At 31.3% G+C, this 139206-nt stretch overlaps 6 protein-coding genes across 9 annotated transcripts; 2 read left to right on the plus strand and 4 right to left on the minus strand.

Moving 5' to 3' along the window:
- Positions 1 to 8096: 8096 nt before the first annotated feature.
- LOC126738182 (uncharacterized) lies at positions 8097 to 24675 on the plus strand. 2 transcript variants are annotated; one of them, XM_050443389.1, is made up of 5 exons: positions 8097 to 8361; positions 8416 to 8567; positions 18153 to 18444; positions 22689 to 22798; positions 22856 to 24675. In XM_050443389.1, the coding sequence occupies exons 3-5, from the start codon at positions 18173 to 18175 to the stop codon at positions 23170 to 23172; spliced, it is 699 nt and encodes a 232-aa protein (XP_050299346.1). In that variant the 5' UTR covers positions 8097 to 8361; positions 8416 to 8567; positions 18153 to 18172; the 3' UTR covers positions 23173 to 24675. The 2 variants fall into 2 exon arrangements, with proteins under 2 accessions (XP_050299346.1, XP_050299345.1); XM_050443388.1 differs by having other exon boundaries at positions 8106 to 8361; positions 22689 to 24675.
- On the minus strand, positions 13877 to 36643 carry LOC126738175 (uncharacterized). Its single transcript, XM_050443376.1, has 7 exons — positions 36283 to 36643; positions 32133 to 32331; positions 24665 to 24773; positions 17941 to 17982; positions 14590 to 14774; positions 14369 to 14491; positions 13877 to 14313 (listed from the first exon to the last, which is right to left on the minus strand). Exons 1-7 carry the CDS (start codon positions 36456 to 36458, stop codon positions 14050 to 14052), a joined length of 1098 nt encoding a protein of 365 aa, XP_050299333.1. The 5' UTR covers positions 36459 to 36643; the 3' UTR covers positions 13877 to 14049.
- Positions 36644 to 39106: 2463 nt separating this feature from the next.
- Positions 39107 to 41110, minus strand: LOC126738166 (T-complex protein 1 subunit theta). Its single transcript, XM_050443360.1, has one exon. The coding sequence runs from the start codon at positions 40975 to 40977 to the stop codon at positions 39343 to 39345; it is 1635 nt and encodes a 544-aa protein (XP_050299317.1). The 5' UTR covers positions 40978 to 41110; the 3' UTR covers positions 39107 to 39342.
- A 9921-nt stretch (positions 41111 to 51031) lies between these two features.
- Positions 51032 to 75717, plus strand: LOC126738160 (uncharacterized). 3 transcript variants are annotated; one of them, XM_050443353.1, is made up of 10 exons: positions 51032 to 51407; positions 70970 to 71157; positions 71214 to 71458; positions 71518 to 71759; positions 72289 to 72463; positions 73243 to 73422; positions 74279 to 74542; positions 74603 to 74817; positions 74866 to 75079; positions 75154 to 75717. In XM_050443353.1, the coding sequence occupies exons 1-10, from the start codon at positions 51368 to 51370 to the stop codon at positions 75491 to 75493; spliced, it is 2103 nt and encodes a 700-aa protein (XP_050299310.1). In that variant the 5' UTR covers positions 51032 to 51367; the 3' UTR covers positions 75494 to 75717. The 3 variants fall into 3 exon arrangements, with proteins under 3 accessions (XP_050299310.1, XP_050299308.1, XP_050299309.1); XM_050443351.1 differs by lacking the exon at positions 51032 to 51407 and adding an exon at positions 61948 to 62360; XM_050443352.1 differs by lacking the exon at positions 51032 to 51407 and adding an exon at positions 61948 to 62360 and having other exon boundaries at positions 73246 to 73422.
- A 28884-nt stretch (positions 75718 to 104601) lies between these two features.
- Positions 104602 to 106529, minus strand: LOC126738168 (uncharacterized). Its single transcript, XM_050443365.1, has 4 exons — positions 106408 to 106529; positions 106050 to 106318; positions 105662 to 105987; positions 104602 to 105608 (listed from the first exon to the last, which is right to left on the minus strand). The coding sequence occupies exons 1-4, from the start codon at positions 106420 to 106422 to the stop codon at positions 104698 to 104700; spliced, it is 1521 nt and encodes a 506-aa protein (XP_050299322.1). The 5' UTR covers positions 106423 to 106529; the 3' UTR covers positions 104602 to 104697.
- A 13363-nt stretch (positions 106530 to 119892) lies between these two features.
- LOC126738739 (piggyBac transposable element-derived protein 4-like) lies at positions 119893 to 120648 on the minus strand. The gene has a single exon (XM_050444175.1). The coding sequence runs from the start codon at positions 120646 to 120648 to the stop codon at positions 119893 to 119895; it is 756 nt and encodes a 251-aa protein (XP_050300132.1).
- Between the last annotated feature and the right edge of the window lie 18558 nt (positions 120649 to 139206).

Below are 139206 nucleotides of genomic sequence, written 5' to 3' on the forward strand. Positions count from 1 at the left end.
GATCAGACTATAATCTTTTTTTGTCTCACTAGAGAAAATAGTAATTATATATCTATAAGCGTAAAGCTTTTATATCTGTATGTGAGAATTTTAACTTAAATTTTAGCAATGTTAATAACAAAGAAATATATAATCTAGTGAATGTCTTTAGTTCATATGGCCTAGTACAATCTTTTTTTGATGCATCTAGATCTCAATCAAATACTTTAATTGACAACATCTTAACAAATATTACAGTCTCAAATTCTGATAGTTTGGATTTAATTTTTTCTGACCATAGGACACAAATTTTATATTGCGACTTCGGTAAAACTTTAAATATACAGGGTGTTTGGAAGGTGAGTAGCCAAACGGAAATGGTGAATAGATGAGGTTACAGGCAATTTAAAACGTATAGTATTTTTTTGTTTTTCCTCAAATTTAAGGAGTAATATATTTTTCCTTTTTTTTATTAAATTTTCCCCGTTTTTTTACTTTAACCTTAATTTTGTTTTAATTTTTGGCCAAAATGGCGCACAATTAATTTTATTTTAAAGACTAATGTTGCCTCATTCAGATTTAGGCAATAACTATGAAAAATATTTAAAGAGAAACTAATAGTGGAGTAACAAACTTCCTCAAATCAATAGAAAAAAAATGTTACGTCAACTTTACAATGGAAATAATAATAATAAAAAAAGTTGTGGGGTATTAAAATGTGTTAAAAAACTTCTCTAGTTAATAGTTTTTCTGTAGTTGCCACATGTAACAAAAATAATTAAGTAACTTAAAAGCTTACAACAACTCTATCCTTACCACTTCCAGAAAGTTCAAGGAATGACTGCAGCCGATTATCATCCTAGAGTTCAATTTTGTCGATGGCTTCTGGATCACATCATTGCACAACCAAATTTTTTACGATATGTTTTGTGGACCGATGAAGCCTCTTTCACAAGAGACGGTATTTTTAATAGTAGGAATTGCCATGTTTGGGACGAAGAAAATCCTTATGCAATTTTTCCAAGAAAACATCAGAATCGTTGGTCTGTCAACGTATGACATTGTTGACGATTATTTAATTGGGCCATACCTTTTACCGGAATGGTTAACAGGACCTATTTATCTGCGTTTCTTGGAGGAAGTTCTTCCAGAACTCCTTGAAAATGTTCCACTAAACATTGACAGCAAATATGGTTTCAGCATGATGGAGCGCCGGCTCACTTTGCTGTACAAGTACGCGAGTATTTGGCTCAGCGGTTTGGGCCCGTTGGATTGCCAGAGGTGGAGCAGTTTCTTGGCCTCCTAAGTCACCCGATTTAACGTCGCTCGATTTTTTCTTGTGGGGACATGTAAAGTCTTTAGTCTGCGATCAAAATCATTCAAAACGAGGATCACATTTTTAGTGTAGCCCGCCGAAATCATGTGCGGCGTTTAAATCGGTGTATTGAGGTTGGAGGAAGACATTTTGAACAATTGTTGTGATGGTATCATATACAAAAGGTAAAAATAAATGCATCAGATCCTATTTAGGTAATTAATATTTTGTTCTAAATTTAAACGCGTCTTAGGGCCGTAGTGGCGTAGTGACACATTTCCGGACGTGGGTTTCTATACTCAAATGGATTCTACTGTTGCACTGAACAACCCCTAGAAGTTTGATCCCATAGTTCTGAAACACCCTGTATTATATATTGCTTACCGCGTAGATTTTGCCACTTGGAAAATTACCAAGGAATTGAAAGCCTTATTAGAAAATAGGAAAAAAACATTATTGAAGAGTTTTGAAAAAAGATTGGTCTTATGGTATTTCCAAAAGAAGGATTTTGTTCTTCGGATAATGGAAACACAGCCCATAGATTTTTCTAAGCTAACATAACGCATGTTGGTAAAAATCTTATATAGATACCTAATGTTTTATTTCCGGATTCTAAATTCTAATTTTCAAATTTATATAGAAGGGTTTGAAACTTCTTCCCTTGAAATGGCTATTATTAAAAATTTATTGCCTATGGAACAGTTATCGGAAGATGCTCAAGAGCATAATTAGAGCAAATAGAGCAAAAAAACTGAGGATTCTTCCTTCCAAAATTAGTGATGTATTCAGTAAAGATGTTTGAAACGTAAGATAAGTCATTAGGCCTTGGTAGAAATAAAAAATTGAAAATAATTTTTATTTTAATTTTATATAAACAGCATTACTAATTTACATTAAATTATTTACTTTTCCCATGTGTAGGTGTTACCTTTACTCAAACCAAAAAATTAAATTCTTAACGCCTTAGGGCCAAGACTAGCTAAAATGCACATCAAAAAGCTTCTTATAATATCTCTATACTAGCTCTGTCAGTTAAAGACAAAAGATATGAATAAAATAAAGTACATTTAAATTTCTTTATGTTTTGACTATTTCCACAACATATATTAGGTTTTCAGATAACGAAAAATGTACCTAGGTTTTTCTTTCAATGAAATAAACAGCAAAACCAATACGCGGTATTTACAAGAAATAACAAAAAATTAGTTAAATATTTTAGACCAGATTGATTCAATAAATTATCGATCAGTGTTCGTCTTTTTGAATTCGATAAAACATAAAATGTAAAGACAAACCCCGCCACAAATATATTTATAATTGCTATAATACATAGTTTTAGTAATTTACTACATTTCAGCAGCTATTTAAGTGCCAAAAAAAGCTCCTGAGATTCTGTTCGATTAAAATTGAGCAGCTCTAGTACTGTGCCATGGTAGCCAGGCCGGATGATGCCAGATGCATCGTGGGAGAGGTGACATCGTGTATTGAAAAATCTACTATTGTTTATTTATTTAGGCATTTGTTTTCAACAGGCAACTTGCATAAAAATAGGCAATTGTTTACATGTAACCTGAAACAATAATTAAACTAAACATAACAGAAACAATCGTAGAACATTGAAAGTCTAGAATTAGCATTACCGTGGAACTATGGGCAGTTTGTTTGCTTGCAAAATCTTTGATGTAATGATGCCAACTGCTTATAGAAAAAGAGCAAAAAAAACACACTCTATAATCATAAAATAATTTGTTCACTTATTCTGACAGGCTCAAAACAATACTATTTCTCTTCAATAAAATATGAAGCATTTTTTTCATAAAATATGATAAGATACTCTATAAAGATGTCAACATTCAAAGTTAATTGAGTACAGATAAGTAAGTAATAGAGAGTTAGATAAGTATATTAGAGAAAAAGACAACAACATCGCAAAGCCGCTCGATCGCATTGTTGATTCCACCGACACGTTCTTTACCAGTGACGTCGTCAAAAAATATTTACATTATGAATATGTATTATTAATAGATTATGCTTTAAATTCTAAACAATATTACTGTTTATGAACTCTTTATGCGTTTTTTAAGGTACTTCATTAGAGTAAATGTAATAAAAAGCATTTTTATGGAAATTAAATATTTTATATTTATTAAACATTTCTTAATAAGATTTTATTATTTTATGTCTATGACGACGGTTGTCCCTTGATATAATTGATATAATATTACGACAATATCGGTATTTACTTGTGAAAAGATCAGCTTAAGTCGTTTTTTTCCTATGGCACGGCACAAACAGCACAAGTTTTTACTATCGTAATAAAAACACTGAAATGACTCAACCTTCTTCCTTTTTCAACCAGAAATTAAACAAAAAACATAGAACTTCACAAATGCCGAATGTAAACACAAAGCCGTTTGTCAAGATGACATTTCGCAAGATGACATCAGCATTTGCCAGCGGTATTGCCATTTCACATTTTTTAGAAGCGGTTTAAGAAATAAGAATGCTAATAATTTTTTTTGCTATGAAGATGTTATAGATCTCTACTTTTTATTTTTATTCCAAAATCTAACATCAATAAGTTAAATCAACATCATTATATGTGTTGATATATAGCTAAAAATGTCCTCTTTTGAAAATGCCTGTAAACTTGACAACAGAGAATCGATGTAACAATATAATATGTAAATAAAACACCGCTCTTGTCCCTGTGCATATGTTGAACTCAAACAAAGTTGTTGTTTACTAGTTCTAGTTTTTGAATGTTCTAAGAAAACAATAAAAAAAATTAAAATAAAAGAAAAAACTTTAATAACAATATATAAATATAATAATCTAAACAATTAAAAAATAATATATAATTTTAATAATAGTTTTAAGGACAACCGACCGCAAAAGACGCAAACCAAAGTCGCAATAATATATATCGATGATAGCACCAACAATCACATTTATTGGAGGAACATGTATGTCGCATATACATACAGTGTGGTGACTTCAACTGGAATAAATTCAGTTAAAACTAATCAAAATTTATCTTGCAAATTTCCTGACCCGTCGATTTCTGTTTATTTTTTTTCACATCTCAAGATAATTTTTGTATTTTTTCACCTACAGGGGGGGTCCAAATTAACCCCAACTTTTTTTTTTCAAATGAAAGCCACTTTTTTTAAACTCTCATTGAAAGGAGCTTTTTTTCTTGATTAAATTGCCATATTTACTTTTGTGATTATCTAAAGGAGAAATACGAAAAAAAAACCATTAAATCATTAAAAGTTGCATTTAATGTATAAGATGCTCAAAATGAGCACCATTTACTTGTCGGCAAAGCTCAAGACGATAATAAAATTCGTTTCTGACATTTTCTAACACTTCTGGAGATATTTGTCGGATTTCTTGCCTAATACGTTCTTTGAGTTCGTCTAGGTTTCCTGGTTTGCTCATATAAATTTGACTTTTCAAAAGTCCCCACAGAAAAAAATCAAGTGGGGTGAGATCGGGAGAACGTGCCGGCCAGTCGATTGCACCCCTTCTACCAATCCATCTGTTTGGAAAATTGTCATCTAAATACTGGCGTACATTACGGGCATAATGTGGGGGAGCACCATCTTGTTGCAACCAGATTCTTTCATCATACAAATCTGGATCGAACTGACTCGGATATAAAGTACGTAAGACTGGAACTAGTTCATATTCAAGAAATTCTAGATATCTTTCCCCAGTTAAAGTATCATTGAAGAATATGGGCCCTATAACTTGCCTGCCAATTATGCCAGCCCAAACATTAGTTTTCTGCGGATATTGTGTATTAGTTTCCCTTACCCAGTGTGGGTTCTCGTCAGACCGGTAGCGACAGTTCTGCTTATTAACATGGCCATTTAGGGTGAATGTAGCCTCATCAGAAAAAAGGATCCACTCGGAAGATATGCGATTTTCGTCAATGGCGTTCATCATTAATTCACCCAACTGAACTCTGTGATCTGGATCGTCTTCCAATAACTCTTGAACGGGTTGCATTTTATAAGGTCGTTTGTTTGCACTTTTTAAAATTTTTAGCACAGATTTATGATGAATAGAGTTTTCGCGATCTACTTTTCTGGCTGCAGTTACCGGATTTTATTACATCGCTAACAATACATTGAATTGGGTGTTTTCATCCATTTAAGAAGACCTTTGTCTTGAAACATCCTTCACGTGCCCAACTTCTCGAAATCTGCTTTCAATTTTACTAACCGTGCCTTGGTTAATAGGTGGCAAATCTGGATATTTCTGCCTGAATAAGTGGACAACCTCTAGCTGAGTACGACTTCTGTCAAAAAAAAAATTTAATGTTTTTTTTTTGTATTTCTCCTTTAAATAATCACAAAAGTAAATAGGGCAATTTAATCAGGAAAAAGGGTTCTTTTCAATGAGAGTTTAAAAAAAGTGTTAAAAAAAAAGTTTGGCTTAAATTGGACCCCCCCTGTAGGTGAAAAAATACAAAAACTATCTTGAAATGCGAAAAAAAATAAACAAAAATCGACGGGTCTCAGGAATTTTGCGAGATAAAATTTGACTAGTTTTAACTGAATTTATTCCAGCTAAAGTCACCACACTGTATAAGAAACTATAAGAAATATAATGCATATTATATATAAAGTTTATTTTAGCAACATATTGGAGTAAAGCCTTGGTAAAAAGAAGGTTTGTGGGTATCTAGAATTAAGCCTAGGTACCCAGAAAGAAGAGAGTACGTTGTATATAGTAATGGTATCTCCTTTGAGAGAGGTTGGATATGTTTCAGCCATTGAGTTTTTTGTTGAACGATACATAAAATAAGAAACGATCCTTTTGAAAACTGTTTTTAGCTAAAATTTATACCAAATATGTATATGGAGCTATAAAGAAAAATAAATATACATAAATTTTAAAAATGATTTTAGACTGCCGTGTCTCTATAGATTCAAATACAAATCGCCTCTTACTTTTGTTTGCCTATTATATGAAAATTGACATTTAAAAATACACAGGTTCAAAATGTTACTCAAAAAAACAAAAATGTTACTCTTTTTTGCTTTAAAACCTGCCTTGACTTCCCCGTCTTTTTTTATTTTTTATTTTATTTTATTTATATAAAATTGTAAATAAACACCTTATGTATTAAAATCAGATACACAATTTTCTACTAAAATGTTTTATCAGTACTATATCAATTAAACAAACTATATGCACTATTAGATATGGTATATCGCTTAAAATTCAAACAATTTCAGATTAAACAAATTGGAAACTTATATTATTTAGTACCTAAAATGCTTCAAAACAACATTTAAAATACGTACCTTTATATAAGATAACCTCAACTTTCACCAGCTGATACTGCACTAACGAGGATTATCGCGGCTAGTCAACACAAAAAGTCCAAAAATCCAGAAATATATACACTGATGAAATAAAATATGATGGAAACAAACTCAACTGAACCAGCAGAACAGCAATCGAAACCCACTAAGCATAAAATATGGCTGCCGATCCACAAGTTTTTACTCAAATATGAAGATTTTTTTCTTTTCTATTAACTTTATCTTTATTTCGAGTTTCCGATATTTTATTTTACAAGCCTCGCAACAATATGGCATACCTAATACCATTTTGGTCGCGTGATGATCCTTTTTATAATACCCCTAAATATTGGAGAATACTATACATACAATATTATTTTTATTCATTTGTAACAAATCTTATGATCTGTGGCTCTCTGCCATATAACGAAACATGTTTTAACAATAAAGAAATACAGGTGGATCATTATCTAAAGGGACGTGCTTCAAGCGAATTATGTGTTCTTTTTCTGCGCATTTTCTGCGCTCTGTTACTCGCCTGCTACGTTATTGTTTTTCAGCACAGAAGAAAGAAGGTTTTGTAGCAACTCACTGCAGTTTTGAGAGTTTATGGCTCAAAATACCAGTTTAAATTTTTGAATATATTTTTTACGAAATTGAAAACTTCCGTGCTAATTTTCCTAAAGCCAATAACAGAAAACAGAAGGATGTTTCCTATGTAATGGAGAAAAAGATTCATCTGAATATAGAATATTTTATGGTCCATAACCAGTTTATCTCCAATCCTTCTATTTGATCGTGTAAACCCCACATCTAGGGCAATACAAACCATTAATGTAGCGTTTGGGATGCAAACAAAACATGCTTTATTCCCGAAGAAATATTTTTTTGCATATGACATGTGTGTGCCAATATTACCCAAGCACATTTTTTGAAGTAGAAAAACTTTAAAACTGTTTCATGAGACCAAGGTTTTTGAATTCTTTGGATTCCAAACGTTAAATCTACAAATTATATTCTACACATATTGGCTCAACTTAGGAAACTACATCAAATTGCACAGTCAGCCAGTGTTTTGGCTTGGTTAAAATACGTTTGTATAAAGAAAATTTGTTTTGTTTTATGCAAATTCTTTTTATATTTTTTGTAACTTAAAACTATAAAAAGGAAATGTGTTGGCTTGAAGTATTAATGACAATCTGTTTTAATCAGGCGGAGTACCCGTTGGTTGTAACATTTAGTAGTCTTCTCAAGTTGGGCTCGAATTTCCTGCGCTTAATTGAATTCAAATGTGGCGGTGGATTTGACCACGCTTTCTTTCAAACCTGATTGGTTGAACGGGTTGTCTGCCAATTGAATTATGGATTACAAATGTCAAAAATTATTGCACATTCACAGTATAGCGCCGACATTTCTTCCCGTTTGTTAACGGGCAACCCGCATTTCTTTAGATTTGTGTTCCAACTACCATCTATCAGGACTCACCCGAACTACAAATGACGCGATCAGCACCCTTTTGTTAAAAAAACTCCTCTCTAACCCTAAATTTTTTGACATATTTATTTTCTGTTATTTGTGTATATAAGTCCTTTTAAACATTTCAGGACAAATAATTCCAATTAATTACGGTAATTAGCAGTTGTTTCTTTCTTATACATCTTACTGAAGAACAAAGGACAACCATATCTTACCGAAATGCGAGAGGTTTTGCGTTAGCATCAACTTTAAAATCTTCTGTTTTGTGTTGTAAGTGAATTTATTCAGTTTACTTTCTCTTCATAGATTACATGTTCTTTTTAGGATCTCCTAGCATTAGAGATTCTTAAAAAAACAGAGACAGATAACGAATCTGAATTGCTGTTTTTAGTAGAAATAGAGTTGCCAAGGGGAAAAGAATGATTGTAAACAATAGCATCTAACCTAAAGCATATCAGAACATTTTTATTTGATTGGTAAGTCAATTATGTTACAAAAGATTTCAATATTCATATTGTATGTATGAAATGGATACATATTTCTCTACATAAATACTATTTTATCATAATAAACAGAATTAAGAACTGGAAGAAAGGAATATATAAGTTTCTGTCCAAATTAAATCTTGACAAGTGATTCTTTTCCAAACAAGCTTAACTATCTGAATAAAACAAATTTCTCTGGTGAAAATATTTTAACAGAATATTCACAAGAACAGATTAAGATAACATTTCATAAATTGTCAACTTTTAACAACATCCCACATTATTAATTTTCTTTAGTAGTTTTATTCAATTAATTAATTTATTTATTTTAATATTATTTTTTTATACAATAATAATAAAGCTAGGAAGAGTATTGAAAAGAAGTAACAACCTCAGTAGATAAAACATTCATCATCCATCATCCTAGTATATAAAAAATATATTATACCTTAAGTAGGTAAATTATTATATTTAAGAATTATTTGACTTAGCTTAAATTAAATATAATTAAAAGTATTCTTAAAGGCTTAAGTTATTTACATATTTTTTCTAAATATGTAAATAAGTCTATTTTCTTTTTTTTTAAATTGCATGTATGAAATAAATATTAATTTATTTATATATTTCATACAGTAAAGTAATAACCAACCCAAATTATAGTTTTTCTAGGTCTTCCTGATATTCACATTTTTTTCTATAAGTTTCCCTTTTTTATTGTATGGAATAAGTATTTTAGAGAGACTGTATTTTAGTATAAAAAAATCAGTGATACACTTTCCATCCAAAAAAGCACCTAGAACCATTTTTTTAATCTCTACCTAGGTTTACCTATGTCTTATGTCCCCAATGACATCTAATACTAAGTTTCTTAAACTTAGCTTTTAAGCTTCTTCTTTAGATTAGAGACTTTTTTAATAATCATATATTCAAATTTAAAACATTTTATTCATCATATATAATTACAACCTTGTAGTACTAAATAATAAGGATTTGATAAAAGATGAATGTGAACAGTACATAGATTATCTAAAATTGAAAGGCTGGTAAGCAAAATCCTCACAACTAACAGAATCAAATGGGCAATCGAAAGCTTTAAGCCCTACAAATCTCCAGGCAAAGATGGAATTTTCTCAGCTCTCCTACAAAGAGGCTGAGATACTAAAAGTACACCTACAAAAAATCTTTAAAGCCAGCCTCATTTTAGGACACGTACCACTAGCTTGGAGAGAGGCTAATGTAATATTCATACCAAAAACGGGGCGTCGTCCTGAAAACAAAGCAAAATCATATCGCCCGTTTAGTCTAACCTCCTTTCTTCTAAAAACAATGGAGAAAGCAATCGACCAATACATAAGAAGTGTAACTCTTTCTAAAACATCGCTCCACCCTAGACAATTTGCCTACCAAGCAGGCAAATCTACAATAAGTGCACTGCACTGCCTCGTAAGAGACATAGAAAAGTTAAACGACTGCAAAAAAATTGCTCTTACTGCATTCATTGACATAGAGGGAGCATTCGACAATACCTCACACCTGTCCATAACAAAAGCCTTGCAAGACTGGAGGGTGGAGGCCCCCATCGTAAAGTGGACAGGATCAATGCTCAAGCACCGCTCCATCACAGCAGAAATAAATGGAGCAACAGCAACAGTAACCACAGTAAAAGGATGTCCCCAAGGAGGGGTTCTATCACCTCTACTGTGGACATTAGTAGTAAACAAAATTCTTAACATATTAAGTAGATCCGGATTCACAGTTCTAGGCTACGCAGATGACCTGGTAGTAATAGTTAGGGGCAAGCACGAGGGCATAATATCGAATCGAATGCAAAGTGCCCTAAATACTATACAAAACTGGGGCGAAACTGAAGGATTATCTTTAAATCCTAGAAAAACAATTTTAGTGCCGTTTACCAGAAGAAGGAAGCTAGAACTCAGAGCACCATATTAAACGGAACTCAGCTAACATTTTCTAACGAGGTGAAATACCTGGGGGTTACCTTGGACCACAAACTAACTTGGAACAATCATCTAGACAAGACCATTTCCAAAGCCATAGTGGCAATCTAAACATGCCGCAAACTCATTGGCATGACATGGGGGCTAAAACCGAAAATGGTATACTGGATCTACCAAACAGTCATTAAGCCCATCATCACATACGCTTTGCTGGTATGGTGGCCGAAGACCAAACAAACAACCACACAGACCAAATTAAACAAAGTCCAAAGGCTGATATGTCTAGGAATAACCGGGGCAATGTCTACTTGTCCTACCATAGCCTTAGAGACACTGCTAAACATGCCTCCACTTCAAATAAGCGTGAAAAAAGAGGCAATTAACAGTGCTCACAGGCTTTTTCAAACCGGCAAATTCAAGCCTGGGGATTTAAGTGGTCACCTGCGCATCCTCGAAGAAATTAAACTGGAAAAGGCCAGCAAACCACGTGACCACATAACGGCCATGCTGGATCTAGAAATTCCATTCGAAGTGATCATAGATGATCGCCAATCATGGGAGAAAAAAGAAGTACCAAAAGCCGACAATGCATCGCTATGGTACACAGACGGTTCCAAACTAACAGAAGGAGCAGGACTGGGCGTGTCAGGCCCTAACATTAAGATCTCAAAGTCACTGGGCGAATACCCTAACATCTTTCAAGCTGAATTGCTTGCCATAGACATATGTGCAGATGCATCAACCAAGGCCTCCAAAGAAAACACATATTTATACTATCAGACAGCCAAGCTGCTCTAAAGGCCCTGAAAGCTTTTAAATGTGATTCAAAGCTAGTCTGGGAGTGCAAACAAACCCTAAAGCGCCTTACAACAAAGAATCAAGTAACACTAATGTGGCTACTTGGCCACCAGGGTATAGAGGGGAACGAAGAAGCCGATCGCCTTGCAAAAAAAGGGGCTCAAACACCATACTATGGTCCAGAGCCATACTGTGGTTTAATGAAGACCCACATCACCGAAGACCTAAACAGGTGGGAAAAAGAACAATTGCTGTCGCACTGGAAAAGAGCACCAGGACTAAGACAAGCAAAAAAGTTTATAACCACTTCTAGAAGAAGAGCTGAACAGCTCCTAGACATGAACAGATCAGACATCAGAACAGCAGTCGGACTCCTAACCGGTCATTGCCCAGTGAAATATCACCTAAAGGTAATAGGTATAACAGAGGACGACCAATGTAGATTCTGCAGCAATGCCACAGAAACAGCAGAACACCTGCTCTGTGAATGCCCGACCCAACTCTGCAAGAGGCTCAAGTACCTGGAAGGGGTACAACCAACACCTCAAGAAGTGGGACAACTACCTCCCAAAAATATAGCTTTGTACAGCAGAAGTCTAAGACTTTTTGAGACAAACTAAGACAAGTAGAGTTATGCACAAAATGTCTCACAGGTAGCAGTGCTGAGCGGCGGATCAGCCGAAACGACTCCCTTCTCAATCTACAATCTAAAATCGAGAGAGTTCTGTAATTTCTGTATTTTATTAGAGAAATTTAGCATAACTGAGTTTCCATACACAATATCAGTGTAGTCAATCAAGGACAATACAAGGCTTTCACACAGATTGTATTTAATTTTAGATCGCAAAGTCATTCTGAATTTGAATTGAAACATTTGCTTTAATTTGGTTATATGTTAATTCCTTTAAACTGATATGCATATCCACAACATATAAAGAAAATAAAAGTGGTCCCAGTATGGATCCTTGAGGAACCCCAGTGCATACATTTATATATAAGTACTTTTCAATGTTACCATTTTTTAAGATAGAGACACTATGCATTCGATTTTTTAAGTAGTTTGAAATTTTAAAACCAAAATATTTTCATTTAGCAAAAAGCAAATCGTGACTAGAATTTGTCTTATGTCATTTATAATCTTTACTAATGTTCTTACAATGCTCGTGAAAACCAGACTGACAATTAGGAATAATTTAAAACTTTTTTTTACATAACAGTAGATTTGTTAAGAAGAAAATATTTGCATTTTTCTTACTTCCACCCTTACTAAGTAATGTCTGACCTAAATTAATTGTAGAGAAAGCCAGAGAATAGAAACTGAGTTTTATTAAAAGGTATTTAAGAGCTGAGAGTTCCCAAGTCAACAAGTGCCATCCAGTCAGGAAATTTTATATTTTTTACACATAAATTTAGGTCCTAACATTATCACCAGATTATATAAAACCGTAGACACTATTGAATTCTAAATAAATTAATTATGAACACTTTTAGTTTAGCACTCCATGCATGGAATATGCACATGTTGTTTATGTATATCCCATAGTCACCACAACATTGTGTAAACTACATTACCAGCTGTAATAGAAAATCTCTAGATTGACGATACTTTTCTCCTAATACTGTTTTGTAATTCTTCTGTATCTACATTTTCTTTGTATACCTCATCTTTAACTTGGCCCCTGGCAGCTAATGATCTTGTTTATAGCTTAATTATTCTGAACATGATATAAACATTAGTTATCTTTTTATCATTTTACTCTCCATGCATTTTTTCTTTCTCAATTCTTTTTCTCTCTCTTTTTTTTCAACTTATTTCTTTAGAGATTTTTGGAACTGGTAGATATGGTAGGGTCACAGTATGCTTAAATGCAAGACTAAATTGAAAAGTGTGAATTCTCCGGTTACATTGATCCTATAAATAATAATAATTAAATGGAAATTTCTTATATACAGTATGCAAATTTTGCAACATAGATATTAGTTGAGTTATAATATTAACACAACAAAAATAAAATTTCTTAGAGTCTTTCAGTCACATAGCCATCAGTGTTGAACATTTTAAGAATTGGAATGAACTTAGCACCTTTGACATTGTCTAGCCAGTTTTATGGTATAATGTTACATAATTTTGAAAGAACTAAACCATATAATGAGAAGAATTAAGAGGCTGATGATACAGTAACTGTATTGAGCTGTTGAGCCTATTCCAAAGCTGTATTATTTATATCTGTCTATTATATATCTTTATACTCAAAGCGAATTGGAGATCGTGATATTATAGTATAGATTCTGACTTTAAATATTATTTAACAGAATAATATATCAGACGTTTTTAATCAAAATTATCATAACGATTAAACTGGATATGACTTAATAGTTAAAAATACAGAATCAATAATAAATTTATTAACCAGTATTATTATATAAATTAAAAGAGTTGCTTGAAAAAAGAATGATTGCAAATAAAAATATCCCACTATCTAACTTAAGGTATATCAAAGCTTCAAATTTTGATTCATAAGTCATTGAAATTACACAATATCATAATATTCATTACTATATTATAACACAGATATACATATACATATACATATACAAATTTCTAAATAAAATGTACTACACTGTAAATAGTTTACAATATTTTTTCTACATCTAAGTGTCACATACAATTTTATAAGTAAAATTAAATTTCTACACTGATTTTAGACGTTCGAAATCTAATCTTCAGGTTTCTGAGGTTGCTCCTTTTGAATTTCTGCTAAAATGTAACGTCTTTTAAATTGAATTTGGACACACCTACATTCGTTATAGTCGAAATTGTAACCAGTTGAACACAGAGTTACTTCTCTACATTGACAGGCACATTCATCAGGATTCCATAGTTTCTTATTGCTATTTCTATAACATTTCTGTTCTTCATCAGTGTTTTTGCAGATACAGCGACATTCGGATTCTCGATAATCTTGATAAGCATTGCAGTCCTAAAATGTAGTATTGTGATACCATGTTAGAGTGGCTTTTATCAAATATACTTACTTTAGCTTTAATTTTGCACATGCATTTGCATTTAGTATGTTTTTGTATTGAAATAGGTTCCTTTCCCACATATTTTAGTTTCTTATGAGGATTTTCAGAACTACTGTATTCTGTTTTTAAGACCTGTAAAATCGAAATATAAAACATTATAACTATTTAAATTATTGATAGTTATTGAACAGTGATAATCACCTATTTCTACAGGTGATTAAATTACATACCGAAAATTGTACATTCTCAAACTCTGTTGCTTGACAGGACAATAAAGCATGAGAGCAGCAGCCTCCACATCTTTCAATTCGGGTACATTCTGGTACATATAAAACATTTGGATCATTTGATTCAGCTATTTTAACAGTGGTTAATTCAGGCTGACATTTTGCTGGGGTAGCTATTCGAGCTGCACCTAGATTATATAAATAAAAATAAAATTAACTTTTAACAGTTTTTTAAGTAAGTTGCATAAATGAAACATTCAGTTTTTTTACATAAGATTCCAAATGCACAAATTAAATTTAATATAAATGAAAAAGTATTGCGCAATGATTTTTTTTTTAAATTTTACAATAACAATTGCAAAAATAAGATATGATTTAAAATAATAAATTTTAAATAAATATCGATTTATATTAGTAGAAAATAGTACAGCAACATTTTTAAAAGAATTTACTTATTGATCATATTTTCGAACTATAATTATTTTGATTAATCTACATTCATCTACATTTATCAATTTGGAAATAATTGGCCGATGCTTCTTTGAAAGTTTCAAATAGTTCTTGGTCATTGCGATTGAATTTTCCTCTGATTTTTTACTCCAAGATTCCACAAATTATATTTAAATCCGACAGTGTGGTTTGTTTTTTTTTACCACAGATGTTTTTTTTGCTGATCTTGTGGCAAGTAATTTAGCTACTAGTAGCCTATTTTTTACAGCTTTAGATGTTTTATTTACTTTAAAGTCTTTGGATATATGATTCAAGAAAAGGCAATTTTAGCAATTTTTATAACCTGTAACATGACGAAATAATGTTACATATTAATATATTTATAAGTATTTACGTGACATTTCTGAATTATTCAAGATACAATTTATTTGTTTAATAATTTTTTGACATGATTTTGTTCAAATGTAGGAATTTTCATCATCTTTTCGTGTATTTCATCGTACGTATATAGAGCCTAAAACATCAGTAAACAAAATGCTAACCAATATATTGCAGAAAGTTGAAAATTGTTATTTCTGGGAGTAAAGTGCGACTTTCTGAAGATTATGCTAGTTTGCACAAAAGTATTACTATTTGCAAAACCTAATATATCGTTTAAATATCAATACAGTAAAAGCTCTTTATTCGCGCTTCCTTCATTCGTTTTTCCAATTGTTCGCGGATTAAAAAAATGCGACCCAATTCCTATATTCGCGGCTAAAAATTTCTTTATTCGCGGATCGAATCAGTACGTCGGTACATATATATTGATAAAAAGGATTCAAATAGGTATTCAACGGAATATTTACGCCCATTTTAAAGAACCCGGTAGTAGTAGTGGTGGTGAATGTATAGATGGAGGATTTCAAGCATCGGAAGGTTGGTTCAATAAATTTAAGGTGAGACAATCATTGCATAGCATTAAAATCGTTGGAGGAGCTGCATCTGCAGACACTGCTGCAGCAGAAGGATATCCAGAAGAATTTGAAAACCTAGTAGCTGATGGAGGATACAAAGGGGAACAAGTATTTAATGCAGACCAAACTGCACTGTTTTGGAAGAGAATGCCAAACAAAACATTTATTTCTAAAAGCGAAAAGTCTGCCCCTGGATTTAAGGCAGCAAAGAATAGAGTTACACTGCTGCTATGTTCTAATGCATCTGGTGATTGTCTCATTAAACCACTCATGCTTTACAAGTCGTTAAATCCTCGTGCTTTAAAAAATCAAAACAAGAACGACCTGTCAGTATTTTGGCGTGCTAATAAGACAGCATGGGTTACAAGCGCTATTTTTTGTGACTGGTTTCTGAATTGTTTTGTTTCTGAAGTTGAAACTTATTAAAAAAAAAAGAATTTAGACTTTAAAGCAGTTCTAGTTTTGGACAATGCACCAGGTCATCCTCGTGAACTTGAAACTATGCATCCATATATAAAAGTGACATTTTTATCTCCCAATACGACGGCTTTGCTTCAAGTTTGATCAAGAAATAATCCAGGCCTTTAAGCTTCATTACATTAGACCAACCTTCAAAATCATATTGGAGAATATGGAATATGATCCTGATGAATATTATTTTGAAGAAATTTGATATAGCGAAAGGCATTGTAAACATAAAAGAATCATTGGAAGAACTGAAGCCATACAAATTGAAATCATGCTGGCAAAAATTGTGGCCTGCTATGACTGTAGAAAATGACGAAGAATCTGTGCAAATTCAAACTTTGACTGCAAACATAGCCGAAATTGCAAATGAAATAGGACGACGTAGGTTCGAACAGATAGAATCAAGTGAAATTCAGACGTTGCTTAAATCGCAAGATGAAGATTTGACTGAAACGGACTTGGAAGAAATGTTAAATTGAAGAAGAGGCTTCAACAAGCACTGGAAACGTGACATTAAATTCAAAAAATCTTGGCGAAGGTTTAAGAATGGCAACTTTGTGATTTTTTTATGAAAATGAATCCATCTATGGAACGAAGTCTTATTTTTAAGAGGCAAATTGCTATTGCCACTGCTGAATATCAGTATGAATTGAAGGAGCTTTTAAAAAATGCCAAGCAAGAAAAAATTAGAAAATTCTTTAAGCCATTGCTTAAGCCTGAAGGTAATAATTAATATGGTCAAAAACTTCAATTAAATTCATTTTTTATATATGAATGTACTAGTTTGTTATTTTATCACCTAGGAACGTATACCCTATAATTCTATATAAATTACCATTCCATATTCACGGTTTCTTTATTCGCGACATATTTACGGAACGTATACCCCGCGAATAAAGAGCTTTTACTGTATATCGAAAGATCACATTTAGTCTTAAATCATACTTGGTTTTACCAAGAATAAAAAATCGATATTTTTATTAACAATCGTATGTTACGTATGCAGCAAATCCTACTAGAAGTGGAACTTGTAGTAAAATCAAGTTTGCATCAATAAAATGTGCAAGTTCATTCAAGAAAATCCATGGATTACCTTTTTGATAATCGCAGGGTATCGATTTATTTTAAAGATAAAAATTTATATTTTTTGCGAACTTGCCTTGATGATTTAAATCTCATTTTTTATTTTCTTTTAGAATATAATTAATAGCGGAACCTATTATTCTTATTTTCAGCGCTATCTAGCTTTTGCAAATGAGGTACGATTTTTGGTGCAAACTTGAAGTTTCTAAAAAAATGACAAACACCTACTTTTTCGTAACAACAAAAAAATTTGAAATTCCAGCTTGCACTATTAACGTAAAGAATAGGTAGAATGAATTCCAGCACATATTGGAAGATGTTTTAAAAATATTTAATTATATTGCATTTAATATCATGTCTTTTTAAATATTCATAATATATTAACAAAACTACTTACTTCTCTCTGTGTCCAGAGCATCACCATCAGAACCAAATCGATCTGTAACATCAAAACAGATAATTATCAACCTGTATAGAATATGTAAATTCAGTAATAACTGTAAATGTTAATTAAATGATGATAAATATACTCCGTCCCTTATTACCGTAAATGTTTAATGTTGTTGTTGATCATCAAAGTTTAATTATTATTCCCTATTTTTGTTACAGCGCATCTTTAAGTCTTCATCATGGATGCAATAAAGTCGACAGAGAATAATGCAACAGAAGTTCAAACTGTTTTGGATTTTTATTTAGATCTGATTGAACATTCTAAAAACCTGATAAGGTATTATTTGTCTGAAGACGTTGTGTTGGACTGGTTTGGTCATACTGTTAAGGGACAAAAGAATGTTGCAGCATTTATGAAAGATAAGGTTAACCCTGTAAAGCATATTTTTAAAGAGGCTAGGGCCATTGATAGTATTGGATTTAGAGATACACATGTCGTAAAAACCTCAAGGTAAGTGACGGTTATTCAAGCAGATTTTTTTTTTCATTTGTTTTTTACTATTTAAATATTTTAGTGCGCCCTTATATCGTAAATCAGCAAATATGTCAATTAATCATCATCATAGAACAATAAATAGATTTTTGACCAACATACAGGGTGTTCATTTGAAAACTTCCCACCACGGATTTATCGAAATCCACTGTTTAAAAAAAAAACTAAATAACAACCTGAATTTTTTTCCGCATTCTTTTCACCAACGCAGATATTCTGGGCGAACTGTATTTATTGTTATAGCTGCTTTGTTATTTATAGTTGCTAAGGAAAATAAATAATTTATTTTGCCGTCAGTTACATTTGTGACAGTCTTGGAATAGTGAAAATGTATTTGATGAATTGAATATTTACTTCCAAAATGGTTTACACACTAGCCGAAAGAGTGGAAATTATTCTAATTTATGGTGCCCAAATCAATGTGCTTGGGAAACTGCCGTCACGTTTAACGCTAGACATCCGGAGAAGATAACTTCGCATAGGTATGTTTTGGACCTTGTTACTAAATTTACTGAAACAGGATCTGTTGCAAATAAAAAACGTGATCATCCGCGAATTTTGGATGAAGCCGCCCAAGTTGAAGTTTTGGGTCATTTTGGAATAAATCCTAATACTTCATTACGCAAAATTGTTGCTGCCATTGATGTTTCATTAGGCTCTGTTCACACAGTTACCAAACTTTATAAATTATATCCATTCAAAATGAAAATATTGCAAGAGTTAACCGAAGACGATTTCGATAGACGAGTTGAGTTTTGTGAAAAAATGACTGAAGCGATTAATGATAATACTATTCATGTAAAGCATATCTGCTTCAGCGATGAATGCACATTTTATCTAAATGGATTTGGACATTCTAAATGGAAGGGGGCTTATAGAATGGCCTGCTAGATCTCCTGATATAACGCCGTTAGATTATTTTCTATGGGGTAATTTGAAATCTATTGTGTTTACTCCCCAACCTGAAAGTTTGGATGAACTTCGTCAACGCATCATCGACAGCTGCCATGATATCCCACAACATGTTTTTGAACATCGCCTATATCATTGTTTGGCCAAAAACGGGCAACATTTTGAACACTTATTGAAATAAAAACTGATATTTTCATGTTTTTCATCATCTGAACAAATTAAGATAAACAAAGATTTCTAATTTTCTAATTTTCTAATTTTCTAGATTTCTAATTTTCTCGAAAACGAATCGAGCGATTTAAAAATTCAAACGTAAAAATAAAAGACTTCGAAAGACCTTTTAAACAAGCTATTACTCGATACACCTTGCCATTTAAAATTTTTAAGGGGATGACCCTGGGGGGCAGAGGGTGAAAGGGGGTGAAGTAATTTTAGGTTAGAAAGTTGTCTCCCTTGACAAACCTTTTGACGTATTTCGGCGTTTTTTTTTTAAACAGTGGTTTTCGATAAATCCGTGGTGAAAAGTTTTCAAATGAACACGTATATAAAAGGTGACGTGAATGATTGTGTTATTTGTCGTGGTTTATTTTGGATTTTACGCAGTTAGACTTGTGTGGAAAATTTTAAAATTTCTTAAGAATATTCCACTAACCAACTAGCTAAATATATATCATATATTGTTTTAGTGAAAAAGTGTATTGAAAATGCATAATTTTAATTAAAAGAGTAAACATAAACTATAACAATGAACAAGGATGAAATTCTTATCTATTGTGTTGCCTGTAAACATTGATATAATAAATAATATTAAACATGCTAATAAATCAAATTAAATATGCCCAACTCAGTAAACGAAGCTAAAAGTAAAATCTGTCTACATGTGGATATTACAGGCTTGGTAAAGGAGTATGAGGCCCAAAATAAAACTATTCAAAAATTATTAGTAAAATTACCAAACTAGAGGACAAGATTAACAAACTTCTGAAATTTTTAAAACCAATTTAATAAATAGAAAAAATTGAGACTTTAGAGAATGAACTTCGGCGGTAAAGAGAAGACAATCTCAATACGGTGTCGGGAAGCAAGACTACTTTTAACTTGACGTCACTTGACCTCGCAGGTGAGGAGTGATTTAAGAATTTAGAAAGTATTGAAAGAAGTAGCTCAAAAGCCTTTCTGAAATATTAGCTGAGAAAATGAATAATGTCGACCAACGAGATGCACTATCTTAGTTACTCTGGAGGTGTAATTAGAGGCACAAGGGAAAGGAGATTACAGATATCTACATCAAGTGAGCAAAATGTTGGAAGTTTATGCGAGTGCAGTGACAAACAAATTAAAAATCACCTTATTGAAAATAACATTTTAGTAATTAGTTGTGAAAAATTTGACCGTGACGATCACAGAGCCTTTTCTAAGATATCCGTAACTCCTCAGTAAGAAACCGCATTTTAAAATATTCAAATAATATGGCCAGACAAAAATAGCCAACAGGTTATTGTGAAGCCGCTTATTTTTCATTGAAGTGGCCGAAGAACCAATGGAGATTATCGATATATCGAATTTTCGCCAAAATCGGAAAATCTAGGTTTGCACCCTAGTGAGGAGACTACTCGCAGTGTAATATATCAAAATGTGCGTGGATTGAACACTAAATTAAATGAAAATGGTTGCGTGAGAGTGTATGTGATGTTTTAAATATTTTTAGAGCAGATCGTAAGTATGATACCAACATACATGTAAAGATTTTGCTTGAAGAAAATTGTTTATTTGGAACCGTGACTACAGTTATGCGTCAAATGTCCTGAAATTTTTTAGTGCTCTTTTCATTTTGAGTACGAAAAATACTGTAAATCCAATTTTAAGGGAGGATTCAGGGGACTTAATGTTAAGCTAATGCAGAAGTGATGCAGAGAGTTAATTTTAGTTTTCTTAGGCATGTAAATCTTTGTATTTGTTAAAATGGCTTAACATTTTGAACAATTTTTATAAAATTTGTATTGTTTAATAAATAAATTTTGCGCTTAAATAAAACAATTATTTTTTTTTAATTAAAATATTTCAATATACTTTTGCGACATTGATCATCTAAAAACCGAATTCTCGCGAAAATGGCTAACTAACGGGTTTTAACGAAAGGATCTTATTTATTTAAAATTGATGAGAGAATTTTTTTTAACAAAAAAGTAAGAAGCTATACTGAGAAAAAAGTTATAGATATTTTAAACCATTAGAAGTCTAGTGTGAAGCGCTCCCTGATGGCCACAGGAAAAGGGTATTCGGGTATATTCGGGTTTCGCACCTCAAAAAACATATAAAACATGCATACACATCTTTAAAATAATACGTTAAAAAAGGTAAAATTTAAAAAAAAAAATTTTTTTAACTTTACTGTCTATATGCTGTAGGTCGGAATCGGAGCAATTTCGGACTAAAGTAAGTCTCTTGAAATCGGCCTATTTTGATCAGGAATATATGGTCAGATTTTGTAAAGACCTATTGGGGATTCCTTGTATGTCTAAACGCGAGTCGAATTTCTCCAAAGCGGCAAGCATAGCAATCAGTTAGATGTAATTAGATCGACACACCTCTTTCGCATGACTTTACCAGTTTAACCGATATGGATAAGGTCTTTGGAAAAATGTTAACTTTTAAATAATTATATTCAGTAGTAAGAATATAATTGCATATGAAAGTAATTTTAAGAATTATGTTAATCCTCAACAACATTGAATAAAAATAGTGCCAACCTCAATTCCTCTTTTTCATATGGAAAAGTTCGTAGGGGAAATCTTTCCTCCTCAAATAAAATGCTAATCCTCTAATTTCAGGAGTGACGCATTTCGGCAAGTGTTCTTGCCATCATCCTCTTTTTTAATTCAGATTTTTGCAACGCCGAAAATTGTTGACTCGATAGCCATACAACATAAAATGTCTGTTTAATCTCGACATTCTGGTGCTTGAGTTTATAAAATTCTTAGATCATACATAACAAACAAATAAAAAATGAAACTGGGTTTGGCCCAGTCGAGTGACCGAGAAAATCTGGGTCTTTGGCTTTTTGCAGCGGAAAATAAGAGAAATTTGCAAAATTCATAATATTTAGCATCATACTCCAATCCCCCTGTAGTATAATCTAAAAAAAAGTCGAGTATGATCTATTGGTAATATTTTAATATTTTTAAAGCGGGTGATTCCGGGTATACCAATTTAGTTCCATTGGGACATTTAGGAACATCTTTGGGGCTGGATATACTATAAGTTGTTTATATACATTCTTTCTTTTCCAGACCAGCAAGACGAATCTTGCGTTCATCTCTATTAAGCCCACCGCGGCCCACTTTACTTAACACTCCTAAAAAGCAACCCCAAGCGTCAACTAGCGCGAGACGGCAAATAGGTAAGCCGAACTTTGACCACTCCGAATCACCACCCGCGCCGCTGAAAAACCTTTCAGAATCACCTAGAAAACGTCAAAAGTTGACACCCACCCATTTCGACACAAGTGACATTGATATATTGGAGAGCGAAAATTGTATTGCTGACCAAATGGTGAAATATTTGACAGCCGAGGGGAACGTGGAGTTTCACAGGCCGAGTTTAAAGAAATTACAACGAGAGACGAAGTGGCGAAGGCCAAGCAAACTTCACATTGCGTACAACGGTGGTAAGGACGTTAAAGACACTAGTTTTTACTTGATTATATATGAAGGTAATGTGAAGTGCAGGAAAAATCTAATATCTGCCTTTGAGGCGGAGGAAGCTGAAGATTAAATTGTTTATTTTTTGTTTTTTTTTTTAGCTAAAGCTGTGGTTTATTATTGTTGTGTTAAAAGTCCGTGCACTTTATTACTTTTTTTAAATATTTTTTGTAATACAATTTGCATAGAATATAGTTTCTTTATCGAATTTAAAAAAAATTGGATTTTCTTTTTTTTTAATTGTCTGAAACAGTGAAATCAAAATTTGTTTCCGTACTATTGTGCAACCAAAATATTTTATAGTTTTTTAGAATAGCATTTTTTTAAAATAATCTTTGATATAATTTAGTTAAAGCGTATTAAAAACTCTAAATTCAAGTGCCAACGTCTTTATATCTCACAGATGTGATTATGTTATTTTCTAATGAGGATTAATTTTCAATGTAGTAGTATATGAAATTGTGTGGCAAGGCATAGTCTCATTTGAGAAAAATGTGTCGTCTGTTTAGTATAAAATAAAAGGGTATAACGATTTTTATTCCTTTAGTAAAGAGCATACCAAAGTATTTTGCTCAACTGTAACAGTTTACGGGGTGAACTAAAGTTAAACTGCCAAATCTCGAAAATATACCGTGAAACGAACGATGAAAGGATCGTTAAATATACCTTATCGAAAGGTTGGTTATAACAGAGTTAACAAACTTGACAATTTATTTTCTTTACCGAATGTTTCATTCATACATCGTCTTCGCCTATATGAAATTTGGCAAATAAGGTTTTTTTGTCATCTCTTTGTTTTGGCGTGTTTTAAGTGCAAGTTTTTTTACATTTTATCTCGCTTACAGTATAAACATACGAGTCTTAATCTCTATGTGATAATTTAACTCTAGTTCACTTTGTATAGGTGAATTTTATTGTTTTTTTGTTCTTGTGGGCTATTTCTAGCAATTATATTGACTAGCTTTTTATATAATAAACTCACAAACATTTAATGTAACATTAAGAATCATCCATAAACTACGTGACGCTGATTTTTGCTAAAATATACCCTCCTCCCCCATGTTTATGTAACACTGTATTTTATTTTAACACTGTACACTGTACATGTTACTTGTACATTAAAAGACTTCCCTCAGTGTCACCTGACGGCTTATTTTCAAGCCTGTTCCTCTTTTGGTAATTGATCAGCAGCTAAACCATATGATTTCTGAATATCTTAACATTGTTACGAGAAAAACTGAATTAACCCTAGGAACAAGATGGTCTGAAATTGAATTGCGATTTGTTAAATAAAGATTTTTCATAATTTGTGCCTCACGTGAGATTTTCTGATTCTCTCCACATTGTGACACATGGCGACACCACGCCAGACTCGTTTTTGTTTGTCTGATGCGTCACGTAGTTTATATATGATCCCGAATGTCCCATTTTACAGGAAGTATTTAACTTATCTCTATCTAAGTTGTTATTTCGTTTTTAGCTATAGTTTTAGTTGTAAAAGAAATAGATTCATATTATATTTTTGTACTGAATTTTTCTAAAAAATAAATTTAGTCTGAACTTACTGGCAAAACTAGCGACTTGAACTTTTTGCTCCGCCCCTTCGACCTCATTATATAATAGTTCTGATATTGAGCTATATTCGTTCAAGGACATGGCCAAATCCAATGGAATCTGTAAAAAATATGCACAATTAAAATTATTATATTACTCTCAACAATTGCGTATATAATTGTTAATATATCCTAATTTTTATTAACTATTAGAAGAAATTGCATTGCCTCTCCGCTGGTTTGTTAAATAAGATCAAGGTAACTAACTGGACGCCAGAGTATAATACCCGCCGTACCGTTCAAATGATTTTATCTTCAATAGTTGATACAATCTTCAATAAGCACTGATTTACAAGTCCTGTTCTTATTAGAAAAGAATCTGAAACCTAGTAATCTGATATATGGTTCGTGCGGAAGAAGACTGTTTCAACTTAAAAAGTTTTTTTTTTTCAGAGTAGCTAATTTTATCTATGTAAAGTATAGCTAAGTAATCTATGTAAGCTATATTATATTTTCTACTTTATTTTTATCTTATGGGTAACTATTATAAATCAAAGTGTAACACTTTGGTCGGCGAAAAACGCTTAAAAATTAGCACTAAATCGAAATGTATCCTTTTTGATCAGCACGGACGATCGATTTCCCACTCAGAGCTCATGGTAAACTAGGATGCAGCGATCTTCTTTAGTGGGCCGTGCTCTTTATAAAAAAATCCTATATTACATCTCGCCATTTTTTGAGAAGTATTTTTAATAAATGTATAACAGTTTTTTTAGATTAAAGAAAATAAGTTTATTAAACCATTTGGTATAGAAATCTGAAAAAATGCAAATTTTGAGTTGTAACAATTTTCTTCTCCGGACGCACGATATTTGAACGGGCGTCGGAAATATTGCTTTACTTACTCATTACTCATTACCTCAAATACAACATCGCGCTGCATAGTTTCATGTTAGCGACAAAAACTATTATCTGGTAATATTTGCTAGATTTTGTTAGAGTATTTGTGCTTTATTAAAGCGTTTTTTTTTGTACTAAATTATATTGACAGTAGGCAACAAAGTCCTTTAACTTTAGAAAAGATGGTCTAGTTGCCCCAAATATTTTTTACGACAGGTACACGAGGTGCAGCTGTTTCTTACCATATTCAAAGATGAACTCTAAAGCATTATGTATTTGGCATAAAGGGCAAAGGAAATACTTCTGCAAATCTCAAAGAAAGAAACGGTGTTTTATTTTTGTCAGCATGTCGAAAAACTATGGAAAAGAATGGATCTTAGAATCTAGAAAATATCAATTTTTCTTGTAGGCTTAATTATTGAAAAGAAGAAAAAATAGATTTATTCACGTATTTAAAAGAAATACGAACTTAAATCTTTAACGATACTTTTCCTTAATTTTAGTTCAATCTATTCAATTCAATAAAATACTTTTTTTTGGCTCTATCCAATTAGGTTTGCTTATTCAATAAGTAGGTTTTTTGTTCATTTTAATTTCAATGAAAAGTAAAAGTTAGGTAGGATATGGGTATATAAAAAATCTATTATAGATCAAGTAAATTATTGTATTTAAGAATTATTGGACTTGGGCTGAGTTAAATATAACGAAGGATATCGTTAAAGGTTCAAGTTTATATTTCTTCTAATTACGTGCATTTCCAAAGCATGTTCGATGTGATTAGGTTGGTTTTGTCGGTTTCTTTAATAGTTTTAGAAAATAACTAAATTTTATAATTTGTATTTTGCTACTACTGGAATCTAAGATCCTGATCTGCAACCTTCCAATAGAAATGCAATCAAACATTTTTAAAGCTGAGGATTTTCACCGTTTTAATAGAAATAATTTTCATACAATAAAAGGTTGGCTAAGCAACATACGGTATATTTTCTACGATTTGCATGCCATCGACTTTCAATTTGTGGAAAAAAAGACACAGTTTTTATTCTATGTAGCTAAAATTTCACAGATAATAAATGATGGATACGTAGGAAAGTATTTAAACGTCATGGGCAAACCATAAAAGTTATGTAAACTGATGACGAACCTTTCATAAGAATTTCTGATGTTATTTGCAATTTATCAAAGACAATTAAACGTACTTCGTTATCAAATCATTATTTTCTAATTTATATGTTATAGTTCAAAGGTAATTTTCATAAAGTAAATGTAATTAAAAATTAAAAAAAAAACATATTTAAAAACGTTCAGATATCCCAGTTTGTATAAGCTGAGGCACCTGGACCCGCAAGTAAATTGTAAAAAAACGTAGTATTTTGGAAGTAACTTTTTTTAAAACTAACGTCTGCATTTTCGTTAGAGTGAATGAATGAATGAGTGAATATACCTTTTATACTTTTCGTTAATAATAAGTTGTTGTGCACTTAAGAGTTTGTAAAACCATAATCCAAGTACCCCGACAGACGTTAAACTTTTAGTTTTGTTTTATTTCTCAAATTCACTTTGGCTATTGTTAAATTTAAAAATCAAAGCCTGGTTGATCTAGCCTCGATAAGACTGGGCAAATTGTAAATAGGTAAAGTTAATTTTTGTTACCACGGACATACAATCAGAGAAAAACAAACCACAAACAAAACAAACCGGTGGTTTGTTTTTCTCTAATACAATTTACCTTAAATCGGTATAATTAGAGAAAACCTAAATTATTCTTTAAACAAAATCACTATCTACTCCATAACAACACGAAATTAAAATTTTACAAAAACACGACGAAAATAATATACCCATGATAATTTCATAATAAGTATAGGCCGTACAAAATATACCAAAAAAATTATATTAGGATTAAAGGCGCACTGAATAACGCACATAAGATCGATTGCTTTTTTCGATATTTCCGGAAAGTATTATTACTTTAAACACCGTTATATCCTGAATTATGGTTATCCGGTAGTTTTTTGTTTATGCTGCCATAGCCTGACGCCTTTTTATTCATTTTGTTTTTAATGAGTTTTTTTACTTTATTGATTTTTATCTTTATTTCTATGTAAAGGCTAGTAGGTAGTGTTTTTAATATCTCTTATTAGTTTCTCTGCAGGTCTGGAAAGTTATTTAGGTTAAATTGATCCTCTAGCGAAGTTAAATAACTCGGGTTTTTTCAAGTACACAATGCCGTCTTTGTTTTGCATGATCAGGAATTCTGTTTTGGTTCTACTTCTCAATATTTTTGCCTGAAAGCTATTTCAGTTTCATAGAGTATAAATATTAGTCCTATAAATATTCTAAATGAACTAAAAATTGTAAATTCTGTAAATAGGTTAAAAAATAACGAGGATGTTCTTTTTAAAATACGGCAGTCAGTTGCATGCTCCCTTTACAACAGCAAGGATTACTAAACCATGGAAGCCCTGGCTCTCACCAAATATTAAGGTTTTTATGCGACAGAGACGCAGCGCTTCGAGAATTCAAGAGAACCCGGAATGTACACGAGTGGGAACACTATAAAAGGTTGCGAAATCCTAAGTTGTCTATGGTACAGAGGAAAAGAAATCTATATTTATGTAATATATGCGCTGAAAAAATTTTTTAAAAAAAACCTGGAGGAGTCTTAAATCTTTTAATGTTTGTTCAAATAATGATTTGAATATTCCGGATAATTTACTTAATCCTAACAATATAAACTCATTTTTCAGTGAATTTTTGCAGAATACGTCAGACTATTCTTTTTAATTAATTTTTACAATCAAAATACTTACGACAATATTCAGTATTTTAATTTAGCTAGTGTTGCTCAAATTAATAAAATACTAAATGGTATAAAAATAAATACTTCGGGGGTAGATGGAATTAGTGCCAAATTATTTAAATATTGCAGTTCCTTTTTGGATATTTACATTGCACACATAGTCAATTGTTGTATAGAACAAAATTATTTTCCTGATTAGTGGAAATTATCAATAGGTAAGCCACTTCCGAAAGTATAAAATCCAACCAACTATGGTAATCTAAGAATAATTAGTATATTACCGGCTTTGTCAAAGGTTTTTGAAACGGTTCTGTATAATCTCTATAATAAAGTTGTGAATAAAATTATCCCATAGACTCAGTGTGGCTTTAGAAAGGATTTGAGTACTGATGTTGCCCTAATTGAAGTTACTGATGACATAATAACGTCAATCGATAAAAAGTTGTCTACTGCTTTGATTCTGTTAGACTTTTCGAAAGGGTTTGATACGATCAACCACGAACTTTTATTGGCGAAACTGAAATTTTATGGACTTCTAGATGGTTCGGTAATGTTGATTAAATCATATCTTCATAACAGATTTCAAAAAATATTTTCAAATAATTCTTTTTCCGAAGAAGCTATAGAATTTTATCGGGCGTACCTCAAGGGTCAATCCTGGGACCATTATTATTCACAATCTACACCTCAAATATACTTAAATCATTAAAGTACTGTAAACTGAGAGCTTTTGCCGATGATACCCAGGTTTATCTTCACTTCAATCATCAGGATTATTTGCATGCATCTTCTTTAATAAACCATGACCTGAATTTACTTAACCAGCTTTCTTCTTGCCATAATCTAAAACTTAACCCTCTTAAATCAAATGTTATGATTTTTGGACCTAATAAAAATTTTCTTAAAAATAATTTAAATATCTTATTAAATGATGTTTCTCTTCCCAAGATGGATCGTGCAAAAAATTTAGGCATTGTCTTGGATACTGAGTTGAGGTTTGTATATGTTAAAATGTTAATTCAGAAGTCATTGTTATCGTTGAAAATTCTATATAATAGTCGTCAAGTTCTTAGTTTTTATTTGAGTTGTTCTTTTACGTACAATGCCATTAAACTCTACAATAACTTATCAACTTTAGATCAGAAGTCATTTAAATCAAAGTTTAAGAAATATCTTTTACATTTAACCTTCAACCCGTTATTTAGGCCTTTAATTATTTATTTTATTTTTGGCAATTTTTTTAATTTTATATATATATATATATATATATATATATATATACATATATATATATATATATGTCTATATATATATATATATATTTTTATTTGGATATTTAATGAATTTAATAGAGTTAATTATAGTTAATTATATATAACGTATTTCAAAATGCATTGAAGTTAATGGGAATTTTGAACAGTTGTTATAGTAGCGTTATTTGTATGTTTCTTTGTTTATTATTGTTGTTGGTATATTTGTTTGAAAATAAAATTAATAAATTTTTCATTTACTTTGGTTATGATGTAAGAATTAACAAAAAAGTCAGTAATATTTAGTAACTATTCTAATTTTACTTAAATATCAATAATCTTAGTTATTAATTTAGGATTGCATTGCTAAAAATTTAGTAATTTTTAGTCAGTTTTTAATCTAGTAAATTTAAGTCATTATTACGAAAACCTAAAAGTGCGATTATTTCGAAAATAGTTGCTCCCAGATACTTTAATAAGGTATACATTTTTTATGTAATATTAAAAAAGGAAATTATTTTTTTACTTTTCAAACCAATATACGGAGCTGCAAAAAAGTTAGGGGATTTAAAAAAGTAAAAATTAACGCGATGAGTGCCCTATACCGAAATCACGAAAACTGTATACGAAATTTTATGTTTCTTTTTAAAAGACTTGTACGTTCTAAATTTCATGTCAGTATGTCATTTGATTCAGGACCTATGAGAAAAAAACGATAGATCAAATAATACTTTGACAGGCCTGTATTTCAGTTACTATTAAAGTTAGGATAAGGCAAGTTGACCTAAATCACATTATTTTGACGTAAGGAATCTACTGTTGTTCCATGTCCCATTACTTTCGGAACACCCTGTATATAACTTTTTAATGTTTTTAATAATAGGGGCATGTTTAGCATGTTTATTGTACTTAAAATATTGGAGTTCAATAATTCTAGTTTCATATTAACATCTCTCATGTGATAAATTTCATTCTATGGTAAATAATATGCATCTAAGTCAAGGGTGTTATAATTGATTACGCTATTATAATTTTATGGCACAAGATTAAGATATAAAGGTATGTCAGCATCAAATACTCAAATCTTTAATAGCTTTATTCGTAAAGTTTGAGTTGCAATGTAAAGATAAGACCAAGTGCATCAAGTTATAGGTAGTATTTAAGAAAAAAAGGCGAGGGAGATACCCTGGGATCTTCTTTTTGTCAAGTTTGCTTTGCCATAATTGAAAATTTATTTAAAATTATTAAATACAAATTTCAAACAGACCAAATAAATATTAATGTGTTATTTTAAAATTAAATAGTTTTTGTTAATAAGTAATATCCATATACATAAGCCAATATTTACTGTTTGGCAATTATTTATTACCTTCCGAAATTAAAGAAAAAACAATAAATTACTGATGGATAACTCACGATCTTAAAAAAAAAAACATTTACTGAAAATAAGATTTAAAGCCTATTGTTAACCGAATGACTATAACTATATACATCTTGCATATAGCAGGTATTGTACAACCGAAACCGCTTTGTTTAAAAACAATGCATTTTTAGCTGAAGTTTTGAGTATGAAATAGCGTTTCGAAAGAAAATGATTTCAACGAAATATGTACAAATCATATCATGGAGACTGTGAAATAGTCCAAAGTTTAAAATAAATTTGATTTCGATATTCGAGAATTCCATAGATCTAATTTCTTCTAAAGCCTTATGAAAACTGCATAGATCGACAGGGTGTCAGTTTGAAAACCCGCCTTCTACATTTTGATCCCTATAGAAAATCTTAAAAAATACACCTCAAATTTATTTTTAAGGAAACAACTAATTCGAAGACATATTTATGATTTAAAATTCTATTGGAATATCTTTTGTTAAAGATGTTTTATAGAGGCGGAAATAGATATTTGAGGGTTTTCAAATCGACACCTTGTTGACTCACAGGAACGGAAAATAAACCAAAACATTTGTTCAAAGAAACAAACTGTTTTTATAAATGAAAGCATTTAAAAATAAATTTGATTTTCGATTATGAATAAAAAAATTGTGATTATGAAAAATTATAATATTATTGAGATTTTTGAATAACAAGAATATTTCTCCCTTTCGTCTGAATAGGATAAGTAATTGGTTTTTTAGCAAAGTCTTGCAGGAAATAAGGAATTATTGATACGAAATTAATTAATTCAACTAGGAGATAATTATAATACTTTTAATGAATAACTGACTTTGCATTCAAACCAAACATATCCTTACTCTTTACTATGTATGTATTAGTATTAGAATATAATATATCACATTAAAATTATTTTATTTGTTTATTAGAATATTTTGTTTTAGTTCATGCACGTTTATAGGATTTTTTTTATTAATCTTATTACTTCTTCAATTATTATTACAATCCATAAAATACAGTAAAACAAAGAGTTAAATAGGAAAACTTGGTAAGTACCTGAAAAAATTTAGTACGTAAAAGTAAAGTACAAGTACAAAATACAACAAAAATATAATATCGAAAATATATACTTACACCAGTTGAGTTCATATTACTAAAGTTGACTGGTTCGTCAGTTTTTCCCCAAGTTTTTACATCATCGCCATGGTGGTTATGATGGAAATCTGGGTGACCTCCATGAAAATGGTGATCATGGTTGTGAGGAGAGTTATGATAGTCTCCTGGTCTTGGTGGACCTTTCGATATTAATAAGTCGTTTGGATGGTTGTTGTCTCTGCAAAAAAAACATGTAAAATATGGTGGCGTTTTGAATAAATTAAAACATGCAGACCAGCAAGGAATTAAAGTCTTTGATGGTCAGCCTGTAAGCCAAACAAGGATCAAGGATCGTTTCTCGGAGAAACTCCACGTGTTACTGCTAAATAAGAACTCAGTGTTATTAATAATGACCAATTGTTTTTTATTTCTTTAATTAAATTGTGTGGAGTTTCTTGAATGTCTTGATTTTGATTGATCAATAGCACTATACAAGTAAGGTTAGCTTTTGAATTGCATTTTCAGTATGATCTTTTTCCTTGAAAGCCAAACAGTTGTCGGAGAGAGCTAAATTTGTTAAAAAGGGTTAGAAATCTCTGCTTATTTATCTTTTCCATAATATTTGCTACATCTGAAATAGAAGTGATATATTATATAGTGATATAATTTAGATATTTCTAGTGATAAGCATTTCAAGGTTTCCAATCTGATTTCATATATTGCTGGTGTCTTTTTTTTTCTTTAAAAAAACTTTTTGGATACTATATACGATAATTTTTTCGGATACTGCTACTTTAATTATTAGAAATGCTGTTCATAAAATTCGAAAGTAAAAAATTTAAATTACTGTTTTTTATAAATGATATTTATTCAATTCTGTTTCCCTGTCTTTATTTTGCTCTGTTTACAATACAAGTAAATTCATGTATATGTATATCTTTTTAATATTTTTATCAATAAATTGATGATGTATTTGGATCTTTAAAGGAAAAAATAATTCGCTATGGTTTTTTAACATGCTTTCTTTTAATTTTTAAAAATCAATAAAATTTATCAAACTTGGTTTCTCGGTTCTCTATTATTTTTTTTTGAATTTTGTAACTTACGAAGAAAATGATCTAAGCAAAAGTTCTAGCATTATTTCGCTCATCTTCAGGTTTACTCGAAACAGATTCATATTGGCATAATGGGTTTCATGTTGGTTTTTAGCTGTACATGTTAAAATTATTATATTATTAAATATCCATTAATTTGAAGTTTTTTTTTAATTTGGTGGTTTTCTATTTTTCAATAATATCAAAACTGAATTTTAATTGATTTAGCAAGCAGAGAAAAGTATCGATAACTCTGATATTAATAAAATTGCTTATTTCCCCTTTTCTTAATCTTCCTTTTCAGGTTTATAGCGTTGTTGTAGTTCGCACCAAAATACGATAGACTCAAAATAATTAGTAAATAATATGCAGGCATCAGTTAGCCATGAGATTGTTGGAATGTAGTTCTGAAAATAAATTATTGCTGTTATACTTAAACAGCAATGAATCATTTTGAACAATTTAACTTTTTTTTGAGCATTTATTAGAATTCAAATACTCTTAATGTTTGTTATAAAACCTTAAAGATTTATAGACAAATTTAACGACGGCGGCTGCAAAAAAGTAAAGTTGTTTGATTTAAAAAAGACCAATTACGGTTAAAACTCTTAAACGACACTTCTAATTTCTTGTACAAAACAATGGCTTCTATCGACAAATATTTGTCCTAAACTGTTTTCATTATCAGAGGAAAAAATGAATAAGCCTAATATTCTGGTTGCAGCATTATTAGTTCACGCGAACTGCAAAGTTCTATCTTCAAAAATGTCCGATTTACCCAAGATAAAATAAGAACCAAAATGGGACACGAAGGGAAATTCTTACATAAAAATAAAACGAAAATGCGAGTGCTTCCTAGGAAAGCTATCTATGCCCCTTTGAATGAAATACGCCAAATTTGTTTTTTTTTGCAATAATATTATGATTATGTCCATACATGAATTATTCAAGATTGCTTGATTTTATAATCATTAAATCATTTAATGCTGGAATCTGGGAGGTCTAGAATCTGCAATCGGATTCTGACCTTAAAAGGCCTAAATTTAAGTCAGCCGGAGGGACTATGGTTTTTATTTTTTATCATTTCATTATGTTTAAGTCGATATAAGAAGTACCGTCTGCAAGAAAAATTGGCTTCGTCAGTATAATTGTATTCTACCTATGCAGTAATGCATATTAATCATTTATTTAAAGGCATTTATTTTCAGGACAATACACGCAAGTGAATTATATTTATATACAGGGTGGTCCTTGGTTCTATTTACTATTTTAGTAAAATATCCCTCAATGATTCTGCCATTTTGCCAAATTCAATATTATTATATTTACAGTTTTTTTATACATATGTATACTTGAATATAATAATTTATTTATAACATCAGGGAATCTAAGAAAATTAACAAAAATGAATATATACACATATCCGACTTATTAAAACAAAACCTCAACATACAATTTGAAGAAAGGTAAATAGTTACCTATACCGGGTGTCACAGGAAAAAGAAAATGAAATTTGGTATATCGATAGAATAATAGTCATAAGAGCAAAGTATATAGATTTCAACTGAAGTTAGACTGTGATAAGAGTATCTTTTGGCATATTCTATTACTTTTTGTTACTTCCTGTTTAACAGGAAGTGACACTAACTTTTTTATTTTAAATGGGACAATTGGTATATTATTACGTATTTTGATAGAAAATAATATTCTGAGAGTAATGATACCGCATTTGCCACTTTTTGTTTTATGTTCTTAGAAAAAAACATTTTTTTTAAATTTTAAAATAAGGTGTCATAAATGCATTGGAAATTTTATTTTTTAATCAAGTAATTACGGAAAAATAATAATTTACATTGTGTTTTATTACTTTCAATCGGTTTTTCAGAAATACAGTCAGCAAACGTTTCAAATATTAGTAAACATTGAAAGTCTTTCAAAAACTACGGCAAATTTATTTGAATAACAAATAATAATTGAACTCGACAAGATGTCACGTACTATGTCAATTGAAAAATAACTCAAGAACGCGTCAAAACGCAGCCTCATAGTCAAGAAACCAAAGTCTTATGACTTAATTTTTTTCTACTTATGGGCTTATTTATTGACCGATTTCAAAAATAATCATATCAAATTATTGGGAAAAAGAAACCGCATTGCAAAAGTGGTTGTTCAATAAGGTGCTATTTAAAAAAAATTAAGTAAATGCCAAAATTAATGGTTTGGATATTTTAAATAGACGTGTAAAAAATTTAACTCAAAAAATGTTACGAAAACTATTTTTCCGAGATTACTTGATTAAAAATTGAAACTTTCAACGCATTCATGCACTTTATTTTAAAATTTAAGAAAATGATTTTTTTCTATTTAAAACAAGAAAGTGTCACTTCTGGTTAAACTGGAAATAACGGAAAACAACTGAATATGTCAAAAGATGCGCTTATAATAATTCTATCGATATACCAAATTGCATTTGTTTATCTTGAATAGTAAAATTGTTATTAAGTGTTCCCTTTTTCCTGGGTCACCCGGTATACAATGGTAAAAGAGACATTTTTTACAATAGTCATAATAGCCTTGAACGCTATAACAAAAATTATATAATTAATGTGAATTAAAAACAATTTTGTAATATCATTAAAATTAAGGCATTTTTCTATTGATCAAATTCAATAAATGGAAAGTTGTCTCCTTGATCCAAATTAGAAACCAAGAACAGGAACAACATGTAGAGGTATTCATTTAAGCTTAAATATCATTTAAGAATAATTTACCTGTGTTTATATGTACCTACTTTATACTAACTTATTTTAAAGTAGCAAGGATAAGTTACAGATTAATTTATTATAAGAACAATATAAAAATCATTATATTAACCAGAGTTTATATATAGTGTAAGTAGCATAATTTTACACGTAGGTATAAAAACCATTCTTGTCTCCATGCCCCTCTGAATCTATTATAATATATATCTTCTTTATAAGGCTTTATAGTGTTGTATATATTGTAATTATAAATTGTTTTTTTGGTTAGGTTTTTGTGAAATAAATTTAAAAACAGTTTCTTAAAAAAGAGAAATTAAAGTCTATTATACCTACCTAGGGGGTTGCGGAGGTAGTCTATCATCAGGCCTTCCAAATCCATAGATTCCCCTAGTTTGAATTTTCTTTACCTCAATATTTTCATCGCACAAACCAACGGTCACGATAATAATTACAATTAACATATTTGTCAACATTTTCATTTTTATTATGAATTTAACACTCGGCAACATTACAGCACAAATCACTATTTGCACCTATTTTCAAATCACATGATGTTTAAATATATTGTTGTTAAATTAGATAATTCATAAAATATACGTATACGTAGGTTCAACTGGTTTGACTGGTGAAGAAGCAGTATCATTAGCAAGTACGTCTGCTGCAATGTCCGCGGTAGTACTGCCAGCGCATTTTCAGTATACCAAGTAGGTATATGGGAATATTAAAAAATAATTAAACATGCATGCGGTCGATTGTTCGGTGAATGATACTCGGTTTCGCCAGTTTAAAGCTTTTCATTTTAAGAAAAATTTAAAGATTATTGTTTAAATTAAAGTAAGCTAGTCGATATTTGCTTTAACTAATGGCCCAGTAATAATTAGGTTATTTTTTGTACCTGAAATAATTTTAATTGGTACGTACTTAAAATATTTGTACTGTATTAATATTTATCCGAATTAGAACTTAAATATCTTGGGTAAGGAGGGTTCAATATAATTTAACCTATTTGAAATAAACAGTATTCTAAAGGTAGTTTACTTTATGATCTTAAATCGAAAAATATCAAACGTATGTCTCATCGCATTTCTCACCCTGGACAAAATGTGCGCCTTATAACCTCCTACCAAAAATTAAAAATATCGCTTAACAAACGACCAAGGTATTGGCTTGTATCCGCATCTTAAGTAGGACATCCTGTATTTGTGGAATGTTACCGGCTTTAGTAATAAAAAAAGGCCTTATGAATAAACGGATATTCATGCCACATTAGCGTACTCACATGTAGACATGAAGAAGTAGCATTACGATTTTTTTAAATTTATTTACGGATTTTTAATAAGGATAACCTTTAACGTACCCGTACCGATTGTTATTTTTCTAAAATCATCATCTCAGAAAATTCATCTTAAAAAATAGCATTTTCTTCGACTTCAAATTGAGACTAATCATAGATATTTTAAAAATTTTAATCTAGAATTATTTCTTTTGTGTCGGCGAACTTGCATTCTTGAATGGTGACATTTAACGGTAAAAATAATGACTGAATTTCTTTAAAAAAATGAGAACGCTCTATTTAGAAATAATTAACCTAATTATATTTATATTAAGCACTTCTATAATAAAACTATTCAATTTTATGTAAACAAATTGTAGTATCACTTTTTTAAATCTGAAAGTTAGGTTCCATTTTCAGCTAGAAAAAAGATAACGTTTTTATATGGTCAGACTTTAAAGCTGATACGCTCTAATTATAAAAGACATTACTTGTAAAAGTGTAATTTTAAATAACCATCGTTTCTGGTGTTTTTGGAGGAGGAAGACACAAATTCTGCAATGCAAACTACTATTTTATTTTAATATCTATTTCCTTTTATAAAACTTATATCACTTGTAGTCTGAGACCAGAACATAAATTATGAATGCTAACATAAGATAAGTAAATGGAAAAAAAGTTGTCTATTATCTCAGTAAATATATAGAAATATTTCAAAAATAAAAATTTGTAACCAACACAATACATACTACTAACATTTAGGCCAAACGTAGTATTTTTCTTAAATAGATTACATATTGTAATAATGAAAAGTGCTCCCCACCTGTATATTTCTTGCCTAAGCTCACTAATAACTTTATCAAAAAAGGACATTTTTGATCCTACCCTTACGTACTTCGTAAATCTATAGTAATCTTCGTAAATTTCTATAGTATCCTGGAATTTAAAAAAATAAATATATGGTGCTTAAGCAAATATACTTCTTGCCCTGCCCTGAATACTGTCTAAATGATTTCGATTTTTTTTTAATTTGCTAATTTCAGTAGAATGTTTATAATCTCCTACACCCTACACGTAATCTTTATAATAGATTGCGAGCTATTTTAGATTTTATAAAAAAAATATTGGACTGTCTAATAAGGAAGTTTGTATAAAGGCTTATTCCATAAATTAAATATTTTCAATTTTATGTTTATTTATTGAAAAAATACAGTCCATATTAAATTAACTTACAGTATTAGTTGGATATGATAGCTTTTTATACAATGTTATGCTTATTTGTCCTTCCTAATATTAGATAATAAAAAAGGCGTTTCACATTAAAAAAACTGACTTTTCAGGTTTTTTTTGTTTAAGTAACTTGGCCACCTCAACATTGTTAAAATTTATTAATTGGCAAAATATTTATTGTCGACTAAAGTTTTCTTTTATCCAAAAACTCAACTTCAATTTTATTAAAAGTTATGTTCAGCAACTAATAACAATGAATGTATGGCTAATAAATTTCCTGCAAAAAAATTTTTTTATATAAAATGTAAAATATTTCAAAAAGTCAGCATTAGGCATATGACATTATACATAAAATGTGTGTTAAATTTTATGTACATTTAAAAAAATTTATAATACACAGGGTGTTTCTTTTAAAATAACAATGATTTTATATAAGTAACAACACTGTATAACTGAAAATCTTTTAAAAATATTTTACCCCTTACTGACTTCACTGAATTTTAAAAATATTCTATGTATTTATAGTTTATTATTGGACATATTGTGTGAAAAATGTAATATAGTAATTTTGTTAATGTTAAATATAATTATCTGTTCATTGCTATTCTACAAGTAAAAATTTAAAAATATAACAGAGGATTAACTAAAACAATATTTATTTTATGTATATAATTTATTAGACACAAAAGTTTTTAACATGACGGACTAAATGCAATTAATGAGGTAAAGCATGTGTGATTATAATGGTAGTAAAAAAACATTTTTTTAATAATGTTATTAAAGCAGACTCATGTTTAATGTATATATTGCTTACAAAAAAGTTAATGTGAGAAAATGTATTTAATAGTAAACAAACTAAAATGAAAGACACTAGAAATAAATCAAAATACTTAAGATTCATCATCACTGCCTTGAGGCTGCCTTGCCTTTGGGCCACCAGCCCGTTTTGCCATAATTATTTGATCCACCCTCAAAATTGTTGCTGCAGCATTAACAGCATATTTCAAGCCCCAGTATTTGCCCTGATACAGATCAAGGATATTCTTTTCTACAGCATCACAGATCTTATCCTCTGACTCAATGTCAATCCCAGCATTTTTTTGTCCAGTTTGGTGAGCTTCCAAGATCTTGTCCAAGAGCACCTGTGATTTCAATCCACTGTTTTCAGCCAAAACTTTGGGAAAAGTCTCCAAAGCAGTAGCAAATTTTCTCACTGCATACTGTTCCAACCCAGGCAAGGTGTCAGCAAACTTGAGGAGTTGCACTGCTAGTTCAGCTTCTGTGGCGCCTGCGCCTGGTACAAATCTGGGATCTCTTGAAAGTCCTTTGAAGGTATTGACACCATCATCAATGGCCCTTTCGATGTCATCCATGAAGTTGTCTGTAGCCCCTCGAATAACAACAGTTGCTATCCTGGATTCTGTGCTTTTTTGCCTAAATGCCACAATAGGAGTGTCACCAAGTTCTTCTACACAAACCAAATCACAATAGCCAAGTTCCTCTTGACTTGGAGCAGTGAGACGAGGCAATACTGTTGCATCAACAGCCTTACTTAGCCGTCTGAGGTCAAACTTTGAATTAAGTCTGACAGCCATCATATTGTATTTATTGATAAAGTGAAGAGCCATATCTCCAAATTTAGCACCAGCAACTATTACTTTGGCTCCAGTGTCTGCTATGGCTTTTATTTGGATTTCCAAAAGGTTTTCTTCACCTCTGCTGAAATTCATTAGCTCATCAGCTGACTTTATAAGTACTGTACCCTTTGTTTCTGTTTGTACAATGTCAATTGGGCAGCTGAACACGGCTATTTTTGCATTTTCGGCACTTGTCATTTCTCCCTCAACATGTCTCTTAAAGACCATGCCTTGAACAACTTGTGACTTATAAAGACCACCTCCTAATACCTTACATACTCTAACATTGTCAACATTAAATGTGGTCTTTTCTGGCAGTATTGAAATGCAAGCTTTGGTAACTAAGTCTGCTAAAAAGTCTTCATTTCCATACTGCTTGGCCATAATTGAAGATTTAATGACTCTTTTTACCTCTTCTGTATTCCTCTTGTCTTTTACAGTGTAGGCCACTAGGGTAGGTAGGATTTCAAGACATTTATCCAGACCCCTTTCCAAGCCCTCCGCTACTTCAGTTGGTGTAACTCCAAGGCGGATAAGTTCTTCGGAAGATTCCAGCAAAGCTCCTGATAAGATTATAACAAAATTCGTTCCATCTCCAACCTCATGGTCTTGCATTTCACTGCCCAAAATCATTAGTTTCGCAGCAGGGTGTTCAACATCCAGTTCTCGAATGATAGTAGCAGCATCACTGGTAACAAATTGTTTTTCAATGTGGTTTATTACCATTTTATTCATGCCATTTGGTCCATAAGCTGATCGGACGGAGTGAGCAAATTCTTTGCAAGCATTAATATTCCTGATTACGGCCTCTTCTATACCTGAATAGTACCGTGCTCCTTCTTTCATCATCTGGGCGAAGCCTGGCGCTTTTGGAACGTGTAGTGCCATTTTTTAGTTAAAGAGAAGTTTATTTAGTACAGCGAAACTTTTTTAAAGGCTTAAGAACTGCAAAATTCTAGAACTAAAAAAACATTTGTTCTATCACAATCACGCTTCTTTGACAGAGACTGAGGCTCGCCGCTAACATAACCTCACATTACCTATAAAAAAAAGTAGCGATTTTCATTTGTAACATTAATGCAAAATCAAATGTCATGACACTTGAGTGAAATTTTATGTGTGTATCTAAATCAGTTACGGTTGAAAAACCTCTACAAAACAAAGTTTCTTGATAAATAATTATTATATTGTTTGATGTTAAAAAATATAAACGGCTATAACTTCCAAAACTCTCAAAGGATTTGAATAAAACTTTTTTCTATAATAAATAACAATAAATTTTATAAATCGATTTCAGATAGGATGCCTAGATTGCGGAACAATTACTTTGTTTATTTGGTTTATTTTATTTAATTAAAGTTTACACGTGACGTTAATGCGAATTGGAGCAAAAACGCTTTGGCATGTGTTTACACAACGGTTTTAAGAAGCGGTTTAAACGTTAACGTTAACCAGCTGCCGACCTAATTAATTTATTGATAAATGACTTGATAAACAGGTTGAGGAGAATGGTGGAAACTCTTATTTTATCAAAAAATATATCTTTAACACTTTTAATACAGCTCAAATAAAAAAACAAAACAAAAAAAAACACTTGTAATTGAGAAAGTTATATTATTTCAAAGTTTAATTTTTATGTCACCTCCCTCGGGAGAGGTTGCTTGGTATGTTCAGCCACTGTGCCATATAAAAGTCTGCTCAGGAACACAGTTTTCTGTTGCACTATACCTAAAATAAGAAATACTCTTTTTGAAACTTGTTTTAAGCTAAAAATTGTGTTCACTTGCTTTATAATTGTTAATATAGTCAAAATCGCTCTTATCGTGCGGGTGTATCGGATTATCAACGACAAACTTTTGTAGTTACGTTTCATTTCAATTTGCGCAACAACGCTTTTTAACTACAACGCGTCAGATAAACGAAACAGATATATGCAGCGTTAATGTATCAAAAGAAGATAAAATGATTAATGTCAGTGGTTCTAAAACAATTACTTTCATAACAAACATGCCTGTCTCGTTTCGATTGACGGATGACATTATTTGTCACAAGATAATTTACATTTCAAATTATGGAAAAGAAAAAGCCTTTTTGTGGATTTCTAAATCCTCAAGCCAAAAAAATGGTACTTAATGTAATTAATTACTTCGAGAACGAAAAAGAAAATAAGGGGTTACTTAAGAATGTACAAGAAGAAGTAGCTAAAGTGCTTGGAATTAGTTTAAGAATGGTGCAAAAGGTTGTATACGAAAACAAGAACAATCTTATTCTCAAGAAGGAAAAAAAGTGTAAAAGGAAGAAGCCGAAGACTGTAGTCTTCGGCTAAGTAAGGGATAGGATTTATGAACTATATAGGCTAAAAACAAATATAACGGTGCCATTTCTGAGGGATGTTTTAAAGCAACGCGACACTTTAGAAATTGGACTTTCTGCTTTATCAAAATTAATTAAAAGCATAGGTTTTCACTATAAAAAAGACTGCAATAGAAGATATTTGTGTGAACTACCAAATATTGTGAGCCAACGAATAGGATTTTTAAGACAATATACACAAAATGAAAAATCAAAGTTAAGGAAAGTGGTATTCTTAGATGAAACTTGGATATTTTCAAACGGGAGTGGAATAAAATCTTGGCAAGATGAATCTGTGAAAAGCGTGAAAAGAAAAAAAGGATGTGGTCAGGGAAACGATTTATTATTTTACATGCCGGGTCTTCAACGGGATTCGTTCCAGGTGCAAGTTTAATTTTTTCTTCTAAGTCTAAAAGTATGGATTATCATGACAATATGAATTGCGAAATGTTTGAAAAATGGTTAAAGGAACAGTTAATACCGAACTTGCAAGAACCTTCCTTAATAGTATTAGACAATGCGTCGTATCATTCAAGAATTTTGAATAAACAACCAAATGGAAGTTGGAGAAAAAGCGAAATTTATGAATGGTTAGTAAAAGAAAATCAGAATCCCTTGCCATATATGCTAAAATCCGAACTTCTTTCAATTGCAAAATCGCTGAAAAAACCAAAAATATATGTACGTGAAATAGTACGTGAATATGGCCATAAGTTTTAAGATTGCCACCATACCATTGTCAGTTTAATGCCATTGAGCTTATATGGGCAGGGTCAAAATCTTATTATGAGAAGCATGTGGGTGCTGAGGCATTAAATCACATCAGAAAGGAGTATTGGCGGAAATCAGTGGATCACACAGAAAACATTATTAGAACCTAGTGGAAGAGAGAAAAAGTACTCGATATCCAAGTTGAACCATTGATCATTGCTCCATTTGAAGAAGATTCGGAAAATTAGGAAGAGTTTTCCGACTCTGTTAGTCATAATGATAGTTATAATTAGTTTTTTTAAAGCAAATTTGTTACTTCATTTTTACACATTCACTTAAATCTTCAGTCTTCGGCTTCTTCCTTTTACACTTTGTTTCCTGCTTGGAAATAAGATTGTTCTTGTTTTCATATACAACCTTTTGCACCATTCTTAAACTAATTCCAAGCGCTTTAGCTACTTCTTCTTGTACATTCTAAGCAATCCCTTATTTTCTTTTTCGTTATTAAAATAATTAGTTTTATTTTTGCATTTCGTTTATTATTTAGGTAAGATTAAAAAGTACAAAAATTTTCTTTTAAACAAAGCTAAGTAAATAAATTGGTGAATGCGCTGGGAGATAGATGTGCCCGGCGCATTCTCCATTCTTTTAATAGTTACTTTCAATCTTTTTTTGCCTTGTAATGTGTAAATAAATAAATATTCATAAGAAAACGACATTTGAACTGTCGTAGCTTCCCTCGTATTTATCTTTTGAAAAAAAGCTAAGTAAATAAATTGGTGAATGCCCTGGGAGATAGAAATGCCCGCCGCATTCACCAGTTTTTTTTTGTTATTTTTTATCTTTTTTTGACTTTTAACTGATATAAAAGAAAAGATAACATAACTTTTTTAATTTTCTGTGCATCAACGTATAGATTGGGTCGAACGACGAATAATAAATCATAAAATTAAAATGTAATTTTAAGAGTGAGATTGTAACATGAACTTGCCTTTAAACAAAGAAAGTAGTTTTCTGGTCTCTGACTGCACTGCATCACACACAATACAAATTAATTGTTTGTCATTATACCAAAATGTATAGTTTCCCAATAATTATTACAAAAAACACAATCACACATAAACAAAGAAGAAGACAAGATCAAATAATCGTTAAAAATTAGACGCTGTGCCCTGAAATCGACAAATTAGTATGTTATGCACATACATAGGGTCATGCTAAATCGTATACTATAATTAATGTAATTGTTTTTTTAATAAATGTAATTTCTCAAAAATTTAGGTAACAACCATTTTTAAATGAAATATGTACAATTTTAATGAAAGGATAGGGAGGCATTTATGCTCTCATAAAAAATATAAAATGCTTAGATTTAGATATTATTGCGTAAAGGAAAATTATTGTTATTGAGAATTCCGTCTATTTCGGACAATTTTTCAAAAAAGGAAAGTAAATATTATGTCTAGCAACTTAGCAGAATATCGGGGATTCTAGGCATATAACGATGAGGCGTATACCCAACGGGCTTTATACTTATGGGCTTTTTCACATCATGAAAGGAAATAACCAACGTATGTTTTACATGTCGAATCTCGGATACGTAGTATTCCGCAGACATTTTTACGGCGTTAAAGGCATCACGTCAGTTAATAATTATGATCTAAGGTGTATACGCGGCTTTAATATGTCACATGACGGCGTTCAATGTATTGTCAAACTCTCAAGGAAATAGCATTTTGGCAGCCACTGATTTTTCAATTTGATTCATATTACGTGGTGACCATTGAACCCGCACGATAAGAGCGAAGACGACTATACCATGTTAATTATAAAGCAAATGATCACAATATTTGTTGTTTTCTTTAATTTAAATAAATGTTTAATGAAAATGAGAGTTTAATAAATTTAAACAAAATTTTAAACTGTCGTCTCTCTAAAGATTCAAATCCAAATCGTCTCTTATTTTTTTTGACTATTATATGAAAATTAACATTTAAAAATACACGAGTTAAGAATGTTCAAGAATGTTTCTCTCAAAACTCACAAAGGTTCTGAGATTTGAGAGAATTTTCAAAATTCTACAAATGATCAGATATATTTAAACTAACTACCAAGGACCAAGCATAAGCACCCGGGATATCCAAAAAATCGTCGGGGCACAAAGACGCAAAATCAAATGCCAAGCGGCTGTGAGAAAGGAGCGAATGGTGTCATAAAAGCCAGAAGCTTCCCCGAGGCTCGGAGGAGTAATCCAATGCTCTAAACGATTGGCTCCTCAGTAGAATACTTGCCCTGCAAAAGGCTGAATTTACAAAACAACATCACAGGCCGGTGCTGTCGAAAGTACTCGCCATGAGGGAGGACTAGAATTGCAAGAGCTACCTGGCTACATTCCTTATAGAAGAGTTTGGCAGCAGACGGAGGGATTCACGACGGGAACCTCCACCCAATTGTAGACAACAGGTCCGCACGGAAGTAAGGCTATTACAAATAAACTTACATCACTACAAGACCGCAACCCCGGCCTTGAGTAAGTACATGACCGACAATGGCATTTAGATGTTTGCATAATCCAGGAACCGTATATTTAAAGGGGCCAGAGAAGAGGACTAGGGAACCTCAAAGAAAGACTTGTGTCAAGCCAAAAACAGGGACCCTACCCAAGAAGCTGCATCTTCATAAGAAACGATTTAAAGGCTACACTGCTATGGGAGTTTTGCGACAGGGACACGGCGGCGGTTAAATTGAAAATTAAGATAGCGAAGATTAATGATAAGATCAAGAACACAGCAATAGTGTCAGCCGCACGATCAACAAGAGGAACCATCTTTCACCGCAGTTCGGAGGCTGGAATACCATCAAAGATCGGACAACCCTCTAATTAGTCACTATTAAATTACCCTTGTATTTATTGTATTAGCCTCGGCTTTACATATACTTAATGTGGGGTACGAGCCGACATTAGAGATTAGAATTTGTTTTATTTTATTCTTAAAACGTTCCAAATCTAAATCCACATAGTTGGTAGGAAGTTTATTATATAACTTAATAGCTTGAAATCCGAATTGATCTAACACTAGGCAAAGGACGCATTTGTGACCTTGTGACGTATCTGACGAACTTTGTTTATCAGATCACAGGTATATAAGGTTCCCAGGAGAATGAACTGGAATCTCTATAAAGAAACACTAGGGCACAACCTGAATAATTATCCAATGGAGGTTAAAAAGAACCTGGACCTCAAAATGCTGACGGAGTCAGTTACAGACACTATCAGAGATGCATTTAAAAAATCACGTCTCCCACGCAAACCATGTCAGATAGGGAAAACATTCTGGTAGAACCAAGAACTGAGGGAGCTTAGGCGGACAGTAAGAAAACTCTTTCACGGAGCAAAAAGAACTGAGGGGTGGAATCACTACAGACAAAGCTTAACCAGATACAACGATGCCATAAAAAAAGGCAAAACAAGAAGGATGGAGGAAACTAGGCAGGGACCTAATTGATATAACAGCATATGCAAGACACCGCAAAGCAATAGGGGCCGCCACAGATACTGGTTCGTGCATAAATTTCAATGAAGAATATACGAAAACCGAGGAGGCAATGCTATGCTTAATGCTGAACACGTACTTGGGATGTGGGTTAAGGTTTCCAACCTTAACCGGGATTGGAAATTCTCCAATCAACATAGGACAATACAAAAAGGGGAACTGGGAACTGGCAAGTTAAATGGGCGATAGACATGTTCAAACCATTTAAGTCTCCCGGAATAGATCGTATTATATCTATCATGCTACAGCAGGGCAAAGAACAGCTGCTACCCGCATTATGCAAAATAATGCAGGCCAGAAGCGAAAGTAGTATTTTTACAAAAAGTGGGATGCGACTCATACTCAAAACCCAAATCCTTCCGAGCAATCTACCTCCTTAAATCATGCCTCCTGAAAACGGAGGAAAAAGTTATAGAAAGGTATGTGTAATGGGTAAATCTTGTGAATCAGCGATCCACTTGATAACACAGAGGGTCAAACAATTTTTAAACAACCAATAAATCATCTTAGGACCCTTCTTAGACATTGAGGGAGTATTTGACAACACGCCATATGACTCAATTAATCATGTCACATCGCCACGAGATATATATCCTACGATTGTTGGATATATACCTCATTTGTATAGGCGGTTGGGTCAACTGAATGCTAAGTCATAGAAAGGAGTCTGAACAGCACCATACTATCACCGCTGCTATGGAATCTTGTATCGGACAGCCTACTAAGACGACTGAAGGGACACCATATTTTCGCACCATATGGGATACGCAGACGATATCATTCTACTAGCACAGGGAAAGGGGCAGCCAAGCTCACATATTCAAAAAAATGCAAAGAGCTTTGTGGTATGCAATCTTTGCGTACGGTTACCTTAAAGATGAAATTGCTGGTAATAATTGGTATCTAAGATTGTCGCGGCGGAAACCACACACAACAACTTTGCCAACATTATCTCTGGACCATTATCTCTGGCGTCTAATCATATTGTTTGCAAAGTAATTCAACTTAAATATCAGATTTGCCTTAATTTTTTTCTTCGGGTAATGAAGCACACAACTGAATAATTGAATATATCATTGAGCGTATTACCTCAAAAATCTCAAGAATGTTGCGAAACTGCATATAACAAGTTTATGATTTGGAGGGACCAGGGATGAGAGGCAGCAGGGAATGACTTAGTCACTTTGAAAGGCCATGGGGGCTGACATTCCAGTGCCCTTGCCGAAGGATACACCTTACCGAAGGTCATGGATAAATTCGTAAGCACAATCTGTGAGAGGATGCAAGTCGCAAGACAGGGCTGTCGGCCAATCCTGAAAAGACCGAGCTCATTCTCTTTACCAAGAGGCGGAATTTGACAGGCTTTAAACCTCCCATTATGTATCAGCTAACTTTAAGGCAGCAGGTCAAATACTTGGGAGTTACTTACACAGCATGCTCACGTTTAAAACTCACATAGTGCAGGCAGTAAATAAGGCAACAGCCCTAATGTGGCAATTACGGCGAACAATATGGGGTACAGTATAATACAGGTACAAGATGGGGTCAAAAACTCCACGTTCTTCAGTGGCTTTATGCTGCAGTCGTACGACCGAGGATCTCGTACGGATCCGTGGTATGATGGGAAGCCGTATTAAAGATCATCAACGCCCTAAAGCCGACCAGACAGCAAAGACTGGTCTGCTTGGGAATTACTGGAACTATGAGAACACCTGCGGCACCACTAAATTTTCAAGTGCGACACCACTAGGTTTTAAGTCGAAATCCTGACAAGGGAAGAATGGTCGGCGAACCAAATTAAAGAGCCAAGTGGTTTCCAGGCCTGGTACACAGATAGAACACGGATAAAAAGCACCAATTCAGCCGGAGCCGGAGTGTACAGGCTGGAAACGAACACAGGGGAATCCTTCCTGCTAGTGAAACACACCACAGTTTTCCAAGCGGACGTGTTTGCTATACTCGAAGTAGCAAACAAACGAGAGGCATTGGAAGGTAGCGAGCGGATTTGCATCTATTCCGATAGTCAAGCTGCCCTCAAGGCTATTTAGAAACCCAGGGCCAGCTCAGCGCTAGTCCAATGCAGAGACGCATTGGAAAAGCTTGCACTATACAGGGAAGTGAGATTGAGGTTGTTCCCAGGACACCAAGGTGTCGAGGGCCATGAGCTGGCCGACGAACTGGCAAAACAAGGTTCCGTTAACCCCTTCGTAGGCCCCGAACCTTGTCTCGGTCTTAGCAAAAAACAAATGTCCCAGGGACTTAATAATTGGAGGACAGAAGGATGTAGACAGGCCAAGGAATTGATACCAGACCATGACGGCTCTAAAGCAAGGCGACTGCTTACAAAGACTCAACAGAGTATCAAAGACGTGGTGGGAATTCTGACTGGGCACAAAAGTCTAAAAAGGCATTTACATCTTCTTGGTATAAGAAAGCCCACTCTGTCCGAATTGCCGTACAGGGGGGGAAACTTCATACCACATACTAGGTATGTGTGATAGGTGGAGTCGCCTGAGAAGGAAAACTTTCGGAGCAACGACGCTCGAACTGAAACAACGTAGGCTTCCACGTTGTTCCAGGAAAAATTATTAAAAGGACGGGCCGACCGCGCATTGGGTATGAAGGCGTAGGCTGGATGATTTCGGAATTGGCGAAAAGGGACTGTTCAGGCCTACTTGCCGAGCCCTAGCTCCTCCACCCTTACTACTAGGTTTCGTAGGTTTCGTATTCTACGTTTATGATGACGGTTCTACTTGATATGATGGTATGACAGTATCCGTAGTTACTTGTGAAGATTGGCTTAAATCGCCTTTTCCCATGTTGAGGCACAAATGGCACAAGTTTATCATCGTAAAAGTTCACAAAAACCCTCAAATGAGACCTTTTTCCTTTTGCAACCAAAAACTTAGAAAAATAAAAAAAAACACAAAACTTCATAGATGCCGAGTATAACTACAATGCCGTTGACAAGATGACATTTCGCGCATCACAGGTATGCGGTGTTGTCACTTGAAATTTGTTAGACCGGTTTTAGGAATAAAAATATTAATTTTTTTTGGTTTAAAGCTGATATTTTCGCTTCAAAGTCCAACACAAACAAGTTAAATTCAAATTATTATAAGTTAATATATACCTGAAAATTTCCTCTTTTGAAAATGAGTGTAAACTTGTCAACAGAGAATCGGTAAATATTTCTGTAAATAAAATATCCCCTTGCCCCTGAGCACTTCTCTAATAAAGATGTTGCTTACTGATTTTAGTCTTCAAATGTTCTAAGGCAGATACAACTACAATAATTCTTCTTTTAATGCTTTCTGGTTTTAAGTGATGGAATAAAAAGTTTTTTTATTCAATCACAAATTTTCTTTGAACATTTCAATATTGCTGATTCATTACCTTTTTTGTTCACCATTGAACTGTAAACTGCATTAAAAAAATTGGAAGAACGTAGTGGCTTTATTGTGTGTTTTAAAACATTTTTAAGTTTTTGCGCAGCTATACGAATAGCTAAAGGAGTATATATTTTTTTTGTTTTCTTAAAGTTCCTCCTTTTTAACTCTGTGTAAGACCTCAGAGATTGTTAAATCTAATAATGCTTCTATTATTGAAGTGACCATAGATAAAAACTCATTTCTTGTTCATCTTTTCCTTTTAAGTCTTTTTTATAAAAAACTTGAAAGGATCTGAACATTTCAAAATGCGAAAGCACGTGAATTTTTTTTCAATGCGATGAATATGGTTGATAATCAGGTTCCTGGTTTTCATCACTTTTTCTCTTTCATTCCCATTTTATTTAAAAATCAAAATATATTTTCACTTATAACTTGTAAAAACAAAACCATGTCCGGGCTTGCCACTTCTAAATCACACTGGCAAATAACATAACAAAACAAGACTTAAGAGAATAATATTTTTTAGGAATTTTGCCGTATATGCTCCAAGCCGTCCAGATACAGAAATTTTGCTATATAAACGTGGGTTACGGCAAATTATTTTACAGAAAGTAGCATAAATCTATGTAAGCGGATTTCTTAAAAAACACCTCCAGATCGCCAGAGAACTGATCCAGCAGAATTTCCGAGCACGGCAAGAGGCGGGAAATGCGACGGGGTACTTTTCAGTCCCCGGCCTGACGCGCTCGCGAGAATAAAATAAGTTGAATTGTCAAGTTGGCAAATTAAAAGTTGGTTTTGTGAATTTAATGACTTATTTAAGGGTATTAACCCCAAAATATTACTACTGTTTACATCAGAAGTGGGATAAAAGAACGGATTAATTACTGTGTACAGTTTAGTGTTAAATCGAACATTATAAAAGATAATAAAAACTAAGGTGTGGTGCGAAGTATAAAATGGCGGAAGGCAGTGAATCTGCGTCGTTTCGGCAAAATGAATGTGATAGTTCTGAGGAGGAGTCATCTGCAGGCCCCTCTGCACCCCAAGAAAACGTATGAAGGTACAATGGGCAGAGACCTTAATTAGTTTAATGGCTGCCCAACAGCAACAACTTGCTGAGTTGGCGCGTCAATCCAAGTTAGCAACGTCGACACAGCCAACGCCCAGTGTTTCGGACAGACGCACCAACACGCACGCTCCTGCCGTCGATACGTCATTTCGAATTTCAAACTTTAACCCAGATAAAAGTGCCTACCCGATTAAAGAATGGTTGGACGAGTGTACGAAGTTAAAAGACGAACTGCAAGTAAGTGATTTATTAATGATCACGAAAGCCGGGGATTCCTTGCGTCATCGTGGGTATCGCTATTATTGCGATTAGCGACCATTTTGTAAAACATGGCAAAAATTTTGCGAGGACCTGACAGAAAAAAAAATCATAAAATTATTGGTTGCCGTTTTCAAAGAGCACGGTAGAGCTATTTTGTATTAAAATTATTTATTATATATTATTTTAAAGTAAAATGGTAATTATTAACCTCATTGTAACGAAACTTGTATTAGTTTTTATAACTAAATAAATTTTACTAACTAACTGAATTTTAATCAGCATAAAAATATACAACTTATTTTTATAATTTAATGAGTCGCTGCACCAATTTTTCTTCAAAATGTTTCCTAAAAAAATTTCGTATTTTGAAAATAATTGTAAACTTTAGAAAATTGATTGTAATTTTCCATAGAGTTATTAAAATATACCCTATCAGTAAAAGAAAACAATGGTGTGTTTTAAGCAAATTGATCTATATTTAATAAAAAATTTGTAAAACTAAACATAAACCTATATAACATAGAGATCTCACTTTAAATATCAAAACATTTAAATTTAACTTTCTTAGTTTATAATTATTGAATATAACATTGTGGAGTAGTCCAGGATATAGGATATATTCTACAAATATAACCTATTTACTTTTTAAGTTTTCTAGAAAAGAGAATTTTATTACATAAGTCTCAACTAAATGCATACCATATATTATATATATGGTATATTATATATAAAATTTTTATGCTAACCTTCTTTTGAGATTTATTTTACGTTGACTCTATTATTTTCTTTCTGTGTTTCCTATTAGGATTTCATTTCATCATTTATTTGAAAAATTTGATTAAACATACCTACATACTTCTATAATATTATTTGTTTATTTGTATGAAATGCTCAAATCCTTTTTCCTGGTGTTTGTTACTGACTCTTCTATTTTATCTTCATAAGTTTTAACATCATTTTGTGATATTACGTTGCCAAATTATCGAAATTCATTTTAAAAGAAACAGCGTTTTTCAGGACTTGAGATTGGCTTATTGAAGCTTAATGAATACTTTCTAAACGTTCTTTAAATATTCTTTAAACGTTTTTTTTTTCAGTATATTAATGGATTCCAAAGAAACTAACCAGGATTCTAATGTTATTGCACTTAAAACAGGTTCTATAAGCCTGTCAAACGCAGCTGAAGCATCACAAAGTACAGGACATGACTGTAAACTGCCAAAATTCCTTTTGATTTTTTTTCTGCTTTTGATTCCTTCAATTTGAGAATGCAGAGCCAGCAAGATAAGGAAAAATATTGTCAATACATTTTTACCTACATACTTAGATAACTTGATAATTTAACGACTCTCGCATTTCTATTACTTTCATGCATATAGTGTATGAAAGTAATAGTATACCTCTTCAGTTCTCGTCATCAATATTAGGTTATATGCATCAATTTTTAACTGTTGGATATTCATAACATCTAATTCTAATATGATATCATCCATAACTTCAAAACATCGACTAGTTTTCCAGTTAATTTATTAACAAAATAGACATTAAATATTACCAGTTATTTAAACATCTCTACTAACAGTCAAGTAACATTTAAAGTTTCCATTAATAGATCAACATTTCTTTTCGAAGAACGATATGAGAACTGGCAGTGAATCGTTTAAAAATAGTGACGGCTCATTATTTCTCAGATTTTATTAAAAGTTATCCAAAAACGTTTGAAAAAATCTATATCTCAAGAATGGTTATTTCCAATGGTATGCATTTTGATTAAAGGCAAAAAAATACATTTAAGGATATTTTGAATATACATGTAGAGCACTTGTTAATGTTATTGCATTGCCCTAGTATCATTATTTTCAGAATATCATGTATCTATCGAAATACAAAAATTAAAAAAAAATTGAAAAATATAATATGTCTCATTTAGTTAGAAAATTAGGGTAAATATCCATTAAATCGGTAAATCTTGGTGTAGTAGAAAAAAACTAAATACGTCAAAATATGCGCTTTTGCTTAATCGTATCCACATAAATTTCATTTGCTTGACTTAGAGTGCAAAGAAGTTATAGCGTGTTTTCATTCTGGACCACTCAGTAATGTCAAAAATTAAGACTTGTGGACTGGGTCAATATTCGATTTTAATATGAAATGTGAAGCCACGTCAACAGCCATTGAAAGAATGAAAATACGAAACGTGTCAAAAATTAATGGCAATCATTATTCGTAAATAATATTCATCATGTATTAATAGGAAATATGTAGAACGCTGCAGGAAAAAGGCTACCTTTTATACTTTCAATTGATTTTTTAAGTTGGTTTCCACATAAAACATTTATTAATTAAATTCGAGTTGGTTTATTTTAAAAACATTTTGTTTCCGAAATGAATATGATTCAATAATATTGTTATTTTCTAGGAAGTGATTTCACAATTAGACGATTTATGACAAACTAAGTATTATGACATTTTTTGAAGGTGGGTAATACTATAATAAAACATGTAGGTTTGTTGAAAAAGCACAATAGCAACATTTAGTGACAGTATTTAACGAGTAAACCTCTGAATTACATTAGTCGTTGACAGCTATAAATTCACAATTAAAAAAAACATTAATTCGTATCTGCTCAAACCAAAATTGAAAAATTTACCCATTACAAAGTTCTCACATAAATTAACCTAGTAGAGCTATTAACTTACACAATATTTACGGGAAAACACATGATACATTGGTTGGTTTACCAATTTACTTCACGTTTCTAGATTTGTCGCCGCGTAAAGTACCTAAAACGGTACTAGCGATTACATACGAGGATGAATCATCCTTGATTCGCGTTGTTCGCTTTAATTTGACATAAAATATGCAATAAGGCATTGCATTATAATTATACATTTAGGAAATAAAATAAGGTAATATGGGTAATGGTTTATTAGTTTAAATGCTATAATTAAAAATAAGGATAAAATACCTAAATACTTATTTACAAAAATAGGAATTAGCCACAGTTACTCAATTAGTTTTCTAATGCCGTGAACAAAACAAAAAATTATTGAAAAATTTTATAAAATTGATTTTATTTAAAAGTAACATTAATTAAACAATATTACAATAAAAAAAACAATTGGAAATGGCCACCTCAGTCAAGACGCATGCATCGATTTTTTTTTAAAACAAAATCTTTTTATGTGTTCAGATGAAGAAAGTAAAATAAATATCTAGATATTTAATTTAAGTAAATCCAAAACTTAGCAAAACATTTTTAATATAAAGCAAATTATTAACTTCTAACTTCTATTATAGACTAACCGCAAATCGCGGTTAAGGCTAATTTAATTATTGGCATGAGAAATCCTGTATGAATACATATTAAAATTTGGAATGTTAAGTATGAAGAATGTTGGAATGTGGATATGTGAACCACTTTTTTAAAAATAAACCAACTATCGTTTATCTATACAGGTTGTCAAATTAAAAACGTACTGAGCTCCATATTTTGTTACCTATAGTATAATAATACGAAATGTCGATTAGCCCTGACAAATACGATATATTATTGATATAATTAATTTTATACTTATTTCATTTATACAAAATTTAGAAAAAAAAATCTCGTTTTTATTTGCTTAGAAAATTCTTTCCTGGGTCATTGTTTTATATCATTTTCTGTCCACATTCCAGTAGCCAATTATTTAAAAGAGCGCTAAAAAGCTACATTTTCATGAATTGGTACCACAAAATCATTATTGCACATCACGTGTGAAAGATGGATGAATGTTCAAAACGCCGGTTGGTCAATTATTTTTTGTTATACGATGCAGTAAGGTATAAATAGCAGTTTTCTTGTATTATCTGTATAATTACAAATAATTTGGTAACACTATAAATGGAATTATTGTGATTAGGGATAGTACGTTTCCATGATTGTAAGGTAACTTGTTCCTCTATAAGACAATGATAAGCTGCTATTATAGATAATTGGAATCGTTCTGACTTGTAACGCGAAAAAATAGCAATTCCGACTCCAGAGCAGCTGCAATGTTTAAGACTTGGAATCTTTGAAATAATAAACGTCTAAACTTTCAAGTTCCTTGAAGATTAAATTATTTTTTTATAGTGTAGTGTAAATTTATTTTATAGTTGTCCAAAATATTTGTATAATACCGGAATTTAGTTCCACGATCACACGTTACTTCAAGGGGTCAACAATCTATAATGCTAGGAGCAGTTAGACTTTTGGCGGAAGAAGTAGAATTAACCTTTATGGCAAGTTGATTTCTATCATATTGATTTGACATATGCTCCAAAAATTAAGATATCGTTTAATATCTTCATTCATTTCGGGCTAATAGACTCGACTATTTAAGGCAGGTTTCATTTCTGAAATTACTTGGTGACATATCTTAGTTATGTGGTAGAGTTTTTCTTGTTACTCACCTGCAGTTTCTATATCTTGTAAAAATATAATTGTTTAAATATATTTAAAATATGAATAAAAAAAAGTCTTAGTAGTAGTTTTTATTTAAATTCCCTGATTTTTTCTTCAGTAGTTTTTATTTAAATTCCCTGATTTTTTCCAAGATTTTTTCTTCGGAGGTAGAAGGCATGTTAAGGTTTTGGTTCTTTAAATTCTCTTCACTATTGGAATATATTAAAAACTAAATTATTTTTGGCAATCACTAATAAAATTTTTGTGACATTTAAGTGTGTAAATATTGCCTTCAGTAAGAACTTGAATTTTATAGCCAATAAATTTTTAACCATTGACTTTAGAAATACTGTTTGCTATTCCAAAATTATTCAGAACGTATCATAGAACTGTAAAACGCCATAATATACTAGGTATAGCCTTGTTTTAGTTTCTACTCGAGGCACCTTGTATAGACATTTTTTATTTAAACAAATGCGCAAGTGACAATACTATTTTAAATAAATGTGTTCTTTTATCGTGAATGCACGGTATATTAAGAGCGCATACTGTTATCTACTCTTCCAACCGATTTGCTTTTAATAATGTATATGATTGTGGCTGGTCTATGTCCCAAAGTATTTTCGTATTCAAAAACAAGATTGTTAAGATGGTTCAAATCATTACATCCAGATGAAGAATTAAAGCCTATGATAAAAGTGGAAAACAGACGACAGACAGGAATAACCAAAAATAGATTATGTCGACGAAGAATACCATAACCATTTTCTTTCTGCACTTTCTCCATTCTTTAACTTACAAATAAAAACCCTTGTATTTAAATTTCTTGTTTTTGTTTTACTGCTCGACTCCCTATAAATTCTCGACATCATAATTTTTTAATAGTGAAGAAATAGTCCATACTTGCAATGGAGTCGTAGGTTAAGGTAAAATGAAAATCCTTCAGTCTCCCTCTACTTATTTATTAAACATTTAGTTAACTTAAAATTCCCTCCACGTTTCGGACAGAGTGGTGTCCATCATCAGGGGGTACTAAAAGGAAATAGTTGCGAACAAAAGACAAACAGACACAGAACAAACATAAAAAATTAATATAAGGTACTCTTATAAAGGTTTAAAATTGGTATCAGGCACACGCCCCAGGGTTTGATTACATATCAAAAAGCCTCTATTTATTATTATTGTTTTTAATTTTAATTTTTTATTTTTATTTGTTTATATTTTGTTGTTGACAAACACTGTAGGTGACATCTATGGGAGAACTTCTAAAAGTGCCATGGTACCTGATGGTGTGTTACTACAATTTTTTGGTAAAAGCAAGAGGAAAGCAGAAAGTTCATAGAGAACAAATTAGACGGCGGGCTTAACATAATGATTCGTACGCTATGAAGAAGGAAAGCAACGGATCAGAACTATATAAAAAAATTGTAAAGGGTAAAAACGATGTATTAAGAGACTATGAAGAGTTATGACACAGTGAGTTGAAAAAGTGAGTACAAGAATGATGAACTTGCGTACTTTATCATTAACACAGTAATGGTGGTTCTTTTGTGTAGCTTTATTTATTTCGAGTATTTCCAACAGATTAAGTTTATTGCTTTTTGTCGGCAAAAGTGTAAAAGCTTTAAGTCAGTAGCTGGATTAAAACTGTGGTTGTTGGTATAAACATGTCTTGCAAAGTTAGATTTGATGCTTGTAGGGCAAATATTTCGGTTCTTGCTCTTCCCTCCAATGTTCATTGATACGTGTAGAAAACCTTCTACCGGTCTGTCCAATGTAAAATGCATTGCAATTCTCACTCGAACACCCCATCCCATAGACTCCTGATTTTTGTTCTGGCGGGATTTTGTCCTTACAGTTGATAACAAAAGATCTTAATGTATGTTTAGTTTGAAAGCTAGTATTGATGTTATGTGAATTAAATATATTTTTGATTTGATATGAAACCGAACCCCAACAGGGGATTGAAGGATATTTTTGATCGTCTGATTGTTTGATTATCAGATTTTTATTGAAATGTTTATTTAAATGTTTGAAATAAATTTTATTGATTAATTTTAAGGGAAAGTGGTTGTTAGAAGCAATTTGTTTTATAATATTTAACTCTATGTTGAAGTCAGCTTTATCTAGGGGAATCGAGAAAAGTCTAGAAAAGTGAGAATGGAAAGCTGCGAATTTCTGGCTATTAGGGTGATTTGAGTTATAAGGGATGGTACTGTCAGTGGATGTAGGCTTACGGAATATTGAAAATTTTATCTTATTGTTTATACGTGTTAGTTTAAGATTTAAAAATGCTAAAGATTCGTTGGTTTCAATTTCAAAAGTAAAATTAATGCATGAGTGTAAAGAGTTTAAGAACGTGATAAAATTTTGAAGGTCAGAGGGGCTACCCTTAGAAATGGCAAAAATATTATCCACATATCGTTTGATAAAGAAAATGTGTTGAAAGAGGGGACTATTTTTCATTTTATTTTCCAAGTCTAACATAAACAATTCAGCTAAAAGAGGGGACAGGCTAGAACCCATTGCAACACTTGAGTTTTGTTTGTAGTATTTAAAGTTAAATTAAAAAAAAATTGTTGTAAAACTAAGTCAATCAGAACACAAAGGTTATCAATATAGACTTTCTCAAGATCAGTATTTTTTTTAAGTAAGTCTGCAACTAAAGGTAAACAGTCCTCAGAAGGAATGCTAGGGAAGAGGTTAGAAACATCAAAAGATACTAGAAAGGATGAAATGGGTAGAATGATATCTTTCAACTCTTGAGCTAGTTGAGTGAAGAGATCTCGGGCAAGCCGTACAACAAAGGAATGGACGGATTGATAGGTATGAGTTTAAATTTATTTTTGTTAAAATATTCTAAAGTTGTATCTACTTGTTTTAATGTATTTTTGTTCTCGCACTCGACCGCCAACAGTTCCAAATCCCTTCTTTGGGAAATGATGTGAAAATTATAGCTTAAACCTGAATTCAACATACAGTTTTCGTTATCTGTAAAAGTAACATTGCTTAAATTAAGCGTTCTGGGGAGAAAAGAGAAGTTGAGTGAGTTATTGTTGGAAGTGTTATGGCGAAGTTCAGATGTGAAAATTGAACTGTCAAAACTTAAATTCATAATAGATCTTTCAAACTTACAGTCCGTGACTGTTGAGTTGAAGACATCGTCTTTCTTAATTATTTTGTTCGGAAGGGAACTTTAGTGTGCTGTTAGTGGTTTTGGCGAGAGCATTGGTTTTGTTTTTTAGACGTTGGAATTTTAATTTTGTTTTGATCGTACACATAGTTAAGAAATTCTGAATTAAAAGAATCCCACTCGGCTGCATGCATTAAATCATTTAAATGTAAGTATAAAAATTTCAGTTTAAGATCGATTATGCTATATTTAAAATAGAATTTCTTAATTTCCTCTTTAATCTAAACCTTAATTGCTATCCTCAATGCTTTGGTGGCTGATGTAGACGTACTTTTGGACCTTAGGATGACAGAGTTGGGTCTCAGGTTTCTTCTCAAACACTCCTGGTTATTAGGAAGCTATGCTAAACTAATTTTTTTAACAGTTTTTAAATATTTTCAGCAATAAATTTAAGTATTTATATTATCAGTAAAAATATCGGATTAATTAAGCTGTCACTTACCATACATTTTTTAAATTTTGTTATATAAATATTCTTTATACGTAAACTGAAATATTTCTGGGAATAACTATGTAAATAAAGTAATGTATTTATACTTTAATTTTCTTCAACTATACCTACCGTTATGCAAGAGCTCTGATCAAAAAAAACTGAAATAAGCAAAGATTTACGCACATTTTATCAATCCATGAATATCTGGTTGTTTTAGAATTTATTGGAAAAAATATTTTATTCTTCATATTAGGCCGAGTTTTAAAACCGATTGATTTCATCGATGTGTCTTTTGATGAAATATAGGAATAAAGTGATGTTTTTCGGGTATAATGTGACAAATTAAAGAAGAAAAACACTATTTCCAGGTAATCCAGACACTATTCAGAAAAGTGGAAAAGTCGAATTCTCATCCATGTGTCTCTTGACTATGTTCCATCGATATGTCAAGAGACACGCGATGAAACATAGTAAATATAAACAAATACTTGACCATACCTAAAAACAATGAGCGATTCAAATTTCCCACCGAATGTGTTAGTTACCGGCCCAATCACGCGCTAGGCGCTAGTCATTTTTCTAAGCATAACATGTAGGAAACCTCTCTACACAGTAACCAAATTCTGGTATCACTGAAGTCACAAAGCAACTGCTATTAGAGGGAGGGGCACAGTGGCATTCAATGAAAAGTAAATGATCACTACTAGGTGGCCGCCATTTTGCGTGATTGTGTCCTTTCGATGTTGGTGACTCTGACAAATTTCAGTTGTGCCAGTTGTAGGGAAACAAAACAATTTAAGTTTCTTGGAGCTTATGTTTACAAAAACAAAATGGAAGGTTACATTTCGTTAAGAATTTTAGATAGTTGCGTTAGATCTGAGATTTTTCTTGTACTTGTTTAAGAATTTCACAATAGAAAGGAGTATATTATGAAACACCTCTTAATCTTTAAGTAGTCGCGTGGCGCCATCTGATGCTAATTTAAATTCAAGTGATTATATTTTTAAAAAAATGTTTATCCAAGTATTGGATTATCTGAATAATTTTTTTTTAAATTTTATCAAGAAATAAAATGATATCATGTCCAGGCCAGCACACTACGTATGAGTATAATGTTGTAAAAAGATACAAATATAGCCTATGACACTTTTTTTAATTCAGGAATCTTTTTGCTATAAATGATCTCGTGATCTAGAGTTCTATCAATATTGAAGAAACTATGAGCCGTAAAAAAGTTAGAAGTTATCAAAACCTATCAAATAGATTGCATTGACCAGTTGCAAATTAAAAAAAATATATTACTTGAGTTTTTTTTTTATCATTTCTGTGCTACTTTTTTAATTAAAAAGCTATTTTGCAGAAAAACACAATAAGATCGTTTTTCTCGTGTGGTCAAAAAATGAAGACATACAATACTTGCTCAAGATAAAAAATAAATCTAGTAGGTAATTCACTTTGTTTATTAGAACCGTGCCTGTCAAAAAAAAAAAAAGGAAAATAAAAAATTAAATTGGTTAATTTAGAATATAGATTTAAAATCCATGTCAATGAAAAAATTAATTTAGTTCTTGCCAGATCACCCGTCAAATGTTAGCGTCGTCAACTTCATTATTTTTATTTAATATATTTTTTGTTGGCAGAAGTGAAAATGTTCAGAGTGACCAACATGAAAAGGACACAACCACTGTAAAAATGGCGGTCACCAAGGATCATTTTTGGCTGTGGTGGACATATGCATTAGCAGTCCAGGTATATTTATTAAGTTCGTAAGATTCATTTATTTATAAATTGTAAATAAAGTTAATATATTCTACAGAAATAGTCTTCCTTCTAAACCTTCCATCTAAAATCCAACTATAATTCGGAATAAAAAGTTGTAAGTAGAAAAAATTTAAGCTTGCAAACGTCCTTTCTCACACAAAATGAAACAATAACTCAGAAAGGGACTTAGATATCGATATTGCTTGCAAGATATTTTATATCTAAAATTTAGGTATATTTTTGGCCTTAATCGAAGTCGCCAAATTTTTAGAAATTTAAAAATCTTGCTTTACGAGAAATTGCTCATCGCAGTTCGTTGAGGGATTCGTTCAGTATTCTATAATACTGAAGAAGGAAGCCAATGCAAGCCAACGGAGTATTGTTTGTATTGTGGGTAACAATAGTGACTGAACCTTATAGGCATTTATTCCAAAAAGAGTGAATGGTAGCGTGTTAATATATTTTTAATGAAATAGAAAAGCTTATTTTACCTAATACTCGACTAATATATAAATTATATATAACAAAACATTAACTACAAAGTTTACTGTTTGTTAAGCACATTATATTAAAAACAACCCTCGTGATGATTTCAGCATAATTACTTATATCATGAATATAGCTCCACACACCTGCGCTTATATTATCCATTGGTCACGTTTGATCAATTTTCCGGAAGTGAATATAGAAAATGACGAACACAACAAAAACATCGCGGTCTATAGGACCAAGTTATATTCTCATGAAGATAGACTTTTTACCCTAGTTTCTATTTGCAAAAAAATGTTTTTGTGAGTTGTGCTAGTGAGTTTTATTATAAATAACATTTTTGTTTTAATAGCAAATGTGATTTTTTGGATATATAATTTGTGGTAATTTTGTGGCAATAAATATTTAATTTAAAAATAAAGTTAGTTAATGGCATTTTCGTATTGATGGATCTTATCGTAATATAAAGGAGTTTGTTTAAAGAGAGAAATAGATCAGCTACCTTGTTATGAAAGTTCTTCATATTTTATTATTGGCAATATTTATTTATTTATCGAATTGTAAGGAAGATTTAGATCTAGAAAATATCAATGTGGCAAAATTGGCAACATATACCTATGGAACAGGTAAGGAATTAAAAATTATTATAGAATTAACTTAAATTTAAAATTTAAAGTAATAAAGCTTTTATTTAGCGAAGAAAAAACCAAATTAAAATTTAAAAACTCGTATACGTTTATTTTTAGGGGACTCTTCACAATAGAAAGGAGTATATTGCAATACACCTTTTAATCTTAAGTAGTATTGTTTATCCAAGTATTGGATTATTCGAATTTATTTTTTTTTTAATTTTATCAAGATGAAATGATGTCATGTCCTGGCCGGCACACTACTCGTACATACAAGTACATATAATGTTATAAAAAAATACAAATATAGCCTATGACACTTTTTTTTTAAATTCGGGAATCTTTTTGCTATAAATGATCTTGTGATCTAGAGTTCTATAAATATTGAGGAAACTATGAGCTGTAAAAATGTTAGAAGTTAGCAAAACCCTATCAAATGGATTGCATTGACCAGTTACAAATTCAAAAAGGAAAAAAATTACTCAAGTATTTTTTTAATAATTTCTTTGCTATTTTTTTAATTAAAAGGTTATTTTGCAGAAAAACACAATGAGATTATTTTTCTCGTGTGGTCAAAAAATAAAGATATACAATACTTGCTCACAGATAAAAAAATAAATCTAGTAGTTTCAATAATTTACTTTGTTTATTAAAACCGTGTCGATACAATTTTTACTTTGCTTTTTTTATAGCAATATTTATTCTTGATCTTCATTTTATTAAATCGTTTAGATTACTGTACGTTATAGCAGTAGCCTCAGTGCTATTTTACAACTTAATAAATATTACGCTTAAAGTCAGTGAACATTGCATCTCAATATATTCTTCAAAAATATTGGCAAAAATAGTATTAAATACAAAAACTAAGAGATTTAATATTTAAAACACGGTATTAGTAGATATGTTGATTATAATCACTCCGATAAAATGTGATATAGAAAAGATTACTTTTATATTATCAACTATCTAGAATACCATAACATTAGAAGGATTAATACGTAATATACTTAAAATACCAGAACAGTAAACAAACCATGCCTTGGTGAAGTTGCAGTAGCCAATAATTAAAACAAAATTTTTGGAAAAAGGTGGGTTTTCTAGGATAATATGATGTCCAGATTATACGTATATTTCAATTTTGATTTCGTTTAAGAAGAGCATAGTTGTATAGACTGAAAAGAAAATCAGGCTAAGGATTTTCATATTACTAGTACTTATTATATTATCAAAAACAAATTAATCTTTTCTTTTGCTAGGAAGATTGATTTATGAGAGACAAATAATAATGTAATATTAATTTTAATCAATAATCAACAAGAAATCAAAATAAACAAAAATGCATTTGCTTTTTCAGTAAAACCCATACTATGAGTGTTGTTTTTACTTCAATTATTCTATAAGAATACTGCTCATAAAACACAGAAATACTTTTATCTGTTGCTATTCTCTCTACCTAGACGGTTTGGAAAATCTTTATTCAGGTGGTTCCTTACAGCAACGCTGAAATAAGGTGGGGCTCTATCATGCATAAAATACGTTTATAAATATGTTTCGGCGGATCGCAAGTGGCAAATGCTCTATTAAATCCAAAAGATTGTTCTGAAGGAACTCCAAATGAAGTTCTCTATTCAATTGTGGGGGTAATACGAATTACCCAATCAAAAAATTGCCAAAAAAGAAATGGTATTAATGTTGATGAGAAACAACAGCGGCATGAGGATTTTCATCAGCCCATACATGCGAGTTATGTAAATTCACAATACCATTTTTGGTAAACTCTGCTTCATCGGTAAAAAGAATAACGCTAATAAATATTAGATTAGCTCGCTGGTAATAATCTAATAGTCAGTTCGAGAACTGTATTCTACGAGGAAAGTCTTCAGGAATTAGTTCATGCACTTTTTGATTCAACATCATGGTTCTTTATAATTAAAATAAAACAGTGAATTCTATTTTTTTTCTCCAAAACGATTCATTATATTGATAATAGACAAAAAAGCCTTTTCTTTACTTTCAGGTTTAAGCTATCTGTATTTATTATTTCAGAACCTTTATTATATAGGGTGTTAAAAATTGAAGTATCATAATGTACAACCTTATCCGAATCTAGTAAAATAATCAAGGTAAATGTGTTTTAAGGACTTTTACCTTAATGTTGATCAAGTAGTTATTATTAAATTATACCAACTACTTCTAAAGTTGTTCAAGAAAAACCTATTCGCCGCGGCGTCTTTAAAAAGCGAAATCTTCATAGGGAGGACCTGTAGGAAATTTTTTTATAGGAATGTTCCATATTATTTTTTTTCTGATTATTCATTTATCTGAATCCGAGAGATTTCCCATATTTTCCAGGACACTATATACTAATAATCGCTGACCAAAATAACTGGCCGGTATTACAACACATTTTTGCAAATAAAAGATTAAATTTATTAAAATCATTAGCCTATTATAAAAATGCATTTAAAATAGGCTATTTATATTTAGGGTTTGCTTGAAAGGTAGGGGCTGTGATATTCAATTTATGTTAATTTGTTAAATTCATGTTAATATAATAAAACATAAGGGTAACTTATATAGCTTATAGTTATTTCAGAAATTAGAGGCTATCTGTATGACTTGTAGATACTAACTAATGCAGGTGCATGTACATCCCACCAGGCGTGCTTTTAACGCATTTTAGGCATTTGAAAACTTTATGTGTATGTTCCTCCGATTGTGATCTTATTTAATAATTGAGTAATTCAATGTAAATTTCCTGAATACTTTTAGCTGAATATGTGAATAAGATTTAGAGTTACTGTTAAATCTGAATTTAGAGGTACTGCTTTACTAGAGAATATTATAAAGAATATTATTATGGATCACTATGTCCCTAACAAAGAAATGCGTCATATTAAAAATTAATTACGTCAAAAAACTTGATTTATATACGAGATAATGAACTCTCCCGTTATCAGCAGTAAAAACAACCTTAACCCATGTAATGTCAAACAAAATTGTCTTCCTATAAAATATGAGAAGCTTTGGAACTACCCCTATTCGTAAAGAGAAGAAAGCCTTCATTTAGCCATTATACGTCATAATACTTAAAATTAGGATTAAACAGACTAAGACCTATTGAAAAATTAAAATTAATATAAGACACAAACCCTAAGATGAACCAACACTATTGTCTATTGCGATGTAGTCTATGGCCTATCTTTGCTTTCATTCTAAAACTCTACGTAGGTCCTACAGTCCTAAAGTGTTCTCGTATGCACTGTTGAGCATATGTGACGAGAAGGGACAATAGCATTCCTTCATTATCGAAAATGGGACAATGACAAAACATGCGTTTAAGGAATTCCTTACATCGTATATATCTTATATGTCTCTTTATTTATCTAATACATTATTTTTTGCTCAATCTGTTTGTAAGATGAGCAGCAGTGTACATACATAACTTGCTAATAGTGTCGTCTTATAGTATCTTCATTCAAGTGTTTAATAAACTATTTTAATTATAAGAGCATAATAATATCTAAAGAGGAATGTTACATTTTGGTTAGGTAGCACTTTTGGCGTAACACTGAAATTAACAGTTTGACATTTGTCTCTCAACCAAAAAAGTGAATACCCTTACGCAAATTTTTTTCCTTAAATAAAATACAGCTTACTAAACTAATATCTCACAACGATATTTTTGTCGTTTTAGTCTTCCTCCGAAGATTTCGCTAATATCGTTGGAATAAAATAAGAGTTATGTTTAGTGGTAAAACTCTTTTATGATGTGGCTTACATTAAAATTAACAGGTAAAAGTATAATATACCCTTACATCAACTTTCGAAAAGAGAGACAAACTTTAACGGCATATGCAATTTATATATAAATTGCATATGCCGTTAAAGTATAATATAAGTATATATATATATAAATAAATGAACAAATAATACGGCGTAAAAGTCCAATTTCTATTAAAATATCGCGGAGGCAAAGCGGATAAATTTGTAGCGACGGCGCACTTAGTAAAGGGTACAATTGGATTGCGTTTTTCATTTATGTACATTTAATGCTTTAATAAACTCCAATTGCCTTTTTAAATATTTCTAATAAGTATCAGTTTATTACAAATTACGCGCTATATTTTAATAGAAAAAAGACCTTAGTACGACGTCGTCTATTAGCCACTGTATTAGCCACATCCATAATAATAAAGTCGTTAGTTTTATTTATATATCTATATCTATTAATCTGCAAGGAGCCATAATAATTTCTCACCCTTTTCGAAAGCTAATGTAAGGGTATATTTTATTTTTTATACCTGTTGATTTTATTCGACACTATAATGAACAGACTTCACCGTCCAGCAGAACTCTATAAACCTAACGCTTTTTATAAAATAATATTAGGAATATTTAAAATAACAAGTCATAAAGCAGTCAAGTCATAATAGATAAAAGCATCACTTGATCTCATATTAAACTTAAATTCAAGTTAGTTCAAAAGTTCACATTTTAAAATGCATAAAATACTTTGCGTTAATTAACAGAATATCATGTGTCAAAAGTGACAAGTAAAATACTTTTATTTTTATGATATAATGCCAAATATACCAAGTATTCCCCTAAAAATTGCGGCAATTTCTCGTTAAACCGAAACATACAGAAAACAACTGAGTACAATAAAAATAAACGTTTCCGTAGCATATCTATACACAAAATTTAATTTATTTTGCTTAAAAAGCAAAAATATTATAGTGTTCCTAAGTATTCCTAGTTATCCTAAGTAACTTGGTATGAAGAAATCGTAAATCCATAAACCGACAATCCTGTATGTATAACTTATTCTTTTGAGATGCTTTTTCAGTTATCTGTAAATGTTACGATGTTAGATCAATAAACCCAAGAGACAATATCCTCTTTGTGGACAAATCTGGGGTTGGGAAACTCACAAATTTCCGGTGCCTTGCACCATGAAACTCCGGTGTAATTCACGAAGAGATAATAAATCTAATAGTCTCTTCATGCGATTCTCATTCATTATATTTATAAACTTTAGGTACGTATTTTGCTGAGTATTAGTTCGATATTTAAGTAAATGCCAATTTAGAAAATACTATGCTTAAAATTATCGAAAAGAAAATAGAATTATTCACGTATTAAGAAGAAATATGGATTTAAATCTTTAACGATACCCTTAATTATATTAAATTCAATCTAAGTCCAATAATTCTTAAATACAACAATTATTTACGTGAGGTATAAAAGATTTTCTTATCTACCTAGAAGGTATTGGACCTTTGGAAAGTATTGGTACTTTTTGAAACAGTTTTTTTGTCAAAAAGTAACTACTTAGATAAAAGGGAAATATCAATTAAAAAGATGAATGCAAAGCTTACTTTTTGTTAAATATTTACAAGGGTGTGATCCTAATATAATTCAATAATAGAAAATACATGTATATCAGGGTGGTCCAGTATAAACGTCATTAATTTTAATTCGTGTTAGAGAATTTAAAAAGAAATAGACTTTCATTATAAATTTTTACTCAAAAATGTTTAATAACAAAGATACCGGATATTAAAGTTAATAATTGTTAAAAAGTAAATAATTATTTATATATTTATCATAACTTTTCAACTACCAGCTCAATTTTAATTAAATTTCGCATGCAGGTTTTTGTAGTGAATTTTCAACGACCAATGAAGGCAATTTTTAAAAAAATTGCCAGTGGCGTAATATTCGAAGGGACTTGGTCTTTTTTTGTCTCAAATCTGCGAGGTGATAAAATATTTATTTATATCTCTATTAAGATATTGCCTCACATCAGCAGCATAGTGTAAAAATGCTCCATCTTGTTGGAAAACGACTTGATCGTCATCATAAATATTTCCGCCTTCATTTTTCTATGATTTTTGGATTGACTACATTTTCCAAGAGATCTTAATATATTTCGCCACTTAAATTTCCGGGTAGAAAAGCGACCCAACAATGAAGTTCCCAAAGATTCCCGCCTAAACTTTTAATTTCTCAGGGAACTGGAAAAAGTTTTCACAAAATTGTACATGTATATCATAATCATCCTCATTTAATTCTTGCACCAGATGGATTTTGTAAGGATGGAATTTGTTTTACTTAAGTATTCTATGAATGCAACTTTTGCTTCTGTAGTCGTCGCCACTTTTCTGACATTTATTCCTGGTTCGGTATGAAGTTGACCCAGGACAACTATTTGGACTGCTTTATTAGCAACAACAACATGTTGAACCTCACACTTTTTATTTAACACACTGTCAGCTTCCCTAAATTTTGCCACTAATTTCAGAACGTAGTTTCGGTTGCCTTGCTTTTCTAGATGAAGGTCATCAAATACTTGTACCGTTCTATTGGTACAATTAATGTTTCTAAAGAAAAACTATATCATCTCAATTCTCTTTGCCGTAGAATAAACCATTGTTAATACTTTAATTAATATTTTAAGCTATTTTAATAAATTCTTATTTTATAAAAAAGTACCAGTAGTTTTTAGCAACCAAATAATTAAAATTTTTCAGATTCTTGTGTTTTGATTGTGTTTGTTTTTTATGTAAAATTAGGCACTTAACAATAGTATTAATAAGCTTTAATGTTAAAAGCATTTAGGAGTGTTGCTTATAATTAATAAATTAATAGCAAAAAAAAGGCTTTAAAATAATGGCACGACTTCTTTTAACTTCTTAATTTAAGATTTTAAGGGTGATTTCACTTCCTCGTTGCAGGTTGCAGGTATTAGGATATCCTCTTAATTTATAAGTTACTGCTTCAAAAATAAGACTGACTTTTTTTGATAAGATTTTTTTTAAAAGGGCAACCTTTTGAAAAAAATCCATAACAGAGGCTAAACCATTTTTTTAATTTCCGCTGTTTTTAAAATTTTTAAAAGCTCTCATATCCCGAGAAATAACAGCAGCTACTTCAAACTTGACAGTTAAGACATTGACGTGACAGACCATTTAAGAATTTAGTTGTAATCGATCCCCTCTACGAGGGGATGCATCACCCTCTCGTAGAGTGGATGGATCACCCCTAACAACATCCCCGAGTTTGAGGATGTTTTACTCATTAAACATTGCCGCCCCTTCAAAATAAAATCGACGTCTCTGAGGTCTTTGAAAAAAAAATGTTCTTCACATCGAAAATGCCTCTGTTTCGTTTTCGCTGGGACACCCTATATATAGGCCTGTATTATGTAAAGGAGTATATAATTCACGCAGCGTATTTGTACGTATGATTTTCGCATTCATAGAATAGAATAGAATCATAACCATATTTTATTTAGCTTATTAACATTTATAAGACACAAAATGATGACATCGATAAAACACTCGCATGCTCGCGTTCACGTTGCGATGAAAATTACTCGAATAATATTTTTCCAAAGTAAACAAACTATCGTGCTCTGTAAAGGTGTTTTCAAGTCAAGTTAATATACAAAGTGTCTATTCAATATCCAATGGTCAAATATTTCTAAAAATATAAAATTCACTTAAAATAAAAAAGTTAAACTATTAAACCTCCTTCGTAACATACATATTTAAACCTCCCATTCAAGCCTAAACCAGCAGCCGAAGCCGCGTACAATGAGATTTATCGGAAAGTTATTTTGAGTATTTTCGCAAGAATAAAATAATGACTGGACGTTGGCCCACAGGATCTCCAATCTAATGCAACCCGATATAACTTCGCGCGAAACATGTGGGCCAATAGGTGGGCGAGTAGATCTGTGGTTGTCATGACAACGGCCAGCGGCATGCATCTGCTGTGGTCTCAAATGTTTGAAAAATACAAACAATGCTTACAAAACAAATCCAAAAGCACCATCCTAAAATCTGTATTGAGTCACTATACTGAGAAACCAAAATAGACAAAATATCATAGAGCTACAAACAAAAAAATTAATATTTTATAATAATACATTCAAAGTAAACACTACATGAGTGCGACAACAACGAAAAATGAAGAACAAAATAACGAAACAACCTTAAAACACAAATTCAGCCTCAAAAGATAATTCACGAAAGACATTATAATATTATACAATATACAGTTTGACATAATACAGCAGCTAAAATCATCCACCAAGAGCTGGAACTGAAATACCAACCTTATTTTTAATAACACCTACAGATAATACTAGGAAACAAAGTAAATTTATAATACGATACTACAATCCCTATAAATATATATATTATTATTTTAGTCTTTATTTAACCCACCTGAGTCACCCCTAAATTCTTCACGGAAAACCTAAAGAAAATTCATCTTAGCTCATTGATACAGTTCCGAAAAGCAACAATTCTACACACAAGAAATTAAGTGTGCAGAATTGGTCAAAAAAATATATAGTGTATAAAATAGTAAAAAAAATCCTTAATACAACATCCATTTTTAATGTGAACTACTTAGCCTTAAGTTTATTGGAAGTTAGAGTGCAATGCCGTTTGGCATCCCATAATTGTCCGTCATTTTCAGTACCTGTAATATAATCAGGAAACTTTTAAATAAATATTTCATCCGGACACACTATGAATCTCGAAACTCATGTTTCCGGTTGGATTTATGTAATATATTTTATTTAATTTTAGAGCTTTTAATTTTTGAGAACTCTCACTACACCGAGCAAAATTCATACAAATTTGAAGACTTTTTCTGGACTGGCTCTGGCGATGGACCAACCGAAGAAGCACTGTGGACTTCGGACGGACCCACCGTGATTTATAAAACTTCTACAGTTGTTAGTACTGTTTTTCTTGATACAACTAAGTTTAATGCGGTAAGTTTTAAAAATTTGTAATTTATAAATATTATTGTTTCTTCTACTAATTGCAGACAATAAAGCAATTAAATTGCACCATAGATTGCCATCCTACAACTACACCAATTGGAGAAATAACGCCAACTCCCACCATCACGGAACGAAATGGAATAGATGATAGTGACGATGAACAAATTAATTTTTCCAATGCCAACCAACAATTTTGGCTTCTAACAGTACTGCAGGGTGATGGTAAAGATCCTGCCATTATTGATTTAAAAAATAGTTTAGCTAAGCTGTATAAAATTGCCTTTCAACGGTAAGCCTGCTGAGACAGATGTATATAGTAATCTAATTATTAAAATCTTAAATTTTTAGACAACAAGCTTATCATTTAGGGGTCTCTTCAAGAACCAAGCGTGCACCAAAAGATACGAATGTTAACGTCTATATTCATGAAGTGAAAAAAGTTACTGGAGATGATAAAATTGAGGTTCTCTATCATGTAGAGCTTTTGGGTAAACCTGTAGATGCTTATATGGCTGCTAATGACATGACTTTAGTAACCGATGATGAAGTTAGGAAAGAGCTAGGGTATCCTTTTCTTATTAAGGCTGAACGTAAGATATTTTATTATTTAAAATATTAATAGTAAATTTAAAGTTGTTTACTTCGCTTATGGAGAAAGTCCCTGCTGCTGTTTTTGTTCAGTCCATTTTTTATTGGCTTTATAATCCTTATTATTTTTTATGTGCTTTAAGTGCTTCGCAAATTTGTACCTCAGTTCAACTAGTATATTCTTGTATTGTGCCTTATGGCAACTAGTTGACACTACGCCAAACACTATTTTAATAATTGTAAATTCTTAACAAGAATGTAAAATTTTTACTTATGGTGATTTTATTGCTACTGCTTTCTATTTCTGAATTGTAAAAAAATTATCAATAAAACTATTATCTTTCTAATTAATTATCTAAGTAACTTAAGTTTCTTATCTAAGTAACTTTTAAATATCTTCAGAGAACTTTAAAATACTGTTTTCTTAATTGCTAGTTATAAAGAAATGTAGGGCTCCAATATTTTCTACAGCTTACAATAGATGTGCTGAAATGAAAATACGTATGCATTTAAAAACTTTTTATTTTTTAGCCTACGTCAAAGCTGCAGAACCTCAAGGCCTATTAAAAGCCAAAAACACATGGTTCGTGATAGGAGTGTCCATAATAGGAGTGCTGTTAATTTTACTTGTTCTCGCATTCCTTAGCTTGGGATTTGCTAAAAAAAGTACAGGACGTCAACCTTCAAATACTGGATTAGAAAACAGGTATATATAGCTTTTCTGAAAGAAATGTAGAATCAACTAGGACTTATTACAAACTTTAACGAGTTTACTCTATTTTTGCAGCCATCAAGAGTAAGTTTTGATGTGCTTTTGTTTACTATAATGAAAGTAGATCAAATAAGTGCGATGGAAGAATTATTTATGGAAAAAGAGATTTAGTGTTGATCTTCGAAAAAATTAAAAACCTCGAAACTTTTTGAAAATCACTCTTAAAGAATTTAATAACTATTGGGGTTATCGCATATTACAGATTGCCTTCCCAACATCAAGATATATTTATAGCTGATCTAAAGGAATTAATGCATAGTCATTTAAAAAAAATGTAATGATGAATTTTTTGTTGAGGATCTTAAAATTTAATCTTATACTTAATACTCTCAATAAAATTTCTAATCCTGCAACTTAGCAACAACATGTAAATTTTCAAAAGATAGGGTGCGCCTTATTTAAAATATGGTACCTGTAATTTGTAAAAATAGACTTTAATAAATTGGCTACAGGTGGCGGTATTAGAAATGATACATATAAAATCATATATAAGTATATCAAATATCGTATATATAGTAAAATCATACATAATCATTTATGATTATATGATGTAAGATTGTTTTTAAATTGTTTTTCATTTTCTTTCTTGAAATACCACTATACGCTTTTTTCTCAAATATATTTCTTCAGTAACAAATATATTATAACGATAAAAAACTATTAATTTGAAAAGCTAAACTAATTCCTCAGTAATATTTTGTAATTTTTTTTAGAAGACATATATTTGAAAGAAGTGTTGGCAACGAAAATAAGGGCCTAGTTCAAGACGAGGAGAGCGTAAGCGAATGCTTAAGATCAAGAGAAAATTCGTCAACTTACATACATTTTGGAAATCAGCACATGGCTTCAGTAGTCTTAAGGCCTCAAAGCTCATTAAGTGCTGCATCATCCAGGTATTAATTTTTTATATTAAGTAATCTATATTAGTTAATATTGCGTATATATATATGTTATGAACAAAACATATTAAGTAGTTTAGTTTTGTTACTGTTATATCTATTACTAAATCATAAGTTAATTTCTATTAAAATAAAGTGCCAAAATTGAGTGCAATTGTTTTTAATATTTTTTTAATTTGAAACAGACACAAGTAAATAACCATTAAAAACAGCTGCAGTCTAGATATTATTTGGTTTATTGGTTTTTTTATAAGCCGCAGCCACTAAAAGATAATTTGTTTCAAATGTGACGTATTATATATCATAAGGTATAGAGGGAGGGTAGTTAAATAACAAAAAACTTTTTTTATAATTTTCTTGAGGTAGCGGTCCTGATGATTGTTGAAATAAAATGCCTTTTAGGTTACCAGCAAGCTTTCGGAAATGTTTATTTTCTTCTTCAGGGCTACAAATTTATAGAAGACATAATATATAATTATTTTTGTAGGTTTGCTTGTACAATGGAAATTCGTTATAAGTATACTTACTACTATACATTTAATTATGAAAGTCTACTATGCGGCCACATCTTTGTTGGTTTATTTAGAAAAAATACTACATTTTATTTGATTTTTATAGTTTTTAAAAAAGTTAAATTTAAACCGAAGCAGAGCTAAACTGACTGCGTGTCTATTGTTGGCTAAATGAGACATGGAACACTATAAAAAGTTTAAAAATTATCATGGCATACCGGAGACCGTTTTTTTAATATAATGGTACCCGTTTGTACTTTATGCTATTGAATAATATTGACTTATATTATTCAATAATTTTTTGTTTAATAATAATTTTATCTTTAATATCTTCTAAGTTCCAGTTCGTTGGATATTTCTCCCTTAATGAACCTAAACAAAAAACATAAAACTCCACGAAAGAAACCATCGAGACCAAGAGCAGCTTTAAATAAGACTGTACCTCTCAATACTACTATCAGGCAACTACCATCTGAAATATTCGATTCGGACAGTAGCACCTCTAGAAAGGATGAATCTCCAGAAATTCAAGAAAATTTAGATCCAGGCGTTATGAGCCCCAAAAGTTTTTTATCTATGCCAAGCGTTAAAAGTTTTCCTAGGTAAGATCAAGATAACATCAATTTAAATTCGATTTAATTATTCAATAATACATTTTCCAGATCTCAAATGCCAGAACCTCTAAATAGAGTCTTGGAGCCCGTTAGTGTTACTCATCTAGATATGCCAGACGGATGTGAATCTCTCTCCAGGCCAGACAGTTATAGAAAATATGGCTCAGATATTTTGATAAGACATGGAAGTGTTGGGGCGATGGAAGATCCCGGAGTTATTGGACCTGTTGTTTGGAGAATGCATTGCGAAGACCTTAGACATGGTGCATATTTCATAATGGTTAAAACAAAATATCATATTTTTTTTTTAGGTATCAGCGTAGACCAGGGACTAAATGACGTTAGAAAAGATCTACAGGATTCGAATAACATATCAAGAATGCGAAAACGTTTTCATAACTTACTGGATGATACTTTCAGTTTGTTTACTAACAGTAGAAAAAATAGTCCAGAACATGGTCCTGTGGATGACAGAAGCAGACCTATTGCTATTGATGTTAAAAGTCACTCAGCAAATGATAATAGGTAAAATAAGTTTATCTGTTAAAACACATTTTAATTAACTTCAATGCAATTTTACTAACTTAAATCAATTTAAGACTATTAGAAGCATCCTCATCGTTACCCCAACGTCCGAAAACCACTGGAACCAAACGACCAGATTGCAATTCATCTGGCCCAACCTGTGCTTGGAGAAGTATCGCCCCCTCTCCTTTAATTAGACCAGCAAGCGCAGCTCCAGTTATAGAAGTCAGTGGACCACCGAGTGCTATTTCTAGTAGAACTCCTAGTGGTATTTTAAAACCTCCAAAAGTTAATGTAGAGAATACTCTAGCTGAAGGAAAGTTTAAACCTTCTGATTCTGCTATAAGTGTTATTGAAGCTATTAAAAGTGAAATTGAAAAGGTAACATTTCCTGGTGGAAGAGTCCAGAAGTAAAAAGTAGGTTTTTCACAATCAATCTAAGGTTGTTCTAAGCACATAATTAGTCTTGGACTAAAAAATTTCTTATAAATTATTTACTGTTGTGTAATCTAGTCTTAAATAGGCTTTATTGATTTTTAGTTAATAATATTTTTCTTTATATTTTATATAAGTTATACTTATGTTTTTGTTATAACGTTTTAAATTATCGTTTTTTCAATAAAATTGTATAAAATAAATGTAAGTTTATTATTTTCATAAATATTTCTTTTAGAAGTAATAACCTTTTAGGAGGCAGAATTAATTTATTGAAATTTTAGGAGCACGTGATCTACAAATTAAAAATTATTCTGGTATGATTTTTTAACCATTACAAAAGAATGACTAAGCATGTTACTTGTAAATAATACTGAGAAATTCAACAAAAGACTAAATATATATTTTAAATATAAAATTTTAATAGATTTTAAAATTTTCACCAGTGACGTCCGTACGGGATATAAATTATATTAATTAATACAGGATATCGCAAGGCATTGTAAGCAAAATTGAAAATCAGTTTCGAGAAAATGACCACATTAGAAGAAAAACCATTTTTCGTTAATCTGCGCTCAATAAAAATTCCAAAATAATTGTGTTATCCATTCTAGAAAATCCCAACATTTCCACTAGACAAAGAGCGAATTGGAAGTGAGTCAGTCTTCAGTAGTAAGGGTTCTGCAGGCACAGAAATTTCATCCCTTTAAACTAACAATTGTTCAGAAACTCAATGAAGAGGATGCAGATAGAAGAATCGAATTTTGCGAACAATTGATGGAGCTATTACAGAATAATGCTGTTAAAACAGAAAATATTCTCTTTTCTGATGAGTCAACGTTTATACTGAACGTACTTCTCCGTTCAATCGACAAAACTGCCGTTGTTGGGCATAAGAAAATTGATGTTGTCAAGTACTAGTGGGGAAAGCTATGTAAGGCACACTCAATACCCAGAGAAAGTAACGAAAGAAAGTCTGTACGTCTCACTCGAAACTATCTAAATACTAGAAGAGGACCATACAAATAGCATACAATAGCATATAATAGTTTACCAGAACTTAATAAAAACATGGAATCAGTTGAAAGATTCTCAGAAAAACTTTAAACTTTTTGTTAGAATAGGTAGATAATATATCTTGTGATTTGTTATTCTCTAATTGGTGTTTAGTAAAATTGTGATAGTGAAGATTTAATTAATTTTCTTTTTTTTTTTAATATTATATTATATTTTAGTTTGGTTAAGGTTACACAGTGTGAATGTAATATATCTTTGGTACCAGTGTGTTTGCACTGTTTTAAAAATATTTGGTATTGTTTTATATAAAAATTAAAGTTAATAAAGAAATTTGTTAAAAATAAAATATTAAAAAAATCATCGACATCATTATAATATGTATTTCAATTTTGGGACCCAGTATATTATTTTCTACATTAATCGTTAAAAATGTTCAAAATAAGTTTCAAGTACGTTTCGGATATTATTAAATCGTAAATGGCCCATATTTTAAAAAACTTTTCAAGCAAAACAGATTTTGTAATTTATATTAAATCTATATTTGAGGAGCCAAAAAATAAAAAATCGCTGATTTTTTCGAAAACAATTTCTAAAGTAATAAGAAGGAGAGAAAATAAGTTTACTCGTTTTCACTTACCCATTAATCCACAGTCACCCTAACTGTTTGCAACCCCTGCTTGTGAAACTTATCTAAAAGCTCTTAAAACATGCTTTTCAATGGTACCCTACAAAGCTACCTTTGATATCGTAGTTTAGTAATAAAACAATATATTTTTGATAATTCTTATTTATTTATATTTTTCGTCAATAATTAATAAATATAATTTAATAAATATTTAAAAGTTCGTCATATATACTATTCATTCTTATTACTGTTGTAGCACTAATACTAAACCTTCTGAACATTTTACGCCTGTAATGTATTTATTTAATGAAAAACTTAAAAAATTATTTGTTTATGCTTAGGCATAAAAGGTACAGTATGCGAAATAAGTCCAAAAAAGTGATATTTTAAATATTCGATGATGAGAAGTATTTTTGGATTCCTATTTTCACTTTAAGAGGCGAAACATTTCTGTGATTGGAATTATTACATTTGATTTTCATTCGTTTTGCTATATAAAATGGCATTTATCTGAAACAATTGTGTACAGCAAATATAGCTAAACGCACGGAAATGATTTATGGTGAAAAAAAGTGTTTATTAAGATTCAATATTTCGTTATTAGAAACATCAGAAGAAAAATTTTAGTAACGTGCACATTCGCGAACTAGTGATATAATTTAAAGAAGCTGGTACTAACAAAAATAAAGAAATAAGATGAAACAAGATTACTGAACAAAGCAACGCAAAATAAGGTTCTTAGACAGCTTGCAATAAAGTCTACTTTATTGACGCATCAGGTAGATACAGCATCCGAATTATTCCGCGAATCTGTAAGCAAAGTATACATTTATGTCCTTCAAGAACTTGGTGACAATGATAGCGACAGAAGAATTAGATTTTGTGCGAGTTAAAACTACTGCAAAAATTTTAATGGCGAAGTATATACTTAGATGCTACGAAGATATATTCCACATCAACTACATTTTAGTTACACAATGATTAGAAAACAATTATCCTATTCAATGGATTGGAGGTAGAGGTCCTGTTAAATGGCATCCTAGTTCTCCGGACAAGTTTTAATTGGTCAATTAATTTCCGTGACCCGACGGTACAAAGTGACAGATATAGGTATGGATGTGAGATAACGGAGTCCATTTAGCATATCACCGGTGGATGTCAAACTTTTTCACCAACAAAATATAAACAATAGCATGATCTAGTTGCAAAGATACTGGATCAAGATCTCGTAGAGAAACTAAACCTCTTATCAGCAGCTAAGGGACCATATTATAACTATAAGCTGGAATCGGTTCTTGAAAATGATCCACACAAATGGTATTCGGATCGCACTGTTCTTGCGGACCAACGAGTAAGTAACAACAGGTTTGACCTAATACTAATCGATAAAATGTTTGGAAAGACAACTCTTATTGATGTAGCTATTCCTAATAATAACAACCTATATACCTAACAGCGAAACATAATGAAAAGATTGTTAAGTACAGGGATATAGAAAACCAGATACGAAGACGATTGGAAATGAAAGAAATGCGGACAATCCTAAATATTGTGTCAACAACAGAAATAATATCAAAGAGCCTGATTGAAAACATAAAACTGCTCAACCTTAAGAAAGGTATCCTAAAGAAAGCATGTATAAGCTAATGCAGAAGTCGTCGCTATTAATATCTGGATGATACAGCACTTAAAGAACTTTGGCCTTAAGACTACTGAAGCCATGTGCTGATTTCCAAAAATGTATATAAGTTGACGAATTTTCTCTTAATCTTAAGCATTCGCTTACGGTCTCCTCGTCTTGAACTAGGCCCTTGTTTTCGTTGCCAACACTTCTTTCAAATATATGTCTTCTAAAAAAATTACAAAATGTAACTGAGGAATTAGTTTAGACTTTCAAATTAATAGTTTGTTATCGTTATGTTATATTTGTTACTAAAGAAATATATTTAAGAAAAAAACGTATAGTGGTCTTTCAAGAAAGAAAATAAAAAACAATTTGAAAATAATCTTACAGATTTTGAAAAAAAAAAGATTTAAAGAAAATTAAAAAAGCTTTATAAAAAAAAATATATACAAGTTTTTTTAAATATCTCAAAAACAAAAAAAGTTAAAAGTAGCTTGCTTAATTCATTGTGTTAGTAATAAAATTCTTAGGAGAAAGAAAAAGAAAGGTAATTTTATAAGTAAATATAAGTTTAAACTATAGGCTATATGTTTTAATCTTCTCTCGACAATGCTAATATCATTAACATCGTTAAGTACAGCAGTACTTAACGCTGATCTAATTAGTGACCATCAAGCTATATTCTGCAGTATCGAGATTGCGGCACGGAGTAGGGAGATAAAAACGAAACTCTATCGTAATTTTAAACATTTTAATAAAAATGATTTTTATAAGGACCTGAATAAAATTGTGTGGGATAATGTGTACTATATCAATAATTTAGACGAAAAAATTCAGTATCTTACTAGTACTATTTGCTCAATATTTGATAGACATGCACCCTTTACGACGTCAAAAATTTCTAAGCCTTATACCCCGTGGATAACTGCAAATGTGCACCTTTTTATAAAAGAAAAAAATAAGGCATTGTCAAGTTTTAAAAAATCTAAAAATTTGACTGATTGGGCATATAATAAACAAATGCGTAATCTTGTGGTGGGAATGATTAAGCGAGAAAAAAGAAATTATCTGCAATTTCATCAGAACATCAGAGATAGTAAACAGTTATGGAGAGCTATTAATAATCTAACTCTAAAAAATGTCTCTAATCGTTCTATTCCTTTAAATCTCCGAGATCCAAACAAAATTAATGACTATTTTGCTTCAATTTATAGCCCGTTAGGTAGTTGCCCCGAAGAAGTTGCTAATTTTCAGAACAAACAGTTTAAACATGATCTAAATTTTTCATTTCGATTAGCCAAAGTTGAGGAAATTTCTAAAATAGTCTTAAGCCTAAAATCAAATGCACACAGTTGTGATTCAATATCAGCGTTAATGTTGCAACACTGTATTCCAAATCTCCACATATTACGCATATTATAAACTGTTGCCTAGAAACTGGGTATTTCCCGGGTATGTGGAAAATTTCTCTCTTAACACCTTTGGCTAAAATTAATAATCCAACTAATTTCAGCGACCTTAGACCTATTTCAATTATCCCGGTCATCGCTAAAGTTTTGGAAAAGTTTATACAGCCGCAAATTTATGACTTTCTCACCTCCAATAATATTATTCCGCATAAGCAATCTGGGTTTAGAAAACAACATAGCACGACATCTGTCTTACTAAACGTTACCCAAGAGATAATTTCTGCAATGGATAAAGGTGACTCCACAGCACTTATAATGCTTGATTTTTCCAAAGCATTTGACACCTTGGATCATCATTTGCTTTTGGCAAAATTGGCTTATTATGGCTTCGATAATGTTTCCCAAATGTTTTTTAAAACCTACTTATCCAACAGAAGGCAAATGGTGGTCTTGGAAGATCAGACTTTTTCAAATATCAAAAATATAACATCTGGAGTACCTCAGGGATCTGTTTTGGGACCTCTCTTATTTCTAATGTATGTTTCGGATTTGTTTAAAGTTGTAAAATACTGCCAGATCCAGGGGTTTGCGGATGATATGCAAATTTATCATTCTTTTAAAGCTGAATATATATTGGAGGCATCAAATAAAATAAACGACGATCTTTCTAGAATTTCCTTCTTTTCCTCTCAAAATAATTTAAAACTCAATCCTTCAAAGTGTTGTGTTATGTGCTTTACTTCTAAGAACAAAAAAAGAATAGCATTGGACGGTTTAAAGCTTTTTGTGGGAGGTAATCAGCTAAGTATGGTTAAATATGCAAAAAATCTTGGATTGCTTCTGGATGATGAATTGCGCTTTGAGTTACACGTTTCTAATGTTATTAAAAAGTCATATTATTCTTTAAAGCCATTGTATGCAAACAGAAATATAATTAATTTTAAGGTAAGGAAAAAACTGTGTGAGACTATGTTTAGACAAAATCACTGCGTACCGTTTGCAAAAGCTGCAAAATCAATGCTGCAGATTTATTTATGGACTGAGAAAGTTTGATAGAGTCTCTGCAAGGCTATGTGAACTTAGTTGGCTGCGCGTGGAAAATCTATTATCTTTGCAATTGGCGGTTTTTGTGCATAGACTGCTAGCGTCGTCTACTCCTCCCTACCTCCGCAAAAAACTTACTTTTCGGAAAAATTTACATGATGCAAATCTGAGATTTATAAATAAGTTGTCAATTCCTAGATATCGAACAGCCTTCTTTCGTCGTAGTTTTCTGTATAATGCTGTGGCAATTTACAATGACCTTGTTCCGAATCCTATAAAAGAAATGTCAGTAGCGGGTTTCAAGAAAAAACTAAAGCTGCATTTTTGAACAAAACAGAATAGCTAAATTGTCAGTAGGTATTTCTTATTTTATAATTTTTTGATTTTTATGGACCAATGGGTGTATATCTGTTTATTTTTATATTAATATTAGTGTTACTATTACAAATGTTAATTTTTTTCTTTCTGTTGTGCTGTCTAAAATAATTTTGCTTACTTTTTTTTAAATAGGTTAAGTAGATTAGCCTTTGGCTAGACTTCGCCTATGTACATTATTGAAAAGTACAAATAAAGCCATTATTCATTCATTCATTCATTAACGAAATGAGTGTCGAAAATAAAATTAAGAGAAATGGTTAGTGGTAAAACTGTTTTTGTGTTCTGTGATTTAAATCTTACATCAAGAGTTCCAATCATAGGACTACTATAATGAAAGTAAACATTATCCATACTTATTAGCTTGTACTATTAAAATTATTAATAGTAGTAGATAATTCTTGGTCAAAAATAAGTTTTAAATATTAATTTTTTACGCCAAGACATCATTATTTTCTTCTAATTTCATTTTTTCTAAAGTGGATTCGTTAAGAACGGAGAGAAAGAATTGTTGGTTGCCAACTCTTTAAAGAATTTTTCTGAAAGTGTGGTAACTTAAATAATACAAACATTTGAGGGTGGTGGAAAGGAACGCATCGAAGTTGGGAAACCATGGTAAAACTTATTTTTGTTATCAAAAGACCTGTTAGCGGTAGATCCAAAACCAATAGCAAATGATTACTGTAAAATATGGAGAAGCGAATATAATGGTCTGATAATATTATGCTCAATCTGGGACAGGAACAGTTATTCAAAAGCAAAATATGACATGTTATTATGCATAGATATATTTTTAAAAACAATGCGCTTTGTTGTTTATAGAGTTCGTTAAGGTTTTCTTTATTAAGAAACGCTTTTTGATATAAAAAAAGTAAAGATTTTTGCAAATTACTTAGCAAAAATATAAAATTGGAAAGCAAAAGAGATGGTAAGAAAGTGTATGTTATGATCATAATTTTATCTGCCTTCTAACTTAAAAAAAATCCCGTAAAAGCCCCTTTTTTATCATTTTACCATCCCTTAATTTCTTTTTAAACCATTGACATATTGATATGATCTACAATTTCCACTTATAACTTAATTAAAATAAATTTTAACTCTAAATAATTTGTAGTTAGCCAAGTACAAAAACTTTTGTTAGGTATTTTTATTATTTTAATATATCGTTTGGTTTTTCCTATGTAATTTTGTAAACTAAATTTGATTTTTAGAAAAAGACTTATATTTCAGTTATTTATATTTGTTGCTGGAAAGGATCCCACACCCCTTGAGCTGACACAAGCTAATCAATTTAACTTACTTGGATTAATCAATTCATCACACGTATTGGCATAGGAAAAGAACTGAGATATAATTCACAAATTAGTTTAAAACTGAGCAAATATTCAATTGACACTGGTTTATAAGTTTAATAGGCCACTGAGGGAAAAATTATAAACTATCTCCCTCATTTTAAAAGCACGTGAGTATTATTTTTTCCTTTGAACTTGTTCCTAGCTGTATATATTATAATTATTAAAAATATATTAGAAATTAATAATTAATCAAAGATCTATTTTATTATTTATTTTGTGATAATTTTATGCATTTTACTGCAAGTATATTTACTACTTTAGATAGTATAAAAGTAAGGTTTCTTTAAGTAGAAGCAAATAATATGGACGAAGTATTATACTTGGCATTATTAAACGACCTTGTTCCGATAACTGCATTTGTTTTTTCTATAAATTTTCAATTTAATTTTTTTTTAAACATATATATTGCATTATGGTCTATTCACGTCTTTCATTCATCAGCTACTCTAGTAAAATCGTTAATAATGTGCCCATGTTAAATTTCAAGTTCCCCAACAAAAATTCATCATCACATTTTTTAAATGACTATTCATTAATTCCTTTAGATCAGCTATAAAAATGTCTTGGTAGTGGGAAGGCAATCTGTAATATGCGATAACCTCAATAGCTATTGAATTCTTTAAGAGTGGTTTTCAAAAACTTAGTTTCCATGATTTTCATTTTTTTTTTCAATGGCTGCAAAAGCAGAGTAAACTCGTTAAAGTTTTGTAATAAGTCCTAGTTGATTCTACATTTCTTTTAAAAAGTATTGAAATTATATTTGTACACTAGGTTACAAATGTTAAAGAAAAACTTCTTTAAAATACAGACGTTTTATCGTTTTGTTGGTGGAGATATAAAAGTCCTAAATCTGTTCTATACTTTATTTTATGGGTCAAGTATGGTGGATTGTTATTTTGGATGTTTTATTTTAAATAATATTATGAAAAAATACCAATGAGTGCATTTTACGTTTAGCCTGCCTTGTCAACAATTTGGCATCGTCTAGCTTATGTGATACAGGATAGTATTTTCTTATACCGTGAATAAATCCCAAATAACTTTTCTTTAGTTTCGCAATTCTATTTGCATCTACCTTTATAAAATTTAATAATTAATCTATAAAATAAGATATCGCAATAGTTGAACTGATTTAACACTAAAGAATCTGGTAATTTTATTTTTTGGTCGATAATTAAATAAATAGCGTTACGGATAAAGCATCTTTAAGGAAATAAATTGCCTTTATATACAGGGTGTTAGTAAATAAGTGCGACAAAGTTCAGGAGATGATTCTGCATGGAAAAATAATGACAGTTTGCTATATAAATGTATGTCCGCAAATGCTTCGTTTTCCGAGATACGGGTTATAAAAGTTTTTCTTAAAAATTTACGATTTATTTATTGCTCTTATAGGATGGTCTAAAACGGAGATCAAAAACTTATAAAAAAGGCTAAAGCACTCCTAACAAAAGTCAATAAGCATCATGCGCGCAGTGCCATAGAACGAACTACGCTATCTCAACATATGGGAGGAAGAGGAATCCTAAGCATGGGATACCGAGATATTGGGGAAAAACTTGTCAAAATCGATATTATTTTTTTTTACCTTATTTTAAAAGAAATAAAAAAACTAACATCACATAATGAGACTAACAAAAATAATAATGCTTCGACATTTTGACGTAAATATCTCTTACCCTATCACATATGGCTTAATTTTATGTTTGTTGTCGGATAATATATTTTGAGTATTTTTTTGTTGTGTTAATATCATTGAATATGCCGGGTAGCCATTATAGTAATGAAGAAACGTTTGACATGCTGACCTGCTACATTTTGTGCCAGAAGAACACTGTAAATACAGCCGCAATATATTTATATAAATTTCCAGATAGAAACCAGCCATGTAAGTCAATTTTCTTAGAGTTGGCGCGAAATTTAAAAGGATATGGTGCATTTAAAAAAACAGTTTTATCTAGGAAAAGGGAATCTTCTCAAGACACTCAAAATAATGTGTTACAAGCAGTTTTTGAGAACTCTACTATCTCAACTAGGCAAATTGAGAAAAATGTATGAGTAGCCAAATCCACTACTCAATTTATTTCACGTAAGAATAAATATCATCCGTATAAATTTAGAATTTGCCAAGTACTGAAACCAGGGGATCTAGAACGACGACGGCATTTTTGTGAGTGGTACACACGCGCATGCGATGATGACACAAATTTCCCTGCAAAAATAATATGGTCTGACGAAAGTTTAGTGAGTAATAATGGAGTCTTTAATCGCCGGAATCGCCATTATTGGGCGCAACAAAATCCTCGCTTCAAAAAAATATCAAAACATCAAGAGCGCTTTGGTTTTAATATGTGGTGTGGAATTTTCTCGAAAACAAAACGTAGGATACAAAATCTAAAAATGCCATCACGTAGCTTTTAAAAAGTGCTAAAAGAAAGTTTTTTTATATTTTTTAAAATAAGGTCAGCAAAAAATAAAATTGAATTCGGTAAATTTCCATTTTTCCCCAATTTCTCGGTAGACCATTAACATTTTTGAATTTTCTCAACGGCATATAAATACGCTTCAATGTACGCAACTTTTTTCTAATTTAACCTAGGCTGTAGCTTCAATAGGTATTGAGATCCCGATGCTTAGGATCCTTATATTAGACACCCTGTATATTATGAATGGTAGTGGCTCCAATATTAAATCTAACAACCATCGGGTCACCAGATAACCGTGTTTTAGGACCAAATACACCACCCAGTCCTTATGGAACAATAAGCTTAATATGTATATTATGTACTTCTTTAACGTTACGAACCTGGAAAACGACTTTATACTATATAGAGTGAAACTGTATCAAAACATTATTTAAAAATACCTGAACTGGCGAGTGTATTAGAGCAGAGAACTATCGACCAACGTCGAACAACAAAACAGCAACAAGATGAAGATACTACAAAAAGACCCACTAATACCAAATATCAGTCCCAAAATTATTAATATTAACATTGTTTCAGAGCTTGTCTCATCTAGCATGATCGAAAATAACCAATCAGATATCTAAAGCATCATTACAAACCGACCGCCAAGCAACGAGTAAGAAAAGCAAATGAAAGTCTTTCCCACTCACTTACCGAGAATAAAAAACATATACACTTACAAATACGGTGTATTTGTCGCCATTAGCACAGTATAAAGAACAAGACAGTAGGTTCACTCTCTTGCGGCCGTTTGAAGTAGGGACTTCTAAACAGTGCCGACTTTTTTTACGCGGTCGTAAATCATTATTTAGTTTCGACGGCAATCCTTTACGATACGGGGGGTGTTTGAAACATTTTTAATAAGGAATATTTTCGTACATCGCGGCGGGCAGCATCTAATATATGGAATTTTTTGAAATTAAAGGCACTTTGTATTATTGTTAAAATGAAATTGAAAGAATATTATTAAGTATCTCTTTTGAACAAATAACTGTAAGAAAAACACTTGGTAGATAGCTTTAAAATTAAGTTTATTAGAATGTACACAATTGAATCTTAGCTTTACGTTCCTTTCATGCTCTTTTCTTAACTGACCAAGAAACTACCTACCTAATATTACATACACTTAATTAATAATAATTTCGTTAATATACCCATTTTTTAAATATTTAATAAAATTTACATAATAATGTGATAACAACACTCAGCATATGGAACTCGGTAACAGTGAAATATAAAAAGGCAGTTAAATAAAAAAAACTTATTAAATGCCTAATTATTTGCTTTTTAAATAGGGGATGAAAGAACAAACCGCTAAAATTCAAATAAAACGAAAATAGGTGTTTTACAACCTAGAATTCATAAAAATATGCAAAATAAATATAGTTTTACATTGGGGATTATAGTATACATCAATATTTTGAAACTTAAACCCTTAAAAACCACCCTTAATGACGAAAAAAATGCAGTTTTAAGTATGGTTAGACGGTATAAGTGGCTAAAATTTATATCATTCAAATGATTGCAATGCAACTAATAATAAATCGGATAGCTTTCACTATTAAAAACCACCACTAATAACAGAATATTACCAAAAATTTTGCATTTTTTTAGATTAATATCACGATTTAAAAAAAATATGTACTCTAAATCGCTGACACTTTTTGAACATATTATTGGTGCCTATATATAGTCCATTGTAGAAGGCTACGCTTTAATTTTTGAAATAAATACATATTTTTTTATGATAAATTTTTTTAAAAAGTGCAATTATTTTTATTTTATTCCTAACTTTTTTAATTTTTATGCTAATGACTTACAATCAAGTTTATTTTTACAGTTTTTGATAGTACATACTTGAAAAAATGTGCTAGATATTTGTCTAAAAAACGTTTTTTTTTAAATTATTTCACGTTATTATTTTACGTCATTATATTTTGTTATCTAAAAAAAGGGGTTATGTTCACACAGTTGTATCTTAGCGCCTATAGCACCTAGATAAATCAAACAAAAGCCAATCTTTTGTTTTTAAACCAACTTTTGTTTATTAGATTTTTTTGTAGGATCTCAATTTTCCGAGATATTTAAGAAATACTGAAGCAAAGCGTGTATTTTTTTCTGTAAACTAATCCATTTTTATTTTAAAAAAAATGTATATCCCCTTTTACTCCTGCAGCCATCTACGCAACATATCGCCGGCATTTTTAAAGTACAAAATTTCCGCACAACGCTATTATAGTTCTAATATTGAAGACGCCCCTGTATAACGCAGTCGCTACCGGGCAGCAAAAAATAGTAGCATCAGAAAGCGAGTGAGAAAGGCAACATTTTGGGCGGCGCTTAGAGTGATCCTTCTATTCTAGTTTATGTTCGGTGCCATTAGCGAGCCGCATTAGTAACTGTTGCACTCAAAAGACCAAGAGAAAATGTCAAGACAAGAACTTCAACTAAAATTACTTGAGAACCGACATGAAAAACGAATTGAAAATAATGCTGAAAGCCTCAGGAAAAATACTGGTAAAATACAAGAAATTGGTAATGGACACTGCAAACAAATACTTCTGAAACACTTACTACCAGAAAAACAAGAGCAAAAGAAAGCTTTAAACAAAGCATAAGTATCTAACATTCTATTTCCAAAGATTGGTAAATCATCAGTTTGTCAAAAGTGAAAAATACTTCTAACGAAGCCTAGAAAAAAACAAAGAAGAAAAATATCATTTGTCTTCCGAAAAATGCTGTTAAGAACTTATTGTTAAAAATCTGGTCCAAATCAATCCAACATGAGCAGGTCCACTTAATAAATATAGATGCGTACAAATATGCATGTAGACGTCGCAAACTGAAGTAAAAAATAGCTAACTGGAAAGCACCGGGACAAGACAGTGTATAGAATTCTCGTACTGGCTAAAATATTTTACACCTGCCCACGTCCACCTACCCAATAGTCTTAATAGTATTTTTTATGATTCCTCTCACCTACCAAATATATATCTAATATTTTCCTGGAACATATTGACATACTTTTCTTTGCACAAAAGATGTAAAAAGCTACTGGCTAAAATATCTTACAGCCGCACACGGTCACATAGCTAATGCTTTTAATGATTCTTGCTAATCCACTAACCTACCAACCTACTAAAACTTACCTGGAATATATTGACATACTTAACAGTTGCAAATATTTAGGAAGTAGACAGTAAATGGTAAGAGTGGTAAATAGCCTCGAAAGGCTTAAAACAAGGAAGAATTAAGACAGGAATATTCAGATGGGCTGCATAGACTAAAAAGCAAACTGTTCACCACAGTTTGTCTTCTATGGATATTGGTACGGATAAGTCCAGTGCATTGATCACATGGCCACTGAGTTCGGAAGAAATCAATGATAACCTGGATTAATGATAAATTGGATATTCTTCTTGCAAATAACATCCTTACCGAGAACATAGATATAGGCAATATTTACCTAAAGAGGGGCATTTTTCAGGATTACATTTCTAGTGTAATCCTAAGTCTCTTATCGAATATATTAGATCATAGCGATATTGTTTTAACGTCAAAACCAATAATTCTTCAAGAATGATCATCTCCTTTACATGGATAACATAAAAATATATGCTGCGACAAAGATGACTAATGAAACTGGTCCCATATAAATAACTTGGCTATCTATAGACAAGTAGAGTCGAGCATAAAATAATCAAATAGAAACTAACCAAGAACTTTAATTCACGATTACTTAAAACAGCATTGAACTCGACTAATGAAAGCAATCAACAGCTATGCAAACCCCACTCTTATATTGCTACTTACATATTCATTTGTAATTGTTTACTGGTTATACACAGAGTTGAAAAACAGCTCATAGAAAGCAAACATTAACAATAACTTCTTTCTAGTTGTGATCAATATCGACATCAACCTTACTAACCTAAACCTAAGTTAACAATTTAACTTTTCCTTCTATGTTGAGTAATTTTATGTTGAGTAATAAAAGAAAGTTCAAAACTATCTTAATAAATATGCAGTTGACAGGGCTACATCACTGCTATGGTTGAAGAATCAAGATCAAATTAACGCAAAAATGGTAAAAATATGCAGCCCTTTAATGGATTATATAATTGCCATTTGCAAATTGTTAATAACAAATAACATCGGCATGATTAAATAACAGACGCGAAGAATATTAAAATTTTTATTATTTACTGAGAATGTAATAAAGTTATTTCAAGGACATGCCACTCTATTTTGGAAAAAAGAAACCATCACCAAATACTATGAAGAAAATTATACAAAACCTTAAAAATTTTGGATCCGTAAAAGTTGATGTGTAGAAAAATTAACTAATTACTACCAAAGAAAATATGTAAATAAAATAAAAATTATTTTTATAAATATTCAAACTGAACTGCCCTGATCTGCTTTTGAACTTAGATATTTCTCGCACCACTTCATGGGTGTCTCTCGTTACTGACTGAAAGATTAAGTTCTTTAAGCGGAGTTCTGACCCTCCTTCCTTGCTGATTGGGTTATAAACATTATTTTTGACTATTCTCAAGATAACGAAATCTAGCACTGTCAGATGTAAGAGGCAGGGTGGCCTGTTCATTGTGGTTGCCCAAAGATGTTGTTGATTGGTGGCTATCAATTAATCGTAAAATATATTTTGCAGTTGATTATTGACTAAATAGCCATTATGTTGGGGCACTTCATCGTGTTACATCGAATACATTTCTATGATCAGCCACCGGCAGATTTGGTAAGTGGTTTAAATCTTGGGTAAGATATTACGATAACGCTCACCTAGAAATTTAGACGTGTTTTATAACTAGCGCAAATTAAAACTTTCTTCGCCACGCCACTGTCATTTCTTATGGCACAATTAAATTGCTAGGACCGCTTCAATAATAGGAATCTCAACGAATAAAAATTCTATCCTTCGTAAACTTTGCTTTATCTGTCCAAGCATAACGAGAAGCATCAGCCAATTTCGTTATCATACTACACCCTATATATAATAAGGCAGTTTTTGGATTCTACATAGAGTCTTATTAATATTTTTGATGTACAATGTCCTATATTTAAGTTGAACGGTTTTTGAAATATGTCAAATTTTTATGTCATTAACAATTTCTTTTATGTACGTCAAAAATGATGTTTGCAGACCATACGATAGCTATCAATTTATCCTAGGAGGAAACCTTTTATCATTATGTTTTCTCAGGGCTTCTTATCAAGGAAAAAAAGTTTTAGTAGACTATATATAAAATTTCAATTTCAAAACAAATTAGCTATTACATAATTTTTTCTCCTTCCTATTATAGAAATTATATTGAGCGTTTAATTGAAATTGTTTCATCATATAACATAGTACCCAAAGGTAGCAATCAGGATAATCTATATTGAAGATAAAGATAAGAGATTCCTGTCAAACTATTTAAAAATAAGTCGATATTTAAAAATAGGAATGCTCTGACATTTACTTGTGAGAGATCCAATATTTATTCAATGAACTGCAATCATTGGCTGATTTGATTTGGACTCATTGTGTTTTAAGTCGGATATAACAAAGCGTTCAAGCATATTTCTTTAAGAATAACAAACTTTGTTGAATCCGATTATAATAACTTTAACTGATTTGATCATTGCTCCAAGTCTCTCTTTTAAACCAGGTGATATCTTTAAAAGGATCAAATTACTATCTAGAAATCTTAGATCTAGAAATCCGTGTACAAAATTCGATAACTATATCAATTTGTAAAGTAGTAGTAAAATGGTGAATTAGCCGGAATATGTTATCATAATAGAATGTCTATTATTCAATTTAATTTAAAGGCTTCTATAAATTTTATTTCTTTTTTAAGAGACTTAGCATTTGTAGCTAAGCTTCAACACTAAACTATACAGGGAGACTAGTCGGGACAAATATTTGAAACAAATATTTTTTTATTTCAAAAATCTTCTTTTTTCACTTCTGCTCTAGTAGGTAATGGAGATAGTATTACATAATTATTATATCTATATAAAGTAATAATATTAACTTTCAATAAAAAATTGATGTTTCGGTTAAATAATTTTGGATTTCTAGCTAGAAAGAATTAATATTTACAAATTGATTTAGTGAGTCGTAAAACAAAAGCAGCAGGTTTCTATGAACACCAATTAACTTAAATATTACTTTGACGAAGATTTAGTAAATATCTCTTCAATATTATAATTCGATCAATTTGTTTTACAGTAAACTTTTAACCGTAAATCAAATATTTTGTTTGACATACGAATACCGAAACGAATGCCATAGATAGTTGTAATTTTGATATTAACAAATTTCTGTTTCAAATCTTATATACAACCGTTTGTAGAAAACGCAATACCATAAATCTTATTTATGGTATTGCGTTTTCTGGAGGTGCAACCAGTCGTTAATTGACATCACTTTCGACATAATCGGGCAAACTTCTGGATTGCACACGTACCAGTTCCGTGGCTATGAATCTCATTTATGAAATAATCGATAGTTTCGAAAATTGGAGCCCTTCTCCGCCAACTCAGTTGACACGCGACAAGTTAATGCACCCATTTTCCATTTCATTCCGATATTTTCTTCAGGGGAACAATATGGCAAGAAGCATTGAAGACAAATTTTTGGTATTATTGGATAAACTGAAGGTAAATAAAAATAAAATAATATTTTGATTATTATTTTAATGTCCTTTATATAAACTAATAAGTGAGTAAGTTTCAATAAATAAAAAAGTTTTTAACTCAAGTTTTTTTTTTATTTAGGAATCTGATGCTAGTTTATCAGTTTGTATAGTCCTCTTGCAGCAATATTTAAGAGAAGAAAAGCCTACAGCTGTGGTAAGTAATAAGTTAGTTTTTAATATATAATTTTATTTTTAATCGCCAAAAAATATAATATTTTTTAGGTCTACATAATACTATTATACCAGCCAAACATTTAATTAATATTTATTTCTTCTTAATTAACTAGTTAAAACTGCTTAGTTAATACAGTTATACCGAAATATTTTGAAGCTTATATAAGGTTATTATTAGGCCGGATCGGTTTTATCAAATCAAAACACTTAATATAAATAAACAAAGAATAATTGTTTTACCTATTAAATACCAAATGTCGCATTCCAAACGTCCGATTTAGAAGATTGTGAAACCGACTTATGTTTGAAACGGTTGTCTTATAATCTAAATTATATGGCTTGAGCTGTAAAGCACCATTTATACACCTACCAATTCCGTTGGTATACAAGCTATTTCTCCATCTTAATTATTGTCCTTTCTATATTGTGTACTTCAGAAACTCGGTGCGAATTATACAGGGTGTCTGCAAAATATTTTAATAAACCCCCATTCTCAGAAAATAAAAGCATAATTCATAGCGATCTTTTTTAAAAATTTAATTTAAAATTCTAAAAAAAATAAAAAATAAAATATCCAAGCAAAAATTAAAAAAAAAAACTAGTAGTTACAATCGGCAACTGTTTATTCTTTAATCTTACAAGCTTGGAATCACAGCTTAAAACGAAATAAACAAAGCTTTATCTTTTTTTCTAAACTTTTATGGTCGAGTAACATTTGCCATAACTACCCTTTGTAATGCTAATCCTGAATTCTTTCAAAACTTTTTCGTTCTTAAGTAAAAAACTAACTTAATAAGCTCTCATCTTAGAACATTAAATACACATTTGGTATTCAATATTCTAAAACTTTAATAAATGTCCCACAAAACTTTTGGTAGTATTTCGTTTGATATCCTATTTGCTAAACTAGAATGTATCTCTGGATATAATACCTATATTTGCTCATAATACTTTTTTTAATTCTCAGAACAGACCCTTAGTTCCACTATTAGTCATATTCACACTAAATGTTTAAGCCCTGCAAGTTGTCTTGAATTTTGTTCTAAATTGGTGGTCGGTGGGAAGCTAAATAGCGCATGTTTCGTTGCCAAAAGTTTAAAGGGCGGATGTATTCCAATTTATTTTTGAAAACAATATACTCTAGAACTGACTGACTAAACTGCTCTTTTCTGTAAAATAATATTTTGCACATGCTTGAGTCTCAGGGTGTTTTATTTTATCTTATTTACGAATTACTTTGGTAATTCGTATATAAGATTCCTGTAAAAATTATTATAATTATTATAAAGAAAATATTATTTACTCAGTTTCTATAAATTTTAGTACCATGCTAATATTACTTTACTAAAGAAAAATACTTTAGCAAAATACTACTTAATTAGTACTTAATGAAACAGATTTCTTCGAAAATCTATACACTTTATGTATTTTTCATGTCTGGTTTATCGGATTTAATTTTTAAGGAGTGTATATCAAAATTACTTCGTGTACTTCAAAATCAACTGTTGATGTTTAGAGTATAGTTAGTTAGAGTAAGTTACGAATTTTATATTTGAAGAATTTAGAGCAATTTCAGTGGTACCACATATGACTCCTTTGCTTTTTATTGTGTTTGTATATGACATCGGAAGATATTTGAATGAATCTATATTCTTATTATTTGCGGACTATAATCAGAAAATGACATATAATATAATCTATAAGATTATTAGCATCGATAGATATGTGCTACTTCTAAGAAGAGTTTAAAGTTCATATTAAAGTTCATATGCCTAAAAGTGTAACTACATAAATTCCTTCAAATGATAAAAAACAATTATTTATACAATGCAGTACTTCCCTGAATACAGTTATTTTTACAATTGATTCAAATATAGTTGGTACTAATATACGATGAACTGTATACTTGGCGAAGCATATAAATATTGTAGCCAATATAGCCTTAAAGCTACTGTGATTTATTTATAATAATAGTAAGTTTTTGTCAAATATCCTCTTGTGGGATCAATCACTGAATATGCCGCTCTTATTTGGTAAACTTATCAAAAACTTTTAGAAGAGGTTTAGGTATTATTTAAAAATAATGGAAAAATGGTTAACTAATATTTTGATCCTACTCGCAGAATGTTACGCATTGATAAAAAGTAAAATTTAAAACATTCGTATCAATAAAGTCTATTATCCGATAAGAGAATTTGAAGATACTAACACTGTATATAAGAATGAGTAAATGTTTGTATACTTGGTATGCAACTTAAAGCATAATTATACCTTTATGTAGGCTTACAATTATCCAATTAATGGATGACACATTTTTGTCGCGATTCAATATAATATAAAGTATTTCTTTAGTTTAGCAGCTTGTACTGGTGTTCACTTTTATTTTATTAGTAATTCTATTTTACATTTTTACAAATATACAGTGCATCCGTAAAGTAGCGGATAAATTCAATAAAAATGAAATGGACCGTTTCTGGAAAAAATGCCCTTACCCGTCGATTTTAATATTTGGTTTAGAGTTTTCCTATGTGGAAATTAAATATACAGGGTGACTATAAAAAAGATATGACGTCATTAATATGTTTTTTAAATGGAAACCACCATTTTTTAATGCAGAATCAGAAAGTACGCATTTTTTTAGAAAGAATATGGTACAAATGAATAGTAGTAAGATTAGAGAAATACCTATCTAAATTAAATGTAGGTATTTTGGTTTTTTAGTTATTGTCAGTGTCACAAAGTGAATGTATTTTGGTGCAACTATTTGATGTATTTTTACACTTGCAAGTGGTGTTTATTCTTCTTGAGAGGCAAAAGCAGTTTCATTCTGCGTTTTCTTGAAATAGTTTATTTGACTTTACCTTAACTTTGTATTTTTAATATGGTTTTATAAAAAAAACATTAAGATTCCCAAATACTGAAAATGTTTTTTTGCAGAAATGCACTTTTTTTGTTAATAAAATAAAATAAGTCTACTGCAATTGCTAAGTATATTTTTGTATAGTTAATTTGCATGGATTTGATCTACACATTTCATAATAAAGGGTTTTTGTAAACTTTTTTCGTTATTTAATAAGTATTATAATTAACATGAAAAAAATCGATATGTAATTTGGCCAACATTTAATTATTGATTCAATTTCATGATTTTATATTAAATGCTGTTTTCAACATAAAATTAATAAAGAAAATAGGAATATGCATGACTGATTAGATGAAATGTTGAAATTCGTTTTGCTTCACTTCACACTATCACATTAGTCCGGGAACTGAAATAAATTATTGATTATTTTACTTTTAAAATCTGGGAATAGCATATATAAATAAAACTTAAGCTTTATAAAAAAATTAAAAAATAATTTATTAAGCCTAAGATCATCACAACAAAAACAATTTAAAAACAACTAAGATTGGTGTAGAGTGGCGGGGGGTTTTTAGAGTGACAGATACCCTATAGAACATCCCATTCATGTAGTAGGCCCTAATGATGTTTGTCATAGATATGGGGGCCGAATCCACGGGTGACGAGGTGTCCTTCAAGAGATTTGGGGGCATAGTTGTGGAAGTAGCCTTGTCCGGGGGTTTCGAATACATGGGTTACTACTGGGTGTCCGTGGATAATGGGGGTGGCATAGTCACCATGTCCACCAAGATGTCCGGGAAAAGCAAAGGCAAGAGCCAAGACAGCGAAGAAAGCAATCTAAAAATTAAATTAAAAAGTTCTATTAACTACTATAGTGTCAATTTGTCTTTGGAAATAGAAGTTTTTCCAAAAGAACTAAATAAGCTATAATTATTAATAATCATAAATATAGGCTCAATAGTGTATGAATCTAGGTTTTTATCAGACATTGTAGCTCAAAATAAGCGCATATAGTGAAGAGCACTTAACGACCAAGCAGAACGGCTATTATTAACTTTTGAAATAACGGTTTAGTTAACTTTAGTTTAGTTAACTTTACTTAATGCCATTCTAAACCTTGTCAGAACCTTATAGAAATGCACTGATTCATTATTTATATATTTGAATTAGTGATCTAGTTAATTAAGTTTCTTAAGAAAATTTATTATTTATTTTAAATATAGATGTAAAAAAATCAAAATAAAATATGTGCAAGTCTTTTTTGGTCTTTCGCTCTTCTTAACCGAAATAAAGTGTGGTGTAGAATCTTTATTTTCATTCCTCTATAACTTCTGAACAACCCAATATTTCTCCATAATGAGTGTACCTACTGAGCATTGGCAGATAGAACGATACCGTAGACACCTTAGAATATTGAAAGCTTAGAACATTGAAAGGCCTTTTAATATTCTAAGGTAGACACGAATACAAGAAACAAATTTTTTTGTTGAATATTTTATATTTTTCTTGTTTAAATTGTAATCACAATATAAAATTATAATAAAAAGGGAAATGATTTTCAAAAAAAACTAAAGCCTGACTGGAACTTTAAGTAAAAGATCTAAGAACTTACTAATAATAAATAAACATGTTACTTCTTATTTAATAAAATACGTCTATAGGGTTGTAGAACAAATAATACACTATGCCAAAACTCAAATGCTTAACCAAACTGAACTTACCAAAACCTTCATGTTGAAGTATAGGTGGTTTGGTTGAAGTAATAGAACCCTAGAGAATCACAATCAAAGTACGAATTGTCAGTGGCTGAAACCACCTTATATGTGAAATCCGCTGGTCTAAAGCATAGGTGGTAGGGTGAAGAAACAGATCCAATTTTTTTTCTTTAACGAAAATGGCCGCTCGTGTTCCATGGTGAAAGAAATATATCGTGCACCAAGAACGTTACGTTTCGCTATCGCATAGAGAACGGATTTTCGGGATTTTTTGTAGTATACAGACTTGCAGGTAAAAAATTGTTTAAATACCGTGTAATAGTTGATCGTGACTATCGCAACATTCAGCTCAATAAAAATTAAAAAATGTAATATTAGTGAAAATAAATATTTAAAAAACTAGTAATCTTTATACAAAATATTTTATAATATTAATAATAATTTACATAATAATTTGTATATATAATATTAGAGCACTAATCCATAATTTAAAATAAATTTATTCTTTGAATTAAAACCCAACAAGTTGACATTAGGGATCAGTTGTGTTTTATTCTTTTCTTGTTTACTAAATACCCATTCAGGGTCATTCAGAAATTGCGCATAAATTTTACAAGATTATTTCAGCAACAAATTACGAAATCTCAATAATAGAGATAAAGACTGTGAAAATTATCTTTTTTACCTGTAATACTACAACATTAAATAAATATAAGATAATTATTTTTACTTCTTCAAAGGATAGCATAGTTGTCTACGTCTGAAATATATTGCCAGCAAGACAGCGCTTCTCCTCACCATGTTCTTCCCGTTCGGCAATGGCTAGACGACGAGTTTGATAAATGGATAGGGCGAAGGGGGCCTATAGAATGGCCTGCTAGATCTCCTGATATAACGCCGTTAGACCTTTTTCTATGGGGTCATTTGAAATCTATTGTGTTTACTCCCCAACCTGAAAGTTTGGATGCACTTCGCCAACGCATCATCGACAGCTGCCATGATATCCCACAAGATGTTTTTGAAAATGTCCGTCAGTAATCTGAACATCGCCTATATCATTGTTTGGCCAAAAACGGGCAACATTTTGAACACTTATTGAAATAAAAACTGATAATTTCATGTTTTTGTTTTCTATCTAAACAAATTAAGATAAACAAAGATTTTTCTAATTTTCTCGAAAACGAATAGACCGATTTAAAAAAATCAAGCGTCAAAATAAAAGACTTTGAAAGACCTTTTAAACAAGCTATTACTCGATACCCCTTGCCATTTAAAATTTTTAAGGGGATGACCCTGGGGGGTGAAAGGGGGTGAAGTAATTTTAGGTTAGAAAGTTGTCCCCCTTGACAAACCTTTTGACGTATTTCAGCGTTTTTTTTTAACAAAGGTTTTCGATAAATCCGTGGTGAAAAGTTTTCAAATGAACACCCTGTATATATCGCTTATATTCGTCAGTTCAAGCACCGTGGGACCATTTTTTTTAGAAAAACTGGTATAAAGCTGCGTGTCAGCGAAGTACTGATGAATTTCAAAATTTTGTACGCAATTTGACATGCCCATAGTAAATATTCAAAAATATAAGAGAATCAAAGATCGAAGCCTGCGGTACGCCACTGTCAAAACACAGTGCTTTGGGTTTTTTGTTCAATCCTCTCAGATCTACTCTCCAAATATTGCCTAAAAAAGATTACTGATTTTAATTTAAATCTATAGTAAAATAGCTTACACACAAAGTTGACGCCTAAAGTTCATGCTTCTCTGGCCTTTATCAAAAAAACATTAGGATATAATTGAAAACTTTTAGGCTGCTTAGTCTATTAAAGTGCTCGCTGTAATATAATATTAGCGAAAATCAGATTGATTCGAAGAAAATAAGTTATTCTTGTTTAAATACCCTAATCTTGTTTAGTACTTGCTTATTGTGATAATTTTTAAAAGAGGCTAATCAGCCATAAATTGGACGCGTGTTCTTTTGATCTCAACCTCCTAGATTTTTTTCTTTAGGGTGATCACTTTGGTATACAAAACATCAGTTCCTAAATAAGGAAGACCTGCTACCAAGGATAATGGCCGACGCTACCCATGTAGAAGCTATTCCCGGAATGTTTCAAAGACTTCGCGACTCAATGATCCAACGGTGCAATCTTTGCGTTAGAGTAAATGGTCGGCATTTTGAGCAACTATTATAAACAATAAGTCATTTGTTAATAAACAAAATAATAGAACAATTTTTTTTTGCTCTAGAGACCAAACTGATCATTTGCGGACATATATTTATTGGACAAAAAAAAATATGTGTTTTCATGCCCCCTATCACCTCTTGAAGTTTTCGGAGTATTTTTGTGACATATATACAACCCTGTATACTAATTAATGAAGCAATTAAATTAAATATGATATGAATATGGATGATTCATTAACTTACTTATGGTGAGTGATAAAAAGTGAGTGATTTATTGGCGTAAACTAATAAAGTATAAGTGCACAAACATTATGCCAAAAAAATTACAATCTAAAAGTAATCAAAACACGACTAAAAATTAACATTTTATTAAAGATTGGAGGAATAAATCTATAGACTTCGCAAAAAGCATTATTATCTTACACTTATAGAGCGTATATTAAAAGATAGAAAGGTTGTTTCATACGAGTAAAAGATCAAGATAATCGATTGACCTAACCTTTTGAACTTCTTGTGCAAATTACCACATTAACTGTCATTTATTACTTGATTATAAATTTACATTTTCCACCGAGCGTCTCAACTAACTACATTGTAAGTAATATAATAATTGAATTTTATTATCATGTTCCTCTGAAAACTCAAAACCAATATTTTATATGAGGGTGAATCCACACTTAAATTTTTATCTAATAAAAGTATGATACTTTTAAAGTCAGCAAATATTTTTGAAGATCTAGGATAAGGTCTACACCAAGATATTAACCTATTAAAATTATTTTGAAGTATTTAATTTGTTATTAAACCTTTTAAATAAATATATAAATACAATTTTTGTATTGTTAAGAAATTCAGGAACACACTTTTATTGGCTACGTCAAAAACTCTAAGCTAACTGGCATTGACTGTCCTTTAAACAAATAAAACTAAATAAAATGTCACAAAACGCGCCCTTTTTAAAACCCCATGGAACAATTTAAAAATATTTAGAATTTTATTCATTATTTTTGCCAAAAGAGATCAATAATTTCAAGAGAATACTGACAGTCAAAGCAAAAAAGTATCCAAATTCTAGAAAGTGTAAAATACGGGGATTTACAATATTATAATCCAAATAACCTAAATTAGGGCAAAAATGGGGCCCTCAAACAAGATGAGCTACTTAAAACTAGACACTAAACTAGATGAAAATATTGAACTAAACGTAGGTAGAACTCTAAATAAAACCTACGAATCAACTTTAACTACAAGATACGAAAATAGTACAAAAACTAGGAAAATAATTAACATATTTTTTACACTTTTTTCGTGAACACTTAATTAAAAATTAAAACTTTCAACGCATTTATGGCACCCTATTTTATATTAAAAAAAAAAATTTTTATTATAAAATCGGGTGCTTTTTCTATGAGTACAAAATAAAAAGTAGCAAATAGTGTCATTATTTTCAGAATATTATTTTCTATGGAAATACGTAATAATATATTAAATGTCCCATTTCAAATAAGAAACTTAATGTCCTGTTAAACCGGAAGTGATGTCAAAAGATCCTCTTATTCTACACTATTCTATCCATCTACCAAATTTCATTTGTTTATCTTGAAAAATAGTGTTCCCTTTTTTTCTGTGTCGCCCGCTATATTTAATTATGTATATTCAATTTTATATATAAGATTTTCATATTTTGACATGTAGATAAATAGTCTAGATAACTGCTAGTCATTACTTTAGCTAATTCATTATTTTAACTAGTATAACGTAAAATTTAAAATTAAAACGAATAAATCACATATTCTGTTTACCGTACAAAACGCCATGAAAAGTTCAATGGCATAAAAAAATATTTTAAAGGAACATTTATGATTTCAAAAGACATTGATATAATTTTTCATTAGTTTTAATAACTACCAGTTTCGCAACACTTAATAATTATAAAACCATTAGCATTTCCCTATTATATACCGCCAATACTGATTTAGTTAAAATTAAATTATTCTTAGTTTTAAAAATATCGTATAGAGGTTAGTGGTAGGTTAACCAGTAAAAGAGAAAAAACTGAAAATTAGAACACATAGTTTAATACACTTTTGTATACGTATAGCTTTTCTACTTCCACAATTCATTATAAACTGTCACACTATTCAAAGGCTAAAGTGATTTGCATAATTATTAAAGACATGTATTTATGCTTATATTTAGAGCAAATAAAAGAATATTATTTTTTTTACGTAATTATCGAAAAAAGTGAATATTATATCGGTCAATATCAGAGTTTCGATTACAAATACTAGAATAAAATAATAATCTAATCTGTAAAACATTGTTAAATTTGTTGTCTGTCAAGGTAAATTGGTCTGAACGTATGCAGGAGGCCCTATATATAGGATACCCTATAGTATACACCGCACTTGCGGAGCTATTTACATCTGTGGTATACACTATAATACATAACTAAATATTAAAAAAATATATTTTGTACATGAGAAGAAGACCTTAAAGTATAAAATATGATATCTTTGATAGTTTCTAATGATATTTATTACCAGGGTATAAAAACATAAAATAATGATTTCAAATAATGGTCTTAAAATTATCTAAAAACTTGCTCAAACTTAATGCCAAAAATATCGATGTTGTATATTTATATATATATATATGTATATATAAGTAGCATGTGATTTTATGAAACTCACGAGAAATATCATTATTTCTTTCTAAGTTCACAAATACTGCGCTAAATTTCAATTTTTTCGTATATTATTTACAAGTTTATTCGTTAGTTGTTGTTGTGCCATCACACAAAAAATATAAATATCAATTATTTAAAATAAAAATAATACTGAACATTCATGCACTTTGTCTGTAGGTGCTTTTTCCAGCTCAGAACACTTGTTCTCCATACGATTTATCTCAGATGTGCTACTACAGAAGTCGACTGGAATTTGTACTTTGCATACTTTTGCATTTCGGTTAAAGAAGTTTTTATTAATTATAAAAAATATGCGCCTAAGACTTTTTTGATATTTTTAGATTTTTTGCATATTATATAAGGCTCAATATTTGTTATATACAGATACCGCTGTAGTCCAACTTAAGTTACTTACAGTAATAACATACTTTATTACTAACACTATTAATATTGATAACACTATTATTACTATTAGAAATAAGTGAATGATATCAAGAGCATTGAGAAAATAAATAAATAAATTCTAAATAATAAAGTTCAATATACACTTTGATGGGGGTAACTGTATTACTTGCAATAAAATTTTGCAAGATATTACGTGAAAGTTAGATAGTTCGAAAAATTTTTTTTGAGGCAGATTTTATATACATCAGTACACAACCCACACAGAATCGTATTATTAAAACACTTATTATGCTGTGTATTTGAAAATAAATATTAAAGCGTTATTCTAATAAAAATAAAATATCAGGGCTTATTCTGATAAAAGTAGAAATAAGGGAGGGTTTGAATGGCAGGAAGAACTTGATTTTGTAGCAACTCAAGGTATTTTCGGGCATTTAAAGTAGAATCAATAAAAAATTGCCTTATAATACAAATACAAGTCGAAATGTTCAAAGCTGAATTCAGCCGAAACTTTTTCTTTAACAATTGATCATGTTGAATTCACATTAGTATGGCGTTTAAGAAAATAAAAGTGTTAATAAGAAAGAAATTTTTAAGATCTAAACAAAAGTTTCTGATGCCTTTATAAGCTAAATTGATTTCTAGGATTGGTCTGCTTATCTATGCTTTAGTCTCATACCAGATGCTTCGAGTCGTCTCCAAAGGATCTTTGTTTCGGACAAAGTCATTATTGATCTTTTCAGCTATACATTTGGCTGTGCCGATTATTTCGATTCCCAATAGTTCGAGGACTACTGGCAGTTTTGCACAACTCGAGTCTTGACATTCGAGTGTTCGCAAATTACTGAAAAATCAGTGTTGCACATATAGTGGCAGTTTATATTCAACAAATCCTGACCCAAATAGTTTGTCTAAGTATCGATCAATCAGCCTTATCTGTTTTTCTGCTAAAGAATAGAAAACTGATAAGGCTAATAGATCTGTGGGAATTAGGATCAGCGTAGTCGCTTCTTCCTGGCTTACAAATAAAGACAACTATTACCTTGCTTAGAGATGTAGCCCTGAACAAAGCAAGTCTTTAATATTTTACCAATATCTTTTAATATCTAAGCCATATTAAAAGAGGCTTATATATAGCTGAACCGAGCCTGAAGATTTAAAGAAAATGGAAAGAGTTTATTGCAGTCTGCCGCTCTGTACAAAGCGAAGTTAATCGTGAGACGAGTTATTTGACGACGAGCCTCCCTGTTATTAGTTGTAAAGCCCAAATTTATCACCAGGGTTTTTAGACAGTGCATTGCAGAGGCATGCCTTTATCTTTTCCAAAGTCCCAAAATACCTTTTTGTACGATACGATTTAATTTAACAATCCCAATCGATTCTTCATGAGTAGAACAGATTTACAGTATTAACTAAGACAGATGGTATTGCAATACAATGAGGGAGCACCGCAATGATCGAATTTTGCAATGATTTACTTTGATTTTCTATGTTTGCGGAAACTATCCGTAGACAATGTAAATAATTTAAACATGTAGATAATGAATGAAAACAATCGAAAGTTAATAACCTCACTTTTAATTTTGACATATTTATTTATCATCATAGTTCATTATTTGGTATTAGCAGTACTCTCTGCAATAGTACTCTCAAAAAACCAGTGGAATGGATTGAAATGAGCGGCAAAAGGGCAAATCCTAACTTTTATAAATAAATTATTAACTTATTAAAGTTGACAAAAACTTTTGGATACATTTAACGATAAGGATGCCATTTTTTAAATTCTTAAGAAATACCGCAACACGCAATAGATTAACGATTGACAAAAAAGTTAACATATAGAAACTTTTTTTACGCTTTAAAATTTAAATGTAAATAATTAAACTTTATTACGCTTTAAAATATAAAATCATGTTTGGCGCACAAAAATTATTTGAAGAATACTTAGAACTATTTTTTTAATAAATTTTGACTGAAGTATGATTGAAATGTAACTTAATTTCGTTACATTTCGCAGTTCATTTTGTTTTCTCCGGAATAAATTGGCGGAAGGGTTTTCGCAAGACACACCTTAAAAATAAAAAAAAACACAAAAAATTACGCCTAATTCATTAAATCTTATGAATCTACTAGACTAGACGCGTCGTCCTACAGATCTGTTTTTAATTCACGTTATGTTATGAATACTGCTTACTGGGTCGTATTTTCTGTAGAAGCGTTCATAATACCTTTAACAATTGTGTAATATATAAATAATATCTTTAACAGTTATGTGTATTGAGCAAAAATTCAATATTTAAGAGTGAAATAACTTGGTAATCGGATATTGCTTATAAGATATTCATTTGATAATACACTGACAAGTGTATTACTAAAAGTTTATAACTAAAATCAATCACATCAGTCCTATGCCTTTTAGCAAAAGATAAAAAAACTTTTTTATTGCAAACGAATTTATTAACAAAAATAAAATATATGACTAGAAGCATAACAAAAACATATAAATAAATACTTTTTCGCATCGCAGTTCTCTACTTTACATACGGAGCTTGTAATTGCGGCGATGGCCTAAAAGTCTGTTCTGCATTACCCCTACTTTCCTCTTGACCTGATTCCTCTTGTTCCCATCCAGCATGTTGAGGCAAGTGGTAAGGAATCTGTAAGTCAGACTGACCAGGCTGGATTACTTGACCTTGATTTTGAAAGTTCAAAGTCGAGCCAAATTGTTCATGGAATTGATGTTCACCTTCTAAAGGTAATTGCCCTTGAGGTATATCTTGATATTGTTGAAAATGCGGCTGTTGCTGTGCGTGAGGTAATTGTTGGTGAACGGCAAACTGGGTAGCATGATCGTGGGGTAATGCCTGTTGTGTAGTAGAAAATGCATGAGCACCATGTTCAAAAGGTAATGCTTGTTGAGGAGTGACAAATCCATGGGCAGAATGAGGAAAAGGTAAGTCTTGCTGAATAGCAAAATTATGTGCAGGATGTTCTACGGGCAATTGCTGATGAGCATGTAATGCTCCAAAATGAAGGTGAGGTGCAAGAGCCAAAAAGTTTCTTGTTCCATGATATTCTACTGATACCCCTGGCTGAGGAGCTATTGCCGGTAATCCTATAGGAGTTTGAATAATTCCTTGTATTGCAGGAGTGTGATGGTGATGGGGTAATATGTGCTCATGTAGAGGTACAGGTGAAGCAGGTAATGGCACAGGTGCTATATGCGTCTGTGGTGGAGCTACTTCTTTTAAAACTGGATGCGGAAATCTGGCGCCTAAAGGCAGAACTCCTAAATTGGGGCGGGTTACTTCAAATAAAGTTGGAGAGTGAACAACCGGAGGTGAAGCCACTTGAACAACTGGTTGCGCTACGGGTACTATAGGCTGAGGTTGTGGTTCTGGTTGTAGATGATCAAGATGAGTAAAAGAGTCAAAATGGTTACCTGTAACATTTAATGGTTAATAAATGGTTGATTATGTTAATAATTGGAATTACCATGTTGAACATTTACTTGATGCAGCTGGTCAACATGAGGTGCAGGTAAAAGTGACGATAAATGTACAAATTCCGGTTGAACTGCTGCATGTAGATGTATATGATCTGGTTGAATATGTGAATGAGGGGTAGCAAAATTCTGATGCAGAACACTAGGTGCCACTTGGTCTAGGTGAGGTACTGGATAGTTGTGAATTACATCGATATGGTTTGCTGGCTTTACTACTTCTACTGCAGGTTTTGACTGAGTTGCTATTACAGGCTTCCAACCGCCATGAACTGTGGTTGGAGCTTTTAGTTTGAGTTGGAACTTTGGTTTTGTGTATCTAAGAACAATGTAATTATTTCAAAATAAATATTTTAGACTAACAACAAAAGCCTATTTTACCTATAGCCACCTACAATAACCGGTCTAATCCCAACAGGTCTTAGTAACACGGTTTTTTGCGGTTTTTTTATTACTAATCGTTTAACATAACTACTAGTGCTTCCACATTTATTAAAAGTGGAGCAGATGGTCCTTTTATCTTGGTTGTTTGTAGTAAGTTCTTGGTCTTGATTCGATAAGGGATCTAAATGATCCTGATTATGATCTTGCAGTGATGATACGTCGGCAAGGGTATATGTAAGTGTAAGAGAAAGAAAAAGGGCTATTTTCTGTAAAAAAAAGCAAAAAAAAATAAAAGTATTTTTTTAAGTTGATTTTTCACAAGCTTCAAAAATGCAATTCTCTATTATTTACTTACAAAAAACTGTCCCATTATATAACACGAAAAATAAGATATCCAAGAAAAGGTTCACAAACAAACTACCATCACACACGACAATTTGCGACTAACAGAAACAAAAAGTTTACTTTCTTTTTGTTTTTATATTAAACTATTTCTTGAAAACGAGATTTGATTGTTAATTAGTATAAAATAATAATATTGTACTGGCTAAATTATTAGGTATTCCGATGGCAATGTGAAGAAAGTGTTTACCAATTCTGGCTGCATTTTTTTGCTTAATTGTTTGTCACTGGTGCAATACTAATACACATTGCTTTTAATAAAAAAGCAATGTGTAGTACTTTTATTAAAATATCATGGAAAATTTAAAAATTACATTAATAGAAAATATCTGTTCTACTTATACAAGTTATTAAGAAATTATAGATTTAGTAATTCTTTTCATATTAATTAATGAATATATTGACTCAATATTTTATCTGAAGTCTGATGAAAGTATTATTTATTATGGTAATTGTAATATTAATAATAATATAATGTAAGAATAAGAATATAAGAAACGGCTTAAAACATAAATATAAGCTTTAGTGTTAAATAGGTTCAAAAAATGCTATTTGCCAGATATGATACTTAGTAAATGTACAGGTATGAATACCTGTATGAATACCTGAATGAGACATGGTTTGAAATATATGTTATTATCTTCCACAGCTTTAATAGGTTAATGAAATTAAGATCGAGAGAAATGGCTTTATAACAGGATTAGCATAAATCTTGCATTAGACTATGTTTATAAATAATCACAAAGTTAAGCAGACATATATAATATATAATATTTATGCGAATTTCCCACAATTTAATTTTATCATATTGGGGTATACTGCAAAAAGTAAGAAAGTTGAAAAATGAGTGACTAAGTGAAAGTGCGAGTTTATATTAATTATTATATATACAGGGTGGCTAAGCGAAATCAAAACGGCGGCCATCTCGAGCTCGTATAGATTTAAGAAAAACCCTCGAACGCGTCAATGTAGATTACCAGGAGGAAACATTTTTAGAGTATAATATCACCCCTATCTGTTATCGTTTAGCTAGGGTGGAACTAACCTCAAAAATATTAAATGCAATAGTGGGTCGAGTTATAGCTTGTTTGAACGGTCTTTCGATTTTCTTTACGGCTATATCTAGATTAAAGGATTTTTAATATAGCGGTTCTCAATAGTCCCCTATTGACTATTTTAACATATAATACAGTTTTTTGGAAAATAATCGTAATTCTTTGTGATACTATTAATTTATAACAGTCATACATAAACCTGCATACAATAATACAGATTTTGTTGAAATCGACGTCGCACATTTTGAAGCATATCAGAAGTTATCTGTTGGCATTCAAATGTAATCCTTTCGCGCAATTCTTCTATTGAGGCTGGTTGAATAGCATGGATTTTACTCTTTAAATGACCCTACAGAAAAAATCCAGAAGTGAAACATCAGGCGACCGCGCGGGCCATTCAACAGAGCCTCTTCGTCCATTTAAATAATTGCGGACAGCTATTTCTTAATGAGGGGGCGCGCCATCCTGCTGAAACATCACCTCGCCTTTAACATATTGATTGTTATTATAATTTTTATTAATGTTTATTATTGCCGGATCGATAGCTTCTTGTAATAACCTGAGATCTTGAGCTTCATGATTACCGGGTATAAAAAAATGGTTTAATAATATGATCGCCATAAATGCCACACCAAACGTTTAATTTTTGGAGATGTTGAATATGTGTTTCGTGATAAATGTGTGGATTGTGGTCCGACCAATAACGGCAATTATGACGATTTACAGTGCCGTTAAAAAAAAATTATCGGAGAAACAAATGTTAAACACACAATTGTGATTATTTAATGCTCTTTCACTAGTTATTTCACAGAACTTCAAGCCCCGATCCTCATTGTCTTCATTGATTTCACGTACCAGCTTTATTTTATAGGGGTGGAAATCATAAGTTTTTAGAATCCCTTGTATACTTCCACGATTGAGCCCAGATACAGAAACTGTCGAGTGCTTAGTGTAGGATCCATATTAACATGTCCCAAAAACGCAACTTCTGCAGTTTTGTTATTTACCGGTTTCTCAACATTTCTTTTTTTATTGGCCACCGATCCTGTTCCGTGAATTTTGTAATTAGTTCTATGACACATTTTTTGGGCACGTTTCTGTTTTCTTCACGTTCATCGAAATGTTCCGCTGTTCGAAATGCATTTTGATTGTTATCAAAAAATAACTCCACTATTTCTATTCTCTCTTGTAGGGTATAAACCATTTTGACTATTACTTTTTTTCCCTCCTAAACGTTGATTTGAACAAAATCTGTATTATTGCATGTAGGTTAATGATGGCTATTTTCAGCATTTGTTGGACCAGTATTTATATATGATTATTATAAATGAATAGTTTGACAAATAATTGCGATTTAACCAGGTTTTCCAAAAAACTGTATTAAATGTTGAAACAGTCAATAGTTTGAGAACCGCTGAAGTAAAATACTTTAAACTAGGTATAGCCGAAAAGAGAGTCAAAAGGCCTTTCAAGAAAGGTATAACTCGACCCACTATTTCATTTAAAATTTGTGAGGTTAGTTCCACCCTGGCTAAGGGATGACAGATAGAGGTGGTATTATACACTAAAAATGTTCCCCCCTGGTAATCTAAATTGACGTGTCCGAGCGTTTTCTTTTTCAAAGCTTTTCGAACCCAACATAGCCGCCGTTTCGTTTTCGTTTAGCCACCCATATATATATATATGGGTATGGTATATAATAATATATAATATAACATATATATAGCTTAAAACCTCCTTAAAATATTTTACATGTAGGCTCCTCATACAGAATTGCATCTAGTTTGTATAATAATCAGTTCAGTTTCTGTAACACCTACCATAGAGACTGTAATTTCTAAAGCTGCAGCATCTGAATCTCTTTCCAGTAACGCATGATTCGTTCCTACTACATATCACCGATATCAAAAATCTAAAATTACTTCTCTATCATTTAAGTTTAATGAGAAGAAAAAGCCAATAACCTATATATAATTAGGTTTTGCCAACTTTTTGCGCTCATGGGAGAAATGTGTTATTGTCAATATCATTAACTTATTTAAATCAAAGAAACTAAATAGCTAATTAAAATTATACATTCAACTATTCTAATCAGAAAATTAAATTTATATGCACAAGTTCATTAACGTCAATATAATAGTATTCTATACTATACCGAAGGCATATTTTATTTATTTATAGTTTATTCAGAATAAAGATAAATTTGCTGGGAGGTTAGGGTAACTTAATTTCTTTTATAAAAAGGTAACTAATATATATTGTAATGTATAAAGAAATAATTTTTTAATATCTAATGATATAAAACTAATATAAATCTAACATTGCTACCATATAATTGTCTCCATATAAGTTTGAATGCAAAATGTTGACATTGCTTTATATGCATAATTTAATACTTTCTTCTTTCTTCATTCTTTTTTATAGTCGGAAAACGACATGGTTAAGATTCACGTATCAGGAGGTGCTTCGGGCATGCTAATTCGAAGCTACTGAAAAAATTTCTGTCGCCAGTGATTTATTGAGATGGTTACGATACGAGTTATTGCATAACTAATAGAAATTTATATACCATGTCTGTTTTTCTAAAACTTTATTTGTAGGATATGGTATTATTTGTATACTGTTTTTTTGAACGGGTACCAATTAAGAATCTCAAATTTACTTTAGTTTTGATTGATAACAAATTCATCAATAAAGCTCTGTCCTCTTTTTTTATCGACCCTCTTAATATTAATTATATTAAAACTAAGAATATGTATATATACAGTGCGAACGTAAAGGTTGGAATAAATTCATTTAAAATTCAGGGGTATGTTCAAAAAAAAACGCTCGGACATATCGATTTTTATTTTTAACTGCGGGTTTTCTTACTATAATTTTATGTATACAGGGTGGCCCAAAAATAAGTTACGGTCATCAACATATTTTTTTTAAATATAAACACCTACTTTTTATTTTAGATTTAGGTTCTACATCAAATTCTAAGTACATTTCATGTACCATGTCCTATACCTAAACTCGACCGTTAACGATTGAACACAATAAAAGGCTATTTTTGGAAAAGTTATTTATATCAAGCAAGAATACATAAAAATATTTTAATTAATTTATTAAGTGTTGAAAATGGCTGCCACGAACCTCTTGGCAAAATCCCAGTCGATGCTGAAATTCTTGTAAAACGTTATCGATAACAGAAGGTTCTATCAATCTTATTTCTTCCGTTATTCTAATTTTTAAGTCTTCAATGATGTTTGGCCGATTAACATAAACTTTGGACTTAAGATACCCCCACAAAAAAAAATCTAAAGGGGTCAGATCCGGCGATCTGGCCGGCCATTCAATTGCACCCCTCCGACCAATCCAACGTCCAGGGAAAACGGTATCCAGGTACTGGCGCACGGGACGAGTGTAATGGGCTGGAGCTCCATCTTGCTGATACCATAGGGAATTATCTAATATATCCGGGTCTTCTGGATCGGGGTATAAAGTGGCAAGGCATGGAACCAAGTCATTTTCTAAAAACTCTAAATACCTCTCACCATTCAAGTATCCTTCAAAGAAAAAGGGCCCTATAACCCTGTTTTCAATCACCCCCGCCCAAACATTTACTTTTTGAGGGACTTGGCTGTGGCACTCCATCATCCAGTGCGGATTTTCAGTAGCCCAATATCGGCAGTTTTGCCGGTTTACACTACCATGAAGACAAAACGTTGTCTCATCAGAAAATACAATTTTTTTTGAAAATTGTGGATTAGCATGGCACAAGTCCATAAGTCTCTCACAAAATTCTAAACGCCTATCTGGGTCATCTTCATTTAGTTCATGAACCAATTGAACTTTGTAAGGGTGCCATTTATTTATACCTAAATACTTAACGACGGATGTCTGGGATATCTAATTTTCTAACGCAATATTGCGAGTCGTTGTATGGCAATCTTCTTCAACTGCCAGCAAAACATTTAGTTGCTTCTCTTCTGATATACTTGACCGACCTTTCGTATAATTATCCCTGACATGACCCAAATCCCGATATTTCTGTTCTATTTTACTGACAGTACTTTGAGATATACGTGGCCTATCAGGATACTTGGCATGATAAATTTCACAGACTTCCATCTGAGTGCGCATCCTGTTTCCATAACCAATCATCATCAAAATCTCTATTCGCTCTCGCTCACTAAGACGTACCGTTTTTTTAAATTTTAATTTTATCTTTTGATAAACTTAACACAAGCAAAACTTTGCTTAGGCATCTAAATCAAACTAAATTCACTCAAAATTATTTGATGTCAATAAATTGTGACAAGTTAACAATCAAAAACATCAACCACAAATGTAAATAACCAAACAATAACTGATAGGTTGCTTGATATAAATAACTCTTCCAAAAATAGCCTTTTATTGTGTTCAATCGTCAACGGTCGAGTTTAGGTATAGGACATGGTACACGAAATGTACTTAGAATTTGATGTAGAACCTAAATCTAAAATAAAAAATAGGTGTTTACATTTAAAAAAATTACGTTGATGACCGTAACTTATTTTTGGGCCACCCTGTATACATAAAATTATAGTAAGAAAACCCGCAGTTAAAAATAAAAATCGACATGTCCGAGCTTTTTTTTTTGAACATACCCCTGAATTTTAAATGAATTTATTCCAACCTTTACGTTCGCACTGTATATATATAATACACATCTTCTCAAGATAGGAGAACTCGGTATTGAATGTAATGGAACTCCCACTATTAAACTTATCATTGGAGAATGTCCTAGGCTTCACATCATCTTAAAGGCAACACATTAATTTAAGACCATAAGACGATGCATATATTTATTTAATCTGATCTAAAAGTAGGAATGTAGGAGATAGAGAGAAATCTGGTAAAACTGAGATGCTTACTGTTAGTAGACTGATAGTTTTTTCGAACCAGCAATCATGAATATTATTCTACATAAAATATGCTTATCCGAGCTAATAACAGATGCTCCTTCGGGGTGGGATTTTTAGTGAGCTAAAAATCCTACTATTTGATACTTTTTTTGAAGGTATTTGGGCAAAAAAAAATTACAAAACAATTTTACCACTAACTATGCTCTTTATTTGATTCTCGACACTTGCTTCGCTAATGATGTTAGCATCTTCAGGGGAACATTGGCTAAATATGTTTAAAATGCTGGACACATTGTAGGAGTAGATAACTGGATAAATAATTGTTAACTGTAATAAAAATATAAAATTAGATGCATACAAAAGTTTAGTAATATACAGGGTGTTCATTTGAAAACTTTCCACCACGGATTTATCGAAAACCAGTGTTAAATAAAAATACCGAAATACGTCAAAAGGTTTGTCAAGGGGAACAACTTTCTAACCTAAAATTACTTCACGCCCTTTCACCCTCTGCCCCTCAGGGTCATCCCCTTAAAAATTTTAAATGGCAAGGGGTATCGAGTAATAGCTTGTTTAAAAGGTCTTTCAAAGACTTTTATTTTGACGTTTGATTTTTTTAAATCGGTCGATTCGTTTTCGAGAAAATTAGAAAAATCTTTGTTTATCTTAATTTGTTCAGATAGAAAACAAAAACATGAAAATATCAGTTTTTATTTCAACAAGTGTTCAAAATGTTGCCCGTTAGGGTTTGCCAAATTTACAATTCGTTTATAATTTTAAACGGAAACTACCAACATAAACAGCAATTCCGAAGATTAGACGTGGAAAAAACTAAATAACAACCTGAATTTTTTTCCGCATTCTTTTCATCAACACAGATATCCTGGGCGAACTGTATTTATTGTTATACCTGCTTAGTTATTTATAGTTGCTAAGGAAAATAAAGAATTTATTTTGCCGTCAGTTACATTTGTGACAGTCTTGGAATAGTAAAAATTTATTTGTTGAATTGAAGATTTTACTTCCAAAATGGTTTACACACTAGCCGAAAGAGTGGAAATTATTCTAATTTATGGTGCCCAAAATCAATGTGCTCGGCAAACTGCCCTCACGTTTAACCCTAGACATCCGGAGAAGATAACTTCGCATAGGTATGTTTTGGACCTTGATACTAAGTTTACTGAAACTGGATCTGTTGCAAATAAAAAACGTGATCATCGGCGAATTTTGGATGAAGCCGCTCAAGTTGAAGTTTTGAGTCATTTTGGAATAAATCCTAATACTTCATTACGCAAAATTGTTGCTGCCACTGGTATTTCATTAGGCTCTGTTCACACAATTAACAAACTTCATAAATTTCATCCATTCAAAATGAACATATTGCAAGAGTTAACCGAAGACGATTTCGATAGGCGAGTTGAGTTTTGTGAAAAAATTACTGAAGCGATTAATGATAATACTATTCATGTAAAGAATATCTACTTCAGCGATGAATGCACATTTTATCTAAATGGATTTATTAATAAGTATAACTGTAGATATTGAAGCAATGAAAATCCTCATGCATTTGTAGAAGGGCATACCCAGTACCCTCAAAAAATTAATGTATGGGCAGGCATTTTAGGAAATAAAGTGATTGGGCCATTATTTATTAACGGAAATTTAAATGGAGACATTTATTTGGATATGCTAGAAAATACCATCAATCCGCTTATCACTGAATCCATTGAAAACGAAATCGATGATGATGGAAACCCTATACTTGATGAGGCTGAAATATATTTCCAGCAAGACGGCGCTCCTCGTCACTATGTTCTTTCCGTTCAGCAATGGCTAGACGACGAGTTTCCAGATAAATGGACAAGGCGAAGTGAGCCTATAGAATGGCCTGCTAGATCTCCTGATATAACGCCGTTAGACTTTTTTCTATGGGGTCATTTGAAATCTATTGTGTTTACTCCCCACCCTGAAAGTTTGGATGAGCTTCGTCAACGCATCATCGACAGCTGCCATGATATCCCACAATATGTTTTTGAAAATGTCCGTCAGGAATTTAAACATCGCCTATATCATTGTTTGGCCGAAACCGGGAAATATCCTGAACACTTATTGAAATAAAAACTGATATTTTCATGTTTTTTATTTTCTATCTGAGCAAATTAAGATAAACAAAGATTTTTCTAATTTTCTCGAAAACGAATCGACCGATTCAAAAAAAATCAAACGTCAAAATAAAAGTCTTCAAAAGACCTTTTAAACAATCTATTACTTGATACCCCTTGGCATTTAAAATTTTTAAGGGGATGACCCTGAGGGGCAGAGGGTAAAAGGGGGTGAAGTAATTTTAGGTTAGAAAGTTGTCCCCCTTGATAAACCTTTTGACGTATTTCGGCGTTTTTTTATAAACAGTGGTTTTCGATAAATCCGTGGTGGGTTTTCAATTTCAAATTATATCTAAAATAACGCGTTTTTTTTATAGAATTTATTAAGAATAGTTTGTTTTAAAAATTAAATATGGTAAAATTAAAGCACTGTATGATGCAATGACTATTAGTGAGTATGGGCTAAATCCATTATACTTTAGTAGATATATTAGTACATTTTACATACATTTATTTGTACAATATTTGAAAACATTGACGAAATTGACGAACATTGACGAAAGTTGACACGGATATATATATATATATATATATATATATATATATATATATATATATATATATATATATATATATATATATATATATATATATATATATATATATATATATATATATATATAATGAGGTATCATAGGTATCACTCGACTACCCTTCCAATTTAAAATTTTTAAGGGGGTGGCTCTGGGGGTTAGGGGGATGATAGTATATCCCTAAAAAATTCATCATTTTGGTTCCCCCTTGTTACTATAGAAACGGTTTTAAGCATTTTTTTATATCTTTTACGGTTTAATAATTATTAGCCATGGCTACTCTTGAAATTGTCACCCTGTATATGAAATTCATTGTACATTTCTTTGTCTGATTTTTTTGTATAATAAAAATTTACTTGTGTAATAAAATATTACATGCGGAAAACTCTAAATATAATATGTATATATATAAATATAATATGTAACAGAACCTTACTTAATTAAGATTTAAGCCTAAAGTATTTTGGGACGCTTGGCTGATCACAGTGACCCAAAAGTTAAAAGAAAATATGCCGTCTGGTGGCTTTGACGTAACCACTAAAGCAGAGGCGGAAAATATCGTTTTACAAATAATACTGTTAATCACTTTCCCTTACTTTTTGTTTTTGGGTTGGTAATGTAAGATCTCGGGTGTATTATTTGCCTGATTTAATTAGTTTGGTACAGATTAAACACGAATATGGCAATTAAATTTTAAGAGAAACTTGCAAAATTATTGATATTATTACAAATACGCCGAATGTTTATGCAAAATAATATATATTTAAATATATATATATATATATATATATATATATATTTAAGTCTACATATTAGAAACAATACGTATCTAATAAAAGATTTTAATTTCAGTTTATGCAAAGTAATTACCTTTATGCAAAGACTACAAGACTAGTCTCGTTCTTGTCTTAATCTTTATAGCTTAAATTGTTGACGAGTAATTGGTTGTACCAAGATCACAGTAAGTTTATTTAAGATCAATTCTGAGTTAAAAAAGAATAATGGTTACGTCACATTAACCTTCTGGGTTCTTCCTAAAGGGTGTTACTTGTGCATCAAACAGTTAAATAAAGTTGCAATCAAAAATATAATTATTAAAAACGATACATATATTAGAAAAAATTATTAAAGGGCTATTACTAATGAAAATATTCTTTATTTCTTTAACTATTATACGACATTTATATACATATAGAATTACTAGCTTCATTTTCTAAATTTAATTTAAGAATGTTAAATAGAGAATTGAATATAAGACCCTCTCTTCTTTCTCATATGTAATAATATGTGAAATGTATTTGTAATACTATCTAAATTCTATAGTGTTAAATAAGTAAAATTCTACACGAGAGGTTTGATAGCCGAGCCCTTAGGCGAGACGACTTGTTCTACCTGTATAATTTTGAATTCCATACAAGTTATTAACTAGAATTTTTATCCGACTATCCGTTTTATTTAAAATTATTTTTTCAATTTATATTTGTTTGCCTTAATTCATGTTTTGAAGCATACTTTTTAGTGATAAAACTTGTGCAATCTGACTTTAGATAATGTAAATAGCGTGTTTTTTACATAGTACTGCATTCCTTAATTCTGTTACAATATGTTTATATACTGTGTAATAAAAAGGTCACGGACCCTTTTAATAATTCGTGAACGCACCCTTTTATCAAACAGTGTCATAAGTGAAAATTATAGATGTTTTTTAGATCTACGTTAGGAATTATTGTCGTATTAAACACTTGAATTAATTTATAAATTAGTTTTAATTATATTTTAATAAATGTATGTCACTTTATGAGAAAGAAAAAATCACACTTCTTATGATTCGAGGATTCGGAGATTGGGAGCGATCTTACCAAAAAACCAAAGACCTTTTCATTATAATATTTCAAGACCAAACACCAATTTCGAAATCTACAGTGATTGAAGAAAAAACCTGATTAAAATGCCAAGAAACATGGTCTCTATTAAAAAACCATAAAACTATTTGGGATTGGCTAGAAGGTTCTACATTGTTTGTGCTGATGGACACCAATAAAGTCAAGAGAACATCAACAGTCAAACCAGGAAAATACATAAAATCTCAAAAATAATAATTACCAGGATTGGTGGATATACCTCTACACCTCTTTACTCTCACATTAAGGTCGCATATTCTTTTGGTACTACCAAGCTGTCTTCAGGACGTCTCTGGTTTAATCTTTTATATGGGTCTTTAACCAGCTTACGCCCTATAAAGCTGAGTTTTTGATTCCTTGGTTCTATCAAAGGCTTGAAATATTGGCGATTAAGATTCCTCTCTTGAATATAATTGCAGTAGCCTAATGGTCTTTTAGGATCCCTAAACAGAATGACTCAAGCTTCGTAATACTTGCTTGTTTCAAGCTTTAAAACATCAAGCTTGACGTTTTCAAGGTCACTCTGAGGTTCTGATCTGTCTTATCTGGATATGCCTTCTAGTTGCTTAAAAAACTGCTTCATACATGGGCCAAAGATTCCAAAATACTTTTATAGGTAGCCATCCTTGGGCATGGTTTACTAACCAGTATCAGGATCTCGAATTTAGGAACAAAATATATAGAGATTTCTTTTGGAAACTCCGCTAGGGAGAAAGGGTAAGCCAGATTTACCAAGCGAGCATTATAAGCGTCAAGTTGTTGAATATCTTTATCATGGTATTGTCTCCTAAATTGCATATTGGCCTGGTACACTTGTTGTAGATAGGCTTCACCGTATCTCTAAGGTACGCACCAGTACATCGAAATTAGGTTGATTCTTAGAAAGCGCCATATTAGTACTTCGGTAGCCATATTAGTATTCTTACCATATTAAAATTCTTCCCTCAGGTATATTTAAAGATTAATTGCCTTTTGTTCAATATCCCAGTGGTTTCAACTGGCAGCACAATCGAATTTATTTAAGAAAGTACTCTGGAGACTTTACTTTCATCATTGTTTATCTTCCAGGATCGGAATACTTTTATCTCTAGTTTTTGAATCTTTTTGTACTTGCTCAAATTTCCAAATGTTGCTTCAAAGTTAATGATTAAAGTTAATCATCTTCTTTTAAATTCAGTAAGTCTTTATAAGTTCATCCTGTTTTCCGTCTCGTTCTTAATTTTCCTGTGGAGAGGACATCTTCATGGTCTTAATTAGGTCTTCGTATTTTTTATCTTATTATCTTTTATCAGGCATACACTTTTTAATTTTTCGACGTCAGTTTACGAATTTTTCTCCTCCTCACATTGACTATCTACCTTTATTTTCCATGATAAAGAAAAAATTTAATATTAAAATGTCGAGAAACGTAGTCTTTTATGAGACCAATTATTTTCATTTATCAAACAAGATGAACTTCTAAGAACTAGACCCTATAGATAAGACTTTTGGAGTAAGTGTAAGCAGAACGCTAAATAAATGTACGAGTACTTATTTACTAAGCTACTTGGAGAATAATTTTAAGAAGTTCTATAAGCTTCTATTCCTATAATGCAATAACCAATTATATTAGTCGTACATAAGGCTTAATAGAAAATATGAAAATATTGCTGAAGAGTTAAGTGCCTTTTTTTGACAATAATCATAATTGTAATTGAAAGAGAAGCTATTTGGAACTAAACACTACGTCAAACATACAATTATATCCTGCTACTTAAAATACTATAAATATCTGCCTTGTAACACAATGAATAATACCATAATAATTAATTTTATGTTAATAATTTTAATAAACATTATTAGCTCCTTGAATCTGTTAGCCTTTTTTCAATGCAGGTTAGAGTTCTAACACAATCAAACAATAACCGGTTTCTAACCATATGTGATACTCTGAAAGTGGTTTTCTCAAATTATTCAAAGTATTGCTTTAGGTCTAACCTACTGTGGCATGGATTCTTTGTATAAACCGTATCTTTGATAATAGGAATGTACATGGAAGCTGTTGTAAGTGCCATGTTCGCAAGGGTTTTTTAGGATTTTTGATTATTAAGAATAATATTGCAAATCTTTAACATTTTGAGCTTCGCGTGCCCACCGGTGAGAATCGCTTATTCAGGGACCGCGTGCTCACCCGTGAGCATGGATTACATTGATTTTGCCTATACCAAACGACGGTCTGGTCCCAGGATGAGCCAAGAAATATATTGGGTTGGGCAGTTTGGATAGTTTAGGTTTTTAGTTTATAAGAGTAGAAAAAAACAACATTTCAGTTAATATACCATGTTATATTACCTTAAAACAGAAAAAATACTCTTAAAACTTAAAAATAAATTGTCATAAAAAAACAGTCGTTTTCTTATGTAACCAAAACTTAAAATACCATAAAAATGACTAACCTAAATATAATGAAACTTACTAAAACGACCTAACGTTTGACGAAATACACACTGCCACAAAGAAACTGCTGACACTAAAGTTTTAAGCCAAATGTTTTTGGAAGCAAGTAATACAAAGGGGAATATTACACGGTACACAAATTGTATTGACCTTTTTCACATTTTTTCGGGCGTACGCAGTATTGTGAGCCATTGACATGGTGATGTAGCATTTAGTGCATTTCTTTCGAGTAACTCGTTTTTGGCCTTCCACTTCCTTCAACGTGCAGCGTTGCGTTCTTGACGTGGAAGGACGAGAAACAGTATTAAGTTTTTCGTCGTTTTCAATGAAAACTACTCTTCTCTGAAACTACCTCTTCTTTGAAAGTGGTGATGCTGATTTTTTCTTGTTTATTTTATTGTAAAGATGTAACGCGTTTAATATTATTGTAGCAGTAATGAGATTAAACACTAGGCGTTTCTACCATTTTGAAGTTCGCCTTAGAAAAGGCGCGTATGCTGACATTTGATCCAACAAGTCGATAAAGGCCTTGCCCTGATTATAGTCAACAATTACTTTCGGTTTAATAACTTCCTTTCCTTTCTTTGCTAAAGTAATGGTTAAATCATCGTGTTTGGTGCTTAGCATGATGACGTTTCTCTTATTCTTCCACTTCAGGACTACAGTTTTGTCATTGTCTTGCCGAGCTACAATTCCACCTCGATTCAACTTTTCCTTTATTACTTCCTGAGGATTACCTTTGCGGTTTGCTCTAATTGTACCAACTAAATGCGTTTTTCGGTCAATCAGTCTTTTGGCTAATGATACGCTCGTGTACCAGTTATCAGTGTAAAGTGTGCGGCCTCTGTCCAAAAGACCTTCCATCAATTCCATGACTACCTTTTCAGAAACTACAAATTCACTTGATTTTTCTCTGCCGGTATATACTTTGAAATCCCAGGTGTATCCTCCAGATACACATAACTTGAAAAGCTTTATACCGTAGCGGTGTCGCTTATTGGGTATATACTGTCTGAAATAAATGCGTCCTCGAAACGGGACGTTACTTTCGTCGATACAAATGTCTTTTTTGGGCATGTAGGAGGACTTAAATTTCTTTTGCAGCATGTCAAGAAATTCGGATATTTTGTAAAGTCGGTCATCAGAGGGTCTGTCCTTCTCATTATCACTTACATGGAACATGCCCAAAATACCTTCAAATCTGTTTTTACTCATAATTGTGGGTATGCGATTTTGGTACAACGATTTGTTTGACCAATAATCTCGTAACTGGCATTGGAAGAAGGCCCATCTATAATATAATGCCAAAAAATGTTCGCATTTCCACGGGATTGGTATCCACCCATTTCGGCACCTTGGCCTTCCGGTTTGGATCTGCTATTGCCGCAGCAATTCGCTGTGAAGCAAACCTATTGGTTTCAGTCACAAATAGATTAATCATCTCATCGTCGATAAAATAGTTAAAGAATTCAGTTGGTTTCCTTTCCCTTCAAAGTCTACACTAACAGCTGGAACAACACCAATATTCTGAGGGCTATCACTGAAAGACAGTAGGTCTCCTTGAACGTGATCCTATTTTTGCTTAGTAGTTAAAGTCGCTAGAGGTACGTTATCGTCTAGATCTTCGTCTTCGGATAATAATATGGCAGAATTATCTGATCTGAGAATTATATAAATCGTATCGGATGATAGATCACTTTCAACAGGAATAAAATCTTTATCTACAAGCGAATCATCTGAAAATCCGGTAATTTCGTCTTCTATTATATCTCTTGACTCGTTGTCGGACAGATTCTCCAGCTCCTTTGCCAACTCCTGATCCGATAGATATTTCTTAGCCATATTTGCTTAACTTTGAAACAAAAAAAACACATTAAAGCTAGTGTCCACGGGTGGGCATTCGGTCCCAAAATGTAAAATAGCATTCTGGGACCACGTGCCCACAAAACAGCCAAAAGTCGACAGAGTATTGATCCACCAACAACATAAACTGCAAAAAAATAACTATTAAAAAAAAATATCCAGAATGAAAATTTGGTCCCTGGAAGTAAAATACAAATGCCCACTGGTAGGCACGCGGGGCTCAACGTGTTAAACAAGGATATTTAGATCAGTTATTGGCTTTTGTTGGTAAATTTATTACTTAAATTTGCAAAAGTCTTGAATTTGTTATTATGCTATTATTTTCCTTACTGTATCGAATTTAGGTATAACCTATATTTTCAACCTTATTGTCAAACATTTCTTGGCCTTATAAAAAAAAAGATTATTCAAATTTTGTTTAAAATGAAGATTAAATGCTAAATTTATGGGCAAAATTCAAAAACAAAATTACATTAACTTAAACTACTTAATTAAACCCTGTATCTTGGTTGTCTTTGAGCTTTGGACGCGAAAACTTTAACTTAACCTTATTTTTTTTAGAGGAATCTGCTGTTTAATTATTTACCATTAGGACACCCTGTCTACTATAGTCTACTAGTAACTTATACTTTTTCAAAATTGATCTACAAAAAAAAACTAGTTCCATTATAAATTTTATTACCTTATTTTCTATAAATCGATCACAGTTAAATGCAAATAAGACCCAATTAATATCGGCAGAATTATTAACAAAACGCGGTTTCTGTTACCGTAGCAATTTTCTTCGGGTTTCGTAAAATTGAGTTATATGAGTTATTGCGTCTAGTTTGCGACAGAAGCGTCTCCTTGTAACGATTACGTTTTTTAATTACTAAACCGGAACATGTATCCGATCAAACATGAGGTTAAAATTAGGAAACATCTATAAATAATAACCTTAACTATGTAATAATAGGGTTGGAACTATAATATCATATTTTTGAAATAGGAAGTCTGGATTTATTGTAACCAGATATGATACTTTTAGGCAATAATATTATTTAAAAAGTATTTCATTTTTGCACTGAAGGTATGGGATGAAATAAACAAAAATCTCCCTTTACTTATACTTTAATAATTTACAAATTGGGTGCTTAGCACCAAAAGGAACGTATTTAAAATCTTGGTAAAGATGTGATATTTATCAAGCATATTTATCAAAGTTAAAGTTTAGAAATATAGCCGTTAATCTAGGAACAATAATGTCTAGTCAAATCAATTTATCAGTTTCGTCAGTATTAAGAAAAAAGTGTATAAGAGGAAGGTAGTTAAATTAAAACATTTTTTAGGCAAAACCTTTGTGAATTAATAAGAATGCTAGGTAATTAAATATCTTGAAATGGTGGTAGAAGGCTTCATTTTATTTTTCCACATCGTATTAAAGAGTTCCGTGTCCATATTACTACTTCAGTTATTTCCAAAATAATTTTATTTACTTTTTTCTTCAAATACCGATTAGTAATATTAAGATCTACGTTAGTTTATTTCTATTAAAGTCTACACCTATTTAATATTTTTATGTGCTGTAAATTGCAATATTTATCTCTAAGATTTAGAGTTTGAAACATTTAATTACATCTACATATGAACTATAAGAGCTGGTCTGATATATTACGTATGTTCTTTTTGTCTAAAAAATACTTTATCTTTATTGAAGAAAATGCCGTATTTATGTATTATTTTACCATAATACATAACTTTAGATCTGCCTTTCAAAATGAATATAATTTTCATAGTAATATAGCATCAAAAAAATAACTGCATAACTTATTACCAAAGCCCCCCGTTTCACTATAGCTTAACCGATACTATCATAAAACAAAAATCGTTAAAATTTTTGTTTCGATGCAAAAACTTCAAAAATATATTTATTTTTGTTTGTTTTAAGGACATTCTTTATGGAAATAATCAGAAAAAAACCGCAATTCAATCACTCTAAAAATATAGAACAAATTCAATTTTTAACGGACTGGCGCTCAATGATGCGTTTCGGTCAAATTCGTTTTTACGTAACACGATTCGGTCACTTTCGATCAAAAAACATTTTATAAATGACGAAAGTGTTAAAAAAAACACCCTTTCTCCATCTTATTATTAATCAAAATATACAAGTTGCATCAAGACCATTGATCAACGGATCAATCAGTGGCCAGCCAGCAACCAGCCTGGAGCATTGATGCCGTCTTTTGACTTGATAAAGGCTTGTGATAAATAAAATAATGCACTATGTTAATTTTTAGGAAATATGTTTTTGTATTTGTGGCTGTGGTAGTGATTAGTGCCAGTGAGGATGATAGTGACAGAAGGACAAATTTAATAAGAATAAGTGAGGAAACTGTTGGTGATGATGACTTAGTATATGAAGCTGATTTTACTCTGCAGTCCAGAGATAAAAGGACTATTGGTGCTTTGTTGAGAGGCGTTGGAGATATTTTTGGGTAAGTGATAAGACGTATGTGTTTTATTAATCAAATGTTTTTCATTTGTTATTCTCCTAAGCTTACTATGTTATTCCATCCAAGCGTATTGTTTAAAATTAATTTTTTTTATTTGACAGGATACCTTAAATAATTTTCTATACTCAATTCTATTTATTTCTTTATTGGAAGACATTGAAGCATCTTCAGTCTGTATATGATTTATACTAGATTTAAATGTCCAATATTATTATTATCATAAATATCTTTTCTTCTACCTATAGTTAATAAATTTTATGCTGCTTATTTTTATAATCTTAAAACTTTGTACTTTAATTCTTTCTTTTAAGTTAATTTTATTAGGTTAGCCATTCGGTTAATCAAAATTAAATACTTTTTAACAAATTTCCCAATATTTAATTTTTCAATTCAGGTTTGATGTCCAACGTCGTCCTTCTCTTCTTCCATTGCAAGCTGCTCCTGCACCTGCTCCAGCTCCGGTAGCGGCCGTTCCACCGGCTGCCACAGCACCGGCCGCCGCTGGACCGATGCTGGCCAATCAAATGGCCCCCGCAGGGCCATTGCCTGCTCCAGCAGCACCTGCAGCACCTGCTGCACCCGTTACTGCACCTGTAACCTTAACTGATGGTGTGAGGAGGGCATTTGAAGTAGGGGTGAATTGGAGTAATCAAAGGCAGCAGCTGGGAGGTAAGTTGATTACAATACTTGACAATTTTTTTCATCGCAAAAATTAATACTTGTTACAAATATTTCTTAGGAATATAACTACTTGGTATATTAAATATTACTTATTTTTGGTTAATGAGGTACAAGTAATGCAGATTTAGTGTTTAATCTAGATTATTTTTGTATGGTAAAATAGAAATCTGCTCGTGGGATGATAACTTACCTCACCGAAGAAAAAAATTACCTCATGGAATGAAACTTAAAAAATAGTCAGTATGTGTTTACTATCACTTAATCTTTAATTTTTTATGGCGACGGCGTACTTCCGTTTAATTTAAAATATTCTTATATTGCAATGCAAGAAATTAGGGATTTTTTACATCTCAAAGATGCAAAGATCATATTGAGGAGCTTATCTGAGTTGCGATAAGAAAAATTAGGTATGGCATGGGAATGCGCTTGGATCCTAATTATTAAGCAAAATCTTTGATACTTCCTTGTTAGCAGTAATAATAGAAAATGAAAATAAAACCGAAATCAAAGTGGAAACTGAACAATTACACATAAAAAAACTACATGAAAACAAAGATACTGAAGACCACCACAGAATCTAGAAAAGAATATTTAGAGCGACATAATTCAGTAGCAGCTCATTTATATGGGAGTTGCTACGAACACTAGAAACAGATTTATAGAATACACATATACAAACAGAGAGACTCATTGGAGCACATTAACCTAGGCTTGTATTGAAAGACCAAACGAAAAAGAAATAATTCTCATATTAGGTAAACATCACCTCGTAAATTTGTCAAAAACAGTTTTGCTTATTTTTTAAAAAGCTCTATGTAACCTATAACGCGCAGACCCTTAGTCACTGAGTGGAAAAATAGAGAAAACGAACAAGAATCGATGCAAGATCCCAACAAAATGCAAGATCTAAAAGGAATACCACTTTTAACTTACTCATTTGTCATTATCAAAAAACAGAGACAGAAGGGAGAGACTGGATAAAAAAACTATGCGTAGCCGACAATACCAGCATTTGGTAATAAGTGTTCACAAAAGAAAGAAAGGGAAGAAGGAAGAAATTATAAAAAAAATATTTAAGAACAATTAAAGTACTAAATATAGATAGTGACCGTGCAGAAAATATTAGGTTTAATATCAAATGAATAACGATTATATTTAATTAAACATTTTGAATGTATTATAACTTTAAAAATGTGTAACATCTGTTTAATATTTAGGTGCTTCACCACCGCCAGCAGCAGCAGCAGCTCCTGCGCCACCACCGGCACCTGCGTCTGCTGCTCCGCCACCACCACCACCACCACAACAAGGAGAACGCAGGGCAATCACTCTTGGGCTTAACTGGCAAAACCTTAGGCAACAATTAGGTAAGTATCTTATTTTGGAATAAAATATACTAAATCCTTAAGCTGTTTTACCCTAGGTGGTTCTCCACCACCTCCACCAGCTGCCGGAGCGGCTCCCGCACCAGTTCCTGCTGGACCATCACCACCTCAAGGATTTAGGCAGTCTTATCAAGTAGGCTTCGATTTTTCAAATCAAAGGCAACAACTCGGTAAGAATTATATATCATTGATTGTAGAATAACTTGGTTGGCCCAAAAAATGGGAGTTCATAGGTTTATTTAACTTGTAATTTATATCCAGATTACCTATGTACACGTTATTAAACTAAAAGTAGAAGTAACAATTAGATATAGTTTTACATCAAAATATTTGTTTTGAAACGTTGAATCATCATCGTGACGTGAATCAAATATTATATGGCACTGACATTATCCCGATGCTATCTATTAATCCCTACATAACTTAAATTAATGATTCTAAATCATCATATCCCTTTTAATTTGTATTATTTATATCTGGCTAAGAACATATATATTACATAGTGAGAGCAAGCTTATATTTTAGGTTAGGGGAGCAATAAAAAGGAAAGAAATGCAGCATATGATGAAATGACACAATGAATCCCTTAAACATTTTTATATTTATTTATTTATATTTTTATTTATTGTAAAAATGTAAGTACGTTACATGTTTTTTTTTAATTAAAAATTTTGTTACAAAAAACCAAAGTATTTTATTGTATTAAGTCTTTTGAATAAGTAAACTGATAATTATACTGTATTACCTTGACTTACTTACATACTTACCAGAAAGATATAATTTTTTTTTATTCTTACGTTTTGACATTTTAAGTACTTACACACGTTATGAATGAAAATTACTAACCTTAAAATAGACTAGACCCATACTCACTTACAAGAGCTGACCCTGAACTTTTCTGTACTCCACCAGGAGGGCCACCACCTGCCCCTCCGGCTCCCCCAACTCCGGCAGCTGCTCCGCCACCACCATCACCACCAGCAGCTCCACCTGCAGTAGCACCGATGAGAAGTTTAGCAGTACCGAAAAAACGACCTGAACTGTTACGGGAGAAACCTAATCTTCCGGCATCAATCCTAGAACAACTTTATTATATCCCTAATGGACTAACACCGTTAAAAAGAATTTATTACCCCAAGGAAACTAATTATGAAAAGAGTCCGCCTTTAGTTGATAAGATCCTAAAAATAGATGTGCTTACAACTAAGCCATCCCTCGAAGTTGCTACACCGAAGCCCTTTCTGCTTGATACTCCACCTGCTAAAGGAGATGTGGAACGCGAGTCGTCCTCCGAAAGTGGAAGTGAAGGTGACGAAGAGAGAGAAGAAAATAACGAAACTGATATAGGCGGTCCGCAAAACTTCGAAGAGATAAATGTAGTTAAAGAAATTCCAAGAGGATTTAAAAATACTCCGGTATGGAGGAAAGAGAAAACGGTTGATCCTGATGAGAAGGTGTATATTTTAGAAGAGGACTATAGCTATGAGGATAAACCAAAACGGTAAGTTAAAAAGTTAATAAATCATTATTATTTAATTATAATAAACTTTTATATTTTATATATTTAATATTATAAAAGAACCAAAATATTTTATCAGCTGATTAAGATCAGTACAGGAAGCTTCCTTATAATTTGCTTTGATGTCTATTTGCAGTCAGTTCAATTTAACCTTCTTTTATTTTAATATATTATATTTAGTAATACTAATTCTATTAAGAACGATCCATATAATTAGCAACGAATACTTTGTTCTAACTTACTTTATATTGCTTTCCATGATGGCAGAGAAATATGATTTTATTCTTATGGTGTTATCGATTTATATCGGTTGTATAGTATATCAAAAATTATAGAAATATCTCTTATAGAAATAAAGCTTTTCATTCCATTGTGCCCGTTTTCGCATGTAAGCTCCCATAAACAAGCCGGGTTCATTTTAGCCCTGTTTCAGACTTAAACAGAGTTGTTTGACTTAAAATTTTTTGATCAATTGAATGGATTAGAAAAATATGGTAAACTATTTTTTATTTTAAACATTTTGTAGTTGGCATTTAAGTTTACTTTAGAGTTATAATGCTTGTCAATCTGCATTGTATGATCTCTTTAACTAATCCTCACCATGGTAGCTGTTGATATTGTGAAAGTTCTACCATTTAGAATTATTTCTATTCGTTAATTTTTAACATCATTTTAAAAACTATATACAAGTTTCCCAGACTGACATCATTTGTTTCACCTTAGTCATTAAATGCTGCTTCCTATATCTGAAGAAATACATCCATGCAGCAGATATTATTCCTCGACTTTTGCTCATAGTTTGTATATTCTAGTTTTAATACAAGGTCGTTCCAGGTCGGAGATTAAACGATCTTTATTATTTATTTCTTTTTTAATTATTCAGGCTATTTTGCGATTGCCATAATCTTCTACTGCCCTGCAATTCTTGTTTCAGTCGACTCTCTTTTTATAAATCATTGATGAGTGTGTGCATCAATTTGTTCAGAATAACTACTAACTTTAAATATGCTGCTCACGAAGGCTCGTATAATGAATGTGTCAAAATTTTCTATAAATTATTTACTGTCTCATTAAAGTGCCAAGTAACTTTACCAAAACTTGGTGCCTTAAATGTGCTGAATCTCTATTGAAAATATAATGAAGTTTTTTAACATAGAGTATGTCAGATGAAGGGCGTAGGCCCAAAATTTAATTAGTTTTTATTAACTGTAGGTATTTTTTCATTTGCTATCAAGACTTCTATTCTAATTTCGAAAATACCTTTAACATATTCGTTAAAAAAATAATTATTCAATTAATCTTACTTGAGTAAATTTTATTTACCTAAACCAATGAAGTCTATATAAGTTACACAGACATTTATTAACTGTGTTGCAATTTTCGGTATGCTTCAGTGGACATTCGGTAAGATCGTTACGATCGAAATCATGGTTCTCGGTAACATTGCAATTTATGTGGTTTCAGGTATTTTATCTTGAATTAAACAAAGGAAATGGAATAAATTAGTTTTTTATCAGGTTTAGGTTTTTGGTAGATTATACGATATAAGAAATTAGGACATTGGGTGGGAAATATAATACAGGGTAAGTTCATTTAGATATTTTGTATGTGAATCACGGAAACTATAGCATAACTAAAACACTTTCAACAATTTCATAAAATGCAATATCGATGTAATAAAGCTACTTTTAGAAATTAATGCATAAATACACAAAAGCAATTTTTTGACGAAATAGTAGGCTCTAATAATATTGCAAATTTTAGTGCCAATTATAGTGATCATGGTCGGAGATTATGCAAATATTAGCAAGAAGATTAGTTTAAAATAAAGCACAATAATATACGCATTTTGGTTCCTAACAATTTAAGTTTAAAAAATAATCGCTAACCCGAACGATATTTTTAAAATAAAATGTTATGTCATATATAGAAATGATAGGTAGTGCATAAATTGCTTACCTAAAAATTTTGACTAAGCATGTTGTGTTACAATGTCCAAGAAATGAACTGCTCGCTAATCAAAAAATAAATTTTATTAAAAAAATGCTATAATTATTTGAAACGTTCACTTTCAACAAACATTAGTTAAGAAGAATTATATATTATTATATTTAAAATAACAATTTAGGCGTTAAAAGTATTATATTGAAAATCTATTTTATTTTGTACTGGCTTGAACCAAAGAAAAAACTATAGTCCTTAAATGTGTTGATCTCGCAGATTAAAACTGATAGATCTATCTAATAATATCTCTATCTAATAATATGATTTAGATATGAGAGGATAAACTAGTTTACAACTCCATTTTTTCTAAGAACTGTACCATGGATAGGATGCGTTTTATAATTATTTATTTGAAAATGTACAGCAGCATTAGGGTATACATCAAAACAAACAACATATTATATTATGGCTAAATAATAGATAGGTACCAAATACATAAATATCAATAAATATCACAGAGGTGAGTGCTGTTATGAGCTGAGTCAACTCACACAAGGATATAGTTTACATAAGGAAGATATGTTGACAAACAATTTTATTCCAAACCGTTAGTTAAATGATAATTTTGTAAGATCTAAAACAAAAATCTAAAATCTACCCGTAAAAACGGGTTAATATCTGGTCATTAAATTTGTTCTACATAAATTATGACAGGGACATTGCGGCAATCTCGACCATGCACTAGTTCTCGACCATCTTAAAATTTGTATTCAAAAATTGTAAAAAATTATTTATTAAAAAAAACTTAAATATATTTCTCCATTCGACGATAATAAGCAAGTGGCAATATATATAAAGCTTGGGACAATTTTATGCTAAAATTAGTTAATATGATTATTAGCAGCAACATCCTGCCTAGAATTTCCTAAAAAACCTGTAAATGGCTCAAATTAGCAAGTGAGCCTAGATTCTAACAAACATATGTTTTTTTTTTTAACATTATATATTATTCATTAAGTTTGTTTGGTATATTCTTAATCATACATTTAGTCAATTTAATGAATCAGGTGGTCTCGAAGTAAATTTTTAACTTTTAATGTTTTTAGTTTTCGAGTAAGTCATCAAGAATTAGTTTAGCAAAAAATAATTTATAATATTTTCTTATTTTTAATTTGTGACCATATTTTACATAATATACATAAATTGTCTCTGATTACATCTCGGCCGAGAACCCAAGTTATTTGGAAAATGTCACTTTTAAATGTAGGTACCATTTTAATAATTTATTATTACTGTTTTAATTTGGTAGTTTTGTTTTTTATTATTAAATTTTTTTTTCCTTAAGTAGAAAAGATAGTCAATTAAATTAATTTTATTCCAACTTATAATATACCTACTAATAGTACTACTACTACTAATTGTAATGTAGAATATACGAGCACATTTTTCTATTTTATCCTTGTGGCCAAGATGTCTGGAATGGCTGATCAAAAATAAAACAAATTATAATTTATGAATGGAAGTTAGGTTAAAGTATGTTCTTATTTGTCAATATGGAACGTTTTAATGCTATAAAAGTTCAACGGGCGGTAGTTGTATTTTCTTGATACTTTTGCTCTTTTTGGTTAGGCTAAACGAATATCCTTATATTTTAGAAATCTGCTGATAGTTGCTCTAAAGTTTTCTCTATCTTTCTTTGTTGTCACTATTTATTTTTAGTAATGTTATTTTATAATATTTAATTTAAAAATAATTTAGAGTATACTGATTCTCAAAAAATCCCCTATTCTTCTTGGTCGAATATACATGTATTAAATCCATACAAGACAAATAAATATAAAAATAATAACTTTATTTTACATGCCCACTATTTTACGGAAACATGATCGCCATTTTAGTTATGGTACCAACTGTATTTTAAGTCCTAAATTATATATTTTTGTCTAACAACATTTTTCCGAATCATTGTATTTTTTAAAATTTTCTTATGGCAGTAACAAGTTTATAAGAATATTTTTACTTTTTCCAGACTGTTTTAAAAATACCTTTGAATTATATATTTACTTCTTTCAGAATCAACATTGCTCTTCCTGATTACACAGAAGAACTTACTCACGACGACCAAAAACGCGAAACCTCAAAGACCAAGGTAAAAAAAATCAACAGATTTAAAACTTTCGATCACTCAAACCCCAAAAATCTTGTATCTCCCCCTTTAACTTTAATCCAAATGCTTTCCGAGGATACACCTTACTTCCATCGGGAGTTTGAGCATCACCGAATGGTAAGAAGCATAGAACAGCAAAGAACTAACGAACATCACAACGACAACAAGATTTTACCCTCATTGACAAGGTCCTATGTAGTCAAGCACGACTCTTTGCCAGCCGAAAATATTTTAGCGGCGCATGTAATTCATAAAAACCTACTAAATTATTACAGTAAGAAATTCTTGCAAGATGCCATTGTGGCAAAGAATGCTGTTCAACAACCACAACTTTTAAATACCCCTCATTATAGTTTTGAGTCTGATATAGTTTCTCTTACACAGGGAGGAGGTGAGGGCCTGAAGAAAAGCTCTGCAGCGTTAGAAACTGACAATAAGAAGCATGATGATGTGTATAGCCAGCACCAGCAGATTTTAAAAGATATTATCAGAAATTGGGAAAAGAAGAAGCAGGATTTATTGAATCAGTATCCCGGAGTGAGTAATGCAGAGAAAAGAAAAAAGATTGAAATTTATTATAGCCGAGCTCTTGATGGTATTGTTAAAAGTTTTGAACGGCAAGCAAAATATAAGCTTTTGGGGGATACTGTATTGGCGAACAAACACAAACAGTTACTTAAAGATATTGAGGCAAGCGTAAGATCAAAATCTCTCCAAGAAACTAAACCTAAGGAAGAGCAATTTAAACAGGCCTTAGAAAATAAAGAAGAACAGCCAGAAGCTGCAAAGGTAGATCCTGAAGAAGAAGGTAAAGATAAAAAGATACTTAAAGAAATTGATAATAGTGTTAAGAATGACGATGAAACACTTGATATTGAAAAAAGTGATATTGAATCAAATAATGACGAAGAAAGCGTCAAATTCAATAATGAAGATGAAAAGATACTTGAAGAAACTGATGATAGTGATAAGAATGATGACAAAACACTTGAAAGTGACATTGAATCAAATAGTGATGAAGAAGGAGCCAAATTTAATAATAAAGATGAAAAGGTAATTAAAGAAACTGATAAAAAGACTAAAAATGATGACAAAACACTTGAACCTGATGACAAATTGAAAGACTTTGAAGGAAGGGTTAAAGTTGGTAATGAAGATATAATTCGAGCAATTGAAGAATCTGATCATATTAGACACGAAATAGATAAAGAAGAAATAAAAAAAGCTCCAGGTATAAAAACACAAATAGAAGAAAACGACGAAATTTTTGAAATATTTGAACCAGAAGAACTCGTTAAAAAGTTTGAAAATATTATTAAAAAGAAAATTAAAGATCGTGCAGAACCAGTGCTAAATGCTGAAGATCCTGAGGTAAACATTAAAAAGGAACATGGTGAAGTATCTATAACATATCACTTAGAGGAACCTATTAACCAGAAAGATATAGTTAAAGGAAAAGAAAAACAAGAGGGTGAAGCAAACAAACAAAAGGAAATTAAAAACGTTTCAAAAGAAAGTATTAACGATGAATTAAACATAGAGACAGAAGATGAATTTAAAGCAACTGAAAAGCTATCCGAAGAAGAAAAAAACAAAGAAGTTAAATTAAATGTTGCAAAAGAAAGCATTACAGATAAATTAAATAAAGACCTAAAAGAAGAAGTTGCCTTTAAGGAGTTCGATACAAATTCCTTTATAAAGGAGTTGGAGGCTACAATTTATCCAGAGCAATTTGAAATTGCGGAGCATGGTCAAATTAAAAAAGCTAATGAGAAAAATAGCGAAGACCCAAAAGGCAGTAATGAACAATATAATGAAGGAGAAGATGACAATAATGAGGAAAAAAGAGATAATGAAGTAGAGCGAGAAAAAGAAAATCAAGATTTATACAAAGAAGTGAATAACAAAGACGAAGAAGAAAAATCTACGAATGAATCGAGTGATGAAAATGGCAATGGTGATGGCAATATTAAAAATCACGGCAAAAATTTGATCGAACAAACAGAGGAAGAAGAAGAACCAGAAGAAGAAACGGAAGAAGAAAAAGAAGAAGAAGGAGGGGAAAAAGAAGAAGAAGAAGAAGAAGAAGAAGGAGAAGAAGGAGAAGAAGGAGAAGAAGGAGAAGAAGGAGAAGAAGGAGAAGAAGAAGAAGAAGAAGGAGATTCTCAGGAAAATTCTAAAGAACAGGAAGAATTAGAACCGCATACAGCTAGCAAAGAGGATAGACACAAGCAAGAAGAAGAACCAATCAACCCCCCTGAAAATGAAAACTATGAATATGCGCAAAAACCGGAGGAAGAAAATACAAAATCAGAATCTGGGCAACGAATAGGAAAAATTACAGAAAAAACAGAGCCTATTTGTGAAGATAAACAAAAAGATGAATGTGAAACTGTACGAGAACGCAATGTAAAAGAAAAGCAGAAACAGTTAGAAGAAAATGAAAAACAACTTAAAGAGTATATCCATGATCACTTTGAAGTTGATGAAATAAACGGACTGCCAATACCAAAAGGCGTAAAAGATACTGAAAAGTATAAAAAAATTGTTAATGATATACAGAAACCCAATGAGGGCATTGGGTTTTTTACACCAGGAGACTTTGAATTTAAAGAAATTGACAGCTTCTTTGGAAAAACCTTCGATGATAATTTAAAAAAACTTGATAAGGCGGAAAATCAAGTTGCGGAAATCCAAGATGATAGTGATAATGAAGAAGAGGCTGAAGAAGAAGAGACTGAAGAAGGAGACGAAGAGAAAGAATCACAAAAAACTGAGGTCGAGCACTTAGAAGATAAGCCTTGTGAGGAGCCCACTCGTTCTAGTACACATACACAACATAAATCTGATAAAATATACTCTGAATTTCGTGAAGAACTTAATAATCCAGAAACTCAAGACTCTAATACTTTTGAAGTAGTTCAACCTCTGCTACATTCTGGAGGTTTCAAGCCAGGACATGTCGAGGCTCTTGATAACCCAGGAAAGATGACTGGAGTACCTTTTGATTACGATTATAGTAGTAGTCAGAAGCTACCTGTTGTATATGCCAGCACCCCAAAACCCTTCAGAAGAAGAGTCAGACGGCAAGTACAGGAGATCAAGTGGACTTATAAACCAGATATCTATGATCCTAGTATTAAAGATTTCATTTTTCCTGAACCGAAGGCAGAGACTATTGAAGTTAATATAGAAAAGATAAAAGATGAGCCATTAAGTCCAAATGCCTATATTACGGAAAGCGCAAGTGGAAGACGAAAAACATATATAAGGGTTAAAGAAAAACAACAAGATATGTATGGGTAGTTTATTTTTGAAAATTGATGCCAACGTGCATTAAAAGACATTTTAATTATAATATTAAAAGCATTATATTTAAATGTCGACATTATAAAAATATGTACTTCAGGCAGTACCTAGTCACGCCTATTGCCAACATGTCGGAGAATTATCAAACCTGGGTAATTTGACGTTATAATTATAGAAATTTTTGTTTAAATGTTATGTAGTTGTAGTGTTTGTTAATCAATGGTTTCTTATTTATTATGTTATAACATTTTATATTTAAATGCATTCTAGTTTTGCAAAATTGTTGCAGTTATTGGATTCATAGTTTTGGTAAAAAAAATTAATGATTCGACATGATCAAAGACTTCTTGTGATGTTAATTGACTAAACATTATTTTATTGTTTTATTTTTGGGTGTGTAGTTTTCATTATGTTTGTCACTAATTGTTGTAGTATTGTATATCTTTTTTTAAAATAAATTCATTGAAATATAACAGTAACCTTTTTATATACGTAGAAAAAAAAAGTTAGTTGCGAAGGTAAGGTACCGCGAGTCCCAGCAAAAAAAAACTAGTAATTCGAGAAAGACTTTATTAATTAAAAGTCAACTTGATGAGTTGAAATTACTCTTTAAATCCTATAAGGTAAAAGAGATCAAATATCTTATTTGAAAAGCCTCTTAACCTGAGAATAACCAAGCATAAAATTTGCTCTTCATATGCTTTTAGCTTTGCTAAAAAAATTTTAGCAAATAGATGGTAGTAGTTATTCATGAGAAGTTGACATGTAATTTACCTTCTATTACCCCCAACACATCGTAAAAACAATAATTCAAAGAAATAATTGGCGTTCATAAGAAAAAAAGATGGCCACGAGAAAGATTTTTTTTCTGTTAAATAATAAAAGTAATTTGAGATTTTCCTTTTTTTATCGAAAATTTGAAACGTTTCTTATTTTTTTTAATGACACACTGACTATGGATTTTCACTCTGGGGGATCCAATCTCCAACGGGGATCGAATTCTCCGCTTGAAGTTATCAAAAGTAAAGAACTGAAACTGAAAACTTTGGCCTAATGGGGCCGAAACGTGTCGTTTAGGTCAATCCGAAAGGTTTAAGACCACAAAAAACCGCTTCTTTTTAAAAATGTCAAAATGTGGTGGAGCACCATCGTGAAGAAACCACAAATTCTGCCTTATGTGAAGAGGGACTTCTTCAAGGAGTACCGGCAAATTTTGTCGCAAGAATTGTAAATAAAGAGCACCAGTTGAACGATTATCCAATATGAAAGGGCCAATTAGTATTTCGTTTACAATTCCAGCCCACACATTTACTGAAAATCGTTGTTGAAAGTTTGTTCGCCGAATGGCATACGGATTTTCAACTGCCTAAAAATGCGTGTTGCAAAAATTGTGAATACCATTGCGTGTGAAAATTGCTTCATCCGTAACTAAAATGTTCCTGGTAAAGTTTGGGTTTAACTGCTGCTGATGTAACAACCACTCGCAAAAGTTTACTCGAGGCGCATGATCCCTTGGAAGGCTTGTACCCTTTGGACGTGAAATGGATACAGTAATTCATGCTTTAAAATTCGCCAAACTGTGACTGGTGATAATCCAAATTGCTTTGCAATTGTTCTAGTGCTTATGTCAGGATGATCATCGATGATATATAAAATCAAATTCTCCAGATTTAAAATGCGCCTAGGTCTAATGGCTCCACCATGTTGCCCTGGCCGCAAATTTCCAGTTTCTCTACCCCGCTGAACCACACGCGAAAAAGCGTCACGCGACGGATGATACCTATGAGGAAACCTTTGTGCATAAAGATTAGCTGCAGCCACACTGTTTTGTCTTGATTCCCCGTATGCCAGTAACATGTCCATTAATTCCTCATTTGAAAAATTATGCGGCATAATTTAATAAAAAACGAAATACGACCACAACTGTATCAACTGATAGCAAAGTAGGTACTACTAAACATAATAAACATTATCCGGACTTGTTTACTTTTTAATTTCAAAACAAAATTCCACCTGATAAAGTTATTACATTTTTGTGAAAAAAAAAGAATTCTCAGAATCTCAGAAACTAAAAATATTTTACTTAATTTTTTTTTCACTATTAGTCATTATTTATTATTAGTAATAATTTCCCAAGTTTATGCGTATAGGTTAAGAAACACCCTGTATTATGAGAAATCATTAGAAAAAAACCAACCTTTGTAGGCATATACAGGTTGTAAAATAAAGGATTAGGCATGATCTAAAGAAATAATGGCAACACCGTTTTCACTCGTCGATGAGAGGCCACCTCGCTGTTTGTATTTTTTACCAAATAATAATAATCAGAACCCTTTCTACAGAAGGTTGTTTCACTTTAGTATGGCATTTATGATAAACTTGGAAAGAAACGGATGTCCCAAATTAGAAACCAATTTTTTTTTTTGCGGAAGGAATCGGTCTATTTTGAAAAGTAATTGAAAACAAATCTAGACATTGTCGTAATAAAACAAGTTAATAATTTGTATTCTTTTGGAAGCCACAAAAAGTTGAGAAAAATAATAACGCTTTAAAATTCAACAAAGCAGCGTGCAGTCTTACAGAAAAATAAAATATACCGATATTATTATTATTATTATTATTATTATTATTATTATTATTATTATTATTATTATTATTATTATTATTATTATATTTTATTATTATTATATTTTATTTTTCTGTAAGACTGCACGCTGCTTTGTTGAATTTTAAAGCGTTATTATTTTTCTCAACTTTTTGTGGCTTCCAAAAGAATACAAATTATTAACTTGTTTTATTACGACAATGTCTAGATTTGTTTTCAATTACTTTTCAAAATAGACCGATTCCTTCCGCAAAAAAAAAATTTGGTTTCTAATTTGGGACATCCGTTTCTTTCCAAGTTTATCATAAATGCCATACTAAAGTGAAACAACCTTCTGTAGAAAGGGTTCTGGAGCAAGAACGACTGGAAGAAATGGTTTGAAGTACCTACCCTAGAAGTGGATTCAACATGATAGAAATCTTGGAAAGGAACTGGGTATGGATATAAATATTTCAAATTTTCCAACTCACTAGGACATATTTACCAAAAAGCTGTAGCGACGAATGGAGTTTTGTGTAACCATAATCGAAAAAGTAAATGAAATTTTTTTTTTTTACAAAACATTCTATTTTCAGATGAATCTTCTTTTCCATTACAAGCAAAACAGAAACCTTCCGTTGTTCGATATTGGTCCCGCGAAAATGAGAAGTTTTCAATTCCATTCTCAGTATCTTCAAAAATTGAACATCTGAGAGATTATAATGCCATTTTTTACTGATGGTAGTTTAAACGCTGAAAAAACCTTAATTGTTGTTAATTGTTAACCTTGTTTCTGCAAAACCAAATTTTTCCTGCCATTCAAATCATCCATTATTTGGACCTAGGATCGGTCTACAAATTTATAAAAATTGTGAAAGAAAATGATTGATTATGCCAATTTCATTTCACAATATTTTTTTTATTAAATTTTACAGTATTTAACTTACGTAAGCTTTTTTTTTTAATTAGCATATATACATGATTATGTGAATATATGTTTGCTTTCTAAGAAGAGCGAAATAATATATACCTAAAGACGTTTTTCTTTTAATTAGTATTATACTTGACAGCAAACATATTTTCATGTATTTGTGCACATACAGGTTGAATTTATTAATGAACAAATTATACAAATGATGTAGGGGCCACAAAGAAAAGATTTTGCTCTGTAAGAACAGCCTTTGGCCCTTTTTGGCGGTTATCCTTCGCAGCTGCATTATTAGAAAAATACTGCAATTTGGTAGCAAAAGTTTTCTTGGTTGGTACTGTCAACTGTGTTCCCGAACTAAAGCAAGACTTTATTGTTTTGGATGTATCACTTTTGTATAACTGCAATCTTTGCCAACGGTCTCTAAGGCCATAAAAGGCGAACGTATGGATTTACTATCTAATATTAATTTTTATTTATTGAGCGTGAAGTAACTAACGGGAAAAAATCTTAAAGGTGGGTTCATCATATTTGACCGATTTAGCTAAATATTCATAGAGCAAATTTGTCCCATTATTTAAAACTCACCCTGCATATCATGGCTGCACTAATCACTATAAGTATCTTTGAGCCACGTATTAAGTTGAAAAAACTTATTAAAACTTCTGAGTACAGGGCGATTAAAAATTTGCATTATTTATGATCTTCCCCCACCCTTCTCATTGGAGATATGAAGAAAATTCTTTAGCCAAATTAAGGCAAAATTAATGAAGATTATTCTGATGTTTTTAAAATGGTACCTAATACTGGCTATTTCAGACGAAATTTGAATTTTTTAAATTACAGCGCAGTTACGCCCTCTTGTGGTAGTCTTACGAACTTGTAAATATTTTCCAGC

The sequence above is a fragment of the Anthonomus grandis genome, chromosome 7 (assembly GCF_022605725.1).
Source record: "Anthonomus grandis grandis chromosome 7, icAntGran1.3, whole genome shotgun sequence".
Classification (NCBI taxonomy): Eukaryota; Metazoa; Arthropoda; class Insecta; order Coleoptera; family Curculionidae; genus Anthonomus; species Anthonomus grandis.

What these genes read in the sequence shown, in the direction of transcription:
- LOC126738182 (XM_050443388.1), top strand. Translation starts at nt 18,173, where the DNA reads ATGGATGCAATAAAGTCGACAGAGAATAATGCAACAGAAGTTCAAACT. An exon ending in CATGTCGTAAAAACCTCAAG is followed by an intron (nt 18,445 to 22,688) that starts GTAAGTGACGGT and finishes TTTCTTTTCCAG; the next exon opens with ACCAGCAAGACGAATCTTGC.
- LOC126738175 (XM_050443376.1), bottom strand. Translation starts at nt 36,458, where the DNA reads ATGTTGCCGAGTGTTAAATTCATAATAAAAATGAAAATGTTGACAAAT. An exon ending in CTACCTCCGCAACCCCCTAG is followed by an intron (nt 32,332 to 36,282) that starts GTAGGTATAATA and finishes TTTTTTTTGCAG; the next exon opens with AGACAACAACCATCCAAACG. An exon ending in TCAAGTCGCTAGTTTTGCCA is followed by an intron (nt 17,983 to 24,664) that starts GTAAGTTCAGAC and finishes TTGATGTTACAG; the next exon opens with ATCGATTTGGTTCTGATGGT.
- LOC126738166 (XM_050443360.1), bottom strand. Translation starts at nt 40,977, where the DNA reads ATGGCACTACACGTTCCAAAAGCGCCAGGCTTCGCCCAGATGATGAAA.
- LOC126738160 (XM_050443351.1), top strand. Translation starts at nt 62,243, where the DNA reads ATGAAAGTTCTTCATATTTTATTATTGGCAATATTTATTTATTTATCG. An exon ending in TTTTCTTATTAAGGCTGAAC is followed by an intron (nt 71,760 to 72,288) that starts GTAAGATATTTT and finishes TTTATTTTTTAG; the next exon opens with CCTACGTCAAAGCTGCAGAA. An exon ending in CACTCAGCAAATGATAATAG is followed by an intron (nt 75,080 to 75,153) that starts GTAAAATAAGTT and finishes AATCAATTTAAG; the next exon opens with ACTATTAGAAGCATCCTCAT.
- LOC126738168 (XM_050443365.1), bottom strand. An exon ending in GTTATTGTAGGTGGCTATAG is followed by an intron (nt 105,988 to 106,049) that starts GTAAAATAGGCT and finishes CATTGTTCTTAG; the next exon opens with ATACACAAAACCAAAGTTCC. An exon ending in TCAAGTAAATGTTCAACATG is followed by an intron (nt 105,609 to 105,661) that starts GTAATTCCAATT and finishes TAAATGTTACAG; the next exon opens with GTAACCATTTTGACTCTTTT.
- LOC126738739 (XM_050444175.1), bottom strand. Translation starts at nt 120,648, where the DNA reads ATGAGTAAAAACAGATTTGAAGGTATTTTGGGCATGTTCCATGTAAGT.